This window comes from Prionailurus bengalensis, chromosome C1 (genome assembly GCF_016509475.1).
Source record: "Prionailurus bengalensis isolate Pbe53 chromosome C1, Fcat_Pben_1.1_paternal_pri, whole genome shotgun sequence".
Taxonomy (NCBI): domain Eukaryota; kingdom Metazoa; phylum Chordata; class Mammalia; order Carnivora; family Felidae; genus Prionailurus; species Prionailurus bengalensis.
The window spans coordinates 92,645,707-92,789,885 of record NC_057345.1 but is presented as its reverse complement, the minus strand read 5'-3'; the positions used below and the strand labels follow the sequence as shown (position 1 = coordinate 92,789,885).

Below are 144,179 nucleotides of genomic sequence, written 5' to 3'. Positions count from 1 at the left end.
TCTTTTGATGAACAGATGTTTTAAAGGTTGATGAGGCCCAATTTCTCAGTTTCCTTTCATGGTTAGTGAAGTAAAAACAAACAAAAAATAATGAACAGAGACCATATGTGGTCTATAAAGCCTCAAATATTTACTATCTAGTCCTATGTAGAAAAAATAAAGATGATCCCTGAACTAGACTAATGAATTGAACATAGCTGCAATTCAGAGATCAGAAAGTGGGTATAGCTACCACCACCATCAAATCGGCTCCAAGACATGAGTGAAATTAGTAAGTATTGGAATGCTGAGTCCAGGCACAAAAACTGGTCTAACCCATATTATTCATAACCCTGCGTGGCAGCTGAAACAGCAAAAGGAAGCTGTCTTACTTCCTCTTTTTATATTGACCTTGTATCTGGCAACCTTGCTAAATTCACTTATCAATACAAGTAGCTTTTTTTGTAGATTCCTTAGGATTTTTTATGTAAGTGATCATGTCATCTGAGAACAAATGAAGTCTGACTTGCCTCTTTCCAATATGTATGCTTTTCCTTTTTCTTTTCTTATTGCACTCGCTAAGACATCTAGTACAATACTGACTAGAAGGGGTAAAAATGGTCATTCTTGCCTTATTTCCCATCTTAGTGGGAGAAAATATTTAGTCTTTCACCATTAAGTACGAATGTTCATGTTAGTTTTATGTAGATGGCTATTCAGATTTACTATTTATTCTTTTGTCAACTTTCATAATATGTTTTTGAAGGAATGTTCTCATTTTATCTAGGCTGTCAAATCTGTTGACATATGGTCTTTGTTAGCAAACTCTACACGTGCAGGTAAAAATAATGGGTATTCTGCTGTTGCTGGGTATATTGCTCTATTGATATCAATTAGTCAATCATGTTATTGAAGTCTTTATACCATTATTGACTTTGTTTCCTATTTTATCAATGGCTGTGAGAAGGCTATTGACATTTCTGACTCCAATTGTGGATCTATTTCTCTTTGCAGTCTATCCATTTTTGCTTCATATATTTTAAAGGTTTGTTATTAGGTGCATACACATTATGGTTGTTATGCCATCTTGAAACAATCCTCCTAACATTATAAAATATCTTCCTTGTCTTGAAGTCTTCCTTGGCTGATATTAATATAGCTATGCCAGCTTCCTCATAATTAATGTTTACATGGGATTTCCTTATCTACCCTTTTACTTTAAGCCTATATGTATATTATATTTCACTTTTGTAAAAAGTGTATATACAGGTCTTGCTTGTTCTGCCTTTTACTTGGAGTGTATAGAATATTATGTTTAATGTAATTATATATCAGTTAACTTTAAGGGTATCTTATTTGTTTTGTTTGTACCAACTGTTCTTTTTTCTCTTTTCCTCTTACATTCTTTTGGACTAATACAGTACTTTTTAGTTCTATTTTATCTCTTTTTATTGTTTTATTAGCTACAATTCCATGTTTGTTTGTTTTTTTTAATGGTTGCCTTGGGGTTTCCTGCATACATTTTTATACTATTTTATTTTACTTTTTTTTTTTTAATTTTTTTTCAACGTTTATTTATTTTTGGGACAGAGAGAGACAGAGCATGAACGGGGGAGGGGCAGAGAGAGAGGGAGACACAGAATCGGAAACAGGCTCCAGGCTCTGAGCCATCAGCCCAGAGCCTGACGCGGGGCTTGAACTCCCGGACCGCGAGATCATGACCTGGCTGAAGTCGGATGCTTAACCGACTGCACCACCCAGGCGGCCCTATTTTACTTTTTAAAGTTAAAAAAAAAAGCATTCTGAGGGAGAGAGAGAGAGAGAGAGAGAGAGAGACAGAGAGAGACAGAGAGAGAGTGGGGGAGGGACAGGGAGAGGGAGCAAGAGAGAATTCCAAGCAGGCCATGCATGGATATGGCGCTCCAATCCAGGAACCGTGAGATCATGACCTGAGCCTAAAACAAGAGCTGGATGTTTAACTGACTGAGCCACTCAGGTCCCCCTTCCCACATACATTTTTAAATTTATACTACTTCACATATAATGCAAGCACTTATTAGCAGTAGACTTCCATGTCCTCTCTCCCATCCTTTTTACAATTGCTGTCATACATTTTACTTTTACATGTTATAAGCTTCACAATATATTAGTATATTTGCTTTTGACAGTTAATGATCTTTTAAAGAAGTCTTTTATATTTATAAATGTCAGCACTTACAATATTTTGTATAAGTTGTATAAATAGCTTTCTGTTTATTATTAATTCCTAAAACCCATTCATTTAAATAATACATATTTCATGACATTTGGTCACATTTTTATTATAGCACTTAAGTTGACTTTATTTGTTTACAGACCCAGAGCACACTAGATGGTGAGCTTCTATGTTAGCAGGTCCAATATTGTTGTGTTTTTTTTTTAATTTTTTTTAATGTCTTATTTATTTTTAAGACAGAGAGAGACAGAGCATGAGTGGGGATGGGGCAGAGAGAGAGAGAGACAGAGGCACAGAATCTGAAGCAGGCCCCAGGGTCCGAGCTGTCAGCACAGAGCCCCACACGGGGCTTGAGAACCGTGAGATCATGACCTGAGCCAAAGTTGGACGCTCAACCCATTGAGCCCCCCGGGGGGCCCCAATGTTCTTATTTTTATCTAGCATTTAACAAAATAGTATAAAATTTATATGAAATAAATGACATCGTAAAGTATATCTAATAGCATTATTTAAAGAAATAAGTGAACTTTATTCTGTGGTCCAAGATTTAGGATTTTACATGAAAAATTACGTTTTAAAACACTGGTCTGGGCCTGTCGTTAGACTGTACCACTGACTTTCAAAAGATGTGACCAGAGATTGAGGACACAAAGCTTCAATGCAATGAATTGTGCAATGCACAATGCAATGAACTCGGTTTTTACATAATCCCTCAACCCTGTCTACTGCCATTGTCTAGTGCCTCAATTTTAGAAGATCTCAGGCTCCTTTTTGGGAGCCTGTAAAAGAGGCTGAGGAGGGGCAGAAATGTGTGGCGTCCCACAAGACAAAGGAAAAGGGTGTGGTCAGCAGTGTCTGAACAGGACCAGCATTAAATAGGACAAGGATTTGAAAGTGTCCTTCGGCTTCTGTGAGAAGGGAGTTCTGTAGAGGTAGGTGGTGGGGGCTGCGGCGAGGCTGCAAGGCTGCCGGGGGTCTAGGAGAAAGCTGGAGGTGAGGAAGAGGGGGCTCCCGGAAGCAACCCCAAGATCCCTGGGAGAGGGCTGGGAGGAGGGAGACTGGAACCAAGGGTGGAGGCCCCTCTGGGAGGGCTGCCCTCTTCAGACGCCCCCAGAAGGAGGGGTGGCGCGGGGGCACACGAGATGCTCTGGTCAGAGGCGAGGCGCAGGTCGGAGCACTCACCTGAGGAGCCGCTCAGTTTGCGCAGGGAAACACCCGGAAGCTCTTTCGACGCCGCCAGGGGAACGCGCGCCCTCTCTGCTTCTGCTTAAACTTTCCTGGGCTCCCAGGTCGCTCGTGGGCCCGGGGAAGTCCTGGGTGCAGGTTGCCGCCACGTTTGGTGCCTCAACCTGCAACTTTTGGGGCGTAGCGACCCTCGCGAGGCGCCTGGGTCCGGTTTCCCACGAGGCGTTCCTCCGAACTTGCTCCCAGCGGCGCCCGAGAGCCCAGCGGTGTGGATGGGCTCGCCCCGGAGGCCCCGTCGAGCCGTTGTCTCCGAGGCCCCACGCAGGCGGGCGTCGTCGAGGCGGCGGCAGGTGGCGCAGCCGGAAGCGGGGGTGGGGGCGGGTCGGGCGGGTCGCCCTCATCCGGCCGGGAGGAGAGGCGGCCGAACGGCCCCCGCCTTCCCGCCCGGGCCATGCTGCGCTGGCTTCGGGGCTTCGTGCTGCCGGGGGTGGCCTGCCAGAAAGACGAAGATGACTTAAGGTACGAGATGCTTTTCCAAGACCTGGACAGCGACGGGGACGGGTTGGTGGACATCGTCGAGCTCCGGGAGGGGCTGAAAAACTGGGGCTTATCGTCCGGCCAGAACTCGGAGGAGGTGAGTGACCAAGGGAACGTGGCACCGGGAGTGTGGGAGACGTTGGGCGGAGGTTAAAGCCACACTTGCTCTTTGCAAAGCTTCTTTCCAAGAACCATGTTGGAAGGGTGGGATTCTCTTCCGTGAGCGCCTCCTCTCACCCGCAACGGAGAATAACGGAGCCCAGCCCAGCTAAACACCTTCTCGGCCTCCTTACAACAGTCACTTTCCACAATGACCAGAGCCTTCTCCTGGACTTTTTGGGAGATGCTGAGTGGGTGTCTAGTGACTCAACATTTACTGAACCCGCACAGAATTTCAGGGGCTGTGTTAGCTTTTGTGAATTCGTAGAAGAGACTTTCTCCTTTCCCAGGATGTTCACAGCCTAGGTTCACGCTTCAGGGTCTTGCATAAAAGACAAGAGCAGATAGGTCCCCAGAGCTGCTCTCTCTTTGTCTTAAAGTTTATTTATTTTGCGAGGCCGGGGCAGAGAGAGAGGGAGAGAGAGAATCCCAGCGTTGCGTTGCTTAACCGACTGAACCATCCGGGCGTCCCTCTTCTCATTCTTAAATCGACACCAAATGTCTTGGGGGGAAATCACACCTACATCCGTGGGTTTACGCTTCAGCTGACTGATTAGTGCCTTGCCTAGATTAGGGATGTCTTCCTTCTCTGGACCAGTCTTGATTATTTAAATACTGGTTAGGTGAAAGTTTCAAAATACCAAGAGAAAACAATCATGTTTCCCCTCTATTAGTGCTAACCAGTCCTCAGATTATCTCCCCACTTGTTTCAGCTCTCTGGTGAGATGTGTGTTAGAAGTCCAGAATATTCCCATGGGTCAGGAAATTCCTTAAGGGTCTGTGCTCCAGAACCAATTGCTCTGATTTGATTATCTCTTTATCTCATACCTCTGTCTTCCTGCTCTGCTTTACTTCCTTCTACTTAGTCCAGAACTCCACCACTGGACCTCAGCCTATCAAGTATCTCTGGCTCCTGCTTACTTGAGAAGGGATATCAGAGAAGAAACCTGAGAGAGTAGGGTAGGAATCAGAGAGGAATGGTAGGGATATAGGTATATTAGCATGAGTACTGATTTAAGGTATACACTATGTCTTAGAGAATGGTATCTCATTCTCAAAAGGTATCATCTCCAACCTGTCACTTGGAAGAAAACCACTTATTTTCTGTCACTATATCAGGATTGGACAGCAGGATTGGACAGAGGGGGAAGTTGAGCTGTGATAGAATTGCAACAGAAGCTTCAGACAATTCAAAAGGAGCTTTGCGTCTGGGGTAGTTCTTTAAGAGCTGTCCTTCCTTGAGGCAAGAGCGCCAGGGCTTTATTACCTACCCCTGTCTCTTATGCCCCCTCCCCTACTTATTGAACATTGGCTGCCTCCAGGGAGTGACTTTAGGCAAGGTGAGTCTTTTCAGCCTAGAGAAGCATGAAGGAGGAGCTCAACTGAGAACTGTCAGTCACCAGCACTCCCAGCTACTGTCAGTCCTGAGAATGTGGGCAATGCACCACAGCATCTACTGCAGAGAAACATTTGGAAAATAGTGCTGACAGGACAAATTGATTAATTCGATCTGGAGTGTGAGGTAAAGGAAGAATTCAAGAATGATTCCAGGAATTTTGGTTTGAACAACTGGTTGGTTGGTGGGCCATTTGCTAAGATCAGGCAGAATTGGAGAGTAGTGAAGTGGGGTGAGTGATTATCGAAGAGTTCTTGGTTTGGACATTTGAGGTTCCTTAGAGACATCCAGGTGGATATAGCAAGTAGTAGTTTTGTATTTGAGTCTAAATCTCAAGGAGATAATCTAAATCTAATTTAGATAAATCTAAATCTCAAGGGTTAGAGATGTACATCATCAGCATTGTATTGGTAAAATTTTATTTTTATTGGGTGAAATCCCCTAGGTAGAGGGGTCTGAGGACTGAGTTGGTCTGAGGACTGAGTTGTGAATCATTGCAACATTTTGAGGTCAGGAAAGAGCCAACATAGGAGACTAAAAGGAAGCAGTTAATGAAGTAGAAGGGAAATCAGAAGAGTGAGGTCTCTTGGGAGCCAATTTGAGTCAAGTATTTCAAGGGGGTAGTTATTATATAGAACTGAGATATCTGCTGAGAGATCTTGTAAGATGAAGACTGAATTTAACTGTGGGGTTTGTCACAATGGAGGAAATTTCTAACCTTGAGTAATTCCATGTATGCATGTACCTTGTTGTTGGTTGTGTCTCTGAGGAAGATAAGAGGGCTCAATGCTTTACCACCTTCCTCTGCTAGTGATACATGTTATAGAGGTAGAAGGTATACAACACAGATTACACTTGACCTGGGGCTTTGGTCCTAAATCCCCATCTTATTCCCTTCTGTGATGAGGGAAGTTGTGCTGAACTACAGGTGAGTCTTGGTCTTGTTGCCTCGAACACAATCCAGACTAGTGGATCTCAAAACTTGAAAATATAGGCCTATATATTATCTTTTAAAGAAAAACAATTCTTGTACTCCTAAGGATTGAGTGAAATCATTTTTGTCATGTTACTTAGATATATTTATAAATATAAAGAAAGTATAAAATCATTATGCTTATAGCTCTTAAACAACCATAGATCCTAACAGGTATGTAAATTAAAGATTATAAAAACCACCAAAATTCTAATTAATAACATTTATTTAATGAGACAACTAATAGTGTTTGGCTAAAACTAAATTTCCATTTTCTTATGAATATTCTACTGATAGGTACATTTGTGTGAGTTAAACATTCTGAAATTATCACGTGTTGGCCCAGTTCTCCCCCACTCTCTTTTTTTGTATGAATACTGTGAAAACTGTTATATATATGTGGGCTCTGATGTCACTGGATTTTACTTAACAAAAAATACATTATTGCCTATGAGGTGAACCTCTGTTTTTTGTTTTTTGTTTTTCATTAGCCTTCAACAAAGTGGTATCATTTTGATGCTTGATTACTGGATTACACAGGGGCAATGAAATAAATATTAGGCCTTAGTTATAAGGTGGCTGTCTGGTTGCTTATGCTATTTGCCTTCAGATTATCTTTAAAAGGAAAACACAAAATTAGGAAATTCTCACAAAAGATACTCAGACCTGTAGGAGTTTATGGATTTCAGGATAAGAAATACTTACCTAGATTATAGGCAGATTTAAGCTGCCACAGCCCTGTCTCTTTTCCTCTGGACTCCACCCTGTTTCCTACAGGACCTTCTAAGGGGAAGGGTGGGGGACAGGGCCTAGAAAACCGGTTTGGAGTTTACCAAGCAGAAAGAAATGTGCATTTGTTGGAGTTATAATGCTTTTACTCCTCCCAGCAAAACTCCCCTGTTTTAGCACTGGGCCTAATTGTTTTTGATCTATATCAGTGCTCTTATTCTTTAAGGAAGAATAGTAAAGTAGCAGGAAGAAAGCTTTCCTTCTCCCTGAACCCTCTGTCACCTCTGGAACTTTTATTCTGTGGTTAACAACCTTTCTCAGCACTTAAACCTCTTCGTAGAGCCTTGCTTCTTACTGAAGCAGCTCTCCTCTGAGGAGCCTCCTTGCAGCCCTCTCAGGGCTGAAGTCCTTCCTCTTTCTCCTTTCTAATTACCCGCTTCATTGAGGTCCATGCCATCTACCCTCTGACCTAACCATTTTATTCTTTGCTACTCACTGAACTTCTGTATAAACCTCTTGGTCACTGAAGACTTACCACCTGCTCGTGGTCTCCATCTCTACTGCAGATCTTTATATCATCCTGAGTGACTTCCTCATCCACTTCTGCATATGATCCATACAACATCCAGGCGTCCTACTTCCTTGGCTATATATGTCCAGTGACCTTCACCTCACAACACTTCAGCATCTCACTCTCTGGGCCCCACTTGGGTAAATTTTCCTAATAGGACTAGAACTCACCTTATAGGGTAGCTGTTAGGATTAAATTGGGTAAGGCTTTATTTTAGCACAGCGAGGACACATAATTGTCATTTAGCAGATGTTAGCTGTTTTTGCACTAATTTATATCCATAGGGTTGGAGGGTGGTGAAAACGAGCAAAAAAGATTTCCATTTCTACAGATTTAACTAGGAATGTGGGAGATTCTGAAACACTAGAATGAGAGTATGGCTGGGAGTGTCTGAGAAGGCCCAATGATATGAGCGGCTCTCTCCCAGGCAGTGGTCCCGACTGAGCCCACAGGGCATATACATACATACTGACTTTAATTAAAAATAGGTGAATTGAAAAGGTTACCCACAACTTTGTGAAATGGCATACTTGATATAAAATATTGAATTAGGCTACCTCTTGTCCAGTAATGTTACAAACCATACAGATAAGCCATTGGCTAGTCATTTGACCATTGACAAGGCAAGCAGAAGAGTGACAGAACTATTTATTGCTTATTTACCATGTGTTAAGTACTGCCTTAGGTAGTTTACATTTTCCATTTCATTTTAAACTTGTGTTTTCTCATGTATAAAAAACAAGAGAGTTCTAAGTTTCAAAATTCTGATTCTAGGGACATCTGTGTGGCTCACTGGGTTAAATGTCCGACTCTTGATCTCAGCTCAGGTCTTGATCTCAGGGTCGAGAGTTCAAGCCCTGTGTTTAAAAAAAAAAAAGCAAAATTCTGATTCTCATTTGAATTCTCAGGATTTACATAAGCAAATCACCTGGAGAAATGAACCTCATTGACCCTTGGGAAAATGAGCAAACTCTTATTTTTAAAAACAACATATTTCTGCATTTTTATATGCTTTATAAAAATAAAACTGTTGTCCTTCACTGTGAGCTTTCCTTGTACTACTTCAAAAACTTTCTTCATTTTAGCCTCCAGTTGTTTTGTGACTTACTAGCAAATGTCATGCATAGGAAAGCATATGGTTCCTACATTTTTTCTTGAAATTGGCATATGACTTTAAATTGATTTTAATGTACAATTAAAATGTATTGAGTGAGCAGGTGTGATTAATGATGGAATGCAAATGAAGTATGGCAAAAAACTTATGCAATAATTGGAATAATTTCTATAAATTTAACTGTAGTAGGAAAAAATGTCTTTATTGGCAAAAGAGGAAAAATTAGTCTTTGAAGCCAGTTGGTAGAAAATGCTATGTAATGATTCTGATATAAAAGTGTTTAAAAGGTTCTGAAGGAGAAGAAGTTATTTTCTGATATGTCTACCAATAACCTCAATGCCTGTTTGAATTCCGTGCTATACACACAATATAACATCTTAGGAATACTACAAGTTGTCTTGCTTTCCAAAGGAGCAAAATATATACATCTTGGAGCTTCATTAAACAAACGTTCCAATAAGAAATTGTAAATTGCTTTGGAAGACTTGTCCTGCAAAGGGAATGGAAGAGGAATAAGTGAAATTGGTAGAGAAGGACTAAAAATTTCAGGAAAGTGAATAGATGGAAGAGATTTTTCAATCTTATATAGTATTGTTTTCTTTCAGTATTATAAATATATCAAGCATACATTTATAAAGTATGGAAAAATTTAGGGAGGAACTTTAAAATTTGGCTGTGATATCCTAGGTTTTATTATGAAATTCAAAAATTAGAGAACTTTATAATGATAAATAATGGTAATTTTGCCAATTTATATTCACATTTCTAGATGTTTTGGATTTCTAGTAGGTTTTCCAATATTAAATAAAGTAGAGGAAAAATCTAGTTGAAATGTGTTTTGTTTCACTTAGCAGTGCATAGATGTTATGCCATATGATGATAAGAGAGTATTTCACCTCTTTAAAATCAATGTCAGTATTATATAGATAAGGAATCAAAGAAAGACATAAATTATAACTACCCCCATCACTTCTTAAAGGTATAAAGACTTAGCTATCCTCTTATGAGAACAAAGCATCATTTTAGCAAACTTTCCTGCAATGTAAATGATGTGTGCAATTTTTTTCCCCTTATATTTTCATCTTCCTTAGAATAAAATTCTAGGTGAGTAATTTCAGGGTCAAAAGGTATGAATAAGGATCTTTTTTTTTTAATTTTTTTTTAATGTTTATTTTTGAGACAGAGAGAGACAGAGCATGAATGGGGGAGGGGCAGAGAGAGAGGGAGACACAGAATCGGAAGCAGGCTCCAGGCTCTGAGCCATCAGCCCAGAGCCTGACGCGGGGCTTGAACTTACGAACCGTGAGATCGTGACCTGAGCTGAAGTTGGACACTCAACCGACTGAGCCACCCAGGCGCCCCTGAATAAGGATCTTAATACATACTGCAAAATTATTATGTAGTTAGATTGTACTATTATCTAAGTAGATTGTCTCATTTACTGCCATAAATGAGAGTGCTTGTTTCCCTACATGGTCAGCAACAATAGGTAAGTAAAAAAAAATTATTTCCAATTCAGTGAGACAACCAGCATGTTAATAATTTAAAATGATAAATTATTTTATCATGCCATCTGGTCTCAATAGCAGAGGTTAATTTTTACTTGCAATGTTTTTTGACCTGTACTTTTTTTCCCTTTTCTTTTATATGTAATAAGTCTTCTGTTTTTTTGGTTTCTTTTGTCTGAGTTTGATTCTAAATAGTTAATGTAATGTCAGTAGTAATTTTTAATCTTCTTGTGTGCCTTAGTGATTTGTATCCAATTTCTACCAGCACAGATTGTTAGGTTCAGATATGGGAAATAATATTTAAGCCAACAAACTTGGTGTTTAATTTCATTAATAATGCAAATTGAAACAAAAATATAATTTAATATTTCTTTCCTTCCTTTTTCCCTTCTTTTTTTTTAAAGATTTATTTTTTAATTTTAGAGAGAGTATGAGCAGGGAGGAGGGGCAGAGGGAGAGAAAGAGAGTCTCGAGAGAGAATCCCAACGTGGGGCCTGATCCCATGACTCTGGGATATTACCTGAGCTGAAATCAGTGTTGACTGTTCAACTGACTGAGCCACCCAGGTGCCCTTTCTCTCTCCCTTCTTTTCTTTTTCCCTTCCTTCCTTATCAGTGAGATTGGCAAACATTTGAAAAGTTTGATAGTATTTAGTATTTGTCATAATGTGGGGAAGTAGGCACACTGTAATATTTTTGATGAGAATATAAATTGACATTCCCCTTAAAAAATATTTATTTTGAGAGAGAGAGCACAGATGACCAGGGGAAGGGCAGAGAGAGAGGGAGAGAGAATCCTAAGCAGACTCTGTGCTGATGACAGTGTAGATCCCAACACGGGGCTCCATCTCACAAACTGTGAGATTATGACCTGAGCAGAAATCAAGAGTCGGACACTTAAACGACTCAGCCACCCAGGTGTCCCTGACATCCCCTTTTAAAAAATTATTTATTTTAGTATAGTTGACATACAATGTTACATTAGTTTCAGGTGTACAACATATGATTCAACTTCTGTATATGTTATGCTATGCTCACCACAAGTGTAGCTACCGTCTATTACCATACAATGCTATTATTACAGTACCATTGACTATATTCCCTATGCTGTACCTTTTATTCCTGTGACTTATTTATTTCATCACTAGAAGCCTTTATCTTTCACTCTCCTTCACCCATTTTGTCCATCTTCCTACCTCTGTCCCCTCTGGCAACCATCAGTTCTCTCTATTTGTAGGTCTGATTCTGCTTTTTGTTTGTTTGTTTGGTTTCTTAGATTCCACTTATAAGTGGAAATCGAATGGTATTATTCATTCCCTGTCTGACTTATTTCACTTAGCATAATACCCTCTAGGGTCATCCATGTTGTCACAGATGGCATGATCTCATCCTTTTTTATGACAGTAATGTTGATTGTCTATATCTACCACATCTTTACCCATTCATCTGTCAGTGCACACTTGGATTGTTTCTGTATCATGGCTATTGTAAATAATGCTGCAGTAGACATAGGGAGGTGTATATCTTTTCAAATGAGTGTTTTCATTTGAGGGAAGGCAAATACCCAGTAGTTCAGTTATTGGATCATATGGTATGTTCTATTTGTAATTTTTGAGGAAATTCCATACTGTTTTCCATAGCATCTGCACCAATTTACATTTCCATCAACAGTGCACAAAAGTTCCTTTTTCTCTACATCCATCCCAACACTTGTTATTTCTGTCTTTTTTGCTTCTATCCATTTTGGCAGGTGTAAGGTGGTATCTCATTGTGGTTTTGATTTGCATTTCCCTGAGGATTAATGATGTTGAGCACCTTTTCATGTGTCTGTTGGCCATCTCTGTGTCTTCTTTGGAAAAATGTCTATTTGGGTCCTCTGCCCATTTTTTAATTATACTTTTTGTTTGCTGGTATTGAGTTGTATTAGTTCTATGTATATTTTGGATGTTAACACCTTTTTGTATCATTTGCAAATATCTTCTCCCATTCAGTAGGTTGCCTTTTTGTTTTGTTGATGGTTTCCTTCACTGTGCGAAAAGCTTTTTATTTTGGTGTAGTCCCAATAGTTTATTTTTGGTTTGTTTCCCTTGCCTCTGGAGATAAGTCTAGAAAAATATGGCTATCGTAATGTCATAGAAATTGCTGCCTATGTTCTAGGAGTTTTATAGTTTTAGGTCTCACATTTGGATCTTTACCCCATTTTGAGTTTGTTTTTGTGTATAGTGTAAAAAAGTGGTCCACTTTCATTCTTTTGCATGTAGCTGTCCGGTTTTCCCAGGGGGTATTTATTGAAGATAGTGTCTTTTCTCCACTGTACATTCTTGCTCCCTTTTTCATAGATTGATTGACCACATAAGTGTGTGTTTATTTCTGGACTCTCTGTTTTGTTCCATTGATCTATGTGTCTGTTTTTTATGCCAGTACCATAGTGTTTTAATGACTACAGCTTTGTAGTATATCTTGAAATCTGGTATTGTGACACCACCAGCTTTATTTTTTCTCGGGATTGCTTTGACTATTCAGGGTCCTTTGTAGTTCCACAGAAATTTTAGAATTATTTGTTCTAGTTCTGTGAAAAATACTGTTGTTATTTTGGTAGGGATTGCAATGAGTCTGTAGATTACTTTGGGTAGTATGGACGTTTTAACAATATTAATTTTTCCAAGAATATTAATATTCCATGGGATATCTTTTCATTTGTGTTGCCTTCAATTTCTTTTGTCGTTATTTTATAGTGTTCAGAGTATAGGTCTTTCACCTCCTTAGGTAAGTTTACTCCTAGGTATTTTATTCTTTTTGGTGCAGTTGTAAATGGAATTGTTTTCTTAATTTCTCTTTCTGTTACTTTGTTATTGGTGTATAGAAAAACAACCAATTTCTGGGTGTTAATTTTATATCGTGCAACTTTACTGAATTCATTTATTACTTGTAATAGTTTTTTGGTGGAGCTTTTAGAATTTTCTATGTATAGTATCATGTCATCTGACAGTTTAATTTCTAACTTACCAATACGTATGCCTTTTATTTCTTTTTCTTGTCTGATTGCCATGGATCGGACTTTCCAGTAATATATTGAATAAAAGTGGCTTGAGTGGACATCCTTGTCTTGTTCTTGATCTTAGAAGAAAAGCTATCAGTTTTTGACATTACTTCTCCTACCCCCCCCTTTTTTGACAATCTTAGTTTTTTGACATTCCCTTTTTGGAAGATAATTTGGCGGTGTATAAAATTTAGAAAATCTACATGTCCTTTAATTCAGCAATTCTCTCTCTAGGAATCTATGTTACAAACAATTGTGATTCAAAAATTATAATTTTACAAGATTATTCATTGTAGCATGTCTTGTAAATAGTTAAAACTTGGGACCAACTTAAGTTGAAACTATAAAACTTCTAGGTGAACTTATATTCTTAAGTAGGCCATAGAATGATTAAATAAAATCCACAGAATATGTTTTCTTTATATTATGTCATTTTTAAGCTTTATTCAACAAGTGTTAATTGATTACCCATTGTATGTCAGAAGCTGTTCTATGTGCTTGGGGTGTAGTGATGAACTAGACAAAGTCCTTATTTCTTGGAGCTTATGTTTTAGTAGCAGAGGCAGGCAGTAAAAAGACAAACAAGATAATTTTATGATATTCCCTGACTACATACACCTCTCTGGCCTTGTCTCTTGTTTTCTTCCATTTCTCACTCCCTCTCTCCTTTGCTCATTGTATTACAGTGAGCTATAATTGCTCCAGCATTGTTGCCATTCTTGCCATTTCCAAACACATCCTAGGCAGGCTCTCATGAACATTTACATAAAGCTGTGGCTCTAGGTTCTGGTGAATTTTGTGTCAGGTACTTTGGTAAGGATGACAGACATCAAGGACCTCAGCTACTTCAATTCATGAGACTCAGCTTTCATAAAAAGGTGTATATCACTCATAGAACACTTAAAATATCAAACGCAGGAAAATCAGTAACTAAGTGACAAAAAGAATACTGCTAAAGAAAAGTTGGTAATAAAAATACTAGGTTAAAATATCAGATTTCACAATTTTAGCAATTTGACTTTGGCTCCAAAAAGTGTGTGTAAATTAGGAATTCTAAGAAAAGACCCCCATGGTCTGCTTCGTGATTACTACCACAAACCAAAAAAATAATTCTGCGTTGCCGCAATGTCTTCCCTGCTAATATAAACCACTCTTTCATAGTTCTAAAGAAACTAGATGGTAATTCACATAAAAGGGGGTTATAAGATCCTTCTTACTCAAAATAAAATGAAACTAAATATGATGTGTATCAGGTCAGAAAGAAATCTTATCAAAATGTTGACCAGCAAAGAAACCAGTTACCTTCACTGGCTGCCTCAGAGTGAAGAGCTAGCATGAACAGAGTCCTGGCTCTATCTCTGCATCCCCATAGTGTGAGGGTGGACAAAAAAGCCCTTCAGCTTTCCTGAGGTTTTGTTTCCTCAGGTGTAGGATTGAGGGGAGCAGACTAGGTGGCTTTTAAGAGACTTTTCAACTAAAAGGATCCAGGTCAGTTCGAGATCCCTGTCTTTGAGCAGACATTTAGAGTGGCAAAAGAAATAGATTAAAAATGGTGGGTGAAGTATTTTTTGCCTTTTGATCCCATCATTCAGAACTATTCTACATTACAGTTCAAGGAATCTGTGTCAGATACTTTCATCTAATGGCTGGTATTGCTAAAGGGTAAACAAATAAATGAAGCATCTGACAATGAAATTTTTAAAAAAAATATAGAGGCTGTGCCAAGTTTGGTTAGAAAAATGACACACCACCACATCACACCAGCAGTTAGGACTTCCTGCCTCTGAATTTTAAGAGCCATCAACTTGGTCAGGAGACGTGCATTCAAGCCATTCACCAAGATCAAACGAGTGCACATCGATTAAAAATATGCTTCCTGGTGCTTGCTTCGGCAGCACATAAACTAAAATTGGGAAGAATACGTTTCCTGAAATCTTCCCAGGAAGGGAACTTGAAAGAAACTGTTTTTAACAGAAAGGATGCAAGAGAGTTAAGTGCAGGGTAGGATATTTTTTCTTTACAGAACAGAAAAATGTCCCAAAGAATAGTAGTTTCTCATTTTTGTGCCCTAAAAAGAGTACACATATCACTTCTTTTGGAATCTAAAAGGCTTCATTTTCAAAGTGAATCATTTTATTTTCCTCAAATGCAGCCATAAATTATAAACTTGAAGCATGTGATGGTTACATGATTTCTTCAGTAAGCCTAGGGCTTCCACAAGCTTTTCTGGAGCTTAGAGCCAGAGTAGTCCAGGGAGTCAAAGATTAAAACTTTCTTCACAGCCATACATTCCTTTGATGTTTGGGTTATTGAACACAAACTCACTGGATAACTTGTCTTCTGCATTGTGCATTAAAGTGTTAGCTATGTTTTCTTCCTTTTTCTTCCTTTTCTTTTATTGTTTTATTTCATCTTCATCATAAGTGACTCTTTAATCCTCATCCCCCCACCCTTCTCCCCTCTGGTAACCATCAGTTTATTCTCTATAGTTAAAAATCTATTCTTGGTTTGTCTCTCTCTTTTTTCTTTGCTCATTTGTTTTGTTTCTTAAATTCCACATATGAGTGAGATCATATGGTATTTGTCTTTCTCTGACTGACTTATTTTGCTTAGCATTATAGTGTCTGGTTCTATCCATGTTGTTGCAAATGGCAAGATTTCATTCTTTTTTCCCCCACAAACTAAAGTTATTTTAAATAGCATGTGGGAACGTAAGTTGTTCATTTCATCCTGAGCATGATTGACTGATTCGTACTCTGAATGGATACGGAACAGGATATTATGAATTTCCTTGTCTTTCATTGAGCTATGATTTATATTTTCTTTATAAATTTATTTGAAAACTTATTGGATAATTTCATCTTATATTTAAGCATTATTGGAGGTAATAAATCATACTTTGAAAGACACTTAGGGTACTGAAGAACTTGTCTTCACAAGGTGACAAAATTCACTTTTAAGTAGCTTTATCCAGCACAGTGGTGATCCTGAAGAAGAAGGGACTAATCTCTACTCACTCATAGAGGGTTTTCTCCCTTTTTAAAGAAGCTTTTTAAAAATAATTTTAATTGATCATCCAATGTCACATTTCAAATCACACAAGTGATTGTAACTATAGAAGGATCTCATCTTCTTCATTCTCTAATTCTTGGTTTGCTGGTTTCTATTGTTTTGTTTTGTTTTGCCTTTTTAAGCTTTTATTTAAATTTCAGTTAGTTAACATACAGTGTAATATTAGTTTCAGGTATACAATACAGTGTTTCAACACTTCCTTGTAACACCTGGTGCTTATCCCTACATGAGCACTCCTTAATCCCCATCACCTATTTCATCCATCCCCTTCCCTGGCAACCATTAGTTTGTTCTCTGTATTTAAGAGTCTGTTTTTTGGTTCATCTCTTTTTTTGTTTTGTTTTGTTTCTTAAATTCTACATATGAGTGAAATCATCTGGTATTTGTCTTTCTCTGACTGACTTATTTTGCTTAGCATAATAGCCTCTAGCTCTATCCACATCATTGCAGATGGCAAGATTTCATTCTTTTTAATGGATGAATAATATTCCATTGCAAAAAGTACTACATCTTCCTTATCCATTTTTCTATTGATAGATACTTGAGCTGCTTCCATAGTTTGGCTATTGTAAATAATGCTGCAATAAACACAGGGGTACATGTGTCCCTTTGAATTAGTGTTTGTGTATTCTTTGGGTAAATACCTGGTAGTCTGATTCCTGGATCATAAGATAGTTCTATTTTTAATTTTTTTGAGGAACCTCCATATAATTTTTTTGAGGAGCCTCTATGAGGCTAATCATTCCTTCTTGTTCTGGCCATGGTACACAGTGGCTGCACCAATTTGCATTCCTACCAACAGTGCAAGAGGGTTTCTTTTTCACCACATCCTCGCCAACACTTGTTGTTTCTTGTGTTGATTTTAGCCATTCTGACAGGTGTGAGGTGATATCTCCTTGTAGTTCTGATTTGCATTTCCCTGATGATCAGTGATATTGAGCATCTTTTCATGTGTCTATTGGCCATCTGTTATGTCTTTTTTAGAGAAATGTCTGTTCATGTCTTCTGCCCATTTTTAAATTGGATTATTTGTTTTTGTGTATGTGTGTATTTTCTTTTCAGGGAACACTCTGACTCCATGAGGAACTCCTCCATCAGAATTTCCTTTTGTTTTTGTGTGTTCTAAAAGTATAAGAAAGGCCATTACAACCCTTGGTTTGGACATGATGTTCAGGCTTATCTTTAAGAATTTGTTTTATCTTGGGGTGCCTGAGTGGCTCAGTTGGTTAAACGTCCAACTCTTGGTTTTGGCTCAGGTCATGATCTTCGGTCATGGGGCCTGCTTAAGATTCTCTCTCCCTCTGCCCCTCCCCTGTGTGCCTGTGCTCTCTCTCAAAAAAAGAAAAAATTGCTTTATTTCATTTACTGCTGAAGGTGCCAGGGCAAGGGTACCTGGATGTGCTTTCTCTTGCTCACAGCCCGGAAGGTGACCTAGGATAATGAAGCCAACATCCTCCCCGTCCTGGCGCCAGGGTTCCTGGGGCTAAAATTCAGTTACCTCAGCCTCTCTCCATGGGCACATGTTGACCAGGATTTACAGCTGAATTGAATTCTTAATATTAGCATTAAGTTTTCTGGCCATGTTATAAACAGTTGCTTACCTTTAAATTATATGCTATACTCTTCCATTTCTCATCAAGTTCCTTTTATCCCATGTTTTCCTCTTTCTTGGATTTTTTTTTTCATTTTACTGCAACTGCATCCTCAAGAAGCCTCTCCAGAGTTTAAGGGTAACAAACGGAGTATATCCCAAACTGGGTTTACTTTGATCATATTTGAATGCTAGTGTGGCTAGGTATCAGCTTTTAGCTTCTGAATCATTTTCCAAGAGAACTTTGAAGATATTGCTCAGGTTTTTTTTTTTTAATTAAGGTACAGTTGACACACACAGTGTTATATTAGCTTCAGTGTATAACATAATGATTTGACAAGTGTATAAGTTATGTTATGCTTGCTCAATTGTTAATATTCAGTGTTGCAGATAATTAAGTTTGATGCTAATCATTCCTTCTTCTCTCTCTCTCAGGCCTTAGGGTTTTTCTCTTTACTCAGATATGTCTAGATCATAATACAACTTCTGTTTGAAGACTTTTGTCTTTCTTCTAATCATTTTCTTTCAAGCTCTTTATAGAACTTCAAATAAATGAATATTATATCTCTTGGATCTTTCTCCCAATTCTACTTTTTTTTATCCTTTTCACCTCTCTCTTTTTGCATTGCATTCTAGGAGACCTTCTTGGCTTAGTCTTCAGCTGTTCAGCTATGTGCATTTTGTTAATAAAACATTGCTGAATAATTTATTACTATAATTTTTTACTTATAAGAACTGTTGGTTTTTGTTTTTCCTAATGGATATAATATTCCCTCAAATCTTGTACATATCTCCACTACTAAGGGTTTTCTTAGGAGTAGTTCTTCCACTTACAGAGTATGGTGCTTTTTCCATGCTGGTGGTGATTCTTGGTTGTCTGATTTTGTTGATGGGCATTTGGATTGTATCCAGTTTTTAGCTATTGGGAATTATACTGCCATGAATATATGTGCTTAAGTTTTTGTATAGCTGCTTTAATCTCTCTTGGTTAGATGCCTAGGAGTGGAATTGCTGGGTCATTTGCTAAGTATATGTTTAACTTTTTGAGAAACTGCCACGGTTTTGCAAAGTGGCTATACCATTTTATATTCCCACCATCAGTGATGATTCCAATTTCTCTACATCCTTGTCAGTACTTGACTTTTTTGACTATAGCCATTCTAGTGGATGAGTGGTGCTGTCTCACTGTGTTTTTAATTTGCATTTCATTAATGACTGATGTTTCTGAGCATCTTTTTATGTGGTTATAACCTTTCTTTCATATTCTTTGCTGAATTGTCTGTTTAAATCTTTTGTCCATTTTTTTGGTTGGGTGAATTTTTATTTGTAGTTACTTTTAATTTCTGGCAACTTAAACTGCTTTTCTAGTTATGGTAGTGATACAAAGTTTATTTTAAAAATAGTGGTTTTTAAAAAGTATATCAATTAAATGAAATATATTAAGGAAAAGATTATCACTTATCATTTTGTTGTGGCAAAATTTTTGAAGATGACATAAATGTCTAAAAAAACCACTTCCTCAAGGGTAGGTATTACCAGGGTCAACACCAGCCCTTTTCTCATTCTTGATATCTCTCAGTGATTTTATCTACTCCCATAGCTTCTGCCGTGTTCCTCTACTGATGTTGTTGAAGTTCACATCTCCAAGACCTGTATGTGAGGATCTGCAAATACTGTCTACTGTCTGCTAGAAGTTTTGAAGATACCTCACTAGCACTTCGAAGTCAACATGTTTTCCTGACTGCCCCCTCATCACAGTGTTCTTCCAACTTCCTATTTTGGGGTTCTCACCATTTTATAGTCACTGAAGCTTAAACTCTAGAACTCAGTCTTGCGTTATCTCTTTGCTTCTTTGCCTATTCCTTAACGCAGAATGCCCCAAACTCTTTTTCCTCGCAAACCTAATGACTGTTAGAGTAAGACCCTCCCTATACACATGGCAACCCAAATAACACCTTCAGAGTTCTAGATTCCTCTCTTTCCCTTACCTTCTATATTGTGTCAGTGATCAAGTTACCTCCCACTTGCTAAAGATCTTTTGTATTTTGCTCCGCATTGCCATTCCTACCACCTTCCCCCTAGTTCGGAGATTCATTTCTCTTCTGGATTTTTGTAATAACCCTCTTATTGTTCTTTCTATTTTTAATATTTTCTCTCTCCTTCTCACCAAAGTTTATCACTGGAGTAACCTTTTTCAAATACTTTTTTTTTCAACGTTTATTTATTTTTGGGACAGAGAGAGACAGAGCATGAACAGGGGACGGGCAGAGAGAGAGGGAGACACAGAATCGGAAACAGACTCCAGGCTCTGAGCCATCAGCCCAGAGCCCGACGCGGGGCTCGAACTCACGGACCGCGAGATCGTGACCTGGCTGAAGTCGGACGCTTAACCGACTGCGCCACCTAGGCGCCCCTGGAGTAACCTTTTTCTAACACCGATCATGTCACTTCTGTGCTCAAAATTCATCAGTAGGAAAAAAAAAGGAGTGGGAGATACAGGCTTCTAGTTATGGAATGAAGAAGTCTTGGGAATAAAAGGCACAACGTAGAGAATATAGTCAATTGTATTGTACTAGCATTGTGTGGCAATAGATGGTAGCTAGTCTTTGGTGAGTACAGCATAATATGTAAATTTATCAAATCACTATGTTGTATACCTGCAACTGATGTAATGTTGTGTGTCAACTACACTCAAAATTTTTTTTAAAAAACCCCAAATTTGTCAGCAGAGAACCATTATTTATATCAGTATTTCCCAACTTCATGAGTTTGCTATAATCAAGAACTGACTGTACTCTAATTATTTTAAGAGTGGATTCATTTATATGTCAAGAAATTTACTTTAAAATAAAATTTTGTAATACTACCATAAACAGAAAGCTAGTTGATTAAAAGTAAGCATAAAATACAGGTCGCCCGGGTGGCTCAGTTGGTTAAGCATCCACTCTTAATTTTAGCCCAGGTCATGATCTCATGGTTTGTGGGATCAAGTCCTATGTGCTCCGTGCTAATAGCACAGATCCTGCTTGGGATTCTCTCTCTCCCCCTCTCTCTGTCTGCCCCTCCCCAGTGTGTGCTTTCTTTTTTTCTCAAAATAAATAAATAAACATTAAAAAAAATAAAAAATAAAATTAAGCCTAAAATAAAAACAAATTAGTGTTGTGAATTGCTGGCTAAATATTGTATTATTTGATAAAATTATCCTGTTACTTATCCTTCCTTTTTTTTAAGTTGGCAAGTATTCAGGAATATTAGCACAAAACTGAAATGTTGCCCATGATGTTACCAGAAGGACTGAAAGATAATTGAAATGAGAATAATTTTCTCACACTGTGATTTAGTGTTATTTAATACTACTTCAACATAAGCACCACATGTATTCCATTCATTTGGAAATACTAACTATAGAATTCATTTGAAATCCTTTTTGTGGCACGTAAGTTCTCTCACGATCTCCCTGTGCTTATGGTGTCTCCTACTTTTCTCCCTTGCATTTTATCCTTAGCACATTGGAACAATGTAGGGTTGTTATGAAGATTAAATGAGTTTATACGTATAAGGTGCTTAGAAGTAAGTGCTCCATAAATATTAGCTGTTGTTATCACTATCGTTATTAATGTGTTTTTTTTAATTAACATGTGTTCTGCCTGTTTGCAGACACTGTGACGTATTCTTGGGATGTTTTTTCACATTTGTCTGCTCAGCTAATGCCTGTTGTTTTTTTTTTTCTGCAAGTCTCAGCTCATACAGTCTTCCTCTCCTGAATCCCTCCCCCCTCCCAACTCTACTATACCTTGAATACATTCCCAGTATAACACCTGAAATATTCTCTTTGGTTATGTGAGTGGTCTGTAACTTTCTTCAGGGAAGGCACTGCATCTTCTTATCTTTTAACCCTAGCACCTAGACGAGTGTCCAGCTCACAGTATTTAAAAAAAAATTTTTTTTTTAACGTTTATTTATTTTTGAGACAGGGAGAGACAGCATGAACGGGGGAGGGTCAGAGAGAGAGGGAGACACAGAATCGGAAACAGGCTCCAGGCTCTGAGCTGTCAGCACAGAGCCTGATGCGGAGCTCGAACTCACGCACCACGAGATCATGACCTGAGCCAAAGTCGGATGCTTAACCGACTGAGCCACCCAGGCACCCCTCACAGTATTTTTTAATTCAATAAATATGGATTAAGAGCCTTAGTATGCCATACCTTATGCTAGGCATGGATGGTACAAAGATGAACAAGACATGGCCAAGCTCTTTGAGGTAGGAGGCTGTTGGAAATACATATGATGTATATTTAAGAATTATGATTATTAATTTTTTATTAAAAAAACTGTAACAACCTAGTGAGATTTGAACATACACTCTTACTCCATAAGGCTGAGTCTCAAACCCTTAAGCTGTGAGTCATACTAAAATTTTAAGTATTTTATCTCATCTGGTTAATAGAGTGTGAGGTCTCTGATGGCAAAGACTATGTATCTCAGTACCTTTCTTCCCTCAAGGTACTTGGCATTCATTGTTTACCTCTGGTAAATACTTACCGACTTATAAGATTCAGAATTATTTGGAATGACATGGTGGCTATTGACTCTAGTATTGCACAAGTTTAAAAATCACAAATGTACTTAGCCTTGTAGCTGTGACTGAAAAACTAGGACAATGGATGCTGATGAAAATGATAATTAGTATGAGATGTGTCAATGTTAGCATGCTACAGTGGCTTTATTTGTAATACATCTCTGAAATGAGTTTCTACTTTTTTGTAGCACATTTTTGAAGCTGGAAATACCAATGATGATTCAGGATTGGACTTTGAAGAATTTATGCAGTACCTTAAAGACCATGAGATAAAAATGAGGCTGGCATTTAATAGTCTGGACAAAAATAATGATGGTGTGTGTGTTTGTGTTTTATTTACAATTAGCTTAACATGAATAATAATTGTCAATATTAAAGGGTTTTTTTTACTAGCTTTTACTTACTCCTGTCATCAAAGATTCAGTTATTTCTATTACTTGTCTAGCAGTAATTTTTTATTTCTAAAAATAATATATAAACTATATTTATTAGTGTTATAATTTTTGTGTGATTTTGAAAATATTTTGGTTGCAGGAAAGTTAGATAACACAGAAAAGAGCCTAAAATAAAGTAACAGTTACTTGTAACTCTGCTGTGTAGATGTCAGGTTTAACACACACACACACACACACACACACACACACACACACACAAATATGTAGTTGTTTGTTTTTACCTGAGAGAGAGAGCATGCTCATGTGTGTGCAAGCAATGGGGAGGGGCATAGGGAGAGGGAGAGAGAGAATCTCAAGCAGGCTCTACACACAGCACAGAGCCTGGTGTGGGGTTCGATCCTGAGACTGTGGGATTGTGACCTGAGTTGAAATGAGGAGTTGGACACAGCTGACTGAGCCACCCAGGTGTCTCTTGATATATTTTTATATTTCCCTCTAGACTTTTTATTTCTGTTTCTTTCTTTGTTTCTCTTTCTTTCTTTAAATGAAATTGTAGTCACGCTGTATATATAGTTTGGTGTCCTATTTTTTTTCTCTGAATGTTACAATGTAAGCATTTTTATTTCATTTAGTATTCTTCACATAGTTTTTAATGACTCATAAATATTCTATTTATGAGTAGATGAATCATTCCTATATTGTTAGACATTTAGAATGTTTCCAATCTTTTATTCATAGTGCTGCAATCAATATCCGTGCTGATTTACAGAGAAAAGGTATATTTTGTTACAAACGTTTAAATCAGAAAGACTATTGGTAAAAGTAGAGTACCATTTCTGCATCCATATGTGGCTAATCCACCACAGGTAATTAGAACCCAATTATATGCTATTTAAGAAACATATGTGTTGATTTTTTAAGTTTTGTGAAATCTATTTTTTGTTAATTGAAAAATTCTAACTGTACCAGAAAAGCTATTTAAAGGATTGTACTGAAAGATTCTTGGGTAAAACAAAATGTAACCTGAATGTCACAGGCTTTAGTGACCTGTGATATCCATACTGCAGTGCTCTATGCTTCCATTCACTTTCCAGAAAGAAGTTTAGGCCTTTCTGGGTTCTGCTACTGAAATAGTACCCAGAAGCTTTAAAGGTACCACTTACTAATTTATGTAAATTAGACCTGGTCATCGGTTGCTGCTGATCTTGGACCAGTAGTTCTGTTCTTGTGCTATTCTGGAATTTCACTCTCTTACTACTGCTTACCGCCATGATCATCATTTGTAAGCTGAAAATCCACCGTGTCAGATAATCAGCGAAATTAGAATGCCATTAGTAAAATATAATGCTATCACTATCTCTGGTAAAGCTGTAAATCACTGCTTGTAGCTCTTGGTAATAATAGAGAATACTTTTTCTGAGGAAAGATGGCTATCCGAAAGTAATATAGTGATTGGCAATATAGATCTTTTAATTTCTGCCTTGTCTAGTCAAACTGCCAGGACTCAGCCCCCAAAGTCCTGAGAGCCACAGTCCCAGTTCTCACGGGCTTCACGTGTCTCGAACACCTGAGCTGCAACAGTTGGTGTGAGGCTCTGCTGTGGGCACCAGGGCTACTGCCGTGGTAGAGCTCAGGCCCCAGGAGCCCTGCAGGAGCACCAGGTCTGGCGGAGCTGCCTGCTCCCTGTGTCATCATTGTTGCCGCTTCAGTGACCACCTTGCAGAGCTCAGCCAGTTTACTTTGGCCAGCATGCTTTTTGTGTGTGAAAAAGGGAGCACATCCTCTGTTATGGGTTGACGGGTGTGCAGCTTAAAAAAGATACGTTGAAGTCCTAGCCTCCTGTACCTCAGACTGTGACCTTATTTGGAAACAGTTCTTTACAGAAGTAATCAAGTTAAAATTATGTCATTAGGGTAATGCCCAATATCTAATATGACTGGTGTCACATCAAGGGGAATCGTGGACACAAAGGCACATGTGCACAGAGGAAGATGATGTGAAACGACCAGACTTCTGGCCTCCAGAATTGTGAAACAGTAAATTCCTATTGTTCTAAACTACCCAGATTGTGGTGCTTTGTTACGGCAGCCCCAGGAAACTCCTCCCTTCTGTTATGCTTTATCAAGTGTCTGACAATACCAAAATGTTTTGGGCCTCAAAGTACAGCTTTCTCGATTCATGTGAATATGCAGTCACTTTCTTCCAGAGTGTACAAATGCTTCCAGATTGGCTGGGATAGGGTAGTTTCTGCTGTCAGGTGTGTATCATTGACCCTGGAGCTGATATTTCCTTCTGAATTCTATTACTGGATCTGGCTCACTGCATCATACCTTCCCACGCTTTTCCTTCCTGACATCATTGTTCCTGATGGGACTCTCCCAGCTCATCACACATTATATTTGTTAAACATTAATAGTATACCGGATTCAATGTTTACCACCTGCTTTCTGTCCCCCAGGAGGCTTTCCAGGCCTTATGCCAATCAGTGGAGGCAAGAGGATGCATGTGGGCTGCTGTACTATCAAACTCATTAGCAGGAAGTGCTCAAACCCCAGTGTAATCTCACCTATTTAACTTCGTTCACCAAGTAGTAACTGAGCTCCTGCTCCGTTGTTCAACCAAAATGTCTATGGAATGCTGTTGTAAAAATGTGAATGAAGTAATTATTGAATATAATTTTATCATTAAGATTATTTTTTAGATGGAGTTTTTTGGAGGCTGAGGAAATGGTGGGAAAGAAATTAACATTTATTGGACTTTATCTTCTATATCTTATTTTCGTCTTACACAAGTCTTCGTAGCAGCTGTTTTTCACAGATGAGAACACTGAGGCTAAGGAAGGTTAAATAATTTTGCCTTCCATTGGCTTTCCCAGTGAACCACATCTCCCAGCACTTATGCCTTGGTGTAGCCATATACCACACAGACCTGTGTTTGGCCATTTGACTTGCTTCAGCCATTAGCACATTAGCAAGGCTTAATAAGTATTTGTACATTGGAACTTGTCCTCTTGGAATACTCTTTCTTGAACATCCTGAGCCGCCAGAAAAGAGGTCTTAGCTACCCAGTTGGAGAGATTGCATGGAGAGAAATGCTCATTTAGTAATCAATTATTTTACATTTCCATCTGAGGTAATAGATATGAGTGAAGCCATCTTGGATTTCTAGCTGTAGTTGAACCTCCAGATGATTGAATTCACAGGAGTGGCCCAGGTAACACAAGCAGAAGAACCAATGAGTTGAATGAAGCTCAGATTGCATACTCATAGTCAAATATATCCTTTTTAAACCACTAAATTTTGGAATAGTTTGTTACTTAGCAATAAATCACTGGTACGGGAATGGAATATTTTGTATTTCTCCCTGGAATTGCAATGCTGGAATGGTTGTGTTCCTCCTCTCCATCCATCTAACTATTGTTATTCCATTGAATTTATTTCAAGTCCATTATATGCTTGCTGCATATAACTAAAGACAACTTTGAATCTCTTTTTCAGGTCATATGCCTTGATTATATTCTGGAACACATTACCTAACTTTTTCTACATCTTAGCTTGGATTTTTAGCTTCTTCAGGGTAAAAATTACTTAATGTGTTTTAGTTAAATGAAGCAAACAGTTTTTGAGCACTATATGTGAGTTATTGCACTAGGAACTGTATGAACAAAGGTCTTCAGAAGCACACCATTTGGGGTGAATTAAGAATAAACATACAGAAGACAGACTATGATCATTTCTCTAGAAGCGATGTAAGGAGAGCTTAATTGTGCCAAGGGACACTTCAGATTTGTGCTGGATCAATATGTAAATAGAATGGAAAAGAAAGGGTTTCTTGAGCAAAGAGAGTAAGTAGTTTGAACAAAGGCAAAATTAGGAAATTGTCAGTCAAGGTCAGAACTGGTTAATATGGCTTTTCAAGTTTGACCCTAACTTACTATTTTTTGGGGGAAATTTCACTGACATATAACATATACATCAATGTGCACACATTCTAAGTTAAAAGCTCTACAAATTTTCCCGAGGCAAACACACAACATGAAAACAGCATCCAGATTAAGAAGCAAAATAGTAGTAGTATCTCAGAAGCAGCCCTTTTATATCCCTGCCAAATCACTATCACCCACTAAAGTAGCTATTATCCTGCTTTCTAGTACTGTATGTAAGTCCTCAATCAATCTTTGTTAAACAAGTAAGTGTACCGTGCTCATACTGTATCTCTTGCTGAAATGCTTTTTTGTTTCTTTGGTGGTATCTTGTTTATCCTTTATTGTACTTCATTTGTGACTTTTGTTTTTCACTCCTTTATTTATGCCTCCATTACACTTTATTTATAAGTATCCTATAACATACATTTGGCACAGTGTGATATAATTTTGAAATAAGTAGTTCATCCATACAAGCTGGCAAGCTTCTCAGGGGTTGTTGTTTTATTAATCTCTGGCTTCTCTCACATTTAGCATAGTGATTTTAATAGTATGCTTTCAAAATATATTTTTTAAACTATTGAATTAATGAGCATAGTGTTCAGAGATTGTAATGGGATATAAGGCAGAGGATTCAGTTTTCCCAGTTGAAGAAAAGTTTGATTTCTAGGCTGAGGAATAGACCAGTAAATTCCACCCTGTGAAGCTTGGAACACTAGGGGCCTTGGAATGATTGCAAAGAGTCTGAAATTCTATGCATGAATACTGGGCTTTATCTATAGGCTAAATAAATAATATATCTCATACATATGTGTACTATTTATAAATGTATACAGATGCAGCTATGGCTCATAAAATATGAACTAAAGATGTGACTGAATTCATATATTTTTGATGTTACATATTTTCAACTAGGTGACATTAAGTTGATTTTTTTAATACGGAAATGTCCTCATATTTTAAAAGACTGAGTATCCTCAACTCTTTGTTTTACACGGAGGAGGAATCAAAGATTCTTTGGACTTGGATAGTGCCATGATGAGTTATGTATTTTAGAGTTTGAGGAGAAAATGGAATACTTAATTTTTCCTTTATAACATCCTGCAGCATGAGATTGAGATGCATAGTAGGCTTGTATTCAATATATCAGTCGATTTGAGTTATAACATAGGATATGGTTGTGCTAAAAAGAATTTGTGTTGGGGGTGTCTGGGTGGCTCAGTTGGGTGAATGTCTGACTCTTGGTTTCAGCTCAGGTCATGGTCTTGTGGTATGTGGGATCAAGCCACATGTTGGGCTTTGTGCTGACAGCATGGAGCCTGCTTGGGATTCTCTATCCCTCTCTCTCTCTCTGCCCCTCCCCTGCTCTCATTCTCTCTCTCAAAAGAAAATAAACTTTAAAAAATGCACCTTAAAAAAAAGATTTTGTGTTGTATTTTAATTTAGGTATGTTATTGTTTTTTTAATTTACCTTATAAAATGTCAGGTGGCCTTATTTTCATGTGCCTGAATCAGATCTTCAGAGTTAGCTTTTAAATTTTTTCCAACTAGGTATCATAATCTAAATCTGTTGTAGATCTACAATCTCTTACTGGAAATCCTTAGGGTCAGATGTGTTTAGAAATTTAGAATTTGGGTTTTAGACAAGCAATACAGTGCCTGTATGATATATTATGTGATACTACAAGTGAGATTTGGGGTACCACTGTGCAATTATATATGTGAGTATTTCTTCAATGAAACAAATGAATAATTATATAGAATCATAAATAATTGACTACCCAATGAATTTTGATGACAAATATACAAGAAGTCTTTTAGTTTTCAGAGCTTTTAAGCTTTGTGTTGTGAATATGGAATTATAGGCCTAAAAAACATGGACTTTTTAAAGACTATTATGTTCTAAGTATATTGCCTTATCTTTTCAGATACTTTAATTTGACATTTTTTCACTTTTTAAAGGAATAATAGAAACTTCAGAAATAATTGCTGCTTTGAAATCACTGGGTATGAATATTTCTGAAGCTCAGGCAAAAAATATTCTACAAAGGTCAGTCCTCATCCTTATTTTTAACAGTTTTTATTTAGTTCCATGTTAGAAACTAATTGCTATATATGTAGCGCCTTCCTTCCTCCCTGCCTCCCTCATTTCCTGCCTGCCTGCCTTTATAACATCAGCTTTTATTGACAGTGTTATAAGAAGAGTCCCTGAGAAATTTATTGAACTGTGAGAATGCTGTTGACTAAACCATGAAGTGTTTACACTTCACAAAGTCCCTAGGATAAAATCCTTCCTGCTTCTAGTTCAAAGAACAGATGTAATTCTCTTAAGCAATTGACTTAACACGTTTCTTTTTAATTTTTTTGACATACAAAATACTGTACATAATTAATATACACAACTTGGTGAGTTTGGAGATAAGTGAACACCTAGGAAATCATTACCACATCTGTGTCATAAATCTATCCATCCCTTCCAAAAGTTTCCTCCTACCCTCTTATTTACTACTATTATTTTTTCTGATAAGAATACTTTTTGTAGTTAAAACTTCAACTTATTTATTTTTTTACTGAGGTGTAACTGACATGAAACACTAGTTTCAGGCATATAATGTAACGTTTTGATATTTGCATATATTGGGAAATGATCATCACTGTAAGTCCAGTTAGCATCTGTCACCATATATAGTTAAAATTTTTTTTCCTACAATGAGAACTTTTAAGATTTACTCTCTTAGCAAGTTTCAAAATTATGCAGTATAGGATTATTAATTCTAGTTATTATGCTGTACATTACATTCCCATGACTTACCTATTTTATAACTAAAGTTTGTACCTTTTGGCCTCTTTCACCCATTTCACTCATTCCCTAAACCCCCACTTTGGACAACCCTAATCTGTTCTCTGTATCTATGAGCTTTATTATTATTATTATTATTTTTAATATTTCACTTATAGGTGAGATCATACGGTATTTGTCCTTGTCTGACTAAACGCAAAATTCCCTCAAGGTCCATCGATGTTGTCTCAAATAGGTAGATTTCCTTCTTTTTTATGGCTGAATGATATTCCATATTCCACACACACGTGTGTGTATGTGTACACACACATACCACATTTTCTTTATCCATTCATCCATTGGTAGACACTTAGGTTGTCTCCATGTAAGAACAACTAACGTAAATCTGCTGTCTTAGCAAATTTTTAAATATCCAACAGAGTATTCTTACACTAGTACTTATTCTTAGAGGATTTATTATAAATGTTATAAGCACTATTTTTGTTGTCAATTTCAGCATCGATAGTGATGGAACAATGACAATAGATTGGGATGAATGGAAGTACTACTTTTTACTTCATCCTGCAAAAAATATTGATGAAATTGCTCATTTCTGGAAGCGCTCTACCATAAGATTACTTTGTATTTTTCTATATTTTTATTTTGTCACAAATGCCATAGCTGTTATTATGATCACATAATCCCTATACTACTTCCAGCCTCAGTGGCTAAAATAGCAAAATTCTCTCCTAATAGTGTTCTACTAATTTAGCAAGGAGGGTTAGTATTATATGTACAAACACAGCTACCACAATTTCTTTGTTTGGTAAAACCTAGAACTTAAAGTAGATACTTATCTGCTGCAAGGGCCTACTTTGCATTGAGAATAAGTTATTCCGATATAGTTAACTGTCTTAGGAAAGTGGAAAAATAATATACTTTAATTCTTTTCACAGAAATGATATACTCAGTTAGGTTTCTATCAAAGGAAATGCAAAGTCAAACATTAAAATGCAAAATTTCAGAATCAGAAAGGATCAACTGTGTAATCTGCCTGTTCGTTTTATATAAGCACTTGACTCAGTTGTGAGGAGGAAATGAGGTTTTATAATTGAAAACATTTTTTTTTCTTTTTTAGATATCTGATGCAGGGGGTTAAGTTAATCATTTATTCATGGTATACTATTTGCAAATCCTCCTCTCCATAGACAATATAAGGGAGGGCCAAGAGCATAGGCTTCGGAGTCAGATGCCTAGGTTTGAACTTCGCTTCTGCCATCCACTAGCTATATAACCCCTCTGTGCCTCGGGTTTTCTCAATTATATACTGGGTATAATAATGGTAAGAGTTTTGAGAATTAAATTAGTACATTAGTTAATAAATGTAGAAAAGGGCGGAACAGGTAATACATATCTTCAGTAAAGGTTACTTATTATGATAAGCACTTATTCTAATATGTTTCCTCTGTGTCTTGGATATGTATATAATCTTAGGAATCATGTAGTGTTTCATGTGTGTGCTTTTATTTTACATAGATAGTATTCTGCTAAAGGCCACAGCTGATTTTTTGCTTTGTTCACTCAATATTATGATTTTAAGATTTGTCCTTGTTTTTATGCATTCATCTAGTTTATTGCTTCTAACTACTGCATGGTATACATTTAACACATCTTCTTTATCCATTTTCCTAGTAATAGGAACTGATAAGAAATAGTTTTCTCCAACTTCAAGCAAAATGCCTTCCTCTATTGTAGCTTTGGGAATTTCACCTGAATTTCTGAGTCAGAAGTAATATGCATTTGCAAATTTTAGTAGGTTATCCAGTCTTAATTTTATAAAATATATCCATGTTATTTCCCAGGATAACTTGCTGTGGTAGCTTACATTCCCACCAGCAATGCCTGAAAGTTCCTGTTTCTCTACATATTGCTTGGTATTGTCCAGTTTTCTAATACTTTCCACTCTGTTGGGTATAAAGTAGTATCTTCTTTTAATGTGCACTTCTTTGATTTTAGTCCATTTTAAACATCTCTTCATAGAAATACTAGAGATTCACGTGTTCTTTTTCTATGAATTATCTATTTATATCCTTATAAGATTTGTTGAGATATAATTGATATATGACATTGTGTAAGTTAGGGTGTACCACATAATATTTGATACACTTATGTATTGTGAAATGACTGCCACAATAGGGTTAGTTAGTTAGCACTTCTGTTACCTCACATAATTATCATTTCTTTTTTGCAGTGAGAACACTCATAGTAACTTGCAAGTATATAATACAGTATTAACTATAAGCGCCATGCTGTAATTAGATCCCCACAGAATTTGTTCACCTCATAACTGGTGGTTTTGTCCTTTGACCAACGTCTTCTCATTTCCCTAATTCCCCAGCCCCTAACAACCACCATTCTACTGTCTGTTTATATGAATTTGGCTTTTTTTAGATTCTGTATATGAGTGAGACCATACAGTATTTGCCTTTCTCTATCTGACTTATTTCATATTTAGCATAATGCCCTCAAAGTCCATCTATATTGTTGCAAATAGCAGGATTTTCTCCTTTCTAGTGGCTGAGTAATAATCTATTGTGTATATGTATATATATCACATCTTACACTTAGGTTGTTTACGTAACTTCACCATTGTGAATAATGCTGCAATGAACATGGAGGTACAGATATCTTTTTGAGATCCTGATTTCATTTTCTTTGGCTTTATACCAAGAAGTGGAATTTCTGGATTATATGATAGTTCTGTCTTTAATATTTTGAGGAGCCTCATACTGATTTCCATAGTGGCTGCACCAATTAAATTCCCACCGACATTGCAGAAAAGGTTCCCTTCTGTCTACATCCTCACCGACACTTGTCTCTTGTTTTGTAGGTAGTAGCCATTCTAACAAGTGTGAGGTAATATTGTGATTTTGATTTATGTTTCCCTGATGTAGACCATCTTTTCATATACACATTGGCCATTTATAGGTCTTTTTTTTTTTTTTTGAGAAATGTCTGTTTTGTTCTTTTGCTCATTTGTTTTCATTAGATTGTTTGTTATTGAGTTGTATGAGTCCCTTATATATTTTGGATATTAACCCTAAATAAGACATATGATTGTTTCTTTTACTGTGTAGAAACTTTGAAGTTTGATGTAGACCCACTAATTAATTTTTGCTTTTGTTACTTATACTCTTGGTGTCATCTCCAAAAGGTCCTTGATGGTACCCATGTCAAGGAGATTTTTCCTTGTCTGCTTTAAGGAGTTTTATAGTTTGAGGTCTTATTTTAAGTTTTTAATCCATTTTGAGTTCATTTTTCTGAGTGGTTTAAGGTAGAGGTCCAATTTCATTTTGCTGCATGTGATTATCCAGTTTTGCCAACACCATTCTTTGAAGAGGCTATCTTGCCCATTGAATATTCTTGGCTTCTTTGTCAAATATGAATTTATATGTAAGGATTTATTTCTGGGCTCTCAATTCTGTTTCATTGGTTTATGTGTCTCTTTTTCTGCCAGTAGCATACGTTTTCATTATGAGCTTTGTAGTATTGCTTGAAACCAAAGAATATGATGCCTCTAGCTTTGTTCTCTTTCAGGATTGCTTTGGCTATTTGGAGTTTGTGTTTCCATATGCGTTCTAGGATTTTTTTTCTATTCTGTGAAGAATGCAATTGGAATTTTGATAGGGATTGTGTTGAATCTATAGATGGCTTTGGGTATATGGACATTTAACAATATTAGTTCTTCCAAACCATGAGCATGGTATATCTTTCCATATATTTGTGTCATATTCAACTTGTTTTTTAAAAAATTATTAATGTTTATTTATTATTGACAGGCAGAGCGTGAACAGGGGAGGGGCAGAGAGAGAGGGAGACACAGAATTGGAAGCAGGCTTCAGGCTCTGAGCTGTCAGTACAGAGCCTGATGTGGGGCTCTAACTGACAAACCACAAGATCATGACCTGAGCCGAAGTCGTCCACTTAACCCACTGAGCTACCCGGGCGCCCCACATTTTCATTTTATTTCATCAATGTAATCTAGTCCTCAATCTGTAGGTCTCTTACTTCCTTGGTTAAATTTGTTCCTAAGTATTTTATTGTTTTTGATGCTATTATGAATGAGTTTGTTTTCTATATTTCTTTTTCATATATTTTGTTGTTAATGTCTAGAAATGCAGCTGATTTTTATATATTAATTTTGTATCTTGCAATTTTACTGATTTCATTGATTAACTCTAACAGGTTTTTTTGTGGAGTCTTTGGGATTTTCTATATATAAGATCATGTCATTTGCAGCAGAGACAATTATACTTCTTTCTTTCTGATTTGGATGCCTTTTTTTTCCTCTTTCTTGCTCAACTGCTATAGCTAGAACTTTCAGTACTGTGTTGAATAGGATTGGTGGGAAGAATGGTCAACATTGTCTTGTTCCTGATCTTCAAGGAAAAGCTTTCAACCTTTAACCATCAAGTATTATGTTAGCTGTGGGCTTGTCATATATGGTCTTTAATATGTTGAGTTATAGTCATTCTCTACCCAATTTTTTGATAGTTTTTTTTAATCATGAAAGGATGTTGAATTTTGTGAAATGCTTTTTCTGCATCTATTGATATAATCATATGATTTTTATCCCTAATTCTATTAATGTGATGTCACATTTTTTGATTTGTGTATGTTGAACCATCTTTGCATCCCAGAAATAAATCCCATTTATCATGATCCTTTTAATGTGCTATTGAATTTTATTTGCTAATATTTTGTTGAGATTTTTGAATTTATATTCATCAGGAATATTGGCCTATAGTGGTCTTTTTTTGTAGTGTCCTTGTCTGGCTTTGGTATCAGGGTAATGCTGGTATTGTAAAAATTAGTTTGAAAGGTTCTATACTCTTCAGATTTTTAGTAGAGTTTGAAAATGATTGGTAGTAATTTTTCTTTAAATGTTCATAGAATTCACTAGGGATACCATCTGATCATGGGCTTTTATTTGTTGGGAGATTTTTGATTACTGATTCAGTCTGCTTTCTCATTGGTCTGTTTACATTTTCTGTTTCTTCATGATTCAGTCGTGTGTGGTACATTGTATGTACCTAGAGATTTATCCATTTCTGCTAGATTATGCAATTTATAGGTGTATAATTGTGCAGAGTAGTGTCTTACGACCCATTGTATTTCTGTGGTATCCTTTATATTATCTCCTCTTTTGCTTCTGATTTTATTTGGGTTTTCTCTCTTTTTTTAGTTTAGCTAAAGGTTTCCCAATTTTGTTTATCTTTTCAAAATAACCAGCTATTAGTTTTGGTGATTTTTTTTTTTTTGCTTTGTTTTTGGTCTCTATTTCCTTCATTTCTGCTATGGTCTTTATTATTTCTTTCCTTCTTATAACTTTTGTCTTAGTTTATTTTTCTTTTTCTAGTTCCTTAAGGTATAAATTTACATTGAGGTTTTTCCTGTTTCTTGAGGTAGGCCTGTATCACTATGAACTTCCCTCTGAGAACTGCTTCTGTTGCATGCCATAAGTTTTGATATGTTGTGTTTCCATTTTCATTTGTCTCAAGATACTGTTTTGATTTCCCCGTTGATTTAATCTTTGACCCATTCAGAGGCCTTATTCTCTTCCTTATATCCTTTATTTTTTGTATTTAAATATCCTGCATTTAAACATTTAACATATTTAAGTCAGTATCATTTAAAAAAGTATAATCCTACTGATGTCCCCTCTAGCTACCTTATCTTTTTTACAGTCTTCATGGCTATACTTTCCATTTACTTCTCAACTAACTGGCTTTGCTTTTAGCACTTTATAAAAATTATTTTACCAAGCCAGTCTCCCAAATGTTAGTTCAATGTATATTTTCTAGATCTTACCACTCTCTCTTTTTAAATGTTCTCTTCAGCTGGCTTCCTTGACACTGCATTCTCCTGGTTTTCTTCCCACTTCTCTATCATTACTTTTCCATATCTCTTGAGGATCTTCTTCCACAGTTTGTTTCTTATATGTTTTCTTCTATATTCTGTTTTAAGCTTTCTTTACATCTCATTCTGTAAATTTTCTTTCCTAGGCAGTCCCACTTACTCTTCCATGTAGAGCATACCTTCCTTCTGCATGTACAAGCATTCATTGGACATCAATTGAGACACCTCAAACATAAACACAACATCATCTGTTCCCTAGACCTTCTTTTTCCATTTCGCTGAATGGTGTCATTAACTTCCTAGTTGCCCAAGCCAGAAATGTCAACATTATTCTGAGGTCTTGAGCTTTTCTTTATCCTCCTTCCATCCCTGTATACAGTCTTGCAGTTCTTAGACTATGCAGTATCTTTGAAGAAATTATTTCCTTTGCCTAGAACATTCCCTTGGTTAATGCCTACTTCTATAGGGAGATAGTAGAATGTGATAGACAAGAAGTTAACCTTTGAGGTCAGAATACCTGGATTCATATTGCTTTGCTACTTCTAAGTCACTTTGTGTGGAAAATGTTCCCTGACAGTTCCACTCATCTCTCCCCCCTGCCAAAAAAAATTCTATACTCTATTCAGTGTCTCTATATTATGTTATTTTTTAAATGTTTATTTATTTATTTTGAGAGAGAGAGTGTGTGTGAGCAGGGGAGTGGCAGACAGAGAGGGAGACACAGAATCTTAAGCAGGCTTCAGGCTCTGAGCTGTCAGCACAGAGCCCAACATGGGGCTTAAACCCACAAACTGTGAGATCATGACCTGAGCTGAAGTTGGACACTTAACTGACTGAGCCACCCAGGCACCCCTGTATTATGTTCCTAAGACATTTTTTTTTGCTACCCTTATTATTGTACTTATTCCTCTGTATTATAATTGCTTGTTTCCTTTCCTATTTTTCTCATTATACTATAAATGAAAGTAACTTTTGAACCATAATATTATGAATACGCAGCCTAGCACGTGGCATGTTAATTTATTAATTCAACACCTATTTACTGAGCACACTTATCTACATAGACCAAGGTGCAAGGTTGACAACAGTGAGCAAGAAAGACTAGTTTGCAGCTCTTATCAGGATTAATTTCTAAAGGAGGAAGCAACCAATAGATAGAAATGAACTAATTAAAATTGTGCTAAGTGTTAGAGAAGAATTCATGGAAAGAGCGAAGGAGGATTGTTCTAGGTAGAGGGGAGATCAAGTACAATGGTTTTGAGGTGGAATGGTGTTTGGAAAGGGGGCATTCAATGAATGAATAAACTGAAGGTGGGAAAGCTAAGAACCAGAGAAGTGACTTGTCCACCATGATTGACAAGTAATGGAACCTAGATCCCCTGAGTCCAGTGTGATGCTCTTTCCAGAGAGTCACACTGCCTCAACATTTAGCAAAAACGGACAAGCTTAGCAAAAGCATGTATGATTACTGAAAAGAAAGTGACATGCAAAACTTGCCAGAGTTCAGATTTTTAAAAAGAAAATTGTCATTTGAGGAAAGAATTGATGTCAGTAATAAAGAAATTAAAGCATATAAAATGCTGCTCTTGAATTCTGACTTAGGTAAGTACACAATGGAATTTGAGAGAATTTTAAATAAAGTAAAGAAACTTAATTAAGCATTTATTCCTTACATATTGTGTGGCAGGCACTGTGGTGTGTGACTAGGACATGGTCACTGCACTGATTATTTACATTTTTCATGGAAGAGATTAAATAGTTTGATAATTTAAAATTAATAACTAATGGTAATTGATTTTACAGATTTTAAACCTATATGTGAATGTATTATTAAAAATCATTTGGTCTAGTACAAGTGCTGAGAAAATTGTCAGTCTTCATTAACAGGTGGTGAGATATGAAAAAAAAAATCTTTGGGTTTTTGGTCTTTGTAAAAAGTTATCTTTTTAATTTATCAAGTGGTTATACTTTTCCTTATTATGTAATTCATATTTATATCGTATCAGATAATTGACATAGGGGAGAGTATATCTATTCCAGATGAATTTACTGAGCAAGAGAAGCATTCTGGAGATTGGTGGAGGCGTTTGGTGGCAGCGGGTATAGCCGGGGCAGTTGCAAGGACATGCACGGCACCTTTTGACCGCTTGAAAGTCATGATGCAGGTAGATTGCACACTTTACCCCTTAAGCATTAACATAACTTGAAAAACCCTCCTTAATTTTCAAAAGGAAATATTTTGACACATTTCATCCTATTTCCCATTAAAGTTTTACTTTTTCTGAAAATGTAAATTTTCTTATTTCAATATTAAAAGATTTCTTAATTTTCTTACAGATGCTTGTGTGCTATTTGAATTAGTTTTTATTGGAAATAATAATAGAACACTCTGTTAGAGGTTTTTTTTCTCCCCAGAAATATAACTAAAACTACCAAAGAAGTGATAAGACACCACTAGTCTTATTTATTGGTTATCTTTAGACTCTAGAACCTACATAATAACACGGTTGTATTCTACTAATGAAGTGTTAAGCATATTTCTGAAAACTGGAAAATAAGTTACTTAAAGTTTATTAGTGGCTGATACTTCACTAGAGGTAATGTCAAATTATTTTTATTTTACCGAGTAAGGATTGTCAATGATAGTTTTAAAATAGTGCATAGTTTAGTCTGTTAACTATCATAATTCAAATTTAATATTTGCAGAATACTTTCTTTGCAAGGATATAAAAATTTATAATTCATAGTCTAGTGAGTTTAAATTTGTAATTAAACTTACATACTGGATGTTGTTTTGTCTTTTGTTTTTTTGGTAACATTGGTGACATTTGGTAATGGATTATGAATAGTGTTTTTTGGTTGATGGCTGATCTTGTTACTCTTAGAAAATCTTATTTCTGACAGACTCAGATGTACACGTTGGGAGCTCTCAGAGGGGATAGCTCCCATCTCCTGACAATCTATTCTTGCTATTTTCCTTTGGCTTCCTTCCTTCTCTTGCCAAATGCTTACCATATTCTATGGCCTCTTCCTTATTTTTCTTAGTATGCTATCTCTTCAGAGCCATCATTTGTGTTGCAGGACACGTGGAACAATGAGATACTAAATCTTGGGCACTTGGGTCCTGGGTTTCATGCCTTCTTTGTTCAGGGGCTTTCTGACAACATGTTGGGGGACATTCATCTTCTACAGAGAGAATGAAAAGTTTGCAGATCCTGCTACCTCTTATGGGTGCTAGGTGATGAGGCACAGTAGTAGCAGCCTAGGAATATCCTTCTCCCATTTTTTTACAATAACCAAGTTGAGAACACTCAGATCTGTATCCACAATGCAACCCTGAACATATTTGCACTTTCTTTCTCCAGCCCTTCTGCATCTATAGCAGGAATGCCTCTAAGTAGCAGTATATATGAATAATTTATATACTGTTTTTTTGTTCTTGTAATGAACAGGATAATGTGAGCATGTTTTCATGTTATTTCAGATATTCTTCAAATATTTCAAATATTTGTGTATTCTTCAAATACAGGTTTTAGTGACTGTATTATTTCAATGGATATGTCCTATTATTTTTTTTTTTCTATTCTTGGACATGTAGGTGGTTTTAAAATTCTTTTAAAATTATAATTCATAATAGTTCATAATTATTAACATCATTGTTTATGAATATTTTTATCATATTTAGGATTATTTATTTAGAAATAGTTCCTAGAAATTAAGTAATGATTTGAAGCTGTGTGGGTGCACATGCTTAGTGTTAAATTCTTTTCCAGACTTCTTCCCATAGGAGGTGAGAATACCCATTTCACCCTGCTCTCCCATTATTATTCTCTTATATCATAGCCAGGAGGGTATTTTACTGTTTTAGTTTTCACTCTCTTAAAAATAACATTTTTCTTATTATAAAATAAAACATTAGGAAAATGGGAAAATAAAGAAAAGTATAAAGGGGGACATTAAAATGACCTGTAATCCTTGTGTATTAGTTTGCCAGGGATGCTGTAACAAAATATCACATACTGACTGGCTTACACAACCAAATTTTATTGTCTCACAGTTTTGGAGGCTAGAAATCTGAGATCAAGGTGTTGGCACCTTCTGAGGGCACTGAGGAAAGGATCTGTTCCAGGCCTTTCTCCTTGGCTTGGAGATGACTGTCTTTTCTCTGTGTCTCTTCACATTATCTTCCCTCTCTACATATTTCTGTGTCCAAATTTCCTCATTTTATAAGGATTCTAATCATATTAGATTTTAGAGCCCACTTTAAGACCTTACTTTAATTTGATTATCTGTATAAAGACCCTGTCTTCAAATAAGGTCACATTCTGAGGTAATGGGCATTAGGACTTCAACATATAAATTTCCCACAATACCTTGCTACCCAGAAGTATCCACTTTTGAAAGTTTGACATATTCTCATCCATTCCTTTTTCAGTGCATATTTCAGTGTACTTTTTAATAATCTTGTGATATATTAACAGCAACACGTTTTGTGTGTGTAAAAATTTTCTGGTAAGTCATTCCTGTTTTTTTTAAGTTGTTCTTTTCTTTGATATATGAGATTAAAGTATGTATTTGGTAAAACAAAAGAATTAATATATCAATTTTATATGTCTCCAAACAAAAATGAAAATGGTGTTGAATATCATAGATATTGATATTGATATTTATGTATCATTATTTTATTAGCAATAAAAATATCATTGTCATATTACCAACAAAATAAATTAAAAAATAAATTTCCTGTTCATTTCTAGGTTCATAGTTTAAAGTCAAGGAGACTGAGATTGATTGGTGGGTTTGAGCAGATGGTAAAAGAAGGAGGAATTCATTCTCTTTGGTGGGGGAATGGTGTAAATGTTTTTAAAATTGCACCTGAGACAACACTCAAGATTGGGGCCTATGAACAGGTAAAATGTTACTTCTTGTGGAATTTTATGATAAAGATCAGGTTTTAAATTTAATTAAAAAATTTAGACTTTCATGAGAGAGAAAACTGGCATGTGCACAAGCAGTAGATATCATTGTGTAAATGATACCTTGAAGATATTGTGGGTGTGGTTCTGGATCACTGCAATAAAGGGAGTCAAATAGGTTTTTGGTTTCCCAGTGCATATGAAAGTTATGTGGTCTATTTAGTGTGCAATAGCATTGTATCTAAAACAAAAATCAAAAAAACCAAAAAACCCAACTATGTATTTACTCTAAGTAAAAGTACTTTATAAGCATCATCTGAAATTTTAGTGAGTTCTAATCTTTTTGCAAATGGAAGGTCTTGCTTTCATTGGTATGGTTGCTAACTGATTAGGGTGGTGGATGCTGAAGGTTGGGGTGGCTGTGGCAATTTCTTGAAATAAGACATCAATGAAGTTTGCCCCATTGATGAACTCTTCTTTTCATGAACATTTTCTATGTAGCATGTGATGCTGTTTATTAGCATTTTACCCACAGTAGAACTTTTTTCAAAATTAGAGTCAATCCTGTCAAACTTGCCACTGCTTTATCAACTAACTTTATGTAATAGTCTAAATCCTTTGTTGTCATTTTAACAGACTTCACAGCATCTTCACCAGGAGTAGAGTCCATCGCAAGGAAACACTTTTTTTGTTCTTCTATCAGAAGAAACTTTATCTGTGAAAGTTTTATAATAAAATTACAGCAGTTCAGTCCCATCTTCAGGCTCCACTTCTGATTCTAGTTTTCTTGCTGTTTCCATCACATCTGCAGTTACTTCCTGCACTGAAGTCTGGAGCCCCTTCTTCCAAACTCCTATTAATTGATTAATTGATATTTTGACCTCTTCCCATGAATCATGAAAATTCTTAATGACATCTAGAAAGGTGAATCCTTTCCCGAAGGTTTTCTGTTTACTTTCTGTAGATCTGTCAGAGGAATCTATGGCAGCTATAGTCCCCTGCTGTCAACACTGAGACAGTCATCTTTGGGTCTTTCAACAAGGACTCCCTTCTTCTCTTAGAAACATAGTCTACTGGTAGGTTCTCCAGGCATGATAAAATTCATTGTAATATTTCCACCTTCCTGAGTCTGCTGACCCCTTCCTCAACAATCTGTCAAGACTTTAACATCTCTATCTCATTTGCTGCCAGCTGTAGTTGTGTCCAAACTTTAAAGAGCAGTCCCAGTAGCATATTCCAACCGGCTTTAGGAGTCCTGTGTCGTGAGAGAGTGTTCCACATCAGTAAAGTCTTCTCTATCCAGCATTACATCCCACCTCTCGTATCCCCCCGGTCAGTACTCTTGTGATCCACTCTCACACCATTCCCTTGGTTCCTTCCAGCCCATAGTAGCCAGGTCCTTGGGCTGTCTGAGGACTGACCCTATATAAGTTATTGGTTGAGAGTCAGTAAGAGGCAGTCATAGGTGGGACAGATTGTGGGAAAAGCAAACATCCTCTTGTTAGGTATCTGCCTTTTTGAGGCCTTTACATTGCCTCTGGGCAAAGAGAAGCTTCTTTGCTCTAGAATTAGGAAGGAGGCAACTTTTTGCCAAATTGGAGGGTGCTAGAGACTACATTTTCTAGGCATATACATCCAAATGTCCCCATCCCATGTGTCAGGGTCTTACTCCTCCCCAGCGAGGGTCTTCACTTTACCATAGGAGACCTTTTGAGACTCTACATGGTTTCCTTAGTAACTGTTACCTTTACATTTATATCCTGGGCCTGATTTGTAGTTTTCCATGAGACTCTCTTTAAATGCTTATATGAAGGCCTTACGGTGTTCATAATATGATTTAAGGTGATAATCAGCTGATCTAACCTTGACATTATCTTCCTTCAAAGTATCTAAGACATGGGGTGCCTGGGTGGCTCAGACGATTAAGCATCTGACTTCAGCTCAGGTCATGATCTCATGGTTTGTGGGTTTGAGCCCTGTATCAGGCTCTGTGCTGGATTCTGTGTTGCCCTCTCTCTCTGCCCCTCTCACACTTGCACTCTGTCTCTCTCTCTCTCTCTCTCAAAAATAAATAATTAAAAAAAAAAGGATCTAAGACATGATGAATCACTAAACTCTACACCTGAAAATAATACCACACTATATGTTAGCTAACTTGAATTTAAATAAAATCTTGGAAGGAAAAAGAAAATAAGAAAAAACAAACACCCCAAAAAACAAAAGTTTCTAAGACAGTGAATTAGAGCCAGCCACTTCTACAATCTTGTAATTTTCCCCGTGCTGTTCAAGTATTAGGGCAACTGCATAATATAATGCTTTGCTGCCTATGAATATCTCATCCCGACCCACCATGACTATGAATCTTAGTAATTGTAATGCCATAGCTTACCATAGATTATCATCATCCCATTTACCAACCAAGATCCCATAATTGTCCAGTAACTGGTGAGTGATCCACTCTCTATGTCTACTTTCTAGGACCACTTTTCAAAGAACCAGCTTTTGATTTTATTGATTTTCTCTATTGATTTCCTATTTTCAATTTCATTGTTTTCTGTTCTAATTCTTATTACATATTTTCTTCTGCTTACTTTGGATTTAATTTTCTCTTTTTCTAGTTTTCTAAGGTGGAAACTTAGATTATTGATTTTTAGGTCTTTGTTCTTTTTTAATATATGTATTCAATGCTATAAATTTCCCTCTAGTACTGCTTCTGACTCCTTTTGATAAATTGTGTTTTTATTTTCATTTGGTTCAAAATACTTTAAAATTCCTCCTGAGGTTTCCTTTTCGGCTTGTATGTTATTTAGAAGTGTGTTTTTAAATCTCCACATATTTTGGTAAATTTGGTAGATATTTTAAAAATAATTTTTCTGTTACTGATTTCTAACTTTATTCCACTGTGGTCTCAGAGCAGCCATTGTATGCTTTCCATTCTTTAAAATTTTTGTTTTTAATGTTTATTTAGTTTTGAGAGAGAGAGACAGAGAGAGACCTCAGGTGGGAGAGGGAGACATAGAATCTGAAGCAGGCTCCAAGCTCTGAGCCGTCAGCACAGAGACCCATGGGGGCTTGAACTCAGAAGCTGTGAGATCATGACCTAAGCCGAAGTTGGACGTTTAACCAGATGCTTAACCAACTGAGCTATCCAGGCATCCCCATTCTTTTAAATTTGTTAAGGTGTGTGTAATGGCCCAGAATGTGGTCTTTATTGGTGAATGTTCCATGTGAGCTTGAGAAGAATGTGTACTCTGCTATTCTTGGATGAAACAATCTGGATGTCAGTTATATACAGTTGATTGATGGTGGTGTTGAGTTCAGTTATGTCATTACTGATTTTTTTTTTTTTTGCTGGATCTGCCCATTTCTTTTTTTTTTTTCAACATTTATTTATTTTTGGGACAGAGAGAGACAGAGCATGAACGGGGGAGGGGCAGAGAGAGAGGGAGACACAGAATCGGAAACAGGCTCCAGGCTCTGAGCCATCAGCCCAGAGCCTGATGTGGGGCTCGAACTCACGGACCGCGAGATCGTGACCTGGCTGAAGTCGGACGCTTAACCGACTGCGCCACCCAGGTGCCCCTGGATCTGCCCATTTCTAATAAAGGATATTGAAATCTCCAGCTGTGATAGTGTATTCATCTACTACTCTTTGCACTTCAATCAGTTTTGGCCTCATGTAGTTTGATGCTCTGTTGTAAGGCACATACGTGTTAAAGATTGTTTTGTCTTCTTAGATAATTAACCCCTTTATTATTATGTAATGCCCTTCTTTATCCCTGGTAACTTTCCTTGGTCTGAAGTTTGGTCTGTCTGAAATTAATATAGTTACCCCGCTTTCTTTTGGTTGGTGTCAGCATGGCATATTTTTCTCCTTTCACATTTAATTTGTATGTGTCTTTATATTTAAAGTGGATTTCTTATAGATAACATATAGTTGGGTCTTGTTTTTTTGATCTATTCTGACAATTTCTGGCTTTCAATTGGTGCATAGGGCCACTTTTGAAGTAATACCAACTGTTTTAATTTGGGTTCCCCCTCTCCCCCCAAACAGAGTCTGGGTACAGCTAGCTTATTTGTGAAGAAGCAGGGACAGTGAGACATGGAAGGAAGAAAAGCCAATATAAGGGTACATAAATGAGGTTTCAGCTATAGGAAATAGAGGCTTGATTCTGAGGGAACTTCTAGGAAGTATACAGAATGGTTCTCAGAATTATCTGCCTGAAAGAAGAGAGCTGAGCTATTTATCTGCCAGTTTATATCCCATATTATATGAGGATTGCTCTTATGACTTTAACTTCCCCAGACTTCTGGGCTGGACAGTCTCCTACAGCTTCAGAGAAGGCCCTGAGGCAGCAAAACAGAGAGATGAAAGGCTTTTGTTTTTGATGGTGTTCTGTCAGTGAAGTGAGTCTGTGAGTCTGTACAGAACTGTCCAAATGTGATGCAGAGCTCTGGAAGTGTCTGCCATGGCCAGGTGTCTGCCTGCTTACATTTGGGGGCCTGAGAATTGCTTTAGAGATCAATGGAACATAGGGTCTTGTAGGCTTTGCTTATGGGTTTTCTAGCATACAATTGTTTCAGAAGTTTCTTAGACTTCTTCTCTGTTTGTTTCCAGTCAATACCACATAGCATAACCACATCCAAAAATCTCTTCTCTGATATTTTATTTTCTAGCTCCTGTGCTTAGTCATTCCCCTTCTGTCTCATTTTTATAGTAGCCTATGTTGATGTGAACTGAAACAATAAACTGAAATCAAATGACAGAGCCCCTAATATGATTTTTTTCAGATAGGCAAGTGCTTTAGGACAATCTTATTTCCTTCTGTTGGGGTACAGAAGCAGGTGGCCTTTCCAACTTGGAAACCCACCATTCTTGAATACAAAGCCAGGCTAAGAAAACTCCCTTAGCAGAGCTCCATTCCCTCCCATTTCTGCTTGCAAACTGGCTTTGGAGAGCAGAAAAGCAGAGAGATACATTACCTCATATCTTATAGATTGTGCCAAAAGCAGCAAGGAACATACAACACTGACCAATATTCTGAGATTTTACAATCAGTTTTCCTAGAACTTCAGGCTCAAAAAGCACACCGTCTGCCTTCCACATTATCACAGCAGACGCTTTATCAAGCATTTCCACAAAGCATTAGAAAGATCATCATCTGCTTAGACTGTAATATCTGTGTCCTAACAATAAAGCCAGTGCCACATATTTTAGGTTTTAGTTATGGTAGTACCCTACATCTAGTAACCAATTTCCATTCTTGTTGGGGTTCATTCTAAGCTGTTTTAACAAACAGATTCCAAAACACAACAACTTAAATGAGATAGAGGCAAGTGGTCCATGGCTAACAGCACATCTCTGCCATCTTCAATGCCTGGCTTCAGAGGTTGCTTCCATCTTTGCCATTCCTGAGGTGGAGGAAAGAGTTGTCCAGGACTGACAACTTGAAGAAGATGTCAGAATTTGCACACTCAGCTTCTCCTCATATCTCTTTGGCTAAAATTAGCCACTTAGCCACACAACCTAATTGCAAGAAAGAAGAGGGAAATGTAGTTGGCAACTGAGTCAGCTGTGCTACTAAAAGGAAGAAGAAGGTGGTGGGTGCTAGGTGCTGGGAACATGTAGCAGTCTCTGCCTTCACTGAATCAATCACACTTTCTGATGGGAGTTACTGATTTGAGAACCAGAGTTAGTTGAATTATATTGATGATAGACCTCTAGGAAAAGCAAACAGGAAGACATCTTACCTAACAGGTGACAAGATAATCAGTTTGCTAAGGCTGTCTTGGATCCTAAATGAGTTTAGTTTCAGTCTCCATGAAATTTGACTTACTTTACTTCCTGCGAAGCCTGACCTTTACGCTATTGTTTTCCTTATTTCCACATGTGTTATTGCAATAACCTCCCTGCTGTTTAAGCTAACCAGAGTAAACCATTGTTCCTTGTAACAAAAGGAGCCTCTCATGTTAAGTTACTATTCTTGATTATCCAGTAACCAAGCAATATTAAGTACCTTGCATATCTAAGACATGGGGCTAAAAAGAGGTAACAGATGCAATTTCTGTCCCTTTTTGTCATTTGCATGCCCTTTATGAAATAGTACATTCATTAATATGCTTACGTGATTTAATATTGCTAACTCATTCTGTGGGGAAGAAAAAGGAAAAAGGAGGCCAAATAGAGAAGTCTTACTTATTATTTTAGACAACTAATTGCGTAAAAATTAAAATCAAGTATTTCTCTAGATGCTAATGTTAGGTGTCTGGAATACTTTCTCAAATAATTTTATATTACTAATTAACATTATAAACTTAGAAACAATATATATTCAGTAATATTATATATTTCAATGCTTTTATTTACACAGTATAAAAAATGGCTTAGTTTTGATGGTGCTAAAATAGGAATTACTGAGAGATTTGTATCTGGCTCATTGGCTGGTGCAACTGCCCAGACCTGTATTTACCCCATGGAGGTATGTATTATTATAAAACTGTAAGTAAAGTAATGTTTTCAGTGCAAATTATAACTTTTTAAAGTAAATGAATCCCAGATCAGGATTTTGTACAATAAACAGCTTTCTAGCTACAGGATTTAAATCTCACACTAGTGAGTGTTAGTTGGACCTAGTAAATGTTTTCTTTTGTTTATTTAGGATCAAGGTAGTGTTGTAGACCTATCAAGAAGATACATACATGTATCAAGAAGAAAAAAAATTCATTGATTGCTTGCTTGATTGATAGAATCACTGAATCATTAATCATGTCAAATTTGTATTGCATAGTCACTAAGTTTAAGGCATTTTTCTAGATCCAGAGATAAGCCAGATAGGCATTTTGGTCAGTCTATAAGAGGAGATAAAAATGTGCATCAATAATCATGATTTGGTCATTTGGTCAGTCTAGAAGAGGAGATAAAAATGTACATCAATAACAATGATCCATAATAGAAAATTTGAATTCTAGAAGAGAGATCAATATGGAGTACCTTGGAAATTTAGCAGGGGGAGAAATGATTTCCAGTTAGTGATTTCATGAAAGACATAAATAGAATATGTGAGCTTGGCTTAAATTTTGGACATTTAGAGATAATGAGAAAGAGCATTTTAGGTGGAAATAATGACTTAAAGGAATGGAGGCAAAGGAGCAGATTTTTAGGTTTGGACTGGACACTGGATAATACCATGGATAATGGGTTGGAGGCAGATCAGAAAGACTCTTGAATGCAATGTAAGAAATATAATTTTAATTTCTTAAAAAATAAGAAGCCATTAAAGACTTTGGAAGCTGAAATATAATCTTGGTAAAGTTTTCTAGAGTGAGGGAGACGTGAGATGACGATAAACAAGAGACTGCCATCATTTGGGGAGTGATGGTAAAGACTTGGAGTATGACATTGACTGGAGGAAACTGAGTCCTTTTAGAGTTGTCACAAGAACTGACAGCGCGAGATGTGGCAGGAAGGAGAGAGGGAAAGGAAGAAGGTGAAGCTCTGTCCGGGTTCTGTACTTAAGTGTTTAGGAGAGTTACATCTGAGTTACACCTCTAATGGAGTTTGAGAGTGGTAGAAGTGGCCCAGGTGGTGAGAGATGATGAGTTCAGGTTTCCACATATTTGAGTTTTTGTTGGACAACCAGGTTATGATTTTCAGCAGGCAGTTGCAAATGTGATACCGAGACTTGAGAGATTTCAAGTCTTGATATGTCATCTGCAAAGAAGTGCTAGTTAAAACCATGAGATTACTTAGAAAAAAGTAGTGTGTGGTGCTTTTTTCTTTTCTTTTCTTTACTTTTCTTTTCTTTTCTTTACTTTTTTTTACACTGAGAAGAAAACTTTGGAGAAGACCTTAATTTAGGGAGTGAGTGGGGAAAAAAACCTACCAGTGAAGCAGACAGAAAAGATTTACTTGGGTAAGAAAGGAGTGAGTTCACTGCCCTGGAGAGGGCAGAGAGTTTTAAGAATGGGATTATCCAAAGTGTGCCTCCTGCAGAGAACTTCTTCAAGCAAAGCCTTCCAACTCATGGCTCAGAGGCAGCTCCAACAAGATAACACGATTTGCCCAAATCAAGAAAAAGTTTATGGTGTTTTTTGTCTTGGCTGTTTTGGAGAGCCATTTCTCTAAGTATATATGGAGCTCCCTTACATTAAATTAATGGAATTTAAGAGAACAGGAGTGTTCTATAAGGAGAACCGCATAGGAATGTTGATCACAGACAGACTACTGAAGCCTACTATTGCCCCCATAGCTCCTGTTATGTTATTACTTTATGGGCACAAAATGAGCCTGTCATATCTAATAATTATAGTTAATACACTTCACTGTTACAAGAGTTCTTAGAGTATGTATTTTAAATATACACAAAAAATTTTTTTTTCCATATTGGTTCTTCACTTTAACATGACCATTTACTTTTGTTAAACTTGGAATTTGTCTACAGTTGCTTTATTGTGAAGCAATAATGTTACCTCAAATGAGTGTTTTAGAATATGTTACCTTACAGCACATTAAAGAAGTTTGGACAGATGTTATCCATCAAAACCACAGTGATTAATTGTATTTTCCTATTTAAATGATTTTTAAAAACTCTGTACTGTGTCAACTGTTTATAATTAAAAGTCAGTTAGAGAGGGAGTGGCTGGGTTGCTCAGTCCATTAAGCATCTGACTCTATTTCAGGTTTGGTCATGATCTCATGGTTTGTGGTCTCATGGTTTGTGAGGTTTCTGAGCAGATGGTATGGACAGCATGGAACCTACTTGGGATTCTCTCTCACTCTCCCTCTCTCTGCCCTTCCTGCCTCTCTTAAGTAAATAAATAAATATTTAAAAAAATAGCCAGGGCACCTGGGTGGCTCATTTGGTTAAACATCCAACTCTTGGTTTTTGCTCAGGTCATGATCTCATGACTCATGAGTTCAAACCCTGTATGGGGCTCTGTGCAGATAAGTACAGAGCCTGCTTGGGATTCTGTCTCCCTGTCTCTCTGCACCTCCCCCACTTATGCACTCTCTCTGTCTCTCTGTATCAAAAATAAATAAACATTAAAAAAATAGTCAATTAGGGAGAGGTTAAAATCATTATTTAAAATTGCTTTCTTTTTGTATTTCTATGATAGTAAAAATTGTAATATAATACAGTTTACTGAATTTCTAGATGAGTTGAGTGAATATAATATATTTTTATAATATTATTCACATTTAGGTTCTAAAGACCAGAATGATTCTTGGTGAAACTGGACAGTATTCTGGGATTATTGATTGTGGCAAGAAGCTTCTGAAACAAGAAGGTGTTAGAACCTTTTTCAAAGGTTATATTCCTAACTTTCTAGGTATTCTACCTTATGCAGGCATAGATTTGGCTGTTTATGAGGTGAATTTATTCTCATTACTATGACATTATGTGTTAGATTTGAAAATTTGGTATAATAATAGTCTTCATTCTAAAAATCAGATTATAAATGACTTCACATGGAATAGCTTCTGATAGAAATTTGGTTGAATTGAATGCTTTTATTTGGCTTGCTTTTCATTTTATATATTAGTTGTCTTGTATTCTAATAATAACTTTTTGTTTGGTATTTCTTTGTTAATTTGGTTTCAGTGATAATAATTATAGACCTAAATGCTGATAAAATATTGGTTCTCAACTCTAGATGCATATCAGAATCACCTCTTTAAAAAATAAGATTCTTGGGCTACATCTAAGATCTTCTGGTTTAACTATTCTGGGGGGAGGCCTAGGGTTTAGGTTTGTTACTCTCTAGAAGAATCTGATGTACAGTTAAAATTGAGAAAGCTGAGATGTTACTGTGCCATTATGAAAATGAGAATCGAGGGAAGGAGTAATAGGGGGCTCCAGTGGGGGCAGCAGTGGGGGCAGACAGCTTGGAGACAGGCCAAATATCCTAATAGTGTAGTGCTTACTGATCAGGTAGGGTTCCAGGTTATTCCCCTTCCAACCAGTCATTTCATTTTTATGACCATACATGTGTTTTAGATAGACTCTCTTAACAATAGATACCATTTGGTCATAAGAACCAGGTGAGAGTAAGTGACCAGCAGAACTTCAATTCATTCTCAGTACAGGAAGGACAGCTCTGTAGCCACGGGCCCAGTGGTATTTTTGGCAGGTGGTACCACCATCATACAAAAGATAGCCAATTTTGTTTAGCAATTTAAAAAATGTACATACCTTTTATAGAAGCCTAAAGTATTGAATACGATAGCATGTATTTCTTTTCTTCTTTGTTGTCTTGCGTCTTATTAAAATGCCTTTATTGCTCCTGTTTATGTTGGGCTCCCTCCATTCTTTTAGTTTTATAGTTCAATATCTTTTGCTTTTTTGCCAGATTGACATTGCATATTTCTCTTTTTATTGTTGCATGACTAATAAATGCACTGAGTAAAGACATTTTGAAATGTATTTTTGTCAGAAGCATCAAATTATACATTTCATAATAGTTGCCTCAGTATAATGGTAAAGCTGTATCCTTTAATAAATGAACAGTTCTAAAAGCACTTAGTGATATTTAAAACCCACTGTTTTTAGGGGCACCTGTGTGGTTCAGTCAGTTGAGCGTCCGACTTCAGCTCAGGTCATGATCTCACAGCTTGTGAGTTCAAGCCCTGCGTCAGCCTCTGTGCTGACAGCTCAGAGCCTGGAGCCTGCTTCAGATTCTGTGCCTTCCTCTCTCTCTGCCCCAACCCACTCACATTCTGTCTCCGTCTCTCTCAAAAATAAATAAACATTAAAAAAAAATAAAGTAAAACCCACCATTTTTAAATAACTTTTCTAGCCACTTTTATTCAAGGAAAAGCAAATTTGGAAAAAAGGATCTTTCTTAAAAGTTCAGAAAATGTGGTTTTGTTAGCCTAGAGTGGATTATGCAGTCTTCTCTACATTATTCTGTTAATCCCTCTGAGAATCTTCAGAATTTTGCTTGGGTCTTTGAATGTCATTACAAACCAAAGCAATTAGACAAAACAAAACAAACAAAAACAAAATAAGCAAGACACATGCAGAGAGACACAGAACATAGGAAAACTCAAACTGAGGTTGTGTGAATACATTTATTTGAAAACATCAGTATGCCCTGTCCATGATAGGACAGTAGGGATAGCCTCCTCTATACAAGGAGTAGGAACGATCTTTTGTAAAGACTTTGGAAAGAACAGTTACTAAAACCAAGTGATTAAGGTTGCCTCTCATTTATCAGCATTGTGACTTGATAACTTAGTTTCTCTGAATTAGTTCTTCATTTATACAATTTATAAAATGGAGATGACAGTATTGACTTGTCAAGTTTCTGAAGGGTTTAAGTGAAAATGCTCAGTGTAATTCTCACATCAAGAAGCCACTCAAGGGGCTGGGTGGCTCCGTTGTTTAAGCGTCTAACTCTTGATTTCAGCTCAGGTCATGACCTTATGTTTTGTGAGTTTTACCCCTGCATGGGACTCTGTGCTGATAGTTTGGAGCCTGCTTGGGATTCTCTCTCTCTCCCTCTCTTTCTTCCCCTCTCACACATGATCTCTCTCTTTCTCAAAATAAATAAATGAACTTAAACATTATAGAAGAGAAGCTACCCAGTATGTTTATTGAAATTGAGCAAGCAGCACACTTTTTTCTACTTAGTCTTGCATAATGGTTAAAAGATATTTACTACTCTCTTCTCTGTCAGCTTTTGAAGAATTATTGGCTAGAACATTATGCAACAAATTCTGTAGACCCTGGGATAATAATTTTGCTGGGATGTAGTACACTGTCTCACACTTGTGGTCAGATAGCCAGCTTCCCTCTGAACCTTGTCAGAACTCGCATGCAGGCTCAAGGTGAGTTTTTTTTTTTTTTAATGGAGTAATAAGTTAAAAAGTGATTTAAGATAACTTTAATGAGGTAATAATAAAAACTAAGTTAAAAACAGTTTTAAAAAATGAGGTTGTTTTAAATGAGTAGAAATTAATGATTTCAAAAGCAGAAAAACTGAAGAATTGATAAATCAAAAGCAGACTCTTAAGGCACATGTCTTGAATTTATTCTTTTATTGTAGAGACTTTGTCAATTTTAGATTTTTTTTATTCTCCAAAGTTCTGTTTGGGACTTCCCACATTTCTTTTAGTTACCGATGATCTCCTTAAGGAGTTTATAATTAGGAAGTACCATGCCTAACAATAGAAAACATTTTTTTCTTCAAATTAAGTCAACAGCTACTCAATGCAAACATGCAATTTTCCCCTAGTTCTGCTATCATTGTTTTATTCTGCATCAGGAACTTAATACATTTGTGGAATTGCATTTACATTATAATCCCCTTAGCAAGGAGAGATTGGGTGGAAGGGAGGTTGTCTGGTTTTTTACTCTCAAGTGAAATGTTAGCAATTTAGATTTTAAGAAAATACCTTTATCACTTTACAAAAAGGAAAAGAAACCTTATCTAATTCTATTTTTATATTCCTCAGTAAATTATTTAAGGAATCATGTGGCAAGTGATATTCTTTTACATTTGTTTTCTCTTCTTGTTGGTAAGATTTTCAGATTTAATTTAGATTGCAATCCAGGTGGGCAGTCTCTCTATCCATCCAATCACCCATCCATTGCCCTATCAAACTGTGTCATACCCAATTCCAAATGCTTTGTTGAGGTCCCTTATGAAAGACATTCAAGTGCTGCCCAAAAGAACTTTCTTCAGTGATAGAAATATTTTATCTCTGTGTTGTCCAGTATGAAAGCCACTAGCACTTGAAATATTGCTAATGCAACTAAGAAACTGGATTTTTAGTTTTAATTAATTTTAATTAATTTAAGTTTAAATAGACACAAGTTTCTGGGGTCTACTGTACTGGATAGCACAAGACTATTCTAGAGGTAGGGAGAGAGTTATATTTTAGTTTATGTAAATTCTAGAGTAATTTTAGCTTCTGTAAATTCTCATTAATCATTGGACTATCTTAATGTATAAAGACTAAATATTGAATTACACTGATTTTTTTTTCAATTTATAGCACTGGAGGAAAAAGGAACAACAACTTCTATGATTCATTTCATTCAAGAGATACATAACAATGAAGGAAAAAAGGGATTTTTCAGGGGTCTCACCCCAAACATCATAAAGGTGCTTCCTGCAGTAATCATCAGCTGTACAGCTTATGAAAAAGTGACACAACATATGGGATTAATTTAAAAGTGAAATGTATGGGGCGCCTGGGTGGCACAGTCGGTTAAGCGTCCGACTTCAGCCAGGTCACGATCTCACGGTCCGTGAGTTCGAGCCCCGCGTCAGGCTCTGGGCTGATGGCTCAGAGCCTGGAGCCTGTTTCCGATTCTGTGTCTCCCTCTCTCTCTGCCCCTCCCCCGTTCATGCTCTGTCTCTCTCTGTCCCAAAAATAAATAAACGTTAAAAGTGAAATGTCAAATTATTGTCATAACCAAAATCACTTAATTGTAAGATAATACCTGGGTGGTAAAGAGAAATCTGTCCTTTTCTAAAAGGAAAGACATACCAAATAATTGTTAAAACATTTTTTTTATTATAAAATCTATGAATTAAATAATCATTTTGGTAAAGTTCTTTAATAATTTAAAATCCTCAATATCCACAGAAATCTATTCGTGTTTTCTACTACTCTCCATTGAATCCTAACTTTAAACTTGTTTTTATTGGGTTTGGGTATACATACCATGGTATTTGGTTTTAACATTTATATGTTTATATGTTCTACATTTGGTAGAAGCTTGTGTTAACCTTTTTCTATTTAAACAATTGTTTGCAAATCTGAGCTTGAGAATATTTTATACACTTTAACAAAAATCACTGCATTTAGGGGGCGCCTGGGTGGCGCAGTCAGTTAAGCGTCCGACTTCAGCCAGGTCACGATCTCGCGGTCCGGGAGTTCGAGCCCCGCGTCAGGCTCTGGGCTGATGGCTCAGAGCCTGGAGCCTGTTTCCGATTCTGTGTCTCCCTCTCTCTCTGCCCCTCCCCCGTTCATGCTCTGTCTCTCTCTGTCCCAAAAATAAATAAACGTTGAAAAAAAAATTAAAAAAAAAATCACTGCATTTAGAATTAATGTTGCAGCAAATGATCATGGTTTATTTCTCTTTTTTAAGCCAAAATGGAACATTGGTTTCCTAATTCCTTCATAGTTCCTTCTATCAGATGGTAGACGGAATAATAATAGCACAACAACATATTTCTGATTTCTCCAGCTATTTTATTTGTAAATACAAACACTCTTCGTTCATTTTTATTCTTGATATTTGCAGCTGTTATAAGGAGGTCAGTATTGAGAACCGGTTGGCATTGGACAAATTTTCTTTTTGCCTTCTGGTTGAAAAACATTTGAGAGGAAGAATTTTAAAGATTAAATCCATTATTTCATACTTGTTGAAGCAATTCTTATTTTAGCTTATGAGTTGATCGAGTCAACCCTGGAAAATCCTGAATACTTCTCCTTGCTTTTATGGAACAACAAATCCTGTTCCCTGCTGAAACTGAATGAGAGTGTGGCAAGACAATGGCAAGGGGCCGGTTGGCCACAACAAGCTTCGAATGAAGAACTGCCTCACTAGACTGACTGATCCAGGCTTGGAGACCTGGTCTTGCTGATTCCAAAATTTGACTTTATTAATTTCATCAAGGTGATCAGTTCCTTGGTGATAGATTAATTAAAATTACTCATGAGATCTAGAGGTATCACAATGCAAAAGTATTAGTGTGTAGTGGACTTTATACTTTCCACTGACCAGAATACTTTCATCCCTTCTCCTGGGCACAGTCTCCTGGTATCAGGATACCTGGGAAACCAAATAAATCATGAGAAGATTGATGTAGAATGAGAACAAAGAGAGGACTGTTTTACTCAGACCTATCCCAGTTAAGGTGGGAAGAGGTAGGAGCTTGTGAACAAGGAAGAGTGGTTGAGGAGTGGGAGAGAGGAGAGGATTATGAAACTTTAGCTAAACTAAAACCACAGATCACCAGAGGGGAGGAAGGCAAATCTCATCTGAAGTCCAGGAGGGTGTGTGAACAGCAAGTAATGGTGATAATTGTGTAGATAGACTTTTACAAAGCATTCCAAATCGATGAGATAGCTTGAGTGGTAACATGGAAATGGTGGTGGGGTTGTGGGAGAGGGTTTGTGGAGCATTAGGGAAATCACAAGTAGCCTGGTCATTTGGAAATGTGTGGTGAATAGGAAGATACAGTGAAATATAAGGCTACTGCTATAGGTTGGTGACGGGTCATGGAGAGCTTTGAATTATATGTGATGCTGACATGCTCTGGTATAAGAAGGCAACTTTGACAACAGAAGAAACCATTGAAAGAGTAGATAATAGAGCCAGTGAGACCAATTAGGGTTTTTCCCATAGCCATAATTATTAAATGCTGGCTTCTGAGTAAGCTTTTCTTTAGAATAGGTATACAAGTCAAAGTACAATTTATTTTACCAAGTTCCTGCTATGTGCTAGGAATTATTTCAGGACACTTTTAAAGGTTCTCTTAATTCTAACAGGAAGTTGAGATTATTTTTAAAAATTTTTATTCAATTTATGTGAATAGAACAAAACAGTTCATCCCTTTCTCCCACCCCCATACCCTGCCTTTTGCAACCTCCAATCTATTTTCTGTATCTGTAAGCTTATGTGTGTTTTCAATTCCACATATCAGAGAGATCATACAGTATTGGTCTTTGTCTTACTTATTACACTTAGCATAATGCCCTCGAGGTCCATCAGTGTTGTCACAGCCAGATTTCATTCTCTTTTACAGCTGAATAATAATATTCCATTGTATATATACCACAATTTTTTTTATCCATTCATGCACTGATTGTTGTTTCCATACACTTAGGTTGTTTCCGTATCTTGAATATTGTAAATAAGGCTGCAATAAGCATGGGGAGTATATATCTTTTTGAATTAGTGTTTTTGTTTTATTTGGATAAATAGCCAGAAGTGGAATTGCTAAATTATATGGCAGTTATACTTTTAATTTTTTGAGGAACTTTCCATAGAGGTTACACCAATTTACAGTCCCACTAACAGTGCATAATAGTTCCCTTTTCTCCAAACCTCAGCAAATCTTGCTATCTCTTATCTTTTTGATACTAGCCATTCTGACAGGTGTGAGGTGGTATCTCATTGGGGTTTGATTTACATTTCCCTGATGATTAATGATGTTGAGCATCTTTCACATACTTGTTGGGCATCTGCATGTCTTCTTTGGAAAAATGTCTATTCAGATCTTCTGCCCCTTTTTTAATTGGACTTTTTTTATTTTGTTGAGTTGTATGACCTCTTTATATGTTTTGGATATTAGTCCATTATCAGATACATGGTTTACAATTATTTTGTCACATTACGTAAGTTGTCTTTTCTTTTTGTTGATGATTTCTTTGCTGTGCAGAAACTTAAAAAATTTTTTAAAGTTTTTATTTAAATTCCAGTTAGTTAACATACAGTTTAATACTAGTTTTGATGTACAATTTATTTTATTTATTTATTTTCTTTTTTTCAAATTTTTATTTAAATTCTAGTTAATATACAGTGCAATATTGGTGTCAGGAGAATAATTCAGTGATTCATCACTTAGGTACAACACCTAGTGCTCATCATAACAAGTGCCCTCCTTAATACCCATCACCCCTCTAGCCCATCTCCAACCCACCTCCCTCCATCAACCCTCATCTATATTTAAGAGTCTCATGGTTTGCTTCCCTCTTTCCCCCCCTCTCCCATATCAGGTGTACAATTTAGTGATTCAGCACTTACAGGCAACACCTGGTCCTCATCACAAGTGCATTCCTTAATCCCCATCACCTATTTCACCCATCCCCCTACCTATCTCCCCTCTGGTAACCATCAGTTTGTTCTCTATAGTTAAGAGTCTGTTTCTTGATTTGTCTCTTCCCTCTCTCTCTCTCTTCTTCCCCTTTACTCAGTTCTTTTGTTTCTTAAATCCACATATAAGTGAAATCATATGGTATTTGTCTTTCTCTGACTTCGTTCACTTACGGTAATACTCTCCATCTCCATCTGTATTGTTGCAAATGGCAGGATTTTATCATTTTTTACAGCTGAGTAATATTTCATTGTGTACATATACCCACATCTTCTTTATCCATTCATCAACCAGTGGACACTTGGGCTATTTCCATTGGCTATTGTAGATAATGCTGCTATAAACACCAGGATGCATGTATCCCTTTGAATTAGTATTTTTGTATTCTTTGGGTAAATACCTGGTAGTACTACTGCTGGATCATAGGGTAGTTCTGTTTTTAAGTTTTTGAGGAATCTCTATACTGGTTTCCACAGTGGCTACACCTGTTTGCATTTCCACCAACAGTGCAAGAAAGTTCCCCTTTCTCCTTATCCCCATCAACACCTTGTATTGTTGTTTCTTGTGTTACTGATTTTAGTCATTCTGACAGGTGTGAAGTGATATCTTATTGTAGTTTTGATTTGCATTTCCCTGATGATGATTAATGTTGAGCATCTTTTCATGTATCTGTGTAGAAACTTTTGGTTTGATATAATCTTGCTTGTTTGTTTTCGCTTTTGTTGGTTTTGCTTTTGGTGTCAGATTTAAAAAAATAATTGCCAAGACCTGTGTCAGGGAGCTTACTGCTTCTGTTTTATGGTTTCTGGTCTTACATTCAAGTCTTTAATACAGTTTGAGTTAATTTTTACGTATGGTGTAAGGTAGTGGTCCAGTTTCACTCTTTTGAATGTAGCTATCTAGTTTTTCCAACACCATTTATTTATTTTTAAAAATTTTAATGTTGTTTATTTATTCTTGAGAGACAGAGAGAAACAGAATGAGTGGGGGAGGGGCAGAGAGAGACAGAGACACAGAATCTGAAGTCGGCTCCAGGCTCTAAGCTGTCAGCACAGAGCCTGATGTGGGGCTCAAACCCATGAACTGTGAGATCATGACCTGAACCAAAATTGGATACTTAACCAACTGAGCTACTCAGGCACCCCTCCAACACAATTTATTGAAGAGCCTGTCCTTTCCCTGTTGTATATTGTTGGCTCCTGTGTTGTACGTTAATTGACCATATATGCATGGATTTATTTCTGGGCTGTCTAATCTGTTTGGTTATATGTCTGTTTTTATGCCAAATACCACAGTGCTTTAATTATAAAAGCTTTGTAATATAGTTTGAAATCAGGGAGTGTGATGCCTCTAACTTTGTTCTTCTTTCTCAAGATTGCTTCGGCTATTTGGAGTTAGAAGGTTGAGATTTTCCCAATTTCCAAATGAGGAAATTAAGTTTATAGAGAGAAGCACCTTGAACAGATCTAACACTTTCCTCTCTTGGTAAAGATTGTGCTCATCCCTGACCTTCAGGGATCCTTGACCTCCATTCTACATGAAGGCCTACCTTCAGCCAGATCCTTGGAGAAGTCACGGATATTTTGTAAAATACCTTAAAGTGATAATTTAGCTCTCTGTCCTTGGGGTACAGCCTCTCAATTTTCTGAGATTGGACCTAAGCCTGCTCTTAGGTACTGAGATGTGTGAATGGTAACTTTTATTTAGAAGTGGTTATCATAATGTTACTTGAACATTGAAACTTGGAAGTTGGAGTTAATCTTGAAGAAACACCAGAGACCCTGTCTGAATGCCATAGGAGAAATAACTGGACAATATTATAAGATCTGTGGTGTCAGAAGTTCAATTTAACACCAAGGCACCCTCTGCGTAGTTTTTCAGATACCGTTAGAGCTTAAAGATCACACCCTTTGTGGGTTACCTTGCAGAACTGTGATACAAACTATTGAAATTCATGGTCTCCAGAGGGTTAGTAGCATGTTACACCATATAACTAAGATTTTTGGATAGGTTAGAGTGGGTTATAGAAAACATTTAGTATGATGAATTAAAGATAAAGAAGGACCACAGCAGAAGTGATAATCTGGAGACACTTGGGATTAAGTGTCTATTGAATTTTTGACCCCAAGAAATCTCTGGACTTCACACAGAAAGGTAAAGGACTCTCCAGAAATCACAGAGGCCTTTCAGAAATTTAGTTGGCAGTCCACTGGAGCAAAACAGTAAGCCCTCAGATCTCCAGAGGCCTCTTGTAGAGCACTCATTTCTCTAGCTGCATGCAAACCCTGTGTTCCTGAGGGCAGTGCAGAACTTCTGGATATTCTTATTGCCCAGACTGCATATTCAAAAACCAGTTTATTAATCTATTCACTTTGGAGACAGCAGTTGAGAAAATCCCAGCATGTTAATCATAACATGCTGAAGGCTGGTTATAATCCTTGCAAAAACCAACAAGCATCTGTGGGTTCTCAGGGTTCATAATATTTCAGGAAACAGACTATTTCTATTCCTCTCATTTCTAGATTAGTGTATAAATTTCTCAATGATAAATTTTCAGATATTAATCTGTTGCAGGTGTGTAGAAAAAATCTTGAATAAAGCACTTTAATTGTAGAGGGAACTAATGAATCCACTAATCAGTGCATACTTCTTTACCTCTGTTTTTCATATAGGAATGGTATCCTTAAGGCTGATCATAGTGGACTGATAGAAATGGAGCAGTGAACTTTCCATGAAGCTGTTCTTAGAGTGTCTATCTCTGTCATGTTCTAATCCCACCTTACATGTTGTCAAGTGATCATTGGCCTTGTATGAGTGGTCTCACTGTGCCACAGAACAAAAGGAGTCCAGACTGGCAGAATGACTAGCAGAACAACTAAAATATTTTCCCCAATAACACCAGGCTCCCACCAGGGCTCACATTCGGTTTATAGTTCAACATGTATGTGCCAGGTACTATGCTAAGCCAGGTGTCTAAAGAGCAACAGAAGTCTTAGCGTTTACACAATAGTTCTCTAAGCTGACAGCTATCCACCATGTACCACCATGGGAGTGGTGCAACATGAGGGAGTAGTCTGCCTATGTAGCTCCCCTCTGCTCTGGCAGCTGGGAAGAGACCAGTCCTGTGCTTCAGCTAACTACCTGGGACCTACTGTGCTTGTAGAAAATCTGATAGCCTTTCTTTCTCCTCTTAAACTTCTGACTTTATCTCAGAGAGATAGGTATAAGTTGAACCTGTCTCTGCATCTTCAAATACAGCCCTGTGAGGTTTACAATTTTATGCACAAGTCACAGTTCTGGCCCTTTACCCAATCTAGATCCAAGGTCTCATATCCTTTTCCCGTGTGACCATTGCCTGCTATTATGAAGCTCAAATGAGATGATGGATGTGAAAGTATTCTAAAAACCACAAGCTTTATGTGAGAATATTATAATTTTTAGGGTAAATAGTATGTTTGTGGTAAGGTAGAGAGTAAGGGTACTTTGATTCAGAAAGACCTCCAGTTCTGTCTTTAGCATTCATTGTATTTGAAATTTGTGGATGGTCAGTTAATCTTGGAGTCTCAGTTTCTGTATTTTTAAAGTGGGGACAATAATATTGCCTTTTGTAAACCTTATTTACAAGATTGTTGTCAGAACCAAATGAGATAAGGGATATGAAACTGCTTCATAATATATGAACAGCCATTATAAATAGCCTTAGTTTATTAATCCATTCAGTTTGGAGAGAATACATGTGGACTTTGTAAGATATGCTTAGACTTCAAAAATAGGAAACGGTAATGTTGGTTACAATCCAGATCATTTATATAATGTACAAAGGTGGTCTCCCCCTGGTATGCTGTTGTCTAGCAAGGAAGGAGTCTGGGGTTCCCAGGGGAGACCTGTACTGGAGTCAGAGCACTCTGAAGGTCCCAGTGTCATCAGGACTGCTCTGCCGGCAGAGTATTCAAGCCTGACCTTTGTGTCTCTTTCAGCTTCTGCAAGGTTCTTTCCAGCTGAGGTCTAAGTCTTGGGCTTAGGGGCCCCCTGTTTTTCTTTTGTTTCTTCTCATGTATCAAGACAGCAGTTAGTTTGGACAGAGGTCCTAAAATGTCCCAAAGACTGAGGGAAATAAATTGTTAGTCTGAGCTCACTTATCACAAATAACTAAGTTTTGACTCTAAATAGACTAAACATGTTTCTTTGTAATTTTTGCTTCTTTGTAAACTATAAGGTCATTGCAATTTATTGCAGCCCCACCAGGTTTTTTATATACTTTGCCTCATTTAATTATCTGAAGATTTCTATAAAATAGATCACCACTGTTTTACAGATGAGACAGACTCAGGTAATTTATCCAAGAGGACACAGTAATTCAAATTGAGTTCTTCTGATAAAAAAATTAATGCTTTTCCCCCAATAGTATAATGATCTTAAGTCTTGGGGGACTGTCTCAGCCTCTTAGAACAATACTACATGAGACAGAATGAGGCTAAGCAGCTTATCATTTGTTCCAAGACAAATTTTTGTTTATAACATTTCCAGTCAGGAAATCTGTAAAGTTTGAAGAAAGTCTAGGAGTTTGAAATTCAAATCTTGCCAAGTTGACAGGGTTTGGATAAACTCCTTGGACTTCACATTAAAATCCCCAAAGAGCTGTGCCTTAAAAGTAAGTCTGGAACTTTAGGACTAAGGGCTAAAATAAACCTCCCCTAACAGAATGTAAAGACTGGTCCCCATAGACAGGATCAAGGTTATCTGACAATAATTTTAAATCATCAGAACAAAATGCATCATTTTTAAAAATTTTTTTATCTATTTTTGAGACAGAGAGAGACAGAGCATGAGCAGGGGAGGGGCAGAGACAGAGGAAGACACAGAATCCAAAGCAGGCTCCAGGCTCTGAGCTGTCGTGGGGCTAAAAGCCTGACGTGGGTCTCGAACTCACGGACTGTGAGATCATGACCTGAGCTGAAGCCAGATGCTTAACCTACTGAGCCACCCAGGCACCCCAAAACACATCATTTTTTAGCAGACAGAACAAAATCCAGAATTGCATCAATGTATTATCAGTAATGACCAGTATACCAAAAAACAAAATACAAAAAAACACTGCAGGTAAAGAAGCAGGAAAGGATCACTCATAATCAAGAGGAAAAACTTGCGTATAGAAGCAGACTCACAGGCGACATAAGTGTTGGAATTAGCGGAGGACAGCTACTATAAATAAGTTAAAGGATTTAAGGACGTCAAAGATGGAGAATTTTGGCAGAGAAATGAAAACTATGAAAGAACTAAATTGAAATTATAGCACTGAAAAATGTCTGGAAAAAAATGAACTGGATGCAGTTAATGGCAAATTAGAGATGACTGAAGGAAGAGCTAAAGATAGGTCAGTAGCCATGATCTACTTTGAAGAACAGAAAAAATAATTGGTGGACAGATGAGCTTCAGTGGTCTGTGACATGATATTGAAAGGTCTAACATACATGCAATTAAAGCCCAGGAGAAGGGGCGCCTGGGTGGCGCAGTCGGTTAAGCGTCCGACTTCAGCCAGGTCACGATCTCGCGGTCCGTGAGTTCGAGCCCCGCGTCAGGCTCTGGGCTGATGGCTCAGAGCCTGGAGCCTGTTTCCGATTCTGTGTCTCCCTCTCTCTCTGCCCCTCCCCCGTTCATGCTCTGTCTCTCTCTGTCCCAAAAATAAATAAACGTTGAAAAAAAAATTAAAAAAAAAAAAAAAAGCCCAGGAGAAGAGGAGAGAGAAAGTAGGATATAAAAAAAAATATTTGAAGGAACAATGGTCATGAAAAATAGAGGTAGACTGAAGGTCAGGGAACTTTAAGCAAGATAAATACAAACCATACCTGAGCACATAACAGCGAAACCACCAAAAACCAAAGATAAATCTTGAAAGCATTCATAAAACTCTTCATTGATTTAACACTGGCTTCAAATTAAAACTCCAAACTGTTTTTCTCTTTTGTTGCTTTCTTGAGTTATGTCATTTCCCACTTCACACTTTCATGTTATCTAGTCATAATCTTCATTGTTTGGCTATCCCTTTTCCATTTTTTTTATGTCTGTTTTATGGTCTTCCTTCACAGTTGTAATTGCTCTGTTATATTTTTTCTTTTTAAAATATATATATAGGGGCGCCTGGGTGGCGCAGTCGGTTAAGTGTCTGACTTCAGCCAGGTCACGATCTCACGGTCCGTGAGTTCCAGCCCCGCGTCAGGCTCTGGGCTAATGGCTCAGAGCCTGGAGCCTGTTTCCGATTCTGTGTCTCCCTCTCTCTCTGCCCCTCCCCTGTTCATGCTCTGTCTCTCTCTGTCCCAAAAATAAATAAACGTTGAAAAAAAATTTTTTTTAATAAAATATATATATATAGGAATATTAGCTTAGAATTTTCATCTACCTGCAGTAGGCATTTTGTGTGTGGGAGTTTTTATTTATAGGAAAATTGGTACTCTATTTTTTTCTTATACTGCCTTAGTCTAGATGCTGAGCATATTCATTTTTATTAATCATAGTTGAATGAGATGGAAATTTCTGGATTAGAATTAGAAGTTTCTGTGGAGTTTGTTGGGAAGCCAGGATAGCTTTCCAAGCTTCATAGTTCAGGGAAACAAAAAAACAGCTGCCTTTGTGGATATAGTCCTATCTCCCATGGTTCTCGGGACCCAGCCTAGTTTAGGGACCCTGGACTTCCACAGATTCTTTGTATGTTGCCATTACCAAGAAACACAGTAATCACCTTCCAAGAGGATGTACTTTTCAAAGTTGGTGGGAACTTTGTGAAATCTGCCCCTTCAGGGTTCCGTCTTCCAGCATTTTCTGAGCATTTCTCTTTGCCCTTCTCCACTGGTATCCTGTCAGACTTCAGTCTTGTTCACAATGGTTTCTTTTCCACATAGGATCCTTTCCTTATAGAATGTAACATTTGTGGAAATCTCTGAGATCTTCCACTGCCGGGCCCTCTGTTCTTCTCTAAGACATGCATCACAAACTCCTATGCAGGCTTCTTAGTGACCCTACCTTTGGTAGTGCTTATGCCCAGTTTTGAGTTTTCAGATTTTCCCTGTCTCCTGTATTCACTGAAATGTAGTTTGAGGGATTTTTCTTTCTCCTCCTATTTCTCTGGTTTCTAGAAGAAATAGTGCAATTCAGAATTTAGTTTCTACCTCATTCCGATGGAACCCAGAACTCTAAGTAAGACAAAATATATCCAATTGAATATTTAGATGATTTTTTCTTTGTAATTGAGATTTTGAAATAAGAGCTAAATTACACGAATGATGGCAGATGGTGGGAGCCAGGTTTCTCACTGGTAGGGGTGGGGATGGTTACAGATAAACAAGAGCAGGAGGCTGGAATGATCCATGTGGTGAGGATTAGTGTTGGAGACATCAGTAAGAACTCATGTTTATCTTAAAATATAGATATAGATGGTCACATATAGGGGATTTTTTGTAGTTAGGTGTATTTTACACAGGTTATTATACACATATTTCTTTGGTCAGTTGAGAGAATAACACCTAAAAGAAAACACTCCAGTGGCAACCAGCACACCTAATGCCCAGATCTTGGTTTGTGATATTCTCTAATAAAAGACTCCTTGGAGAAATAATTGATTCTAGGACTGAGGAAGTAAATATATATATGATGAGCTTGAAGCACCTTGTAGTGCCAGAAAGTAAGGAAGTGATCATAAATTCAAAACCAAAACCCACACACATACACACATTAATGGTGATATGTAAAAGGGACACAGGAGTTAGCTGAAAGAGCTCCCGATCGGCAAAAGTGGAACAATTTGAGCAATGAAATTAATGAAGGAGTGTTGAATTATAACCCAACATATAAAATAAATATCTGTAAGTCTGTACCGATGTAAACAAATGATTGAATAAATAAATCAATGTGAGAGAATAGACAGATATCCTGTGCAGAATTCTAAATAATAATGTAGCTACTTCTCCTTCAACTCTCCACTCACTAAGTGTGGTGTAGGCATAGTAACTTCCAAAGAGTACAATATGGAAAGAGTTTGGAAAAAGAGTAGGTTTATTGGAGAAATATAACAAACATGCCCCAGCCAGGTAAAGTCAATATGGGCCAAGTTATATTGATAATATATACTATTGGCATAATGTTATGAGAATGGCTCTTTACCTCTGTTTCTTCCTTCCAAAAACCCATAATCCCATAATCATGAGAAAAACATCAGAGAAGTCCCACTTGAGAGACATTTTACAAAGTCCTTCATCAGTAGTCCTCAGAACTGTCAAGGTCATCAAAAACAAGGAGAGTCTGAGACACTGTCACAGCCAAGCAAGGAGGAGTCTAAGGAGACATGATGATTAAATGTAATGTGGTATCTGGGGTGCAATTTTGGAAAAGAAAAGAGGCAGTATGTTAAAAACTAAGGAAATCTGAATAAAGTATGGATTTTGGTTAATAATGTATCAGTATTAATTAATTGTGACAAATACATCACACTAATTTAAGATGTTAATAATAGGGGGATGCTGGGCAAGGGGTACCTGGAAATTCTCTGTATTCACAACTTTCCTGCAAGTCTAAAACTATTCTAAAGTTAAAATTTTATTTACAAGTTGTTTTTAAAATACCTCCACAAATTTCTAACTTGATCCCTAGGAGCTCCCTAGGAGATGGTATTATTCTCATTGAGAACCTACTGAACTGGTCCCATACTTCAAACTCTGATGTCTTACCTCTCTTTGCTCACTTAGAAAAATTGAAGGTAAGGTGGAATGCACAAACTTTTTAGGAATAGATAAGGACGTTGTCTCACTTGCTATGGAGTTTGTGTGAAATATTTTCACTAGGTAACTTGGTTTGCTGCCCATTTTGTAATTGTAATAATGATGATGATATTAATTACAGTAATAATATTGATGATAGTGATATTGGTAAACTCCAGAGGGAAATGGAGAACAAGTCGGGCTTCTTGTTAAATCCTAATATTGAGAGTAATACATGTTGGGGTGGGATTCTCAGACTTACTACTGGAAAGACAAGGAAAAACTGTCATTGGTGTGATTTTCCTATAAGCAATTAGTGTAGCTCATTTTCTTTGCTGCTTATAGTAGAAACTGGCCTCTTAGAAAAGTGGTATTATTCTGTTAGAATACACACCAGCCTCAGCAGAGTCTTTTTCTTAACAAAGATAGTTGATCTGTAATCAGACAATCCTTAAGAGAAGGGAAAGAATTTCCAACCTGACATATTCTTTCTGTATCTCCTTTAAAAGAACTATAATCACTGGACATAGCAGAAAGAGAGGGTTATAAAAAAGTTCCTTGCTTCTATGAAAGCTATGAGTTCTATAAACTCATGAGTTCCTTGCTTCTATAAAAGCTATGTGAATGACTAAAAGAAGACTTTTGTTAAGACAAGACTGTCTGAAAATATCAAATTTTCCCTTATTAGTAGAAAAGTCAGATAAAGAGAACAGTATGCCATTAGAAAGAAGATTATGTCAGAGGAAAGACAAAAACCTCACCAGGAATAGGTAGTGTAAATAGACCATGAAGTAGTGGTGCAACAGACACATTATGAAACAGAAGGTGATGTAGAAGATTGCATGCAAACAGCTTATACATGTGATCCTAGAAAGATAAGCTTACCCTAATTTTTGTGGGCGTCTAACAAATTTTTAGGGCATCACGGCACTTTAGCCTAGTATAAATTTGCTTTTGCAACAACATATGTTGCTTAATGATTTTTCTTTTAATAGAAGTTCCTTTGGATTTTTGCTTGTAAATTGGACAGTTAATGCCAGATTATTGAACCTTCCAGAGGAAAATTTTTTCTCAAGTTTATGCATAGTATTGAGTTAGAGATGTCTAGCTCCCACAAAATATTCAATCTCCCCCTTTTTAAGGTGGGAATGCAGCTAAACATTTCTCAGCATCCCTTGCAGTTAGGGTAGACATGTGACTAAGTTCTTTCCAATGGAATGTGAACAGAAGCGATGTGTTCAATTTCTGGACCTGAAGGGAGATTTCCTGAAACTCTGCATGGAGGAGAGCTATCTGTGACCTGGAAGACCTGTATAGTACTATTATATGAATGAGAAATAACTACTTTTGAGTTTGAGCAATTACAGTTTTGGATGTATTTGTTAGAGTAACATAAAGTATCCTAATGTGAGACTCTTGTTGAGTAGTCAGTGAATGAAAGAAAAATCTTTCATAGGGCTTTTTTTTTTTTTTTTTTTGTAAATCTGACTATAGGGGCGCCTGGGTGCCACAGTCGGTTAAGCGTCCGACTTCAGCCAGGTCACGATCTCGCGGTCCGTGAGTTCGAGCCCCGCGTCAGGCTCTGGGCTGATGGCTCGGAGCCTGGAGCCTGTTTCCGATTCTGTGTCTCCCTCTCTCTCTGCCCCTCCCCCGTTCATGCTCTGTCTCTCTCCGTCCCAAAATAAATAAATAAACATTGAAAAAAAATGTAAATTTAAATCTGACTATATACTGTTTACAAGGAGATATGCTTTCGATCAAAAGATAACAGCTAGGTTGAAAGTAAAGAAATGGATTGCTTCTTGGCCTTTTGGCTAAGATCAAGTGAATGCAAAGATGGAAAAAGATGTATCCTGTAAATAGCGATTATAAAGCTAGCATGATTATACTAATAGCAGACAACATAGACTTCAAAACAAAAAAAATGTTACTAGAGATAAAGAGGGACATTTATAATAATAAATAGGTTAATCCAGCAGGAAGTTATAATAATCAAAAACATATATGCACCTTACAACAGGGCCCCAAAAGATTTGAAGCAAAAACTGACAATTGAAAGGAGACAATTAATAATATTATTTAGACACTGTAATGTTCTCATTTTCATAAAGGATGTAACAACTAAGCAGAAGATCAACAGGAAATAAAACATTTGAGGAACACTATACACAAACTAGACCTAATATATATGGAACACTCTACCCAACAGTAGGAGGCTATACCTTCTTCTTAAGTGCACATGAAACATTCTCCAGAATAAACCATATGCTAGGTCATAAAATAACCTCAACAAATTAAAAAGGATTAAAATCATACATAGTATGTTCTCTGATCTCAGTGCAGTGAAATCAGAAATTTCACTCCATTTGATAATAGACTCTCCTGAATAATTTTGAAGAACAGAGTTTGAGGATTTATACTACTTGATTTTAAGATAACTGTAAAGCTACAGTAACAAGACAGGATGGGATTGGCATAAGGATAGGCATTCAGATTAATGAAATGAACTGGAGAGCCCAGGAACAGACCCGTGCATATGTGGTCAATTGAATTTTGATAGAAGTGCCAAGGTATCCAATGGGGGAAAGGATAGTCTTTTCAACAAATGACTCTGGGACAACTGGATGTCCATATGGAGTAATATGAACTTTTCTCCTCCTACCTTTCACAATTCACAAAAAGTTAGCTGGAATAGGTCATATCTTAATGTAAAAGTGGAAACACTACCATTCAAAGTATTGCATATTAAATTAAGACACCATTTTCATCTCTTAAATTGAGAAAGTTTCTGAAAGGGAACCTGGGTGAGTCAGTCCGTTGAGTGTCTGACTCTTGATTTCAGCTCGGATCATGATCCCAGGTTGTGGGATCAAGCTCCACGCTTTGTGTGGAGCCTGCTTAGGATTCTCTCTCCCTCTCTCTCTCCCACTCCCTCTGCCCGTCTCCCTGACTTACACACTCTCTCTAGAAAAATAAAAATTAAAAAAATTCGAGAAAGTTTATAATATTCTAATATTTAATTGCATTTTTAATTAAATAAAGCACTTTCATACACTACCTGTGGAAGTGTGTATTAGTCCAAACTTACTGGAGGGCAATTTGACAATACTTAGCAGAAGAAGAAAAAGCCATAACTGAGCAATTTTACTTCTAGAAATTTATCCTAAGGAAGTTATCATAGATATTAAAAAAGATTTATCTACTGGAGTGTTTATATTTTCTATTGTTTATAATAGCAAAGAATTGTAATGAATATGTATTCATGAAATCTTAGTTTAAATCTATAACACATTACAACATTAAGCAGTTCTTTGAAATGTTGATGTAGGAGAATATTAATGACGTGGGAAAATGTTTATACTAAATCATCTAGCAAAAGCAGTACTCAAAATATTATATGTAATTTGAGATTATTTTATTAAAGAAGAAATATGCAATAAAGCAGACATAGCAGAGTTGGTGCGGGTGGGAGAGAGATAGAGTTTACTATATCTAAATTAAATCTCTGGACAGTGAGATCATGAGTATATTTTCCTCTGTGATCTTCTATATTTTTCATACAACAAATGCGTATCAGTTTTATAATCAGAAATGAAATTGCAGGGCTCCTGGGTGGCTCTGTCCATTGAGCGTCCGACTTCAGCTCTTACAGTCTGTGGGTTTCGGGCACTGCATCAGGCTCTCTGCTGTCAGGGTGGAGACTGCTTTGGACCCTCTGTCCCCCTCTGTCTATTGGCCCCTCCCCTGCTTGTGCTCTCTCTCCAAAATAAATAAACATTAAAAAAAATGAAATTACAAAAGTCATTTAAAAATAATGAGAGAAATTATAAAGGAGAGAATTTTTTTTAATTCTTTTTTAAAAAATGTTTATCTGTTTTTGAGAGAGAGAGAGAGAGAGAGAGACAGAGCATGAGTGGGGGAGGAGCAGAGAGCAGGGACAGAGAATCTGAAGCAGGCTCCAGGATCTGAGCTGTCAGCACAGAGCCTGATGTGGGGCTTGAACCCACGAACTGTGAGATTATGACCTGAGCTGAAGTTGTACGCTTAACCGACTGAGCCACACAGGCTCTCCAAGAATTTTTTTTAAGATTTTATTTTTTAAGTAATCTTCACACCCGATGTGGGACTCAAACCTACAACCCCGAGATCAAGAGTTGCACCCTCCACCAACTGAGCCAGTCAGGTACCCCTATAAAGGAGAGAATTTTAAGGTGGCTGAAAAAATTCTAATACAACATATGTGGCTAATGAAGCTCCTTTGTTTTTAAGATTAAATGCCTTCAACAGCATTCAAACAATAAAAATATAAGAATAAAACAGGCATATTTTAATCCATTTTTTAAAACTTAGTAATTTTATTATAGTTGATTTCTTAGCTATCACGTCTTGTCTCATAAATAACCTTTGTTCTAGGAAGAGTTTGGTAAAAAAGTGCTTATAATGTTGTATATATATATACTCACCCTATCATGTCACAAAGGAAAAAAAAAAAGCAACCAAGAAGTCTGTGCAAGATGTTGTGTGGGCAGTGGGAAGTTCTTCCGAGATTTAACAAAGAAATTTGGCTAAAGAAAATTCAGACAGGTGTACATCACGGCCAGCCTTACTCCATTCATTCATGTGCACTCTGGATTACTGCAGGCAAGTCATAATTAGATTGATGATGATTTGTATAACCCAAATACATGTTTTTAATTCAATGATAAAATGAAAAAGAATGGTCTCCATTTTCTACTTTGGGTTTTTATTGGTAGCAGTGTTAGGCTTTTAGACCAATAAACTTATTTTTTAAGCAAGCATTTCTGGTTTGAATTTTTTCAGAAAGGATATAATGGCTTTTAGTGATGTAGTATATCCCAATTTGTGATGATGATGTACGGTCCCAAACAAAATATGGTTGCCTCCAAGATAATTCTTCTGTCTGCAGAAGAAGGGATGATAAGGTATTGCTCTCCTCCTCCAGTAACAATATTTTGGAATTAATGAAGTGCTTTATAGTGTATTATCTCATGATTCTTCCAATATCCCTTAGAGAAAGGCAGAGAAAGTATTACTAACCCAGACTTGTCCACAAAGAAACTGGAGCTCAGAGATTTTAGGTAAGTTTGCTGGAAGTTAAAAATGTCTAGGAAGGACCTGGGAACTAAGGTGGTGTTTAGAAAGGACATGGTTGTTGGGACCAGATCTATAGGAACATGAATCATGACTGTCATTTGGAAAAGTCACTCAATCTTTTTTTTTTTAATGAAATTTATTGTCAAATTGGTTTCCATACAACACTCAGTGCTCATCCCAACAGGTGCCCTCCTCAATGCCCATCACCCACTTTCTCCTCCCCCTCACCCCCCATCAACCCTCAGTTTGTTTTCAGTATTTAAGAGTCTCTTATGGTTTGCCTCCTTCCCTCTCTGTAACTTTTATTTTCCCTTTCCCTCCCCCCTGGCCTTCTGTTGAGTTTCTCAGGATCCACATGAGTGAAAACATTTGGTATCTGTCAGAAAGTCACTCAATCTTGCTGATAATTTTCACATATGTAAAAAAAAGGGTTTTGGAACACCTGGGTGGCTCAGTCGGCTAAGCATTTGACTCTTGATCTCAGTTAAGGTCATGAGCTGATGGTTCATGGTTTGAGCCCCAGGTCAGGCTCTGCACTAACAGTGTGGAGCCTGCTTGGGATTCTCTCTCTCTCTCTCTCTCTCTCTCTCTCTCTTTCTCTCTCCCCTCTCCTTCTGCCCCTCCCCTGCTCACATACACACACATGCACACTCTAAATAAATATTGAAAAGAGGGGGTCATTAATTCCTACTTTGGAAGATGGTTAGGAGACTTAAATGAGAATAATGTAAGTAGATTATCTGGAATTTAGGATGTTACTCTAACAGCTGTATTCATTCATTTCTCTTAAATATCTCTATATTTACTGAGACCCTTGCAGCTGAGTATTTTAAGTAGGAAAACAAACATAACTTATGGGATGGAATTACTAAGCCATTTAACTGTGTTTCCCAGAGTCACTTTGACTTTATTTCGTGTGGGGCTGGTGCTTGCTCTACATAAATTCGGGGCAAGTCCCACAGCTTTCCTGATTGCTTTCAGTTAACAAAAGGTTCTTCAAAAAAAATAATTAATATGCTGGGTGCAGTGCAGTCATCACAACTGCGATCTTGAAGGTAAAGAACTTCTCCCTCTGCCTTTGCTAAGGCCTTCTGCAATGAGGGGGCTGGGCGTGTTTGGCTTCTCTCTTTTCCCCTTCCAGGATTCTTTCTCTAGCCTGTGAACAGAATAGAAAGGAGAGGAAAAGGCCAGGAGGCCGGTTCTTCTGTGACTAACATGCTGACAGGAGCCGCACTGAGTTCCCTGCCCTGACATCTTTCTTTAATGGGGCTCTTTCGTGGCTTCCGTGGAGACTCCCTATCCCACCCAGTCACTAGGAAACTCTATTCTGTAGTTTCTTGTTGGGTATCATGCACTCTCCCTGCCTGGTCAGTTATATTTCCTTCCTTCATCTCTACACAACTGATGATGCCTCTACTTTTTTTTTTCCTGCTGAAGTTTATCTCTGAATTTAGATAGCCCTTCAGCCCTTTTAGACAGGACCCAAGACAACACAGTACTTCCCTGGGGCACCTTGCACAGCTCACATCTGATACAGAAGAAACATTCATACATTCTTTGTTTCAACAGACTGTGTAACTTTCCTAAGGCAGCAACTTCTCTTTCACTTTATTGGTGATAACAGTCAGCAAACATTCTGTAACCTAACTCTGTCCACAGTCCATCAGTCCTCAAAACTCGTGTCAGATTTTCAGGGAGTCTCACTAAAGCTCTTTGCTCTAAGCTGGAGATGAGGGGCACGTACCTCTTCCCCCAGGTGGAAGGTGGGGCTGGGTAGAGGAGGGGACTCAGTGCAGCAGCAGCTCTTTCCAAATATCCTCTTCTAATGCAATCCCTTTTACCCTCAGTATTGGTGAGGGTTCTCACTTACCACCATGACTTCCTTTGAAAATTCTGCATTATGGTCATGCATATCATTTTGAAATAGGTTATCCGTGGTCTTGGTATCTTAATCTAAAATTCTACTTAACTGCCTGTTCATTCTGCATTACCTTATATAAAATTTGTGTTCCTATATGTTGCGTATGAATTTAGCTTTTGTTAATTGAATCTCATCTTGTCGTTGACTTGAATAATAGTTTCAGAGATACTTTATTGTTTTTATCTGATTTGTTTTTAAGTGGAACTGACTTTTGGATGTTTGACAAATTAGATAGAATCTGATATACTGAAGCCCAAAGCAATTACATTTAATAAAGAAACTCTATCTGTACATCCATATCCTCTTCCAGAAAATTCCCTTCTCCCCTTTCCTTTTATCTGGTTTCCCTGGGAACTGCAGAGCATTGACATAATCCTGGGACCATGGCTAATTATTCCAGCAGTGAGCGCCTAACCCCAAGAGGAGTCCCGCATGAAGACTTGGAGACTTTGTATCAGAGAGTGTTAGCAAAGGTTCTCTCTGGCGCCTGAGGGGGCATGACATAAAACTGAGAGCTGTTGCAAGCATGCTTTCTACCACGTGTAGAACACAGACGTGAACTGTGGGACAAGATGGAAACAAGAGCTCAAATGGGAGCAGAGAACGTGAGAGAATCTCGAGGCTACTCCAATTCGGGGTTCTCATTTCACCCCAGCTCCAGCTGTAGTCCTTTCTCCTGTTGCTAAGTTAACTCAAGTGGGATTTCTGGCATTTGGAGTCTCCAAACGCTATCTCCTGATAGACTTCTAAGATGTCTTGGTAAAAAAAAAATTTTTGATAACAGAAAATATAAAAATTAAGTTTTAATACGACTATAAATTTATTGTATGTACACACACAAGTATTATAGTGCCTTATATAGAGCCAACATCTAGGAGACATTTGAAGCTGTATAGTCATGAAAACTGAGGGTTAAGTAAAAGCAACAACAACAAAAATGTATCAATACTGTAACAACTTTAAAAAGTGGGACACTTAAAAAAATTCCATAAAAGTCAAATCATTTTGGACAGCTAATTTTGAGTAAAGACCTGATCAAGGCAGTGAGAAACATGAAAAAAAAAAAAAGTGGTACACTTTGGCAGCAGAAGATGTCAAGGGTTACAAAAAGAATTTTAACCATCTTTTGGCCTTTTTTGGAGCACATTATCTAATTTGGAGTTACATTATCTACTTCAGGGCTTAAGTAGATGATGGAGTCACTGAGAAATCATTCACATGGATTATAAAGTTCCAGACTCCAGAGGAACCTTAGATTTTGTTATTGACAGAGGAAGTATGCTGATGTGATGCACTGTTTTTGCAATATATAAAATAACTTTTAAAGGTAAATGTATGATAGTTCTGTTGATTTACTTTAGTTTTGTTAGAGTGCAGACTATTTTTTTTAATGGAAAGAAAGTATATTGTTACACCCAGGTTTTAAATAACATTTCAGTTTGTATCTTTTGTTAGTGTAGTTTACGGATCTATAACTATATTGATGACCAAAAAAGAAAGACCCACTTTTCTTCCTTCTTTCCTTGGATCCCCTTCTGCTTTCACTCCCCCCACTCCAGCTTCTATTTAGCCCTGACCTTCCTTCATCTTTAGGTAACAGCACCCTCTATTGAGATGTTAGCAACATTACATGGTGGCCATTTTCCCCAATGCTGGCTTTTTCTTTGGGAGAACAACACTGAAAATGTACTCAAGAGATGAACTTTCTGCAAATTGAATTACTCTCAAACTCTTTGAAACTGACTACAAAGATACAAGTACAGTCATGTAAGTACAAATATACAAGTGATCATGAGTTTGAAGACATCACAAAGACGTACGCAAACTTTAATGTAAGACATCAAAAAAATATATATATATATAGCAAAAAGGCATGAAAGAAAAAAAACAGCAAAAATTTATGCTTTAAAAATGAGTGAGGGGGGCACCTGGGCTCAGTCGGTTAAGCGTCCAACTTTGGTTCAGGTCATGAGCTCAAGTGTGTGTGTTCCAGCCCTGCGTCTGGCTTTGCTGACAGCTTCAGAGCTTGGAGTCTGCTTCAGATTCTGTGTTTGCCTCTCTTTCTGCCTCTCCCCCACTTGTGCTCTGTCTCTGTCTCTCTCTCAAAAAAAAATTTTTTTTAAATGAGTGATGAACATTTTAAAATGGGAAAATGTGCATTGGAAATTTCTCTCTGCACAGCATAACTAAATTTTTTTAAATGTTTATTTATTTTTGACAGAGAGAGAGACAGAGCATGAGCGGGGGAGGGGCAGAGAGAGAGAGGGAGACACAGAATCCAGAGCAGGCTCCAGGCTCTGAGCTGTCAGCACAGACCCCGATGTGGGGCTCGAAACTCACAGACTGTGAGATCATGACCTGAGCTGAAGTCGGATGCCCAACTGACTGAGCCACCCAGATGCCCCTGCACAGCATAACTTTAAAAATAAATGCCAGGGGAGCAATTTTTTAAATTGTTTTTATAGATTCTTAATTTTATTGTTATTTATACAACCCAAACTTCTTCTAGCTGCAGAACCCCAGAGGTATGATTACTTCCTGTTTCCTCTGACTGAACTGTATGCCCTATGAGAACAAAGACCTCTTTATATTTCTGTATCCAAGAATATTTAAAACCGTGCGTTCGCACCAATACCACTAATTCAAATGCAACGCTGTAGGGTTCATTCTAGCTTTCTCTTTTGCATGTTTCTAACTCCTTTCTCTGAGAGCAGGAAGCCTAGCTCTTACTATCCTCAATATATTTATTTACTTGCTCAAGCCCCTTATATGTAACCAGCCTCCCAACCCAGGAGGCTGCTGCCCTGCCCATCTTCTTTCCCTGAGCTCTGACCCGTTCTGGGCAGCTTTCCTCAAGCCTGCCTAATGACGTTTAACTGGTGATGAAGGAAGGGAGGGAGGGAGGGAGGAAGAGAGGATGGAAGGGAAGGAGGGGAGAGAGATGGTGGCTTTACAAGCAAAAATATATAGAATATTGATCTAATTTTCATAATTATTGATTCCTTAATAGATGTGCTTTTTTTTCATTTTAAATGTATCAGCCTTCAGAACAAAATTTACATAAATTTTCGCAAACTGAAGACATTCTTAACACAGTCTTTTACATAGTTATTTTCAAAGTAGTGAGGGATGTGGTTTTTTTTTTTTTAATTTTTTTTTCAACGTTTATTTATTTTTGGGACAGAGAGAGACAGAGCATGAACGGGGGAGGGGCAGAGAGAGAGGGAGACACAGAATCGGAAACAGGCTCCAGGCTCTGAGCCATCAGCCCAGAGCCTGACGCGGGGCTCGAAATCACGGACCGTGAGATTGTGACCTGGCTGAAGTCGGACACTTAACCGACTGCACCACCCAGGCGCCCCTGAGGGATGTGGTTTTGAAGCCAGTGTGAACTTGACACAACTGTTTTGAAATGGGAAGTATTTACACGATTTAGTAATGATGTCAAACTTCCAGTAATTAAGCGCCATGTCTGCGTTTACTTTTTTGGGTGGTTAGGGGTAGTGGATGATGAGGAGTAGTGAGCAAGACACAGAATTCTCCTGGTTATCTGGATTTCTGTCTCCTACATGACTTGGAAAATCTCAAGGGAATATTCACGTAGCTTAGATAGAGTTAAAACTTAAAATGATTCTTGTCTCTCTAAAGACTACCTGGATATTCAAGGTTAAAATACATATGATAAAACTAGCTTTCTGGTGATGGTGATGGCTTTACCCTGAACCAATTGAATTCTCTTACATAGCCCACTTTGTAATTCCTTAAATTTGAGACAGCAGTGAACAGAATTTTGACATAGAGTTATTCCTTGTAGAGAGGCTGAGACTTTGGTTTTCTTAGCACCCACAGTAACTGCATGGTCCAGTAGGTAAAAAGGGTAAACTTGTTTACCAGCTAAAACTATGAACATCTAGAATGATCATTCAAGGGGATTCTTCCTAACTAGAAGGATTTCAAGGTAGGTGCTGAAAAAGGTCTTTGAAGACCAAAATAGATGAAATTTATAAAGTTTGAAGGTGGTCCCAATGGAAGATGGTAGTGCTTAAGAAAGCTAGAAACTGGAAAAATACAGAGGCAAGCTGAATTGGGCTGAACCCTCAACTTCTGTCCTGACCACAGAAGTGAATTGGGTTAAGGACATCTGAGTTCAGGGTTTCTCCTGTTGATCTCTGTCGGAGCTACTGGTCTTTGGGAATTATCAACATAGGAATGGGTAGGGATGCTGTCTCTCGTGTGTGTGTTTAAATGTCTATGTAAAATTTTATTCTCTCATGAAGGAAGTTGTATTGTTAATTTTACCTTTATTCTGTATGGTAACAGTGCTTGCTTTCTTTCTTTCTTTCTTTCTTTCTTTCTTTCTTTCTTTCTTTCTTTTGAGAGAGAGACAGAGTGCAATTGGCGGGGGTGGGGGCGGGGAGCAAAGAGACAGGGAGACACAGAATCTGAAGCAGTCTCCAGTTCTGAGCTGTCAGCACAGAGCCTGACGTGGGTCTTGAACTCACGAACCATGAGATCATTATCTGAGGTGAAGCTGGACGCTCAACCAACTAAGCCACCCAGGTGCCCCAAGTAACAGTGTTTTCTTAAAAAAATTTTTTTTATGTTTTATTTTTTGTATTTGAGAAAGAGAGTCAGAGAGTGAATAGGGGAGAGGAAGAGAGACAGAAACAGAATCTGAAACAGGCTCCAGGCTCCCAGCTGTCAGCACAGAGCCCCACTCGGGGCTCGAACTCATGAACCGTGAGATCATGACCTGAGCTGATGTCGGACGCTTGACTGACTGAGCCACCCAGGCGCCCCAACAGTGTTTTCTTAATCCATTGTGGATACATAAACCATTGTGAAATACAGTAAAAATGATTTGTTAGAGAATTAAAATTAAAAAGACAATACAGGAGTCATTATTAGACTCAACAAATATAAAAGTACTCTATCAAAACTGCTATAATGTTTCTGGATGCTTCCTCTTAATCTCTGACTAAACTTGTTGCGAACAGGGAAGAGCTTGTAGTCTGGCACTAGTGTGCAAACCGCACTTTGAGTGGCATTACTTTATACCAGCAAAGCTTCTCAAACTTTGATGTAGGAAAGGATCACTGGGGCTTTTGCATAAATGCAACTCTGAGGTGGTCCTGAGACTGTATTTCCTAATAAGCTCCCGAGTGATACTGATGCTGCTGGTCTGCAACCATACTTTTGTGTAATAAGTCACAAACTGTTTTGATTTTCACAGTGATATTTTGAACTAAGAATTCTTATTCTGTTTTACTTATGTTTAAGTCAGATATTAAAGTCAGATTTAATGAGGTATAATTTCCACAGAGTGAAAGTAAACCTTTTTAGTATACACTGCTGTGCATTTTAACAAAGTGACAGTTGTGTAACCACCACCAGAATCAAAACCTAAGCAGCTCCATTACCCCCCAAAGCTCCCTTATGCTGTTACATAGTCAACACCTCCCACCCCGCAGCCCCTGGCAACCCCTGGTCTGTTTTCTGTCCCTATAGTTTTGCCTTTTCCAGAATGCCGTATAGCGTGTTGTATGGTGTAGTGAGACACTCCTTGTTATCACTGTGTTCCACTGTATGAATGCAACACAGATCGCTCATCCATTCACTCATTTAAGGACACTTTGCTTGTTCTTGGGTTTGGATGATCATGAATAAAACTGCTATAAACTTTCTTGCACAAGGCTTTGTGTTTAAAATAAATTTTCTCAAAGTTTTGACAGTTAATTCCTCTAGTTACTACAAAAAAAGAAAAAAGAAAAAAACATTTAAGTCTGGGAGGACTATTTCAAGCAGCCTCTCTTCCAGTACAGAGTATCCACAGTGGTGGTTAAAAGAGGTTTTTAAGGACAGATAGAAAATTTGATGTGGTTAGAAGGCATTTCCAAAGGAAGAGGATAATTGATAACAGGATTGGAATTCAGAAGTAGTATGAAGAGATTGGTCTCACAATGATGTAACTAAACAGGCAGTCCTCAGTTTACAAACTCTAGATTCGCCTGTGCCTTCAATATATAAAATGGCATGAGGGGAAGTGATTTCTGGGTCTGAGTTCCTGGGTTTTGTTGGAAGAACTAGCCTTGTTTAGTTATTCAGAGGATGTGGGGAAAGCCTTGTAAGTACAGAGTTATAGCTCCTGCAGATAAGAGGAATGCAACAACAGTTTCTATTAAGCGGCTGGTGGATGAACAGGGAATTATTACAATTGGTGAATCTCATTTTATTGGCACTTGAGAGTATGAAGACCTTTCCCATACAATGTAAAACCCTGTTTTTATGAGGCAGATATTCATACTCTCATGTTACTGATGAGAGGCTGATAGAGAAGCTATGCCACATTTCCAAGTTTGCACAGCAGAAGAATTAGGACCCTGCCACTTTCTCCCTATCCCCGGTGTTCCTTGTCTTATTCCATGTTATGAAGGAAGCCCTAAGCCATGTAGCTGTACCCCTCTTGAAAGAGAGGGGCCTGAGGTCCTCCTGGTAAGTGCTGCTGGCAAATGCTCCCTATGATTTGTCAGGGTCAGATCTTACTAAGCTGTAGAGCAAAGTAGTCCCTCTTTTTACCACTGCCCACCTGGATGAACGTCGGTCTTTTCTGCCAAAGACCCTTCAGTTTCTCCTTTTTTTTTTTTTTTTTTTACCCCCAGTTGTGTTGAGACATAATTGACATGCAATACTGTATTAGTTTTAGGTGTTTTTTGTTTTTTAAATTGCTTTCAGCTTTAACTTGTTTCTTTTTTTAAATAAATTTTTAATGTTTATTTTGAAGAGAGAGCGAGTGGGGGAGGGGCAGAGAGGCAGGAAGACAGGAGACAGAGGATCCGAAGCAGGCTCCATGCTGTTGTCGCAGAGCCCATCGCAGGGGCTCCATCCCATGAACCCGTCTGATCCTGACCTCAGCCAAACTCAACAGTGGGGCGCTGAAAGTACTGTGCCACTCAGGCGCCCCCTTAACTTCTCCGTTTCTTAAAGAATTCCCATCCCAGGTGTGCAAACACCCAACTTCCTCCTTTTTGTTAATGGAAAACAGGACTGGAAGTGTAGTATCTGTGGAGCCACACGAAAAAGTCAGATATCTGGGCCGACCGACATGGCTAACTTTACATGCAGAGAGGACTACCTCCGGGCAGCTTGCTGAAACTCCAAGCTGTTAGGGAAAGGGGGCGTGAAGTTAACCCGAGCTTCGAATGTCCTCTCCCCCCGCCCCAGCACTTAACCTGCGGATGCTAAAACCCCCAGCCTCTGGGGGCTTGCTCCTCGAACTTGCACCTCTGACAGCTCCACTGGGCGCGAGCACACCTCCTCCTCCCCGCACCCCCCCGCCCCTTCCCCAGCTCCGGTCCCACCGCCCCTTCGAAGATCCACGGCAGCCCTTTCACTTCCTGCTCCGCTCTAGGCAGCGCTAGGCCCGCCCCTCCACGCCTCTAAGGGAGGCCGGCGCCGGGCGAGCTCCTCCCCGAGCAGCAGCTGGAGCGGCCACTCCCTGCGCGCCAAGCCCGGCTGGGTTGGGGTCTTTGCTCCTGCGCCCTGCACCCGGCCGGCTCCTCGCAGCCAGGCGGCGGCCGGGACGCTGGTCCTCGTTGCACCCGCCACCCCCGAGTCCTCGCCCCGGTGACTCCCCTGGGCTGCGCCGCCCCGCGCCTCCGGGACCATGCTGCGTTGGCTGCGGGGCTTCGTGCTGCCCGCGGCGGCCTGCCAGGACGCGGCGCCGCCGACGCGCTTCGAGACCCTCTTCCAGAAGCTGGATCGCAACGGGGACGGCGTGGTGGACATCGGCGAGCTGCAGGAGGGGCTCAAGGGCCTGGGCGTCGCCCTGGGCCAGGATGGCGAGGAGGTGGGTGGCTGCTGGGCGCAGCGGGAGGGCCGGGAGGGCTGCGGAGATTCTGGGTGCGGGTTGCAAGGAAGGCGGAACTGTGCGGCTTCCAGCCGGCGATCGGGTGCCGAAGCTCGGGAATGGGGCGCGGGGCCAGGGTCCCCCGGGACCGGTGCTCGTCACTTGAAAGCCTCCTGGTATTTTTCCAAAGGAAGTTAGCGCAGCGAACACTGTAGCCCGCTCTAACGATTTAAAACGTCTGTACCGCAGTACTTTTGTGTGAATGCATCCCGGCTCCTTTACCTGCCTTTTTGCAAAATTTAATCATAAAGAATTTTTTTTTTTAAGCTCTCATTAAGTTTTTTGTTTCTTTCGGGTTTTTGCTGTTGTTTGTTTTTCAAGTTCTCAGACTTACGTGGGCTCCCGGTTCTGTAAAAAAGGCTCACACTTTGTGACACTCAGAAGCTGCTTTGTTACACCAGCTAGTTTTGTCTAGTGTTTCAGAACTTGTGAAAACCAGCCGTGTGTTTCCTGCCAGCTAACTGTTGAGGACAGGCAACATTCCCTTGTTTAAGACCTTCTTAATGTCCTCAGTACATATATTGACCTAAAGGGTTGGCCTGTCGCTGAGCAGTTTCAACTCCTATGAGTCATTTTGATTGTGCCTCTGAAGTTCAGCCCCCTTAGCGGGGTGGGGATACTTGGAACCTCGCCAACCTCTCTGAAACATAAGAGGACACTTCGACATTCCCTATCCCAAGAGGGGAGGTGATTAAACTATAAGAGCCAACAACTGTTTCACAGTTACATTTTAAGCTACTCGTTCAATGTCTTTAGTAGTTCCAGGCCCCCCGTTAGTTTACTATTTCTTACCGAGGTCAGGCTTATCAGTAAGTTACAATTTTTAGAAAACTGTCTATTTTGTCCAAGGTTCATAATATTCACTTACAGTTTTTAAAAAGTTCTGACTATGTGTCATTAAGTTGTTCAATTTCATTTCTGATATTAATCTCCACCCCCCTCCTTCAATTTTGTCAAAGATTTTTCTTATTTATACTTTGAAAGAATAAACGTTTGGTACTTTTTGCTGATGGTTTCTTTGTTATTTTTTTCCCATTAATTTGTGTCTTTCCTTCTGCTTTCTTGGGGCTTACTCATTTGCTCTTTTTCTAATTTTTTCAGTTGAATGCTTGATGACTTAATTTTGAACTACAGTGTCCCTTTAATCACTTTTTTTAGCTGCATCCCACAAATTTGTATTTTTGTTATTTAGTTCCAAGTATTTTCTAATTTCCAATGTGATTTCATCATTAACCCATGAATTATTTATTAATTTTTAGATTTTTAAATTTTTTTGAGCGAGAGAGAGAGAGAGTGTGTGTATGTGAGTGGGAGAGGGGCAGAGAGGGAGGGAAACACAGAATCTGAAGCAGGCTCCAGGCTCTGAGCTGTCAGCACAGAGCCTGATGCGGGGCTCGAGCCCAAGAACCATGATCATGACCTGAGCTGAAGCCGGACACTTAACCAACTGAGCCACCCAGGTGCCCCAGACCCGTGAATTATTTAAATGTGTGCTTTAAATTTCCAAAGGTACGCTTTTTTGGTTGGTTCTTTGAAAATATGAATAAAATAGACAAACCTCTGGTAAGGCTGATTAAGAAAATAAGAACTTAAAATCAGAAATAAAAAATGCCTTTAGTTTTCCAGAGTTTATATATGAACAAATTATAAAGTAAGTTGTATAAAATTATGTGAATGCAAACATAGAATAGGATGGCATATATTTATCGCTATCACACACACACATATATTATACATAAGCATAAAATGTATTTTATGCATACATATACACATATACAGTATTACTCCCTGTGCTTATGCTAGATATTATTAACTATTCCCAGCACTCTTTTTTGACTTCTTTTTTTAAAAATATTTATTTATTTTTGAGAGAGAGACAGAGCGTGAGGGAGGGAGGGGGTAGACACAGAATCTGAAGTGGACTCCAGGCTTTGAGCTGTCAGCACAGAGCCCAATGTGGGGCTTGAACTCATAGACTGAGATCATGACCTGAGACGAAGTCCAGCACTTAACTGACTGAACCACCCAGGCGCCCCTTGACTTCTTCAATAAAATGTTAATAATGGTAGTGGCACTTGGGTGACTCAGTCAGTTAAACTCTGACTTGGATTCAGCTTGAGTCATGATCTCATGGCTCATGAATTCAAGCCCCTTATTGGGCTCTACACTGACAGTGTGGAGCCTGCTTGGGATTCTCTTTCCCTTTCTCTTTACCCTTACCCTGCTTGCACACTCTCAAAATAAATAAACTTTAAAAAAAAGGTCAATAATGGTTATTTATGGATGACTGGAGTTAAATTACCTTTTTACTTTTTTCTTCACAATTTTTGTATTCAATTTTTAAAAATAATTGTATATTATTATGATTAGGGGGAAAAAGAGGTTTTTGTTTTGTTTTTATAAGTATCACCTCCTCTGAGATGAGCCTTTTTGGGCCACCCTCTATAGAAGAGTTGATCACACCCTACTGTGTGTAAGTCATTTGTCTCACATGTCACTACTGTTATCATTTTCAAAAGGTATTATTTTCAGTTACTGCCTGTGCCCTCCAATAAGACCAACCATCTCGAAGATGAGGGTCATGTCTTAGTCACCTAAACACTGTAATACAAAAATATTTAGGCCTGTGATTTGAAACAGCCTAAACAAGGCAGAGGCCCATTTGAAATAATTGCAGAAAAAAAGATAAAATTTAAGGGTAAAGCAGTTGTTAGTACTTGTATTTCCAGCCTATGTAGGACAAGATAACCAAAAAATCCTCCTATTGCAAGATACAAAGAAATGCTGGATAAAATAAGAGAAACATCTTTTTTTTTCTAAATGAAGACTTATTTTTTAAGATCAATTTTTAAGTTTAATTGAGAGGAAGGTACAGAGATTTCCCATATACCCTCTGCCCTTACACATGACATGCATAGCCTCCCCTATCGTCAACATCACTCAACAGAATGGTGCTTTTTTTAAACCAAGAGTGAACCTACATTGACACATCATTATCACCCAAAGCCCATAGTTTACCTTAGGGTTCACTCTAGGAATGTATATTCTGTAGTTTTGGACAAATGTATAATGACATGTATCCATTATTACAATATCATACAGAGAATTTTCACTGCCCTAAAAATTCTGTGCTCTGCCTACTCATCCCTGTCCCCCATTGCTGATCTTTTTATTGTCTTCATAGTTTTGGCAGATAAACATCTTTTTACATGCATAAGAAAATAGGAGAAATCTAAGCAAACTGTCTGGGTTTGAATCTTGGTTCTGCTACTTAACTAGTTAACTTTGGACAATGTTCTTTCTCTCTCTCTCTTTTTAATTGAAGTATAGTTGACACACAATGTTACATTAGTTTCAGGTGTACAACATAGTGATTCAGCAACTCTTATGTTCTGCTGTGCTCACAAGTGTAGCTGTCATGTGTCACCATACAACACTATTACAATACCATTAACTATATTCCCGATGCTGTGGTTTTCATCCCTGTGACTTATTCATTCTGTAACTCCCCTTTATCAATTTTGGCTTCACCCCTTTCTGGACAATTTTCTTAACCTCTCTTGCCCCAGTTTCCTCAACTGTGACAGAAGCAACATTAGTTCCTATATCATAGGGTTATTGTGAAGAATAAATGAATTAAAATATGTCAAGTACTTATAAAACTGCCTGGTACCTAATAAGCAATCAGCCATTAGCCTTTATTTTTTTTAAAAAAATTATTTATTTATTTATTTATCTATTTATTTATTTATTTATTTATTTATTTTTAGAGAGAGCAAGCATGAGTTGGGGAGGGGCAGAGAGAATCTTAAGCAGGCTCCACACCATGCTCAGCGTGGAGCCTGACATGGGGCTCGATCCTATGACCCTTATTTCATGACCTGAGCTGAAATCAAGAGTTGGGTGCTTAACTGACTGAGCCATCCAGGCATCCCAACAATTAGCCTTTAAATTATTATTAAAATTTTTTTAAATGTTTATTTATTTTTGAGAGAGAGGCAAAGAGACAGGGGTAGGGCAGAGAGAGACAGAGACACAGAATCTGAAGCAGGCTCCAGGCTCTGAGCTGTCAGCACAGAGCCTGACATGGGGCTCAAACTCATGGACTGCAAGATCATGACCTGAACCAAAGTTGGACACTCAACCGACTGAGCCACCCAGGTGCCCCTAGCCTTTAAATTATTGATTATTGTTACTACAATCTCTACTGAAGGATGTCAAAAGCTCCCTCTGTGATTGTGGATTTGCCAACTTCTCTTTATAATTCTGTCAATTTTCCCTTTTATATTTTAAAAATAGACTATATAGTGGACTATACTACTGGTGTGTTCAAATTTAGCATTTTGGTATCCTCCTGGTAAATTGATCCTTTTATCAGTACACTGTCTTGCCTACCCTTATAGCATATTTTTCAAATGCCTGAATTATTATACCACGGTGTCGTCCTCAAACAGTCATTTCCCAGATCACCACTGGGAAATCATCAGCATTGGGCTCCCACCTTGTGCAAAACATTATTCTTGTGCCATATTCCACTCAGGGCTCTTTGCCGGTTGGGTGATGAGTGAGCCAGTTGCCAGATCCCATGTTATCACCTCTTGTGTTGAACTTCTCTTGTACTGTCAGTTCTGGTCTTCTGAGGGGAAGAAACCCAAGATGGGATTGAGTGTGCAAAAGATTTATTGGGAGCAATGCTTGTGAAGGGTAAGGAGGACGAAAAAAGGAGTAAGTCGAGGGGGTCTTAAGACCATGACATAAATTAAACCCCTGTTAGAAGAGTTGAAGAAAGAATGATTTTGGAACAACTTTAGGTCAAAGCAGTGTTCTTAGAAAGTCTCAGCTAAGATAATAGGGAGTCACAGGGCAAATGTTGTCAGTGGAGTCCTGTGTCACAGGCTGCCCTGTGCTGGTCCCCTGCTGTGGTCAGTGTTTGGTTGGAGCAGCCCAGGGCAAGCACGTACTTGGTGTCAGAGCTGTGGCAGCAGAGTCCAAGGGTGTGGCAAGGCCAGCCGTCAGTCAGCTCTGCTCCCACATCAGTTTCCCTTCACGGGTGATCTGACCTAGCCACCAGAGACCTCTCCTTGTGCCACGCAAATCTGCTTCTCTACATCATTGTGGGGAATACTTCCTCATTGTTCTCTCCCTCTGTTTCTCAGGGAGGTCAGTGGGACAAACTACAGTCTCCATTCCAGTCACAGCTGGTACTCATTTCCCTTCTTGACTGTCTATTTTTTAAAAACAATGTTTATTTATTTATTCTGAGAGAGAGAGAGAGTGTGAGCCGGAGGGCGGGGGTAGAGAGAGAGAGAGAGTGAGAATGAGAATGAATCTCAAGTTGGCTCCATGCTCAGTGTGGAGCCTGATGTGAGGCTCAATCCCACAACCGTGAGATCATGACCTGAGCCCAAGTCAAGAGCCAGACACTTAACCGACTGAGCCACTCAGGCGCCTCTTGACTGTCTCCTTTAAATTCCACTCATACTCAGCTATAATACCTGCAGGTCTTTGTGACTTCCGGTGTGCCCCAAACCTTCATTTGTGAGGGGTCTGAGCTTCTCAAGCCAGTGTTGCTGCTTGTGTCCATTCACAGTTCTAATTGGGCAGTGGAGTACCAGGTAGCGTTTGTGGTGTCCACATGGGTCACCTAAGTTCCATACCTATTCCTGTTTGTCTCCATTGCATAAAAGCAGCCCTGTCTCCTGCTGATCGGGGTCAACTGAAAGCTACTAAAGCAATGACTTCTTTTCCTGCCTGTTGGTCCCTGGACACAGGGAGTTCCAAGTGTCCTGGTGGTAGCTGTAGCTGTGGTTCAGGGGGACCCTTGCTGTATTCCCTTTTTGGGGACTAGAAACTAACCCTGTAAAGCCCAGAGTTGTGGGAGCAGGAAGCAAAAAATCTCCCAGTGGGTCACATGGAATGCTAGTAAGTGTGACTGCTCTTGCTCCTACCTCTTGGTTCCTGAACTCACGTTTTTTTTTTTTTCCTGTTGGGGGCACAGAACCATACAGAGGTCTCTCATCTCATACATATACTGCATCCTGAAGGGTGGCAACTCACTTTGGCCAAATATTGTCTCCTCAGTGCTTCAGTTATGGTTTCAGTAGGCCCCTCTAGCATCCTGTGAGGATGGCTGCCTCTGGACAGTGTGGTGTGTAATACGCCAGTGGATCCCTTGGTCATGGGCCTACTTCCACACCTCTTTTACTATGAAGCAGATTCCCTGGTCAGACACTGTGTTATGTGGGGATTTCAGGCCTGTCAATCAGGTATTCCATAAGCCTCCAGATAGGGGAAAGGGAAACCCCTACCTGGAGGAGGTTATCTGTTCCTGTGAGGATGAGCCAAGTGCCCCTTCCAGAACAGAAGGCCTCAGTACAGCTGACTTTCCACTTAGTGCCTGGTTGGTCTTCTTGAAAAATTAGTGTCATATCAGAGGAAGACAGGCCAGATCCTCAAAGACATTTTGGGCCTGTTGAATGGTTTGGCTTTTATATGAGCAATGGGAGCCTTGAGAGGTGTTAAGTAAGAGCGGGACACAGGCAGACTGATGTTTTTAAAAGGAAGATCACTGTGGTGGCCGTGTGGGAAATAAGTGGAGGAAGAGAGGGTTAAAGCAAGCCTGGGAAACAGTAGCTAACCAAGTACTTGGAATTAGGATCACATGGTCAGTCTGTATGGGGGAGAGTTTCAGAGGCATAGGTCAAGGGTTTGCATAATGTCAAGGATTGGGGAGATTATTTACTTGAGTACCTAGAAATGAGAACTCTGAGGTGACTCTTCAAGGGAAGCCTAATAGTTTGCAGCTAAGACAAATATTCAGCATGAAGTGAAATCTCTCTAAATTTCCATCTGATAATATCTCCTCTCCATGTTTCCAAGCGTTTGTAATGAATTCAGTAATTAGAAGACAGCAGATTTCTGTTTAAGTTCTTTTAGACCTTAAATGGAAAGAATATGGAATATAAAAGTAGAGTGTAGAAGAGAGTCTTAAGGAATACAGCTAACCATTACTAAGTGTTGCAAAACTACCCAGGGACAAGATTTCAAAGCAAGTTCTGCTTTTTAGAATATTTTCTTTTTTAAAAAAAAAAATTGTTTTTAAATGTCTATTTTTCTTGAAAGAGAGTACGAGTGGGGGGGGGGCGCAGAGAGAGAGAGAGAGGGAGACACAATATCCAAAGCAGGCTTGAGCTGTCAGCACAGAGCTTGGTGCAGGGATTGAACCCACAGCCGTGAGATCATGACCCGAACCGAAGTCGGATGCTTAACTGACCGAGCCACCCAGGCGCCCCTAGAGTATTTTCTATTTTTTCCTCCTCCTTATTGTTTTTCATCAAAGGCTACATTAGAGCATTCTAAAATACATTCCCAATGTTTGGATGCCATTTGAGGTACTCTAAGGAACAAGTTTTAGAACATTAAAGAATAGAGGAAATAATCTGAATTTTAATTTACCCAAATGGAAATTCTGAGGAAAATAAACTGATGGGGAAGAGTCAGCAGTTTTAGCTGGAATTATGCTTATTTTGTTTCAATTTAGAAGAACAATTTGGAAGAATTTGGAACAATGTAGGGCCAAAAACAAAACAAAACAAAAAAACAACAAATGCCCCAAATTTTGAATTCAGGCAATACAATGAAAAAAGGGGATCTTGCCCAAAGGATTTTACAGATATTTTTCCTCCTTCTCCAATCTTGGCATCATTTTAGTGACTCCTCTTTTAGTAGTATGTGGAGGAGAATGGGGGTCAGGTTTCATAGAGTATGAAGGTATTCCTGTATCCAGGTTCAGAGCGGGCTGATTTAACAAATGTGTTTAGTTAACCAGGTAAATTACAGGCAGTTTTAAAACTAAGTTGTTTGCCATATTTTCATGTGCATCAAGTCTTACTGTAACTTTCTTAGGAGAGATTTATCATCATAAGGGGTCTAGGACTCTCACAGCAGAGACTGCCGAGAGCAGGAAGGGAAGCAGCATGGCCAACGAGGTCCCTACGTGGTGTGACTGTGGAGTCCTGGCCAAGTCACTTAACCCTTTGCTTTACTTTCATTATTATTAAAATGCAAATATCTTTCTTGGACAGAGATTTTTTTTTTTTAAGTAGATTTCACACCCAACATGAGGCTTGAACTCACAACCCTAAGATCAAGATGTGAGCTGAGATCAAGAGTTGGACACTTAACCGACTGAGCTCTTGTCAAGATCACATGTGACTGGATATGAAAGTTCATGTAGAAAAGCCTTTAAAATGTGATGTCACAGGTACTAGATGATGGACTTGAGGACCCTCTGTCCTAATGGGTTTTGAGTGTATGCTAAATGATTAGGCAGTGTCTGACAAGTGGTTGGACTGGACAGCCTGATTTAAGGGGTCTTCCAACTCTGACATGCTATGATTGTTTTGATTCTCTGTCCATAAATTTTATATTTACAACTACAGGTGGAATAGGGTCACATACAAAAACAGTAGCTTAGCAAATGTGTATTGCTTTGCATGCAATTTCTTTTCAGGGTTTTACTCCATGACATAATTCCTCTGTTAACAAGAGGGATTTATTTCATTAGCATTTCAGTTGTCGGAAACTTTATTACTAAAGAGATTATGATAAAGAAATCTTAGAGGTACATTTTAGGACATCGTAGCAGGGAGATTATGGTATAAGAAAAACAATGAATTCCAAATACATTTATGTCAAATGTTCTAAAATATATAACATCTGTATCTTTTGTTTTTTCTCCTTATATTCTAAAATCTTATACCTCAAGGGATGACATCTTTATTTTGGAAAGAATGAAAAAAATGGAAGAAGTCTTTCTTAAGGCATAAAATACCCATTCCATCGTGGTAGCAGTCTACCTGTTAGTCTTCTTCCCAAACCCCAACATTCTGTTTCCCTGATTGGGCCACAACCATGGACACTTGTCTCTTTATTTTCTTTTCTCTGCTTGGCATTGCTCTCACTCCCTCTTTTCTGCCTGGTAAATTATTACCCATTTGTTCAAGGCTTCAGCTCACCTGTATAATTTTACCCTAGTGCACTCAGAATTCTTTCTTTTTATTTATTTAAAAAATGTTTACTTATTTTTTTTAATGTTTATTTATTTTTGAGAGAGACAGAGACAGAATGCGAGTGGGTTAGGGGCAGAGAGACAGGGAGGCACAGAATCCAAAGCAGGCTCCAGGCTCTGAGCTGTCAACACAGCTCACGAACCCACGAACCACAAGATCATGACCTCAGCCAAAGTTGGACGCTTAACCAACTGACCCACCCAGGTGCCCTTTAAATTATGCATTTAAAATCATAAATTTTCCTCCAGGCTTTTGTTACATCTTATGGAGTTCAGATCCTTTTCTTTGAGTCCAAAGCTTGGAGGTCTGGCCATTTCACATTCTGCAACGAGGCATTATTTTCTCCACGAAGTGTGACCATTAAACTAATAGAGTCTATAAGCTTTGAGTGGGTGATTATGAGTGTCTTAACAGGCAGAAGGTTTATATTTTGAATGGTGGTAGTAGAAGGCTTGCTTGTAATATCAAATAACATAATTTTATTTCTTTCTCAAAAGCAATGATTTGTATTAATAGAGATAGATAGTTTGATATGACAGCTTTTTATAAGGATCATTTTTAGGAAAAGATTATTTAATTTTGGAAATCAAAGGGAAAAACACTATATTAGACATTTAAATCCTATACTAAGTCAAGTGTGTGCTTTTTATCTTGGAGTTTATAAAACGCATGTCTTCTGGAAAACAGGCAATCTGCTCAAAGTGTTTGTATGTCCAAATAATTTTGCAGTTTAGCCTATTTAAAACTCTTTTTTTTTTCTTTTTTTTGTAGAAAATCTTAACTACTGGTGATATCAACAAAGATGGGAAGCTGGATTTTGAAGAATTTATGCAGTACCTTAAAGACCATGAGAAAAAAATGAAATTGGCATTTAAGAGTTTGGACAAAAATAATGATGGTGTGTCTTTATTTTCTATTCATCACCAGCTATGAAGAAGCCCTTCTCATACTTCCAACAGTATAAAACAGTGTGTTTTTGGTCTCTCTTTTTTTATTTGGCAAACAATTGTTAATAGTGTGTGTGTACTTGTTTTTCTTAGTGAAGTGATTTTCTATAGGATTTATGTCTTAGTGAAGAAAAGACAAAGACATAGCTTTGTCTACTGAGTTAAAAACTGAGTAGGGCGGTTTATAAGATGTTCACTATGGAGTATTATGCCAATTTGACTTAAAGTTATAGATTAAAAATAGTTATGTTTCCTTGCTCTCTGGGCAAGAGATATTTATTTTTATTCATATATATTCTACAATTTAAAATGTTAAATATATTCTAAATATAAAATGTTATATATTCTGAAATATAAAAAAAATTTCAAATTGTCTTACATTTAATAGTCTTTTGAAAGAATTAATTTAGAGCAACTGTTCTCAGATCATGGAAATTGGGGGAAAGTACTAGATAGACATTTAAATATGTGTCTTCTTTTCTTTTATAATTAAGTGAATTCTACCTCCAGTGTGGGGCTTGAACTCACCACCCTGAGATGAAGAATTGCATGCTCTACTAACTGAGCCAGCTGGGTGCCCCTAAATATGTATCTTATGACTGGAATTATGCTTTCACTATTTAGATTAATAGTTTGGAGTTAATGGAGTCCCAGTGTGTAGAGCAAAAACAAGTGCCACAGTAGGAGAAAGGGAGGGGTCATGAAACCCTTATCACTCAAGGCAGCCTTTGATAGGAAGTGAGAATTTATTTTTTAAAAATTATAATGCATAAGAAACTTAATAAAAAAACTGAAATGGATCCTCAAACCCCTTCCTATATATGAGTAGTCAGGGCCATTTAATTCACAGACTTGTTATTCAAGAAACACATTAAATATATTGAGGGGAAAATATAGTTCACAGTTGGGGTGGGCAATTTTTTTGGTAAAAGGTCAGTGGGTAAATATTTTCGCTTTGTGGGCCATGTGGTCTCAGTTGCAGCTACTCACCTTTGCTGTCATAGTGCAAAAACAGCTCTAGACAAAATGTAAATGAATGGACATGACTGTTCCAATAAAACTTTATTTATAAAAGCAGGCAACAGGCCTCATTTGGCTGGAAGGTCATAGTTTGTTGGCCCCTCGTTTATACTGAATATAAACTTTAGTTAGGCATAAAGTAAGTTTCTTCAAACAACTAAACCTTTGAATGAATTTGATGATGGTTCAAGTCTGTGACAGTCATCTAAGAAGCTGAGTTTGAGGTGGAAACTAGTCCGATTCGAACATTTGTTACCTTCTCCTCTAAGCCTTACACATTATATGTCCCCAAGTCTAGCCTTAGTCCAATCTTTTAGCAAAATGCAGTTCTTACTATCAGCTTTACTTCTCTACAAACATTCATCCTATGTTGAACCCATTATAGTTCAGTCAAATAGGTAGGACTATGTGTATAGTGTTAAGGCAGGCAGTAGCTGGGAGATGGAACCCCCTCAGGATCATCTGCCAGATAAGCAGAGGTGAATCATCCCAGTATGTAAGTTGTGCACATATCAGTTGTTCATTCCAGAAAATTCTAAATGATCCAGAGGAAATAATTAAAGGTGAAATTTTATGGTACATTTGTAGTAAATGAAAACAGTTTTCCCTTAATTTATCTTATTTGTAGATTTTGAAATAGTTTCTTATTGTAACTTCATATTTGTGTTTATCAGGCTTCTTTTTTTTTTTTTTTAACTTTTTTTTTCCAACGTTTTTATTTATTTTTGGGACAGAGAGAGACAGAGCATGAACGGGGGAGGGGCAGAGAGAGAGGGTGACACAGAATCGGAAACAGGCTCCAGGCTCCGAGCCATCAGCCCAGAGCCTGACACGGGGCTCGAACTCATGGACCGCGAGATCGTTACCTGGCTGAAGTCGGAAGCCCAACCGACTGCGCCACCCAGGCGCCCCAAGGCTTCTTTTTTTTTAATAGACTCTGGAGACTCTATTCATATATATATATATACATATATATTTAAAGTTCATTTATTTATTTTGGGAGAGAGCTAGTGAAGTGGGGGAGGGGCAGAAAGAGAATCCCAAGCAGACTCCGCCCGTCAGTGCAGAGCCTGATGCAGGGCTCAAACCCACAAACCACGAGATCATGACCTGAGCCAAAATCAAGAGTCAGCCGCCTAACCGTCTGAGCCACCCAGGCACCCCTGTTTATCAGACCTCTTAAAGCAAAGCATAGTCTTTCCTCATTTGTGGGTTCTATATTTGAGAATTTGTCTACTTGCTAAAATTTAACTCCAGAAGTAATTCCAAAATCAATGCTTACAGCATTTTTTCAGTCCTTCACGGACATGTGCAGAGTAGCAACAAATTTCATTTGCTTGACGAGCACATTTCTAGCTGAGAAAGAAGAAAGTGATGCTCTGCTTTCTTGTTTTAGCACTCCTACTGTAGACAAGTGTCCTTCTGCAGTCTACTTAGTGCCATGGTTTTTTTGTTTTTGTTTTTTTGCATTTTTGTGCTTTTTGTTGGTGATTTTGCTGTTCAAAGTGGCTCCCAAGCATGGTGCTGAAGTGCTGTCTAGCATTCCTGAATGCAAGAAGGCTGTGATGTGCCTTAGGAAGAAAATATTAGATAAACTTCATTAAGGCATGAGTTGTAGTACTAATAGCCGTGAGTTCAATTGGTATTGAATCAACAATATAATATGGTATTATGTAGTACCATATATTTATATACACATATAACAAGATTTTATATTGACAAGGCTTTGTATTGATTGATTGGTGAAAATATTGTGGTCAGAGGCTCACAGGAACCTACCCCTGTATTTCTCATAGGAATAATGGCTCAGTATTTGATAATTCAGGGATTATAGTGACCTTGTAGAACATAACTGCCATGAATAATGAGAATCGGCTGTATTTAAGAGTGCAATTATAAAGGGGAACATTCAGGGGTGCCTGGGTGGCTTAGTTGGTTAAGCATCCGACTGCCATTCAGGTCATGATCTCATGATTTGTGAGCTCAAGCCCTGCGTCAGGCTCTGTGCTGACAGCCTGGAGCCTGTTTCAGGTTCTGTGTCTCCCTCTCTCTGCCCCTTCCCAACTCATGCTCTGTCTCTCAAAAATAAATAAATGTTAGAAAAAATGAAAAATAAAGGAGAATATTCAGAGTGGTATATAAGGAATTTCATTGCTAACAAATAGATGCCTCTAACTGTTCTTACATTGTTCAGATTCTCGTGTTTCTCTTTTCCTCTCTCTAGGAAAATTCTCCAAATCCTGGGATTTCTTTTTTTTTTTTAATTAATTTTTTTAATGTTTATTTATTTTTGAGAGAGAGACACACAGAGCATGAGTGGGGGAGGTGCAGAGAGAGAGGGAGACACAGAATCCAAGGCAGGTTTCAGGTTCCAAGCTGTCATCACAGAGCCTGATGCAGGGTTTGAACACATGAACTGCGAGATGATGACCTGAGCTGAAGTCAGACGCTCAACTGACTGAGCCACCCAGGTGCCCCTGAATTCTGGGATTTCTTCAAAGTCCTCTTAGATGAAGTCTTTCCTTTCATCGCTAACAGTCATTTTTGTCCTCCTCTTTTCCTGGAGAACTTTGCCATTAGTACTAGTTTGGCATCGGACCCTCTCATGCTTTGTTTTGTTTCATCCTATTTCATGTATATCGATGTTGGGATCATGAATCTGTGAGTTGCTTGAGGGGAAAGTAGTATTTAATGCTCCAGTTTTTTGCTTCTATTTTCTCTTTGTTCCTTTCTTCATAGTCCTCTCATTCTGTCTATAAACATGCTCTGATTTCTTTAATAATAATAATTTTCCTTCTTCCACTGTCCTACTATCCCTGATTTCTTTATTTTTACTGCCAGATTTCTCAAAGGAATAGTCCCCACTCTTGGGCTTCGTTTGGTCATTTTCTACTTCTTTTTAAGCCAGTGCAATGCATCTTTATGCATATGAGATGCCTACTCATTTATCAAAGTATAGAAGTGCAAAGTTGTGAAATGAATAGATCCTAGTTAATGTAATTTACTTCGAAGTTAGAGTGTCTTGATTTGAATCTCAGTTCTGCTGCTGCTTAATGCTACTTGATCATGCCACATAAGCTTTCTTCTGTAGATGGCATATCATTATTCACCTACGAGGCTTTATGATTTTTGAATGAAATAATGTCTATGTACTTGTTTAGTCTATTTGTTAAATTTTGAGCTGGTGTGGAAGTATGTATTTAAGCAAACGTATAACTCACCTAGATTCATAAAAATTTTGCCTTACTGAGTCCAAGACTTTTCATTACTAAATGAGAGATGTAAAATTCATGATTTCTAAGATCCTTATCAGTTCTGAATCTGAGTTTATGCTCTTTTTAATTTTTTAAAGGAGTAATTGAGGCTTCTGAAATTGTCCAGTCTCTTCAGACATTAGGTCTAACTATTTCTGAACAACAAGCAGAGTTGATTCTTCAAAGGTAAGCTCTTTCTCTTACTGACAATTGTGGGGGGTTCCTTGATGTTAATTTTATGTTTTTTTATTATTTTTAAGATTTTAATATCTTATATTAGAGATCTTCATTTTAAGTATAGCTTAAAACTCCCTACATCTTACCATTCCTCATGTACATTCAATATCTTTCTTTGTCTTCCTTTTAATTTTGTATGAACACGTGTAAAGCGTAGGAGTGGAGGGTGTGCCTGGCTGGCTCAGTTCGAGAAGCGTGAAACTAAAGTCTCACACACCCGTATCCTACCTTCTGACCCCTCTTCCAAATTTTACGTAGTGTTTCTCCCACTCTACTTGCTTTTTGACTTACGGATCTCTGGCCCCTTTGTTTACACTGGTTCCTCAATATCTTGATCCGTTTCCTTCCACTTTTTCACTCCTCCTTTCTCCCATCCCCAAACCATCCTACCAGTTGCCTTCTTTGCCCCAACATTTGGGCTATTAAACATTTCTAGAGAAAAATGAGACTGTATAGATTAGTACTCCTAAAATGCACAGCCTTTATTCTCTACTAGACATTCAGGCTAAAGCTTTGTGTGTCTGTGTTCCTGGCCACCCTTGTCTTCCATTCCCCACAGTGATTCTAAATGTTTACCGTGCTATTCCCACCTGCCACTCTGTCCATTCTCTGTGGCTTCAAAGAGCAAGTTCAGCTAGGCATGGATGAAATCTGTTGACTCTGCTCTCACCATGTTTCTTTCAGTTCTTCGAATTCTCTAAAAGTCTTTTCCAACTTTGGAGCCTTTCACTTGTAATTCTCACTGCTTAAGGGACTAAATGCCTCCCGTATGTTTGACTTCAGTCTTCATGTCAGAGAAATCTACCCTGTCTAAATCAGTCCCCTCCACCCTACAGCAGTTTTATTTATTTGTGCAACTTATGAAGTTGCTGGTTTATCGCTCTTACAGGTTGTAACCATAAGCTCATTTGTATAGCTTAGTGTTTAGAAATACAGTTTCTGAAGTTAGAAGGCCTGGGTTGAAATACTATATTCTGTTTTACTTACCATGCCTGTGACCTAGGACAAAATACTTAGTCTCTCTCTGTCTATAAGATGGAGACAATAGAAAGTATATAGGATTGTTTTAAGGATGAAATGAACTTACTTGGGAAGTGCTTAGAACAATGCCTAGCAAATGCTCCATGAATATTAGCTATTACTTGCTACTGTTCAGTGTCTGTTTTTCCTGCTACACTGTAAGCTTTGAGGGCACAGACCACTTCCATCTTGTTAAGTGTTCTACACTCAGCACCTTGCAATAGTGGGCCCTCAGAAAATATTGAAGAATGTGTTAAAGAATGAGTAGAAGTCATCCTAGGGAAAAAGAGTAGGGGGAAGGACCTTCTAGGTAGAGGGAGAGACCTGTGCAGACATGGAAGCGTGTGAACACCACACTCAGGAAATGGGTCAGGCAGTGCGTTTCAGAATCCTCTCCAGACCACTGGTGGTCTTTCTTTTAGCTAGTGGTCTATGAGCTGTTGGAGTGGCCCATTGGAAACAGCCATGAATATAATAATAATGAACAATTTCTGGGATTTAAGAAAAAGAACAGCTGAAATAGTAGACAATAATAGTGAGACCAGAGAGAATAATTTGTCTTAAACTGTTCTAAGATCCTTATTCTTAGAAGAGGGAGATCAAATAGTATCTTTAGATTTTGTTATATGTATCTGGCAAAAATTCAAGGTAAATCTTGAAAGTACAGGAAGAAACTAGTTTCAGGCAATTCAACAAAGAAAGGAGGAAAACAATTCAAAGAAAAAAATGAGACAGAAAACAAAAGATAAGACGGGAGAAATAAGTTCACGTACAACAAAACCCTGTCAAAATGTACCCTGAAAAAATGTTAGGTCCTGTTTTCTTTTCACTTCCATTCCCAAATGGGGCAGGTTAAATAAAGTTATTATCTTTTTGGGAGGTGTAGCATGGGAGAAGAGTAGGTTAGAAAGTTATTGCCTCTGATAGGTCAGGATTTTCTCAGTTTAGTGTACAATATGGTGGGGACAAATAATTTCAATATTTTTGTAGTATTGTGACAGAGTACACTCATTGAAAAATATTAATGTCACAGTGGCATGAAACTATATTTTTATGCTCCCTACTTATAGTGGATTTTTAATGTATATCAAACTAAAAATTAACATAAGATTTGTTTGAACAGAAAGATTGTCAGATGAAAGAAAAAGTAAAACAAAATCCTGCAAACTAAGTGGAAGCTGCTGTAGCTAATTAATATCAGATAAAATTATAAGGTAAAAAACATTAGTGGAAAATAAACTGTCACCACATTTAAAATTCACAAAGACATAAAATTTTAAGCTGGTTAATAGAATTCCAGGGATAAATTGACAAATCCTTCATAGTAGTGAGAAGTTTTCACATAGGTCTCCCTGTACTTGTTAGATCAAGCATAGAAAAAAATTTAGTCAAGATGGAAGAGAAATAAATAAGCTTGATTTAATGGGTGTACAATAGAACCTTGCACCAAAAAATTAGAAAAATTTTTTTCTCAGGTACATATGGAGCATGTATAAAAATTGATTTTATAGTAGTCCATAAAACCAGACTCAATACATTTCAAAGAATTGGTATCACAAAGACCATCTTCTTTGACCACATATAGGTATTTAGAAGTTAATAGCAGAAATAAGTTCTAAAAATATCATGGGTTTTGGAAATGGTATATACTTCTCAATAATTTTTGGGTCAAAGAGGAAATCATAGTAGACATTCAAAGATACTTCGACTTGAAAGATTATCACATATGAAAACTTGTGAGATATAGCTAAGGTGGTACTTAGAGGGAACTCTATAGCCTTAAACCTTGTATTAGAGAATTATCAAGGGGTGCATGGGCTGCCAGGCCAGACCCGTGAGGAGACCAAGATAATCTACAACCTGGATGGGCGGGAGATGTGGTACCTAGCGGAGCTGCTCCTGCTCTCCGAGAGCATCACCTTGGCGGACTTGAAGGGCATTCTGCAGCGAGCCAGCTCTATGTTCTTCTTCAAGGCTGTGGACCACGGATTTGGAGTGGTGAAGGAGGAGCTGTTGAACAACAGTGCCTAGCTGAGGTTGGTGTCCGCTGATGCCTCACACCCAGAGCTAGCTCCCTTCTGTGCTGACAACCCACTGTAACTGCCACTGCCCATGGAGTGCATGGGCACTCTGGGGACTCCCGGCCCTGTCTTTCCACTCTTGTGCTGGTGGGAGCAGCCAGGAAAACCTGGACAGGGACACAGAGACAGACTCTTTGGTGTCTGCTCAGCATAAGCAGCCATGAAGGAGGGATGGCCCAGAGCACACAACCCAGGTAAACAGAACTGCAAAGGTGGAGCAGCGGCAAGAGCCAGGGGATTGGAATAGCCCATCCACCTTATGAGCAGTGACGTGGAGATGACCACCTTCTTCCATTCAGATGAGGATGACTGCACCTGCAGGTTCAGCAGCTCCACAGAGCAGGGCAGCGCCTCATACCGAATGAGAAGACCAGCATTAGTGGTGGCAGCAGGAGGTTTTGCAGTTTGAGTGGTCCTGATCCTTCAGCAGATCAGGAGTCCTTCATGGATTCCACAATGTCTCTCAACATCATCACAGTCACTCTCCTGGAAAAGTAGTTTTCTGGGCGTCTTCACTATGGGCCAAGGCAACAAGCATGATGATGGAGGCATCTACATTGGCTCTGTCATGAAGGCTGGGGCTCTGGCTGCTGATAAACACGTAATGCCAGGAGATACACTGTTACAGGCAAGCTGGATGAACTTTGAGAACATGAATAATGACAATGTGGTCCGTGTTCTTCTGGAGACTGGGCACAGACCAGGCCCATCACCCTGACTGTAGCCAAGGTGGTAGGACCCAGGTCCACGTGGCTGCTTCACAATGCCCAGGGGCAAGCCCATGCAACCCACTGACCCTGCAGCCTGAGTTTCCCACACTGCAGCCATGACCAACACCTTTCCTACATATGGTATGAGCTCCTCCCTGAGCACCATCACCTCCACTGGCTCTTCCATCACCAGCTCCAACCCCGACACAGAGCGTCTGGACCACTTACACCTGTCCATCCACAGTGACATGGCTGCCATAATCAAAGCCATAGCCTCCCCAGAATCTGGGCTGGAGGTCTTAGCCACATGTGGCTCCAGATTACCATCCTCAGTACTTTCATTGGCTTGGATGTGGGGGACTGTACCACAGTGTGGAAGGCTTCACTGACTGGTAGGAGACCAGCAAGTATGCCAGCAGCCTGCTGAAAGTGACTTTATCCACCACACTGTCAACAAGGTCAACTTCTCTGGGCAGTGCTACTACATCTTTGGCAGCCTTTGTGGCAACATGGTCAGCGTGTCCCTCCATGATCACAATGGCTTCAGCAGAGCCTCTGACTAGGACATGCTGGGCCCCTTTGCCACATCTGGGGGCTGCTCCTGGATCCATGGATTCCCTTACCAGTACCTGCTGCCCTTGCACCCCTACAACCTGCACCCGGGCTTCCCAGAGCTGGGGTACAGCTATGGTGGGGGCAGTGCTAGCAGTCAGTATAGTGAAAACAGCTGGAACAGTGGCTCCAACCATAGTGGCAGCGACTGGTGGAAGGAGAAGGACCTGAAATTGGGTGGCAACAGCAGCGAGTGGGACCACACAATCCACAGTAGCCTGCGGGGCTGTGGGAGCCAGCGCCCGGTCAGCATAGCTGCCACAGCCAGCACTCAATGACCAGTAGCCTGTGCAGCCACCGCATACATCTGAGCTACGGCCCCCTATGGCATTCCTTCTTTCTATACAGTTCCCCATGCTGATGATGCCTCCACTACCTATGGCCCTGGGGCCCCCAGGAACCCTCCAGGCAAAGACCTGGCCTCCATGTCCACCAAACTGACCACTAGCACCCAGTCCTTCCGCATGGCCAGGGGATACCCTAGTAAGTTCTTTGTAGATGTGATGTGAACTGGGCCCCTCCCCCGCTTCCATCCCACTCCTACCCAGGGCCAGCTGTGTCCCTGTCTTCATCTTTCCATCTTTTTTACTTTGTCTGGTACCTGAAAGGGAAATAAACAAATAAATTCAAAAGAAAATAATGAAGGCTGAAAATTAGTGTGCTAATTTAAAGGAAGACCAGAATATTCTCAAAGAAGGTAGGAAGGAGGAGATAATTAAGGAAGCAGTGGAAACAGAATGTAGAGATATAGTAATAGGATGAACAAAACCAAACATTGGTTATTGGAAAAGACAAACTTCTAGAGAGATTGATAAAGAAAAAGAGAAATGAGATATAAATAATGTTTGATTGCAAGTAGACACGTCAGAAATTTTTCAAAGATAATAAAATATCATGGATAATTTTATGCTAATAAGTTTGAAAACATGAAATAGAAGAATTTGCAGACACATGTAATTTACCAAAACTAAATCAAGAAGAAATAGCCAACAGTGCCTAAGCAAACACATTACACCAGTAATTAAAAATTTTCCCATAAAGAAAACTTTAGCCCTAGATGATTCTCATAAACTATCAAAGAACAGATCTACAAATATATGTAGAATGTACAAGAACAGCATTTGACCCATTCTGTGAGGCCATTATAATTTTAACAGCAAAGGCTGACAACTAATGAAAGAAAGAAATTATAGGCCAGCATCATTTATGATATAAATACAAATATTTTAGAGAAAATATTAGTGATCTGCTAGCTGTATAGAAAAAAAATTAGCTGTACATAGAAAACATAATGTACCACAATCAATACTTTTAAAAGAGCAACTTAAAATTTCTTTTAAGTTCAAAAGATATCAGTGTCTAGATTTTTCTTTTTTTAAATATAATTTATTGTCAAATTGGCTTCCATATAGCACCCAGTGCTCATCCCAAAGAGTGCCCTCCTCACTGCCCATCACCCCCTTCCCCCTCTCCCCCACCCTCCGTCAACCCTCAGTTTGTTCTCTGTACTTAAGAGTCTCTTATAGTTTGCCTCCCTCCCTCTCTGTTTGTAGCTCTTTTTTTTCCCCTTCCCCTCCTCCATGGTCTTCTGTTAAGTTTCTCAAGATCCACATATGAGTGAAAACATATGATACCTGTCTTTCTCTGACTGGCTTATTTCACTTAGCATAATACTCTCCAGTTCCATCTATGTTGCTGCAAATGGCAAGATTTCATTCTTTCTCATTGCCAAGTAGTATTCCATTATATATATATTATATATATATATATAAATTACATCATCTTTATCCATTCTTCAGTTGATGGACATTTAGGCTCTTTCCATAATTTGGCTATTGTTGAAAGTGCTGCTATAAACATTGGGGTACATGTGCCCCTATGCATCAGCACTCCTGTATGTATCCCTTGGGTAAATTCCTAGCAGTGCTATTGCTGGGTCATAGGGTAGTTCTATTTTTAATTTTTTAGGAACCTCCACACTATTTTCCAGGGTGGCTGTACCAGTTTGCATTCCCACCAACAGTGCAAGAGGGTTCCTGTTTCTCTACATCCTCGCCAGCCTCTGTTGTTTCCTGAGTTGTTCATTTTAGCCACTCTGACCGGCATGAGGTGGTATCTCGGTGTGGTTTTGATTTGTATTTCCCTGGTGATGCATGACGTTGAGAATCATTTCATGTGTCTTTTGATCATCTGGATGTCTTCTTTGCACAAGTGTCTGTTCATATCTTCTGCCCATTTCTTCACTGGATTATTTGTTTCTCGGGTGTGAAGTTTGGTGAGTTCTTTATAGATTTTGGATACTAGTCCTTTATCCAATATGTCATTTGCAAATGTCTTTTCCCATTCCGTCAGTTGCCTTTTAGTTTTGTTGATTGTTTCCTTTGCAGTGCAGAAACTTTTTATCTTAATGAGGTCCCAATAGTTCATTTTTGCTTTTAATTCCCTTGCCTTTGGAGATGTGTCAAGTAAGAAATTGCTGCGGCTGAGGTCAAAGAGGTTTTTTCCTGCTTTCTCCTCTAGGGTTTTGATGGTTTCCTGTCTCACATTCAGGTCTTTCATCCATTTTGAGTTTATTTTTGTGTATGGTGTAAGAAAGTGGTCTAGTTTCATTCTTCTGCATGTTGCTGTCCAGTTCTCCCAGCACCATTTTTTAAAGAGACTGTCTTTCCTGCTTTGTCAAAGATTAGTTGGCCATACATTTGTGGGTCCAATTTTGGGTTCTCTATTCTATTCCATTGGTCTGTGTGTCTGGTTTTGTGCCAATACCATACTATCTTGATGATTACAGCTTTGTAATAGAGGCTGAAGTCTAGGATTGTGATGCTTCCCGCTTTTGTTTTCTTCTTCAATATTACTTTGGCTATTCGGGTTCTTTTGTGGTTCCATACAAATTTAGGATTGTTTGTTCTAGCTTTGAGAAGAATGGCAGTTGTATTGAATGTGTATATTGCTTTGGGTAGTATTGACATTTTAACAATATTTTTATTCTCCCAGTCCATGAGCATGGAATATTTTTCCATTTCTTTGTGTCTTCTTCAATTTCCTTCATAAGCTTTGTATAGTTTTCAGCATACAGATCTTTTACATCTTTGGTTAGGTTTATTCCTATGTATTTTATGGTTCTTGGTGCAATTGTAAGTGGGATCAGTTTCTTTATTTCTCTTTCTGTTGCTTCATTATTGGTGTATAAAAATGCAACTGATTTCGGTACATTGATTTTGTACCCTGTGACTTTGCTGAATTCATGTATCAGTTCTAGGAGATGTTTGGTGGAGTCTGTCGGGTTTTCCATGTAGAGTATCATGTCATCTGTGAAAAGTGAAAGTTTGACTTCTTTGCCAATTTTGATGCCTTTTATTTCATTTTGTTGTCTGACTGTGGATGCTAGGACTTCCAACACTATGTTAAATAACAGTGGTGAGGGTGGACATCCGTGTCCTGTTCCTGATCTCAGGGGGAGAGCTCTCAGTTTTTCCCCATTTAGGATGATATTAGCTTTGGGCTTTTCTTAGAATACTTGATACAGAAAAGCTGTACCTTTTTCCAAATTGATAATGATTCAGTACCATTGAAACTTGTCAAGAAACTTGTCAAGCTGAGCATCAAATTTATACCAAAGAGCAAAGGCCCAGGAATAACCAACACATTTCTGAAGAGCTGTGAGAAGCAGGGACCTGCTCTGCCAGATACTGATTGTTATTAAGCTATAGTTAAGACAGTGGTGGTGGTACACAGATAGCCAAGGTGGTAAGTGGAACATAATATCCCAGAATCAGACCCATCCATATTTAGGATTTGTCACACAGAAGACAGGAAAAGGGAAAGGAGAGACTATGTGGTATGTGGGGCTAATGCATCTGGTTGTCCGTGCAGACACATGTGAAACTGGATACCTACCTGACGCTAGACACAAAAATCAACCTAAATGTCAAAGTTAACTGGGAATACTTATAGAGGAAGAAAAGGAAATGTCTTTATCTCATGTAAGGAAGGATTTATTAAAAAAAAAAAGACACAAAAGGCAGTAGTGCAAATAAAAAGATTGATAAATTCAGCTATATTAAAATTAAGAGCATCTTTTCACAGATACCATAAACAAAGTGAACAAAGAGAAGGTATCTGCTAATTTATAACTTGAAGTATAAGAATCAACTATATAAAGAACTGTACATATAAAAGAAAAAGACACTTAATGTAGTAGGAAAATGGGCAAAAGACAAACAGGCATTTCAAGTAAAAGGAAACCTGAATAGCAAATGAATACGGTAAGGGATGGTTGACATCATTAGTGATTTAAAGAGAAATGCAATTTAAACCACAATGAGACTATTTTATTTAAGTTTATCAGTGTTCTGTGGCTTTAAGCTCCAGAATTTGGAATTCATGTATTCATTCAGTAAATATTCTCTCTGCTAGGCTGTTCTAGACACTTGGGTCATATCAGTGAACAAAATCAACAAAAATCTTTGCCTTGTGGAAGATACTTACGAAGGCATGTGTGGGAGATGGAGGGGTAGGGTCAGATGATAAACAATTGCATTAAAATGGAAAATAGTGGCTATAAATATTGCAGCCCACAACAATGTTATAAACATAAGTAGTAACTAAGACTCTCATGCACATGTGGAATGTTAATACCCATGTGCTGAGACAAATGAAAGTTTAAGTGTAATTTCACACTTAAGGTCAAAATTAGAAATTGACACTAGAAAACATGATAATAAATGCCTGAAAATTACTTTTTATTTGACTTCCATCTTTATGTATCATTTTCACACAAATTATAGAATAAATATAAAGTTTGGAGGAGACACTCAAACTTTTCTTCAGAGACATTCATTAATTCAACAAATAAATGAGCACCTTCTTTGTGCCAGCCACTTAGGTCTTGAGTATAGATAGTGAACAAAACAATCAAAATCCTGGCAGGCAACAGAGTAGATCTTAGGAAAAAGCTGGTTAAATGACACACTATGAAGACACTTGTAAAACAAGCAAAAAGTTAATGACAAATATCTAAGACTACAGTATATTAATGTTACATGTTGAAGATGAGGTACCCAGATTTCTTAAGATTCAAAAGCCCCAATCAGCAAGTTAGAGTTTTTTTGTTTTTTTTTTTTTTTTGTTTTTTGTTTTTTTTTTTTTTTACAAATACTGCTAATTTTCTTAGCTTTGAGGAAGTTAGAGAAGGAAATTGATAGAATATTTTGCGTATATTCCCAAATCACATCCAAATATTTTAACAGAGCGTTAAGAAATATCTTTCTGGGGTACCTGGGTGGCTCAGTTAGTTAAGCTTTGGGCTTTAGCTCAGGTCATGATCACCAGTTCGTAAATTCAAGTCCTGCATTGGGCTCTCTGCTGTCCATGCAGAGCCCATTTTGGATCCTCTGTCTCCCTCTATGCCCCTCCTCTACTTGTCCTCTCTCTCTCTCTCTCTCTCTCTCTCTCTCTCTCTCTCAAAAATAAATACTTTAAACAAAAAAAGAAATATCTTCCTGATCCAGTGCAAGAAAAAAAGATAGATCATAAATCTATTCATTTCCCTCCCAATATTTAATCTTCAATCTTTAGTGTTTGATAGCTCACTGATTAGAGTTTGACACAGTGCCAAAAGTAGTCTTCAGTGAGAGCTCTCTAACTTTGGGACGCTTCTTTATCTAAATGATTAAAACTATCTAACAGAACATCAAAAACTTGCTGCCATTTCCAACAATCTATTATTATGAACTGGAATTTTTTAATAAGAATACTGAGTTTGAAAAGAAACTATCATTCTGCAAAATGGCCAATAATGTTTTACTTATAAATTTTATTTTGTTTTTTAATTTGCTTCTTTTTATTTTCAGTATTGATACTGATGGGACAATGACAATAGACTGGAATGAATGGAGGGACTATTTCTTATTTAATCCTGTTACAGACATTGAGGAAATTATCCGTTTCTGGAAACATTCTACTGTAAGTATGCTATGTGCATTACATTATACTTCCTTGTGAGCCACTCAGGCATCCCTGAAGTTCACATTATTGTTAAATCTGCTCCCGAAAGCAATGGGAGCTCTCTGAAGGAATTTTAATTTTTCTAGTGGGTTTGTCTGCTATGCTTATTCATGGATTTCAGTAAATTTTATACATAATAAATAAAGCCTAGGGTTCACATTGCTGCTGGTAGCAATGCCTAAACTTAAATAGAACATTATAAAATGATTGATGATTAATGCCTCATTTCTATGAGTATAGAAAATATATTAGTAGTTCAGTTGCCTAGATAAATTTTCTACTTATGTGAAGTTATATTTACATAATCAGACTCTTACTGTATCTTTGGAGATAGTTGATAACAGGTGAGGCTACAGTCATGTATTCATTTTATTGATAGTAAAATTAAGAAAGAGAGGGTTACTACTATAGTGTAGCCTCTTATCCCTACACTCCTACCTATAAAATCTTTTACACCAGAAGCACTTAGCTAATAAAGTTGTAGAAATACTATCATTATAGAACTCAATTTATCTCAAGCTATATTTTTAATCTATGGTGATGTGAGTAGGATGAAGGATTATTTTTAAACAATATTTCCCTGTTAGCTAAATTTTATAAAGAATTTGTTGCATGTTTTAAATGACAAGTCTATAAAAATATTTATAGACAGTCTGTATAGCAGATGAGTTTCGAGGTGTTCACATATATAGCTTTAATTTTTATTTACAGGTCTATAGCATATATCATGGTATAAAGAATAATGTGGCTAGAATTTTGAGATAAAGGGAATATCTTTGAAGAATTGACAAACTAATTTCTTTCTGTAGCTAAAAAGGATTCACAACACTTGACAAAAGGCTGGTCTTTCATTCTAACTTAGACCAAGAAGAGAAAAGTTGTTCTGGATCCATTAAGAAAGAAAGCTGTAGTTTTTGGTTTTGTAAATTTGTAATTACTGTTAACTTTAATTTCCTGTGAAGTGGTACTGTACTTCATTTAGTGTGGATAGTCTATTTATAATTATATGCTCAAATTAGTTCATTGTACTTTTTTTTTGAATAAAAAAAGTTTGAAATATTTTTATTCTCTTCTAGTAATCTACTGTACTAAAATATTTACTTGAAAAATTTTGCAGCTTTTGCATTTGTTTTTCTTTTTTAAGTTAAATCCTGAAGTTAGTTAACATATAGTATAATAATAATTTCAGGAATAGAATTTAGTGATTCGTCACTGACATGTAACACTCAGTGCCCATCCTGACAAGTGCCCTCCTTAATGCCCATCACTCATTTAGCCCATCCACCACCCAACATCCTGCAAGCAACCCTCAGTTTGTTCTCTGTATTTAAGAGTCTCTTATGGCTTGTCTCCCGCTCTGTTTTTATCTTATTTTTGCTTCCCTTCCCCTATGTTCATCTGTTTTGTTTCTTAAATTCCACATATGTGTGAAATAATATATTTGTCTTACTCTAATTTCGCTTAGCATAATACCCTCTGGTTCCATCCACATTGTTGAAAATGGCAACATTTCATTCTTTTTGATCACTGAGTAATATTCCATTGTAGATATATACCACATCTTCTTTATCCATTCATCAGTCGATGGACATTTGGGTTCTTTCCATACTTTGGCTATTGTCGATAGTGCTGCTATAAACATTGGGACACACGTGCCCCTTCAAATCAGCACTCCTGTATCTTTTGGATGAATACCTAGTAGTGCAATTGCTGGGTCATAGGGTAGTTCTATTTTTAATTTTTTGATAAAGCTCCTTACTGTTTTGCAGAGTGGCTGTACCAGTTTGTATTCTCACCAGCAGTGCAAAAGAGATCCTCTTTCTCCACATCCTCGCCGACATCTGTCATTGCCTGAGTTACTAATTTTAGTCATTCTGACCGGTATGAGGTATCTCATTGTGGTTTTGACTTGTATTTCCCTAATGATGATTGATGTTGAGCATCTTTTCATGTGTCTGTTAGTCATCTGGATGTCTTCTTTGGAAAAGTGTCTATTCATGTCTTTTGCCCATTTCTTCACTGGATTATTTGTTTTTTGGGTGTTGAGTTTGATAAGTTCTTTATAGATTTTGGATACCAATCCTTTATCTTATATGTCATTTGCAAATATCTTCTCCTATTCTGTTGGCTGTTTTTAGTTTTGCTGATTGTTTCTTTCACTGTGCAGAAACTTTTTATTTTGATGAGGTGCCAATAGTTCGTTTTTGCTTTTGTTTCCTTTGCCTTCAGAGACATGTTGAATAAGAAGTTGCTGCATCTGAGGTCAAAGAAGTTTTTGCCTGCTTTTTCTTCTAGGATTTTGATGGCTTCCTGTCTTAACGTTTAGGTCTTTCATCCATTTTGAGTTTATTTTTGTGTATGGTGTAAGAAAGTGGTCCAGGTTCATTCTTCTGCATGTTGCTGTCCAGTTTTCCCAACACCATTTGCTAAAGAGACTGTCTTTATTCCATTGGATATTCTTTTCTGCTTTGTCAAAGATTAGTTAGCCATACATTTGTGGGTTTATTTCTGGGTTCTCTGTTCTGTTCCATTGATTTGTGTTTTTGTTTTTGTGCCAGTACTGTACTGTCTTGATGATTACAGCTTTGTAATACATCTTGAAGTCTGGCATTTTGATGCCTTCAGGTTTGCATTTCTTTTCATCATTGCTTTGGCTATTCGGGGTCTTTTCTGGTTCCATACACATTTTAGGATTGTTTGTTCTAGCTCTGTGAAGAATGCTGGTGTTATTTTGATTTGAATATGTAGATTGCCTTGGGTAGTGTCGACATTTTAACAATATTTGTTCTTCCAATCCAGGAGCATGGAAAATTTTCCATTTTTTTGTTTCTTCTTCAGTTTCTTTCATAAGCTTTGTATAGTTTTCAGTGTATATATATTTCACCTCTTTGGTTAGGTTTATTCCTAGGTATTTTATGGTTTTGGTGCAATTGTAAAAGGGATCAATTCCTTGATTTCTCTTTCTGTGCTTCATTATTGGTGTATAGAAACGCAACCAATTTCTGTACTTTGATTTTGTACCCTGAGACTTTGCTGAATTCATGTATCAGTTCTAGCAAATTTTTTGGTGGAGTCTTTTGGGTTTTCCACATAGAGTATCATGTCATCTGCGAAGAGCGAAAGTTTGACTTCCTCCTTGCCAATTTAGATGCCTTTTATTTCTTTGTGTTGTCTGATTGCTAAGGCTAGGACTTTCAACACTATGTTGAATAACAGTGGTGAGAGTGAACATCCTTGTCGTGTTCCTGGCCTTAAGGGGAAAGCTCTTGGTTTTTCCCCATTGAGGATGCCATTAGCAGTGGGTCTTTCATATATGGCTTTTATGATCTTGAGGTATGTTCCTTCTATCCCTACTTTTTTGAGGTTTTGTTTTTGTTTTTGTTTTTGTTTTTACCAAGAAAGGATGCTGTATTTTGTCAAATGCTTTTTCAGCATCTATTGAGAGGATCATGTGGTTCTTGTCCTTTCTTTTATTAATGTGATTTGCAGATATTGAACCAGCCCTGCAGCCCAGGAATAAATCCCACTTGATCGTGGTTAATAATTCTTTTAATGTATTGTTGGATCTGTTTGTCTAGTAGTATCTTGTTGAGGATTTTTGCATCCATGTTCATCAGGGAAATTGGTTTGTAGTTCTCCTTTTAAGCGGGGTCTTTGTCTGGTTTTGGAATCAAGGTAGTGCTGGCCGCATAGAATGAGTTTGGAAGCTTTCCTTCCATTTCTTTTTTCTGGAACAGCTTCAAAAGAATAGGTGTTAACTCTTCTTTAAATGTTTGGTAAAATTCTGCTGGAAAGCCATCCGGCCCTGGACTCTTGTTTGTTGGGAGATTTTTGATTACTGATTTAATTTCCTCACTGATTATGGCTCTGTTAAATTTTTCTATTTCTTCCTATTGCAGTTTTTTGTAGTTTATATGTTTTTAGGAATTTGTCTATTTCTTCTAGATTGCCCGATTTGTTGGCATATAATTGCTGATAATATTCTCTTATTATTGTTCATACTTCTGCAGTGTTGGTTGTGATCTCTCCTCTTTCATTTGTGATTTTATTATTTGGGTCCTTTCCTTTTCCTTTTTGATCAGTCTAGATAGGATTTTATCTATTTTGTTAACTCTTTCAAAGAATCAGCTCATGGTTTCATTGATCTGTTCTACTCTGTTTTTTTTTTTTTTTCCTCAAAATCATTGATTTCTGCTCGAATCTTTATTATTTCCCTTCTTCTGTTGGTTTTGGGCTTTATTTACTGTTCTTTTTCCAGTCCTTTGAGGTATAAGGTTAGGTTGTATATTTGAGACCTTTCTTCCTTCTTTAGGAAGGCCTGGATTGCTATATACTTCCCTCTCATGACCGCCTTTGCTGTATCCCAGATGATTTGGACTGTCCTGTTTTCATTTTCATTGACTTCCATGTATTTTTAAATTTCCTCTTTAATTACTTGGTTAACCCATTCATTCTTTAATAAGATGTTCTTTAATCTCCAAGTATTCATGGTTTTTCCAAATCTTTCCTTGTGGTTGATTTTGAATTTCATCTCTCTTTTTCTCAGCTTCCTCTTTTTCCATAACTTTATCTTCTAGTTCACCTATTCTCTCCTCTGCCTCTTCAAGCTGAGCTGTGGTGGTTTCCATTTTGTTATGCATTTCGTTTAAAGCGTTTTTCAGCTCCTCGTGACTGTTCCTTAGTCCCTTGATCTCTGTAGCAAGAGATTCTCTGCTGTCCTGTATACTGTTTTCAAGCCCAGAGATTAATTTTATGACTATTATTCTAAATTCACTTTCTGTTATATTATTTAAATCCTTTTTGATCAGCTTATTAGCTGTTGTTATTTCCTGGAGATTCTTCTGAGGGGAATTCTTCCGCTTGGTCATTTTGGATAGTCCCTGGCGTGGTGAGGACCTGCAGGGCACTTCCCCTGTGCTGTGGTGTATAACTGGAGTTGGTGGGCGGGGCCGCAGTCAGACCTGATGTCTACCCCCAGCCCACCGCTGGGGCCACAGTCAGACTGGTGTGTGCCTTCTCTTCCCTTCTCCTAGGGGCAGGATTCACTGTGGGGTGGTGTGGCTCGTCTGGGCTACTTGCACCCTGCCAAGCTTGTGATGCTGGGGATCTGGCGTATTAGCTGGGGTGGGTAGGCAAGGTGCACGGGGTCAGGAGGGGCAGGCTTAGATAGCTTCTCCTTAGGTGATCCACTTCAGGAGGGGCCCTGTGGCAGCGGGAGGGAGTCAGATCCGCTGCCGGAGGTTTGGCTCCGCAGAAGCACAGAGTTGGGTGTTTGCGTGGAGCGAGCAAGTTCCCTGGCAGGAACCGGTTCTCTGGGATTTTGGCTGGGGGATGGGCGGGGGAGATGGCGCTGGCGAGCGCCTTTGTTCCCCACCAAACTGAGCTCTGTTGTCAGGGGGCTCAGCAGCTCTCCCTCCCTTTGTCCTCCAGCCTTCCCGCTTTCAGAGCAGAGCTGTTAACTTATGACCTCCCAGACGCTAAGTCGCGCTTGTTGTGGGAACACAGTCCGTCAGGCCCCTCCGCTTTTGCAAGCCAGACTCGGGGGCTCTGCTTGGCCGGCGAGCCGCCCCTCCGCCCCGGCTCCCTCCCGCCAGTCCGTGGAGCGCGCACCGCCTCACCGCCCTTCCTACCCTCTTCCGTGGGCCTCTCGTCTGCATTTGGCTCCGGCGACTCCGTTCTGCTAATCCTCTGGCGGTTTTCTGGGTTATTTAGGCAGGTGTAGATGGAATCTAAGTGATCAGCAGGACGTGCGGTGAGCCCAGCGTCCTCCTAAGCCGCCATCTTCCTAGATCTCTTGATTTTGAATTTCATAGTGATTTTGAATTTCAGTGGTCTGAAAATATGGATGGTATGATCTCGATCTTTTTGAATTTGTTGAGGGCTGATTTGTGACCTGGTATATGATCTATTCTGGGGAATGTTCCATGTGCACTCAAGAAGAATGTGTATTCTGCTGCTTTAGGATGAGATGCTCTGAATATATCTATTAAGTGCATCCAGTCCAGTGTGTCATTCATAGCCATTGTTTTCTTGTTGCTTTTCTGCTTACATGATCTGTCCATTGCTGTAATTGGGGGTGTTGAAGTCCCCTACTATTATGGTATTATTAGCAATGAGTTTCTTTATGTGTGATTAGTTGATTTATATATTTGGGTTCTTCCATGTTGGTAGCATAAATATTTATAATTATTAGATCTTCTTGTTGGATAGACCCTTTAATTATGATATAATGCCCTTCTTCATCTCTTGTTACAGTCTTTATTTTTAAAATCCAGTTTGATATTAAGTATGGCTTCTCCAGCTTTCTTTTGATAACCATTAGCATTATAGATGGCTCTCCATCCCCTCACTTTCAGTCTGCAGGTGTCTTTAGGTCTAAAATGAGTCTCTTGTAAGCACTTATAGATGGTTCTTGTTTTCTTGTCCATTATGATACCCTATGTCTTTGGAGCATTTAGTCCACTGGACTAATGGAGCATTTAGTCCATTGACATTTAGAGTGAGTACTGAAAGATATGAACTTAGTGCCATTGTGTTGCCTGTAGAGTTGGTGTTTCTGCTGATGTTCTTTGGTCCTTTTGGTCTTTGTTGCTTCTGTTTTTTGTTTGTTTGTTTTGTTTTGTTTTGTCTTTTTTCCACTCAAAGAGTTTGACTTAAAATTTCTTGCAGGGCTGGTTTAGTGGTCATGAACTCTTTTAGTTTTTGTTTGTCTGGGAAACTCTTTGTCTCTCCTTCTAATTTTGAATGACAACCTTGCTGGATAAAGAATTTTTGGCTGCATATTTTTCTGAGTCAGCACATTGAATATATCCTTCCACTCCTTTCTGGCCTGTCAAGTTTCTGTGGTTAGGTCTGCTGTGAACCTGATCTGTCTTCTCTTGTAGGTTAAGGACTTTTTTTTCCCCCCTTGCTGCTTTCATAATTCTTTCCTGTCTGTGGATTTTGTGAATTTGACTATGATATGCCTTGGTGATGGTCAGTTCTTGTTGAATCTAATGAGAGTTCTCTGTGCTTCTTGGATTTTGATGTCTGTGTCCTTCCCCAATTAGGAAAGTTTTCCACTATAATTTGCTCACATAAACCTTCTGCGCCTTTTCTCTGTCTTCATCTTCTGGGACTCCTATGATTTGGATGTTATTCCTTTTTAATAAGTCACTGAATTCTCTAAGTCTTGTATCATGATCTTTTGCTTTTGTTTTCCTCTTTTTTTTCTGCTTCATTAATCTCCATAATTTTATCTTCTATATCGATTATTCACTGTTCTGCTTCATCCATCTTTGGTGTAATGTCATCCATTCGAGATTGTATCTTGATTATAACATTTTTAATTTCCTCCTGACTAGTTTTTATTTTTTTTCTCCACAGAAAGGAATTCTCTGGTGTCTTCTATGCTTTTTTCAACCCCAGCTAGTATTCTTATTATCCTGGTTCTAAGCTCTAGTTCAGACGAAACTTCAGACTCTATGCTCCACTGTTTATAGAATCCTAGTGGTATTGAAACCCTCTCCTTTCTCCCCATCAATGGTTTGGGTGAAAAGATTTCTTGTTCAGTCCCCTGTGAGTGTTTACACTCTTTCTCTTTCTCTCCAGCTACTTTCAAGGGGTGTGCTTTTCTTGTGCAATCCGGATGCACCACACTCTTCCCCTTTCTCTCTCTCTCTCTCTGTCCTCTTCCCACGAAAATGGCTCCCTACCCTCTGTAGCCCTTCTGACCCCAGCTCACCTCTTCATGCCACGTTCCTGCCGAGTTCTGTAGCTCAAGTTATGTAGATTGTTGTGTTAGTCCCCATATCAGTTTCCTAGTTGTTCAAAACGGTTTGGTGCTGACCTAGCTGCGTTTCAGGGAGGAGACAAGTTCAGGGTCTCCATGATGCTCCACCATCTTCTGTGGACTTTGGCTTAGTATACTTTCTAAGGAATGAAGTTGATGTTAACTATAAACTAACACATGATTCTTCTCCAAGAGAAACCTTTTGGAGTGATCTATTTTTAATTGAAGGTGCATGGGGATCTTTCCATTTAACAGGGTATTGACATAGGAGACAGTTTAACTATTCCGGATGAGTTCACTGAAGAAGAAAAGAAGTCCGGACAGTGGTGGAGGCAGCTTTTGGCAGGAGGTATTGCTGGTGCCGTCTCTCGAACAAGCACTGCCCCTTTGGATCGTCTGAAAGTCATGATGCAGGTGAACTTTATGATCTTGTGTCTAAGTTTCTCCTACATATTCTGAAACAGTGAGAAATGTGCTGGTTTGAAAAAGAAGTTTTAAAATTTCTTAGTAATATTCTTTCATACCTTAAAAAAGAAAGTATGAAAGCTCTATTTTGTTGCTATTAATCCTGAATTCAGTTCATGTAAGTATTTCAGTGTTCTGTAAAACCTTAAATTGTTATGTGATGAACTTTTAGTCTTTGGCATTCTATGACTTTTCAAATGTTTAATGAGAAAAAAAATCTCTAGGCCATTATTGTAGGATTGTCCTTAAATTATTTATATTTTCCTTCTGTTTTGTGTGGAATGTTTCTAAGTTTTAGAATCTGGGAACAGGGCTGTGATTTTTAAAATCATTCTAAAGATAAGGTTAGTAGAAAAGACCTGGATTTATAGACTGACTTTGCTATTTACCTGCAATGTGGCTTTGGCTGATCAGAGTGGAAAGAAGGAGAAAGGAAAGGAATTGATATTTATTTGGTGCTCATTATGGTAACCCATTTAATCTTCATAGCAAGTGGGTATTATATTCTCATATTATCTCTGGAGAACCTGAGGCTCAGAGAAGTAAATAATTTTTCCTTTATAGGAAATTAGCCAAGGAATGGAGTATCTTTGGCTATAGAGCTGTGGTTCTCACACTGCATGGAACCCCTGAGGTCTCATTTTCCTTCATCTGGGAGTGGGATTAAGAATATCTAACAAGGCTAGTTGTAAGAATTAAATGATTTAAAGTATGTGCAAATGCCTGATAAACTGGAAAACCCTACTGGAATATAGTAGTTGCTTAAAAATGAGTTTTTACAAGTTGTGTTGTCATACCTTTGGTCAACATTTTTTATACTTGTCATTAGATTTAGGTATAAAAACAGTTCTGACAATATTTTTAACAGCATCCATTCAGAATGTTCCTAAATCCCAAGATATATTTAGGGGTAAAAATAGTGCATTAAAGAAGAATAAGAAGGAGTTGGTGTTTGTGTTTTTCTTTAGGAATGATAGTAAATTGACTTTGAGAGAGCTTGAATAAGCATTCATCTTTTCCTTTCTCATATTTTATTGTGAAGTTCATTTAGAATAAAATGGATATCTCTGGACTTTATTTCCTGCAAGTTCTGTGGGGTAGGTGGGTGGGGTTTTTCAAAATTACCTTCAGGTTCAATAATTCAGGAAGGCTCACAGAATATACTAGAAGCTTTAATACTCATGGATGTGGTTTATTACAAGGAAAGATACAGATTCAAATCAGCCAAGGAAAAAAGCATATAAGGACAAGTCTGGGAAAGCACCAAATGCAGAGTTTTTGTTTTCTTCTCCCTGTAGAGTTGCCATGTGTTATGTTCCAGCACTGATGTATGACAATATGCACAGTGTTGCAAACCAACCAAGAAAGTTCGCCTGAGTCTTTGATGTCCAGAGTTTTTATCGTGGATCGATCATATATTGCCCACGTGGCTGACCTTTATTCTTCAGCCCTTCACATATTGTTTTTCTGTTTTTTACAGTAGCCACTCATTCAGTAGCCACTCATACCATAACCAAAATGATCAGAAGAAGAGCTGATTTCTATAACTGGTTTTGGCTTATTAGATTTTGTCATTTTTATACAGCGGCAGTTATAAGGTCTAGTGTATTTAAATAGTGATCACACCTGTGGTATAAACCAAGTATTCACTGGGTGAGGCAAGTGGTACATGTTGCCATGAATTTATTGCCTAGAGAGACTTTGAGATAAGCCATAGAAGGTATTTTAAGTTTTGGTGGGAGGCTGTGTGCATTCCATTGTCTATGGCTCTGATATACAAAATATAAAATTGTTTTCAGACCCTTTTATATTTCATGGTGGTATTGCTTATGGGGGGCGGAGAGATAGTATATTACTTGCAGTGTATTTTTAAAAGTCTCTTAAACTGAACTTGTTCACATTCCAAGGGCAGTTCTGTAGTCTAATACATACTTTGGTTCATGTTATCTTATTGTTGTCTGTAATAATTTTAATTTTGATCATGTCCTGTCTGCCTGCTTTCCCACACTGAGGGTACTGATTTTTCTTAGTTTTAGATTTGCAATCAGCCTCTACAATGTGGTAATAATTCTTCCCATCATTATATATTTTATGAGCTTTCTATATTCTATATTCTAGTTTTATTTTTTCTAGATTCTATTTTTAAACATATCTTCTTGCAGTAATAAATAGTGTTGAAATAAAGAGGGTGGTTTGTATGGTTACCTTAGAAATAGTAACAGTAACATGCCGCCAGTATTTTGTATCACTCTGCTTTAATTTTTAGGTCCACGGTTCAAAATCAGGCAAAATGAACATATATGATGGCTTTCGACAGATGGTGAAGGAAGGAGGTATCCGCTCCCTTTGGAGAGGAAATGGTACAAATGTCCTTAAAATTGCTCCTGAGACAGCTGTTAAGTTCTGGTCATATGAACAGGTAATTGTTATCACCCGTGGAATTTATTAACAAAGAGGAGTTAATAAACTGATTCAATAGCAGTGAACATACAGTGCTTTTTGGGTTCTTGTTGTAATGCATAATAATTTTCCACATCTACTCCAGGAGGAATTTCTCTTATAGGAGATTAGACTAGATAAACTCAAATTCCTTATGACTAAACTCTAGGATTTTTTTTTAATGTTTATTTTATTTTTAAGAGAAAGAACGTGAGCAGGGGAGGGGCAGAGACAGAGAGGGAGACATAGAATCCCAAGCAGGCTCCAGGCTCCAAGCTGTCAGCACAGAGCCTGATGTGGGGCTTGAACCCATGAACTGTGAGATCATGATCTGAGCTGAAGTCGGACACTTAACTGACTGAGCCACCCAGGCGTCCCTAAACTCTAGGATTCTTAATTTCATATGATTTATTTTTAAAAAGACGTTTATTATTATTATTTGTTTTATTTTAGAGAGAGAACACATGAACTGGGGAGAGGGCCAGAGGGGGAGAGAGAGAGAATCCTAAGCTCGATCTCACGACCTTGGGATTGTAACCTGAGCTGAAATTAAGAGTCAGATGCTCAATTTGCTGAGCCACCAAGGTGCCCCTAAAAAAAAAAAAAAAAGACTTTCTTTCTTTTCTTTTTTCTTTTCTTTTCTTTCTTTCTTTTCTTTCCTTCTTTCTTTCTTTATATTTTTAAATTTTTATTTAAATCCAAATTAGTTAGCATATAGTATAATAATGGTTTCAGGAGTAGCATTTAGCGATTCATCACTTACATACAACACCCAGTCCTCATTCCAACAAGTGCCCTCCTTAATGCCCATCACCCATTTAGCCCATCCCTCTACCCACCTCCCCTCCAGAAAATCTCAGTTTGTTCTCTGTATTTAAGAGTCTCTTATGGTTTGCCTCCTTCTCTGTTTTTATCTTATTTTTCCTTCCCTTCCCCTATGTTCATCTGTTGTGTTTCTTACATTCCACATATGAGTGAAATCAAGTATTTACCTTTCTCTGACTGACTTATTTCGCTTAGCATAATACATTCTACTTCCATCTACCTTGTTGCAAATGGCAATATTTCATTCTTTTTTCTTCTGTTTCTCTCTTTTTAAAAAATTTTATTTATTTATTTTTAAATTTACATCCAAGTTAGCATATAGTGCAATAATGATTTCAAGAGTAGAATCCAGTGATTCATCCCCTTCGTATAACACCCGGTGCTCTTTCCAACAAGTGTCCTCCTTAATGCCCCTTACCCATTTAGCCCTCCCCCAACCCACAACCCCTCCAGCAACCCTCAGTTTTTTCTCTGTATTTAAGAGTCTCTCATGTTTTGTCCCCCTCCCTGTTTTTATATTATTTTTGCTTCCCTTCCCTTATGTTCATCTGTTTTGTATCTTAAATCCCACATATGAGTGAAGTCATATGATACTTATCTTTCTCTGACTAATTTCGCTTAGCATAATACCTAGTTCCATCTACGTTGTTACAAATGGCAAGATTCCATTCTTTTTGATTGTCGAGTAATACTCCATTGGAGGATAGAGCAGAAGAATGAACCTGGACCACTTTCTTATACCATACACAAAAATAAATTCAAAATAGATGAAAGACCTAAATGTAAACCATCAAAATCCTAGAAGAAAAAATAGAAAACGACCTCTTTGACCTCAGCTGCAGCAACTTCTTACTCAACATGTCTCCAGAGACAAGGGAAACAAAAGCACAAATGAACTATTGGGACCTCATCAAGATAAAAAGTTTCTGCACAGTGAAGGAAACAATCAGCAAAACTAAAAGGCAACTAACAGAATTGGAGAAGATACCTGTAAATGACATATCAGATAAAGGGTTTGTATCCAAAATCTAAAGAACTTTTCAAATTGAACACCCAAAAAATAATCCAGGGAAGAAATGGGAAAAAGACACAAATAGACACTTTTCCAAAGAAGACATCCAGATAGCTAACATACATGAAAAGATGCTCAACATCACTGATGATGAGTGAAATACAAATCAAAACCACAATGAGATACCCCCTCACACCTGTCAGAATGGCTACAATGAACAACTGAGGTAATGACAGATGTTGGTGAGGATGCAGAGAAAGAAACACCCTTTTGCACTGCTGGTGGGAATGCAAACTGATGCAGCCACTCTGGAAAACAGTATGGATGTTCCTCAAAAAACTAAAAATAGAACTACCCTATGAGCCAGCAATTGCACTACAAGGTTATCTATCCAAGGGATATAGGTGTGCTGTTTTTTTTTTCTCAATATATGAAATTTATTGTCAAATGGTTTCCATACAACACCCAGTGCTCATCCCAAAAGGTGCCCTCCTCAATACCCATCATCCACCCTCCTCTCCCTCCCACCCCCCATCAACCCTCAGTTTGTTCTCAGTTTTTAAGAGTCTCCTATGCTTTGGCTCTCTCCCACTCTAACCTCTTTTTTTTTTTTTTCCTTCCCCTCCTTCATGGGTTTCTGTTAAGTTTCTCAGGATCCACATAAGAGTGAAACCATATGATATCTGTCTTTCTCTGTATGGCTTATTTCACTTAGCATCACACTCTCCAGTTCCATCCACGTTGCTACAAAGGGCCATATTTTGTTCTTTCTCATTGCCATGTAGTTAGGTGTGCTGTTTTGAAGGGGCACATGTACCCTAATGTTTATAGCAGCACATACCCCAATGTTTATAGAAGTATGGAAAGAGCCCAAATATTCATTGACAGATGAATGGATAAAAAAGATGTGGTATATATACACAGTGGAGTATTATTCAGTGATCAAAAAGAATTCTGTACTCTTTCCTTAGTAGCTCTTAAAAGAAATGTAGAATTTTTGCTTATTCATTATTCTTAATTTTTTTAAGAAGTTTATTTATGAGAGAGAAAGAGACAGCGTGTGAGTGGGGGAGGGGCAGACAGGGAGGGAGCCACAGAACCTGAAGCAGGCTCCAGACTCCAAGCTGTGAGCACAGAGGCCAATGCGGGGCTCAAACTCACGAACAGTGAGATCATGACCAGAGCCAAAATCAGACCCTTAACTGACTGAGTCACCCAGGTGCCCCTTGTTTATTCATTTGAATTCAGAGCAGAAGCTGCCTGTTAACGTATGTTTTATCAAAGTATCCCAATCTAAGATCTGGGAGGAAAACTTTTAAGTTGTGTATTGACATTGTCATAAAGTGGAGTTGAGTTAGAATGAAAGCTCCATGAGGGCAGGGTTTTGGCTTCTTCTCTATGGACTCTAGCACTTGGAGCCTGGCCTGTGAGAAGTGGTCAATAAGTGTTTGTAAATGAGTGCCTTATAGTGGTGAACATCCTTCAGGACTTTACTCAGGAGTTATTTCCTCCAGGAAACCTTCTTCACTGTTACAGTTCCTTTGTTTCCCTCTATTAGAATTATCACACTAAATTCTGATTATCTCAGTGCTTCTCTCTCTCTCCTTAATGAGACTGTGAGCTTCCTTAGGCGATATCTGTTTGCAGGTTTATATTCCCAGTACTCTGCCCAGTGAAAGTGAGTCCTTACTGATGAGTGAAAGCACAGAGCTCCCAGAGCTGGAATTTGAGCCCAAGCCTGCCTGCATCTCAAGTCCACTAGGGTGAAGGGAAAATGTGTATTTCAAGCAGAAGCAGAAATGCAGGCACAGGGGAACATCATTCACTTAGGAAATTGAAGGTGGTTCATTTGACTCCAGTGCAGTGGAGTGTGTTTCTGGGAAGATAATGATGAAAGCAGGCTGGACAGGTAGGCAGAAGCCAAATGTAACAGGAATTTTGATTTTATCCTGAATAGGGTGAGGGACTATTGGACATTTTATATAGAGAAGTGAAATGAGTATATCTGCATTTAAGAAAGACCAACCCGGAAAAAATGGAGGATGTATTAGAGGCAAGTGAGGTCAGACTGGAGGCAGGGAGACTAATATTTAAGGAAATATTTCTATAATTCAGGTAAGAAATGATGATCACCAGTGCAGGGTGGTGGCTGGAGAAATTGGAGAAGGAAATGAACTGAAAAATATTTTGGAAATAGAATCAGCACAACTTGCTGACTGAGTAGATATCGAAGTGAGAAAGAAAGAGGAATCAGAGATGATACTCTGGTTCCTAATTTGAACAACTAAAATACATAGAGAATACAATAAGAGGAATAGATTTTCGGGTAAAGTGACATGTTCCATTTTGGACAAGCTGAATTTGTGACATCTCTGCAACACGAGCAGGTAGTTGTCCAGTGGGACTTTTGATCTCTGATGGAGAGGTTATTTTTGAGTTGCAGCCATTGAAATGGATTGCTGAGGAAGGCTTATAGAATGGAAGAATTCTGGGAATCTGCCAGGGAGAAGTAAAAGGAACCCGTTGCAGAAAAGACTGAGAAGGAATAGCCAGAGGGACAGGAGGAAATGCAGAGAGTGATGGCCTAGAAGTCAGGATTAACAGGGTTTTGTGAAGGGTCAAGTGCTATAGGCTGGTAAATACAATAAGGAAAGGGTCTTTTAGGATTTATCAACACACAGACAGGAGAACTTGGCATAAATGTTCCAGTGAAGTAAAAAGATGAGAAACCATTCTGGGGGCGCCTGGGTGGCGCAGTCGGTTAAGCGTCCGACTTCAGCCAGGTCACGATCTCGCGGTCCGGGAGTTCGAGCCTCGCGTCAGGCTCTGGGCTGATGGCCCGGAGCCTGGAGCCTGTTTCCGATTCTGTGTCTCCCTCTCTCTCTGTCCCTCCCCCATTCATGCTCTGTCTCTCTCTGTCCCAAAAATAAATAAATAAACGTTGGAGAAACCATTCTGAAACGACTGTAAACCAGAGGATGATAATAATTGTACAGTTTAGACACATTTTTGGGAAGTTGGACTTGAGTGAAAGGAAGGAGAAGATATGAGGGAGAGTGATAGAAAGATGGTGGACAGAGGGAGGGTTTTGATATGTTTTATTTTAATGTGCCCATTGCTGAAGCAAGCATGTCAACACAAAGAACGAAGTTAAAAGTATAGGTGGGAGAGGCTGGTAAACACAGCAGGTGTTCACAGGAAGTGGGGATGGGGGTGGAAGGGCTGGGGAGACATAGGTGCTATCCAGATGCCCTGGGAAGGATTGGCTTTGATGGTATGGGGGACTCTTCTTATGTCACTTTTGGAAGAAAGAAGATATATGTGGATGTGGATAATTTTGCAGAGAATGGGCAGGAATACCCTTGCCTGGTAGCCTCTGTTCTTCCTTGAGTTCCCAAGAAAGGACAGTCGCTATGAATGAAGGAGGAAGTGGTATTGGAAGCTGGAGGAGGATGGAAACGATTGAAATAGGTGTTGTAACACATGGAAAAGGACAGACAAAAGGATTTTAGGGTGGCTTTGAGGGCTCAGTTAGTCTCCTGCTTCTCTCTGTTGATTTATTCCACTTCTCCCTCCAGGGTCGGTGGTTAATAATTACCTTTGTAGACTCTCCTTACCTTTCTAAAACAAGGAGTCTGATTTTCCTGGTTTATGACCACAGTCTTTTTGGGCACAGCTTTTCTTTCCAAGTTGTAAGAAGTAAAGAGTAATAGTGGTCACATTTGCTGAACATTCGCCATGTCCGCAACACTCTGCTGTATTATATTATTTAATACTTTTAGCAACCTTGTGAGATAGGTTATTATCATAGATGAGGAAACATGCTCATGAACTTGCTCAGGGCCACATGTTTCTGGAGTTCCAGCCCCAGGTCTGCCTGTATCTGGAGCCTGTGATATTATCATCCTGGTCTGTGGACATTTTGGATGCATCGGGGTCAGATTTTACCCTTGGCCAGATTGGCTGTGTTGGTTGCTTTAGTACCAGTGGGCCAGATGGGCTCTGGGGTTGATGTGGTAGAGTAATTATATGTATTACCTACAGAAATCTTTCTAAGTTGTTTTGTTAATATTTGTCACTTATTTTATTTATACTGGTGAAAATAAACTCATCTTAAAAAAGAAAAACTATGCGAAAAACATCTAAAAATTGTAAACACTTCATCAACCCTGTATGAGTGCTATGAATTGTGGTTTAGCAAAGGAACAACTGGGTCCTGTCTGTGGAACATCTGTGTTCTGTGGAAATCTAACTTGAAAACCGCTGTCCAGTAAACTGAATGTATTAGCAGTTTGAACCTTGCTTTTTTCTGTGAGGTATTAACGCACTGTATGTATTTGGAAAAGCATCATCATATTGTCAATTTAGGAGCTAATTTGTATTTTGATATTTACCTAGTCAGCTCGCGTTGCCATAACAAAATACCATACTGATTGTTTAAACAACAGAAATTAATTTCTCACAGTCCTGGAACTGCGGGATCCAAGACCAGGGTGCTGACCAGTTTGGTCAGTTTTGGTCTGGTGAGGGCTCTCTTCTTGGCTCGAACATGGCTGCCATGTGTGCTTACATGGCCTTTCTCTCATACATGTGTGTGTAGAAACAGAAAGAGAGGGAGAGAGAGAAAACTCTCTGGTATCTTTCTTAAGGACACTTTCTTTTTTTTTTTAATTTTTTTTTTTTTTAACGTTTATTTATTTTTGAGACAGGGAGAGACAGAGCATGAACAGGGGAGAGTCAGAGAGAGGGAGACACAGAATCTGAAGCAGGCTCCCGGCTCTGAGCTGTCAGCACAGAGCCCGACTTGGGGGTAGAACTCACAGACCGCGAGATCATGACCTGAGCCGAAGTCGGCCGCTTAAAAGAGCCCCACCCTCATGACCTCATCTAACTCCAGTTTATCTCCCAGAGGCCCCATCTCCATGTATCATCACAGTGGTGGTTACAGCTTCAACATAAGAATTTGTTGGGAGGGAGAGACATGATTCAGTCTATAGCAGGTATTAATATACATTTAAATATGTATTTATACAGTACAAGAAGTTGCTTACTGTGGAAGGACAAAAAATAGGAATCTTTGACAGATTTATTTCTGGTTCCTTGGCTGGGGCAACTGCACAGACTATTATTTATCCTATGGAGGTAAGTACCACTCTGAAGTCTGACTGTGTGGGTGCTATTTGTTTAATTATCTACTGTTGGGTAACAAGTTACCCCCAAATTAGCAGTTTAAATTTTTTTTAAATGTTTTTATTTATTTTTGAGACAGAGAGAGACAGAGCATGAGCAGGGGAGGGGGAGAGAGAGAAGGAGACACAGAACCTGAAGCAGGCTCCAGGCTCTGAGTTGTCAGCACAGAGCCCGACGTGGGGCTAGAACTCGGGGACCGTGAGATCATGACCTGAGCCAAAGTCAGACGCTTACCCGACTGAGCCACCCAGGTGCCCCCCAAATTAGCAGTTTAAAATGGGCATTTATTATCTCAGGATTTCTGTGGGTCAGGAGTCTGGGAGTAGCTTAGTCGGGTGCCGTTGGCCCAGGGTTTCTCTGAGCCTAGAGTCAAGGTGTGGGTCAGGGTCGCAGCCACCACAGAGTTCACCTGCAGGTGAGTCTGCCTCCAAGCTTGCTCACATGTTTGTTGCTGGGCCTCCCTGTTTATTAGCTGGAGATATCAGTTCCTTATCGCAGGGACCTCTCCATAGGCTGTTTGAGTACCCCCACAACATGTAGCTGTTTTCTCCAAGTTGGTGATATGAGAGAGAGAGAGAGAGAGAGAGAGAGAGAGAGAGAGAGAGAGAATGTTTTAGCCAGCACTTAGGATGGAAGCTGCAATCTTCTGTCATTTCTGCTATATTCTGTTGGTCACACAGACCAGCCCTGGTGGAGCGTGGGAGGGGACTACACACCGTGTGAACACAAGGAGGCAGGGATAGTTGGGGCCCCTCTTGGAGGCTGGCTGCCACAGTGTTGATAAGAATTATAGCACCCATTTCCCTCCCAAGAGGTTCTGTACCATACATTTAATAATGGAACCTCAAAATTCGACTAGGGAATGGTAGTCCTAACTAGACATCCTATCATTAGAGCCTGGGGTTGGCAAACCATGTACCTGTGTAATACTTTGTATAGCCCTTTTGAGCTAAGAATGATTTTATACATTTTTTAAAAGGAGGTTAAAAAAATATGCAACAGACCTGATATTTTAGGGCTGCAAAGACTGAAATATTTACCATGAGGCCTTTGCAGGAAAAGTTTGCCAACTCTTGCTTTAGAGCGAGAATAATATTACAGATGTGGCTATCTTTATTGGTAGGACAAAGGGGTTTTCAGCATATAATAAGATCTAAGCAAAAAATACCCTTCATTTTCACCTTTGTGCTATGCATATTAATACAGCTTTCCTTGCAAGCATCTTAATATGGTTATTCATATTATTTCCCATAACCCCTTAAAAATATCCTAACGGAATACATAGTCTTCCTCTTATAGCCTCCATCTCAGTTAATAGCATCACTTTCCCACTTCTCTGCTGCCTCCCTCCTGTGTTCAAACTAGAAACACTGGGATCATCCTGTGTGCTACCATTTCCCTTACCCTCCATATCTAATTTTAAGACCTCTGTAAATTATTTTCTATTTCCTCTGCCACTACCCTCATTCAGATCCTCTTTAAAGTAAATAGGTCCTCTTGGGTGTCATCTTAGCCCTTCACTAGTCATGCTACGTGAATGATAACACATCAACAAACTAGACAGTCATTTGAGGGACACTATGTGCTGGGTATTTGTTCTCTGTAAAATACTTTGAATTCCATGATGGACTTAATATAAATAATAACATTTTGTTATATTCTTTTATAACTAGGTTATAAAAACCAGGCTGGCTGTAGGCAAAACTGGACAATATGATGGAATATTTGATTGTGCCAAGAAGATTTTGAAACATGAAGGCGTGGGAGCTTTTTACAAAGGTTATATTCCCAATTTATTAGGCATCGTACCTTATGCAGGTATAGATCTTGCTGTGTATGAGGTGAGTTTGCAGCCATGTTTTAAATCTGAAAATGTAGTTAATACAGTTCCTATTGTTAGAATTTGACTTCATATAAAGAAGCACATATATACCAGGAAATAGTTTGTGACCAGAAGCAGATTCAGGGCTGTGTTATTTAATCATTTTTTTCAAGTACCTTGAATATAAGACCCCATATGCCTGTGGTCACCTTTGTATCAGATTTCCCTGGGAATTATTTTTTAAAAATTTTTTAATGTTTATTTATTTATTTTGAAAGAGACTGCATGAGCAGGGGAGGGGCATAGAGAGAGAGGGAAAGAGAGAATCCCAAGCATGCTCTGCACTGATAGTGCAGACTTGGGCTTGAACTCACAAACCTGTGAGATCATGACCTGAACTGAAATCAAGCGTTGGAAGCTTAGTAACTGACTGAGCCGCCCAGGTGCCTCTCCCTGCAACTTATTTTTATTAATGAAGCGAGCAAACTCACATTCAAGTATAGTTATTCAGCTGAGAAGATGGTATTAAGGATTTTTTTTTGAGGGGAGACAAAATAAGCAAGAAGGGCGCATTTTCTTTATTTGTTAAAATCTGACATTGATAAAGCTGAGAGACTGATGTATATGGCACAGATTCACCCCTGGTACTGAAAAGACAACTTAGACTACAAATCTTGGGTCAGCTCTGCCATTGAACCGTTTAATAACTTATGAATCTGACAAACAGTTTCAGTTTTTGCCTTTGAAAACCTGAAGTTCTGGTCGGGGAGATAGGCAGACTACTAAAGCATAGTGTGGTTAGCTGTGCTGTGATAGAAGTAAGCCTGGGCGCATTTGGAAGGGACCCCACCTATAGCTGAGAGGAAGGGTGGCATGTGTAATGAAAGTTTTCTTAGAGGACTTTACCGTTTTTTCTAAACAGATTTATTAGGATATAATTTACATGCCATACATTTCATTCATATAAAGTGTACAGTTCAGTGGCCTTTAGAATTTAAAATTTAATTTAAAATTGTGGTAAAATGTATGTAACATAAAATTTGTCATTTTTAACCATCCTGAAGGGTATAGTTCAGGGATATTAATTACATTCACAATACTGTGTTCCATCCCCACTATTTCCAGTGTTTGTTTCATAATCCCAAACATAAACTCTGTATCTGTTGTGAAATAACTCCCCACTCTCCCCTCCTCCCAGCCCCGGGTCACCTCTAATCTACTTTCTGTCTATATGAATTTGCCTATTCTAGTTATTTCATACAAGTAGAATCATGTATTCTACCAGGGAATCATGTCCCTTTTTGTCTGGCTTATTTCATTTAGTATAATGTTTTCAGGGTTCATCCATGTTGTAGCGTATCAGAACTTCACTCCTATTGGCTGAATAAGATTCCATTGTATGTATATACCACATCTTGCTTATCTGTTCATCTGTTGGTGGGTACTTGGCTCATTTCTGTTTTTTGGCTATTATGAATAATGCTACAGTGAACATTGGGGTACAGGTATCTTGTCAAGTCTCTGCTTTCAATTCCTTTGGGTATATACTGAGGCATAGAATTGCTGGGTCCTATGGTAATTCTATGTTAAGCTTTTTGAGGAACTGTCAAACTGGTTTCCATGGTTATACCCTATTTCATTCCTACCAACAGTATACAAGAACTCTAATTTTTCTACATCCTTGCTAACACTTGATAGCTTCTGTTTGTTTATTTTATTTATTTAATTTTTTTTAACATTTATATTTATTTTTGTGATAGAGAGAGATAGAGCATGAGCGGGGGAGGGAGAGAGAGAGGGAGACACAGAATCTGAAGTAGGGTCCAGGGTCTGAGCTGTCAGCACAGAGCCCAATGTGGGGCTCAAACTTGTCAACTGCAAGATCATGACCTGAGCCGAAGTCAGATGCTCAACCGACTGACCCACCCAGGTGCCCCTGTTTGTTTTTTTTAAATAGTGGCCATCCTAACAGAGATGAGGCAGTGTCTCATTATGCTTTTGACTTTCATTTCTCAGATGATAAGCGATGTTGAAGATCTTTTCATACATTTACTGTCCATTTATATATATTTTGGAGAAATGTCTATCCAAATTTTTGCCAATTTTGTTGAAGTATAGTTGATACACAATGTTATGCTAATTGTAGGTGTACAACGTGGTGATTTGACAACTCTGTGTGTTATGTTCACCAGTAGTGTCACCTGTCATCTGTCACCATACAACACTATTATAATACCATTAGCTATATTGCCTATGCTGTACCTTTCATCCTTGTGACTTATTTATTCCATACTGTGCTTCCCACTCCTCTTCATCCATTTTGCCCATCCCCCAGTCCTCCACCCTTTTACAACTATCAGTTTGTTCTCTGTATTTGAGAGTCTGTTTCTGCGCACCTGGGTGGCTCCGTCAGTTGAACTGCCAACTCTTTTTTTTTTTTTTTTTTTTTAACGTTTATTTTTGAGACAGAAAGAGACAGAGAATGAACAGGGGAGGGGCAGAGAGAGAGGGAGACACAGAAACTGAAGCAGGCTCCAGTCTCTGAGCTGTCAGCACAGAGCCCGACGCGTGGCTAGAACTCACGGACTGCAAGATCATGACCTGAGCCGAAGTCGGCCGCTTAACCGACTGAGCCACCCAGGCGCCCCAGAACTGCCAACTCTTGATTTTGGCTCAGGTCATGATTTCACATGGGAAATCGAGCCCTGTGGGATCGAACCCTGTGTCAGGCTGTAAGCTGACAGCGTGGAGCCTGCTTGGGATTCTCTGATTCTCTCTCTCCTCTCTCTCTCTTTGCTCCTTCCTGCTCGTGCACTCTTTCTCTCTCTCAGAATAAATAAATAAACATTAAAAAGTCTGTATCTGCCTTTTGTTGTTGTTTTTTTTTCATTTGTTTTGCTTTTTAGATTCTACATATAAATGAAATCATGTGGTAAGCGTCTTTCTCTGTATGACTTATTTCACTTAATACCCTCATAATACTCTCTAGGTCCATTCATGTTGTTGCAAATGGCAAGATCTTATTATTTTTTATGGCTGAGTAATATTCCATTGTATGTGTGTGTATGTATGAATGTATATATGTGTGTATATGCCTGTGCACATGAACACACACACAGAGTATCTGTTCTATCCATTTATCTGTCCATGGACACTTAGGTTGCTTCCATATCTTAGCTAGTATAGATAATGCTGCAGTAAACATACGGGTACATATATCTTTTTGAATTAGTCTTTTCATTTTCCTTGGGTAAATACCCAGTAGTGGTATTGCTGGATGATATGGTTGTTCCACTTTTATTTTTTCAAGAAACCTCTGTACTGTTTTCCACAGTGGCCATACCAATTGGCATTCCTACTAATGGTGCATGAAGGTTCCTTTTGCCCCACATCCTCACCAACACTTGTTATTTCTTGTCTTTTTTATTCCATTCTGACAGGTATAAAGTGATATCTCATTATGGTTTTGATTTGTATTTCCCTGATGATTAGTGATGTTGAGCATCTTTTCATATATCTGTTGCCTTTACCCATTTTTAATTTTTTTAATTGTTGTTGTGGAGTTATAGGAGTTCTTTATATATTTTGGGTGTTAATCCTTATCAGTTGTGTGGTTTGCAAATATATTCTCCCATTCCATAGATTGCCTTTTCACCTGCTGATTGTTTCCTTTGCTGCACAGAAGATTTTAAATTGGTGAAATTCATTTATCTATTTTTGCTTTTGTTGCCCGTGCTTTTGACATCATGTCCAAGAAATCATTGCCGAATTCAGTATCCTGAAACATTTAACCTGTGTTTTCTCCTAGAAGTTTTATAGTATTAGGTCTTATGTTTGGGTCTTTAATCCATTTTGAGTTAACTTTTGTACATGGTGTAAGGTAAAGGTCCAACTTTATTTTTTGCATATGGATATTCAGTTTTCCCCACACCATTTGTTAAAGAGACTGTTCTTTCTCCAGTGTGTAGTCTTGGCATCCTTGTTGATGATCATTTGGCCATATATTCAACAATTTATTTCTGGGCTCTCTGTTTTTGTTCCATTGATCTATATATCTGTCTTTACGGCAGTACCACACCATCTGACTACTGTTGCTTTGTAGTATCTATTTAAATAAGGGAGTATGAGGCCTCCAAGTTTATTCTTTTTTTCTAAGGTTATTTTGGCCGTTGGGGTCTCTTGAGATTCCATATGAATTTTAGGATGGTTTTCTCTTTTTCTTCAAAAAATACCTTTAGGATTTGAGTAGGCATTGCATTGAATCCTTAGATTGCTTTAAGTAGTGTATTACTATGCTTGTGCTACCATAACAATAATTTTCCCACGTATGTGCATAGATTCTTATACTTAAAATATTGTATATTTAAAAAGTAGGTTAGCATATGTATTTTATACAGTTACTCTCAATCATCGCCTTCTAATGGAATTACAAGGATATAGGATGACAGGGAAAAAGGCATGGCCAGGGATCAGTACACTTGATTCTGCACTCTTGTTAAAAATAACTCCACTGAGATTCATTTTCCTCATTCTAAAATTGGAAGAATAGCTCCACATCAGGGAAAGGACTAAATGAAATAACATGTATGTAAAGTACACAATTAGATGCAGTTAGTAGAATTACATTGTTTTTATTAATACCATTGGAAATGTGCTTGAGGTCCTACATTTGGAGTGCTGTTGATCTTAACATTTGTTCAGAAGAAAAGGAGCAACCTGTGCAAAGCTCATGTGTTCTGAATCCCCAGTGGCTACCACACCTGTGTGCGGAGCTGCTGCCTCTTCCAGTGACTGCCGCTGCTGGGAACGTGTTACCTGATCTCACAGATGTGCGGCCTGTCTCTCATAAGGATGAGGGTGTCTGTGAAAATGTTCATGTTGAGCGAAAGCAGTTGTAATGTTAGTTGTTCACTGTTTTTCTTCTCTTCTGTTTCTCTGGCAGCTCTTGAAGTCCTACTGGCTGGATAATTATGCCAAAGACTCTGTAAACCCTGGAGTCATCGTGTTGCTGGGATGTGGCATCGTATCTAGTACTTGCGGTCAGTTGGCCAGCTACCCCTTGGCTTTGGTGAAAACACGCATGCAGGCCCAAGGTGAGGTTTTTTTTAATGTTTTTATTTATTTATTTTGAGAGAGTGCATGCATGCATGCGTACGTGTGCATGAGTAGGGAAAGGACAGAGGGAGAGGAAGAGAGAGAATCCCAAGCAGACTTCACGCTCAGCACAGAGCCCGATGTGGGGCTCAATCCCACTACTGTGAGATCGTGACCTGAGCTGAAATCAACAGTCAGAAGCTTAACTGACTGAGCCACCCAGGTGCCCCTCAAGGTGAGTTTTTGATGGATGAATGATGCTGATAAAAGTACTCTATCAGCAACATGCTTTTCGAGCTTCAGGTTCTCCTGAGGTAGCAGAATATGCTTTTCAGATAGTATTTCACAAGCTTTATTTATTTATTTTTTTCATTACTGCCTCCCTAGGGAACCCTTTCATAAATTATTTTTCTAATCACCCCTCTTCATGAAATTTTAATATCACAAATACACTCACATGTACTCTGTGTATATCTGCATTTTATGGGTAAACAGCGAGATTTGGTTTTGCCCATATTGAGAATGCATGTTTTAAGAGTATATAAGCTTAAGTATCTAGACGGATTTGGGTTCAGACCTCGTTGGATTTTCCTCTTTGCCCAAACCTCTTTGGATTTTCCTTTACTCATCTGTAAATGGGAATGAGAACTGTGCATTGTTGTGAGAATTGGTAACAATATATGTAAAGCACCTGGCCTTTGGCAAATTGTTGGTAAATGGTGGCTGGAATTGTTTGCTCTTATTGGACCCTACAACTTTTGAACGTGTGGGATCCCTTCTCACTGTGACCCTGTCCTCTCCCTTGGCTTTGATTATACTGTGTACCCTGGCTTTTCTACCATCTTATTGATTATTCTCTATTCTTAAAAGATTTGCTGGCTTTTATTGCTATTTAAAGTATGTAGCGCATGCCTTTCTTTCCTTTTTTTGCTCTTTGCTGGCCAGTCTCACTCACCTACTATCATTTCTTTAAACAGTACCTCCCGGGTATCTACAGCTCTATTCCCAGTCTCTCCTCCAAGTACCAACCACCCCACTGCCCCCAACCAAGTGGTCACTCGTTAAGTAACCAATACTTTCAGAGCCATTGTCAGGTGCTGGACACTCTGCCAGATGCTAGGGTTAGAGCAGTCCACAAGTCAGATGTGGTCCCTGCCATTGTGGAGTGTAAAAGACACACTTGCAGCAAGTAAACAAACTCGTTAAATCACCTCCCCTTTGTCAGGGGAGTACAGAGCAAGGGACTCTAACCTTACTTGGGAGCCAGAGGACATTGTCATTTAAGTTCAACCTGGAAAGACAGGTGGAAGTTAGCTGGTCAAAGGTGGGGTGAGGTAGAAAAGAAAGAGCCTTACAGCCTGAGGAAAAGCATATGTGAAGGCACTGAGGCAGGAGAAAATGGGGTCCATTTGAGGAGCTGAAAGAAAATCATATGCCTGGAGAGAAAAATGGAAAGTAGTAACTAAATATTTCATTTGTATTCTCTCATTTAACCATCACAACCATCTTTGGGATTGATACTAGTATTACCTGTATTTTACAGGTGAATAACTGGGGCAAAAAGAGATAAAGTAACTTCCATAAGGTTATACATTGGTAAATAGTGGAGCTAGACTTCAAACCCAGCCAGTCTGATTGAAACCTTCATCTGGCAAGTCCCCCTCTCCCATCTACCAACTCCAATCCAGTCCTCTCGTGGCTGATAGACCTATGTTTCTTTTTTTAAAGATTTTATTTTTAAGTAATCACTACACTCAAAATGGGGCTCAGACTCAAACCCCAGACTCAGGAGTCACACGCTCCTCCAACTGAGCTGGCCAGGCACCCAGATCTGTTGTTTTTAAAGTCAAGGTGTGTTCACTTGATTCCTGTTCAGAAATCTTTGTGACTCTTCACTGTCCTCAGAATAAATTCCCAAGTTCTTAGTGGGAATTTCAAAGCCTTTAGTAATCTGGCCCCACTTTATTTTTTCTCCTCCTCTCCATTTCCCCACCCCTGCCTCACTCACCTCCAGCGCTGGATACCCTCTGTGTAATAACCACATCAGCAGTCCCCATGTAGTGCCCCCATGTGCCCTCACTTTTCTTTGTGGTGTCAGCAGCATGGGCTTTCCCTTCCTCCCTTTCTTGACTCTTGAGGCCATTTTCAAGGCCCAGGAACCCTACATTTTCTTAAGCTCCTCAAAGTGTTCCATGCTCCCCTTAATTCCAAGGATTGATCTACTCTCTTTTCAGTGCTTGGTTAATGAGGAGGGCTGGCCATGGCAGTGTGGGGTGGTAGAAAGTGTGTGAACTTTGGAGTCAGAAAGACTGTCTACTCTTAGCTCCCCGCCACTTGCTGGCTAAGTATATTAGGCCAAGTTTCTCCATCTTCCTAAACCTCCAATTCCTCATTTATAAAATAGGTATGATACTTACCTTGCAGGATTGGTATATAAAGTAATAAAGCCAGTATCTAACCCATAGCAATTACTGAACTAATAACTGTTGTTACCATTGTTACCGTAATTACGGAACTCACTATTAGGTGCCATGCAAGGAGATTTATATATAAAGGGATACTTTATATATTCTAGAATATCATTCAGAGTCACAAATACAACATATTTGAATATTAAATTAGCCTTGTTTCTTTCTTTCTTTATTTCTTTCTTTTTTCTTTTCTTCTTTTCCTAGCCATGTTAGAAGGAACCAAACAAATGAACATGGTTGGCCTCTTTCGACGAATAATTTCCAAAGAAGGAATACCAGGACTTTACAGAGGCATCACCCCAAACTTCATGAAGGTGCTCCCTGCTGTGGGCATCAGTTATGTGGTTTATGAAAATATGAAGCAAACTTTAAGAGTAACCCAGAAATGACATGTTGAAATTTTTGCTTTAGGGTGATTATTGAAATTTTCATTAGTCCTCTGGAGTGACTTTTACCACCTAGAATTACAGGTCTATGGCAAAAGAAACCATATATTTGTCACAAAAAGGAAGAGCATATCAATGATTACTTCAAATATTTGGGTCAATTTTATATATACAGAAATGTTAAAAATCATAGTTTTGATAAGCTCATACAATTTTGAATAGGCCACAAAATTGTATTTTATCTTTTCATATTAGTGCCTTTCGACAAAGCTATGCCCTGAGTCCTAAATCTGAAAAAATGTATTGCTTGAATTAAATTTGTTTTGTGTAGTAATTATAAATCACTAATCTTTATTTTGGTTGGTTCAAGTTTATGCCAGTTCCTTAATACTTAAATGTCTTTTTCTAAAAAAACAAAATGATCAGAAAACCTTGAAATTTAAGTTGTTTAATGTATTTTGAATGTCTTTGTAGACTTCTTAAAATTTCCTTGTGGAACCATTAATAGAAAATCATTGCATGAAAACATACCTTACAGCAGCCAAGTAAGTACAGGGCTTATATCACTGTGTTTCTTTAAGCTGAATGAGAATGAACTGAAGTGGCAGAATTCCAGGGCATGCAAATAACTCTAGTCCATTTACATTTTTTGTATAAGGAGAAGTGATGAAACAGTATTTACTTCAATGTGCCCCTTTCCATTTTCCTTGCACTGTTATTTGGTTCCTGGAGTGACACACTGATTGCCAGTATATTGCTGTTAAATTATCAATGCAAGGCAACTTATTTGAAAGATTCTATTTATTCTGTCATTGCTTTGAAAAGCACCAGGAAGCACAACCTTTTACCTATATCAGCATCTGCAGAACAGCTGTCTTATCTTTGTCCTCCTTTGTTTCCTACTTGAATCAGATTCTCTTTTAATCAGGAAGGCTTCTAGGGAGCATTCTTGGTAATCGAACATTTCTTAATTATGTCAAGTAGGTTGATCATGGGTGAATGACATCTTCATTTCCCCCTCAGTGTTGAATTTGTTTGAACCTACAATTCTCAACTTGGGCAGTGCAACCCTGGGAGAATAGTGCATTTTAATAGTAGTGTATATTAATATCATATGTTAGGTACCTGTGTTTAAATGAAAGGCTCAATTTATAAACATATACATTCATATTCTCCTTTGTGCCAAGTTTTAGGAACACATTATGATGTAGAAAATTTGTAAGATTGATGGCATATTTTTATTTTACTAAAGGCATTTTTGTAGCCAATCATCTTTTTTATTTGTGTGATTAAGACTTAGACAAATATTTATTAGTTGAAGTTATTCTGTAGCTTTTTAATGTAGTTTGATTTCTAAAGATTTCGGTTATCAATTACCAACATTTTTTTGTGAAAATCTAGTGACATAATAGGCATTTATTTGAACCTACCTCTTATATTTTTTGAACAAAAGAGAAATGTTGGAGCTGTGTTTGTGAAACATATTCTAAAATATAGCTTTTAATACATTAGTTATGCCTGATAAATGTCTTGGTATTTTTATAATACCCATGATAAGCATGGAACTCTATCTTCAGGGTTGTTTGTACTTTGGAGTAATTCGTAAATGACAATATTAAGGTACATGATTAGCTTTTTCTTTTTTTACTCATAAGAATTATGGGATGAATAACTAAAATTTTAAGCTACTGAAAAAGTCATTGTTCATTATGAATTTACATTGTTTGCTATTTAACATTGTAAGGTATGAATGTGGTTTATCTGTACATCATGTATCTTTTGAAAAAATGATCTTGTGTCTTTTGAAAAGAGCCCAGAGTTGAAGATGTTTATTTCTGGTATTATTGCATATGTACTTTGCATTTCTATTAAAAAATATATATGTTTGTTTTAAAAATGATTTGTTTCCTCATTTTTAAAAAATAGGCAAAAAAGGAAAAAAAAATGGCTGTGTTACACAGCTTCTATCACTGGCAGCAGTTTGACTGATACTTTTCACATCTGACTCCATATAGTCTGCAAATATTTTCCTGAACAGCCACAGCAATTGTTGTTAATGTCATACATTTTGGCATAAGATGTTTTTCATGATGTCCAAATCCCACATTTATTAGTTAGGGTTACACCCCTGGGGGTTTATGGTGTCAAGGAGAATTCAAAATCATGGGATGACTTTTTTTTTTTTTTTTTTTTTTGTGAGAGAGAGAGAGCGAGAGAGCAGAGTAAGGGCAGAGAGAGAGGGAGAGGGAGAATCCCAAGCAGGCTCTGCATTGTCAGCACAGAGCCAGATGCAGGGGCTCAAACTTGTAGGAACTCGATCTCATGAAACATGAGATCACGACCTGAGCCAAATCAAGAGTCAGACGCTCAACTGACTAAGCTACCCAGGTGCCCCCAAAATCATAGGACTTCTTGACACATCTTGGTGGAGTATCAGTTTGTCTTCAAGCTGTGGGAAGCAAAGCTAAGTAAGTTTAGTGGTGATTAAAACACTTTTTTACAGTGCAGATTACAATTAAATACAAAATTTTATTTTAAAAAATAAAATAATAAAACATAAGACTGCAAAGACATTTCTGTGCTCCAACTCAGATGCCACTCAGACTCCAAGAATAAACATATGAACCCTCCTCTGTTTTCAGGAACCCTTGGTTAGAAAAATGCTGCTGCATTTACTTCTCAACCTTGTATCCACATCAAGAGAAGCTTCATGTAAACAGGGATCATATTTTATGCTATTTTATACTTTGAGCTTTATATCAGGACACATGTATAAAAGTATGTCCTGGTTTACTTCTCTCCAGATAGGAATTTTACTTGCCCTTTTGTTCTTATGGAATTTTCTTTTTTCTTTTCTTTTCTTTTCTTTTCTTTTCTTTTCTTTTCTTTTCTTTTCTTTTCTTTTTTCTTTCTTTCTTTCTTTCTTTCTTTCTTTCTTTCTTTCTTTCTTTCTTTCTAGATGTGCACCACAGGAGTATTGATATTTGTGGGGACGAGCAAGCAGCAACCCTCCTCTCCTGCTTTGCTGTGTTCCCTTGTTGGGAATAGCGTGGAGTGGACTGAACTCCTTTAGACTGCTCTCTGGGAGAGCATGCCTTGCCACGTTCTCCCTCCAGTGCAGCCCAGAGCTGTGCTGAAGTCCAAGCTGCCCCAGCCTGGACCCACCGCTGCCCTCTGGCCAGTGTGATTGAAGATGCCTATTCACAGCCCTCTGGCTGGTGGGAAAGTTGTTTTTCTTCTGTGTGTGTGTGTGTGTGTGTGTGTGTGTGTGTGTTGTTTTTGTTTTTGTTTTTTTTTACCAGATGTGCATGTTCCCTGGTTGTCACTGGGTCCCATGGCCATGAACTCAGATGCTCAGCCACAGCCACTGCAGCATGGTTTTCTGTGAAAGAAGGACCTCAAGCCTGGGCCACTTGGGCATCTTATTCCATAAGAACTTATGTGTCATTTTTAATTTCAGTATTTATTAAACACTACTTTGTGCCAGTCACTTTCAGCGGCTGAAGACACAGCATTGAATAGAAGACACAGCACCTTTCCTCATGGAGATTACCTGGAAGGAAGAGACAGACAAGAAATTCACAGAGTAAAATAAGTAATATGTCTGATGGTGTAAGCACAGAAGGCAGTGCTAGGGTTGGGGCTGTAATTTGAGATAGAGAAGGCCTGGCCCAGAAGGTGCTTTTTGAGTAGGGACGTAAAGGAGGTCTGGGAATGGGTCATACCAATATCTGGGGAGGGCATTCCAAGCAGAGGGAATGCAGATACAGGCCGCAGGTGCAGTGGAGCCGAGTGAGCAAGGGGGAGGGGAGGGTGTAAGCCATGCAGCCAAGGGGCTACCGTGGGAGGCATATCAACAGTGCGTTTGTCTAGTTCTCAGTCTCTAGGACTCCAGGACAAGATTCAAATGTCTCCCCTCTGGGGGTGGGACTTTCATTATTGGAACCTTGTTGGAAAATGCCAGCCATTTCTGGTAACCTTCATGTCCATCTGTACAGTTGTCCCTAAAGTAGTCCAACACATGGACCCCTTCCCAGGCAGCATGTCTATTGGCTGCTGTATGCCTGTCCCTCTCCAGAGAGAATTTTAATTTTTAAAAAATGTTTATTTTTGAGAGAGAAAGAGAGAGAGTGTGAGTGGGGGAGGGGCAGAGAGAGAGGGGGGACGAGGGACAGAGGATCCGAAGTGGGCTCTGAGCTGTCAGCACAGAGCTGGATGCGGGGCTTGAACTCATGAACCATGAGGTCATGACCTGAGCCAAAATCGGCCGCTCAACTGGCTGAGCCACCCAGGTGCCCTGAGAAATTTAATTTTTTAAAAAATAAATTAGAGATCCTAAAATTTTTCTAGATATTTCCCGGAGAATTACAGAGAACTTCAATTTCAGCAAACTAGCAAGGCTATAGCTCTTTTCATGTTCTTCTCTGACCACCTTGTATCTGCCCAGGATTTGTTTATCATTTATACAAGTTGTTCAATATTGGAAACAATCCTTTTATTTATTTTTTGTTAGTTGATATTGTCCTGCTTTGAATTCACTTCCACAAAATCAAGATAATAGTAACAAAAAAGTGATTTGTGTTTTGTTACTCCTGGAAAAGGTGCTGGTCTTGCCAGGGATTTTAAAACATTATAAAGTACTCTTTCAAAAACTTAAACTTACCACCACCCTCAGCATTCGCTCATCAGTCATATTTTCCAAGAGTTTATACTTGTCTCTATATATACCAGTTGTACAACACAGTCAAGACCATGGGCTCAAGATGAATTAGCCCAAATCCAAGCACCTATAATCAGTCTGGGCTGTAGGTATGCATCAGTCAGCCCCCACAGGAGGTCCTCACATGAATCTTTTTTTTTTTTTAATTTTTACTTTTAGAAAGAGTGTGTAAGTGGAAGAGAGGGGCAGAAGGAGAGAGAGAGAATCCTAAGCAGCCTCCACGCTCAGTGTGAAGCCAAAATCAAGAGTCAGACACTCAATTGACTAAGTCACCCAGGTACCCCTCCCTATAAGAATCTTACTGCACCAACTGGCTTGTGCAAAAAATATGGTATTTCCTAATTTTCTTTATATCAGCTTAAATCCATTTGAAAGCTCTGATACCACTCAGTGTTGTGCCAGTGACCCGGGGTCTTAGCCTCACTGGACGCAGGTCATGATCCAGCATCCGTGCCATGCTTGGCAAGGGAGTAGCTGGGAACCTGTGGGGCATCTGTACCTGGGGTCTGGCCTTTCCATTCTGAAGGGGTGAGGTGTCCAATATAAATCTCTTTTAACCCTAGGACCTTCAACATTTGTCTCCTTCCCAGACTCTGGGTTTGCCTCTTTATGTCTTTGCTCTTAAAAGTATTCCTCTCCTCTTCCCCCTGGGACCCCTGGCATCCTCTCTCCAGGTAACTTAGATGTTTGCAAAAGACAGAACAGACTTTGATCAAAGTGACTTCTATTTTCCACTTTTAAAAATCACTCAGAGAAGGAAATACTAAAGGCTTGGCTCCTTGTCTGAAGTGAATTGAAAGGGAACATATAGAGGAATAAACACAAATTAGTATTTCGTTAAGTTATCCTGCTATAGGCTCTCAAATTCCTCCTGCTCCTTGGCAGTCTCTCTCAGGGGTAAGTCTTACTGTGCCATGGAGCAGGGGGCTCTCTCTATGCAGGGAAACACCACATTTTTCCACTTACTGAATCTCTGAATCTCCAAAACTTTATTAGTACATGGCAAAGTAGCTTTATAGCCAGACAGCTCAATAAACAGTGTCTAAAAGGAAAAGTCAGCAATATCATTGAGAGTCGACACTTTTCAAAGGCATGGGAGGAGAAAGGAAATAGAGGGAAAAATTAGTTGTAATATGGAAAAGAGTAACTTGGAGTCTAGAACTGTTTCTGAATCTTTTGTTTTGGATGATATAGGGAATACATAAATGATACAGTGCAAGTGTAGGTAGTATTAATAAGTTCAGGTGCTTGAGACTTTTTATGGTAGAGGAATCTGGAAGAAACCTAAAGGTGAGGAAGAATTTTTAACTTTCTTTCATGTTTATTTTTGAGAGAGAGAGACAGAGCATGAGTGGTGGAGGGGCAGAGAGAGAGGGAGACAGAGAATCCTAAGCAGGCTCTGTGCTCTCAGCACAAAGCCTGATGTGGGGCACAAACCCACAAACTCATGAACCGAGAGATGATGACCTGAGCTGAAGTGGGACCTTCAAGCAACTGAGCCACCACCCAGGCACCCCAAGGAAGAATTTTTAAAGTCTATCCACTTGTGATCTTTGTTCTCCTGATTTTGTTTCCTTCCCACTTTGTTATTTGCTGAGATGTTCCTCCTGGTGAGATACGAAAAAAATTTCCATAAGGTAATAAAACTATGTTAAGGAGAGGAAAGAGTCAGACAATAGAAGAATTTTGCTATAGTTAAAAAAAAATTTTTTTTAATGTTTTTATTTATTTTTGAAGGTGAGAGAGAGACAGAGCATGAGCGGGGGAGGAGCAGAGAGGGAAACAGAATCAGAAGCAGGCTCCAGGCTGTAAGCTGTCAGCACAGAGCCCGATGCAGGCAAACTGTGAGATCATGACCTGAGCTGAAGCTGGACGCTCAACCGACTGAGCCACCCAGGCGCCCCTGCTATAGTTTTAAATTTTTGCTTTTTTATGTGTGTTTTCTATGACTAGTAAAAATATATGACTATTATTTTAGGGAATTTTGACCAGAGATTATGGGAGACTTTCCTCTCTATGCCAAGCCTTGATAGTTCACTTACTATTTATATAAGGCATGAGCAAAAAGATTCAGAACATCAAGAGACATACATTGGTCAAGAGGGTCATTCAGCAAAGTTCTTCTATTTTTTTTTTTTTCATGGTACTATTAACTGATAATCAGATGGTAACTTCTGGTGAGGTATTTCCATCCCTTTTCAGATTCTGCACAGTGGAGGTCTCCTTGGTCAGGAGGGCTGGGCAGAGGGAGCATGGGAATTGGCCTCAGTGCAGCTCTGTGGACATGGCCTTAAGGCAAGCAGTGAACTGACATCCTGATTTATAACTGATAATTTCTCATGATGTTATTCAATTATAGATTTGCCTGTTTGGGGCACCAAGGACCATAAATATGGTTCTCTATTTTAATACAGGCATTGCAAGTGTCAAGTATGCATAATTTCTGACAGAGAGAGAGGGAAAGGGAGAGAGGGAGGTGATTTATGACTTTTGCAGCTCATTTCATCTCTTCCCTTGTTGATCGTGTATAAATTATCTCTTTGGAAACAAATGCTTTGGGAACACTAATACAATCAAGCTCAACTATTCCTAGATGGATGGTTACATGATAAATGGCCAAAAGCCTCATCCCAAAGGTAGTATTTTCCAAGGGTTTCTTGCCATAGTCTACCCTTTGTTTTACTGACTGTGAACAGAGGAGTTACAAAACTCTGTAGATTCTATCATCCAATGCAAAGTGAAATAGGAAGGCTATTTTTTGCCTGTTGTAGCAATAGCACTGGACCAGTAAAATAATAACACCTGGCCCACAACCATAAGGCTTTGAAGGTGCTGGTCATGAGAACTTTCCCCATAGCAGCCTAGTGACCACCATTTAAAAAGTATGAACTGTTGAAACCCAATTTTTAATTTACTTTTCAACACCATAGTCTATATCGCATTAGTTTTTCACATAGTCACAGATAAGACTGCTACATTTGAGTTGATCCAGCTTATGATGATATACAAATTGAGGTAGGGCCAAGTTTATCTCAGTCTGTTGGGTCTAAAGTTTATACTCCTGATGCAGATAATTAAAAAAAAATTTAAAAAAAATTTTTTTTCAACGTTTATTTATTTTTGGGACAGAGAGAGACAGAGCATGAACGGGGGAGGGTCAGAGAAAGAGGGAGACACAGAATCGGAAACAGGCTCCAGGCTCTGAGCCATCAGCCCAGAGCCTGACGCGGGGCTTGAACTCACGGACTGCGAGATCGTGACCTGGCTGAAGTCGGACGCTTAACTGACTGCGCCACCCAGGCGCCCCCCAAAAAATTTTTTTTAATGTTTATTTAGTTTTGAGAGAGAGAGAGAGAGAGAGAGAGAGAGAGAGAGAGAGAGAGAGAGAGAGAGAGATTGCGGGAAGGGCAGAGAGAGAGAGGGAGACACAGAATCTGAAGCAGGTTCCAGGCTCTGGGCTGTCAGCACAGAGCCTGATGCATGGCTGGAACATACCAACCATGAGATCACGACCTGAGTCAGAGTTGGATGCTTAACCAACTGAGCCACCTAGGCGCCTCTCCAGGCACATAAATTTTAATCAAAATGCTATATGCTTCTTCTAAGAGGTGTCTTTTTTTCCCCAGGCAATAGAATGGAGCATCTAATTGGAAGATGGGGATGTCTCGGGATCCTTGTGGACTGCAGCCCTCATAGGGACGATGACAGCTGTGGTTCGTAAACTGAATGTATGTACGTAATTGCCAAGGATTGGCAGTTAGGATGCCCAGTCCAGGCTTCCTTCACCGTTCAGCGTCACCCACTGCACCACATATTTCCGTTTAGAGGAAAGATCGGTATTTTTATTGAACCTCCAGTACTTCCAAAGTGAGCCAGTAATTATGTAAATCACGCCAATAACATGTAGAAGATATGCAAAGTGAGTCTCCCCTTACCTATCTGTGGTTTCGCTCTCAGCAGTTTCAGCTGCGCCGGCAGCGGTGGTCCGGAAGCAGCTGATCTTTTTTTTCCGACGAATCATAAGGTCAATAGTAGTCTAACTCGCTGAAGTCTCAATAACTGCGTCATTCACTTCACTCCATCTCGTCGCGCAGGCATTTTATCCTCTCACATCATCACAGGAAGGGTGAGTACAGTACAATGAATTCCTGTGATAAGAGAGACCATGTTCACACAACTGTTGTTAGTGTATGTTATTATAATTATCCTATTTTATTATTAGCTATTGTCGTTAATCTCTTACTGTGCCTAATTTATAAGTTAAACTTTATCACATGTTCCTATGTATAGATAGGGGAAAAAAAAAACCCAAAACAGTATATATAGGGTTCCGTACTATCCCGGCATTCACTGGAGGTCTTGCAACATATCCTCCTTGGGATAAGGGAGAACTACTATAATGCAGATTAACGAGGACATTATAAATTTAATATAATTGCTTGGAAGAACAAAAGTGAGCTAATATTGATAGGGATCACCTTTAGACATTGTAATTTTTTTAAAAAGCTTATTTTGAGAGCGTGTGCACGCGAGGGCAAACACACATGTGCAAGTGAGGGAGGGGCAGAAAGAATCCCGAGCAGGAGCACAGAGCCCACCGCAGGGCTCCAACTCACAAACTGTGAGATCGTGACCAGAGGAGTCAAAATCAAGAATTAGGTGCTTAGGGGCGCCTGGGTGGCGCAGTCGGTTAAGCGTCCGACTTCAGCCAGGTCGCGATCTCGCAGTCCGTGAGTTCCAGCCCCGCGTCAGGCTCTGGGCTGATGGCTCCGAGCCTGGAGCCTGTTTCCGATTCTGTGTCTCCCTCTCTCTCTGCCCCTCCCCCGTTCATGCTCTGTCTCTCTCTGTCCCAAAAATAAATAAAAAACGTTGAAAAAAAATTAAAAAAAAAAAGAATTAGGTGCTTAACAGACTAAGCCATTCAGGTGCCTCTAGCCATTGTAACTTCTTAAGCAGATCTTAGACACAGTTGAGTCTTCGTAAGTAGTATTTTTTACACAGCCCTAATTGGCGTGTAATTGAAATACAATAAACTGCACGTATTTAAAGTGTATAATATGATGAGTTTAAACAAATCCCTATAAGCACAATCAAGATGATGAACATACCATCAGCCTTCAGAGTTTCCTACTCCACCAGGAAACCACTGATCTTTCTTGCTATCACTATAGATTAACTTGGATTTTATAAATTTGATGAAATGTCTGGCTTCTTTGACTCTGTTTCTTCTGTGTTTCTTCAAGTACCAACAGTCCATTCCTTTCTCTTGCTGAGTAGTGTTCTGTTGTAGGGCTACTCTACAGTTTGTTTATGGACACTGAACTATTGATGAATGTTAGAATTTTTTCCAGCTATTTTTTCCAGCTATTACAAATAAAGCTGCTATGAACATTCATGTACAAGCTTTATGTGGACATATGTTTTTATTTCTTTTGGGTAAATACCTAGGAGTGGCATGGCTGGATCATATGGTAGTATACATTTAACTTTTTAATAAATTTCCAGACTATTTCCCAAAGTGGTCATATATTTATTATTTTATATTCCCATCACTGAGAGTCCTATTTACTCTACATTCTTGCCTTGTGGCCTGTCTTTTAACATTTGAACCATTCTAATATGAGAAGTGCCATCTCCTTGTGCTTTTAATTTATATTTCCCTAATGACTAATGATGATTTTCATATGTTTTTTTTTTTCCATTAGTTTTTTGCCACTGTGTTTATGGGTGTATACCTAAGTCAAAACTTAAAAAAAAAAATTTCACTTTTCTGAAGTAGTTTTTCAGGTCTTTTGACCATTTGGGGGAAATTGTTTGCTTATTATTGAATAGTGAGAGGTTTTTTTTTTTTTTTAATATATTCTGTGTAAAAGTCCTTTATAAGATATATAAGGTTGCAAGTATTTTCTCCTAGTCTGTGCTT

The 144,179-nt window shown here is 38.4% G+C and overlaps 3 protein-coding genes and 1 pseudogene across 3 annotated transcripts; all 4 read left to right on the top strand.

The window, feature by feature from the left end:
- Positions 1 to 3,830: 3,830 nt before the first annotated feature.
- On the top strand, positions 3,831 to 4,070 carry LOC122480865 (calcium-binding mitochondrial carrier protein SCaMC-1-like). Its single transcript, XM_043575720.1, has one exon. It carries the CDS (start codon positions 3,831 to 3,833, stop codon positions 4,068 to 4,070), a length of 240 nt encoding a protein of 79 aa, XP_043431655.1.
- Positions 4,071 to 30,094: 26,024 nt separating this feature from the next.
- LOC122480864 (calcium-binding mitochondrial carrier protein SCaMC-1-like) lies at positions 30,095 to 40,856 on the top strand. Its single transcript, XM_043575719.1, has 3 exons — positions 30,095 to 30,372; positions 37,669 to 37,827; positions 40,420 to 40,856. The coding sequence occupies exons 1-3, from the start codon at positions 30,280 to 30,282 to the stop codon at positions 40,618 to 40,620; spliced, it is 453 nt and encodes a 150-aa protein (XP_043431654.1). The 5' UTR covers positions 30,095 to 30,279; the 3' UTR covers positions 40,621 to 40,856.
- A 39,759-nt stretch (positions 40,857 to 80,615) lies between these two features.
- On the top strand, positions 80,616 to 135,436 carry SLC25A24 (solute carrier family 25 member 24). The gene is made up of 10 exons (XM_043575718.1): positions 80,616 to 81,043; positions 90,946 to 91,072; positions 95,494 to 95,581; positions 105,908 to 106,019; positions 114,088 to 114,246; positions 116,564 to 116,716; positions 123,608 to 123,715; positions 125,437 to 125,604; positions 130,528 to 130,678; positions 133,355 to 135,436. The coding sequence occupies exons 1-10, from the start codon at positions 80,861 to 80,863 to the stop codon at positions 133,537 to 133,539; spliced, it is 1,434 nt and encodes a 477-aa protein (XP_043431653.1). The 5' UTR covers positions 80,616 to 80,860; the 3' UTR covers positions 133,540 to 135,436.
- LOC122480863 lies at positions 99,043 to 101,395 on the top strand (annotated as a pseudogene).
- Positions 135,437 to 144,179: the final 8,743 nt, after the last annotated feature.

Excerpts from the sequence above, each read along its gene's own strand:
- SLC25A24 (XM_043575718.1), top strand. The coding sequence starts at position 80,861 with ATGCTGCGTTGGCTGCGGGGCTTCGTGCTGCCCGCGGCGGCCTGCCAG. Across the intron at positions 81,044-90,945 it reads TGGGCCAGGATGGCGAGGAG|AAAATCTTAACTACTGGTGA; the intron begins GTGGGTGGCTGC and ends TTTTTTTTGTAG. Across the intron at positions 114,247-116,563 it reads GTCTGAAAGTCATGATGCAG|GTCCACGGTTCAAAATCAGG; the intron begins GTGAACTTTATG and ends TTTAATTTTTAG.
- LOC122480864 (XM_043575719.1), top strand. The coding sequence starts at position 30,280 with ATGACAATAGATTGGGATGAATGGAAGTACTACTTTTTACTTCATCCT. Across the intron at positions 30,373-37,668 it reads ATTTCTGGAAGCGCTCTACC|ATAATTGACATAGGGGAGAG; the intron begins ATAAGATTACTT and ends ATATCGTATCAG. Across the intron at positions 37,828-40,419 it reads GCTTGAAAGTCATGATGCAG|GTTCATAGTTTAAAGTCAAG; the intron begins GTAGATTGCACA and ends GTTCATTTCTAG.
- LOC122480865 (XM_043575720.1), top strand. The coding sequence starts at position 3,831 with ATGCTGCGCTGGCTTCGGGGCTTCGTGCTGCCGGGGGTGGCCTGCCAG.